The sequence below is a fragment of the Lycium ferocissimum genome, chromosome 8 (assembly GCF_029784015.1).
Source record: "Lycium ferocissimum isolate CSIRO_LF1 chromosome 8, AGI_CSIRO_Lferr_CH_V1, whole genome shotgun sequence".
Taxonomy (NCBI): domain Eukaryota; kingdom Viridiplantae; phylum Streptophyta; class Magnoliopsida; order Solanales; family Solanaceae; genus Lycium; species Lycium ferocissimum.
In genome coordinates, this window is record NC_081349.1 from 42,448,540 (window position 1) to 42,592,718 (window position 144,179).

Sequence of the window (144,179 nt, forward strand, 5' to 3'; positions counted from 1 at the left end):
TCTAGTGAACACGAGCTGTAGAAAGGACATGACAAGGTCCTGTCATACCCATATATACATGACAAAATAGCATACCAAAAAGGATCAGAATCCTTAACCAAGTGGAGCGCTTTCGATACAAGTGTTAAGAACCGAGTGGAAGGCCTATGCGAGTTGGATCGTCTCGTCTAGCTACCTGAACTTGCGGTTATGAACGCAGCGCCTCCAAGAAAAAAGGACGTCAGTACGAAACAATGTACTAAGTATGTAAGGCAATAGATAACTGAAACTGAACTGAAAATGTAATAATCTGGAGGCCAAAGAATACTCTGAATATCTCACCTGACCTGTATCATATGAAATGCAATATAATACTATTATATATCTCACTGACCAAGTGGCCAAGCAACTAAAAAAAATCTTACTGACTCGTCAGCCAGGCAATCTGTCTCACTGACCCGTTAGCCAGTCAATCTGTCTCACTGACCCATAGGCCAGGCATATCTGTCTCGCTGACTCATAGGCTAGGCTAAAGAAAATTTCTCACTGACTAAGTGGTCAGGCTAAAGAAAATATATATGTAAATCATGTCGTATCCCATGCATATGCTGAAAGGAAATGCTGATACTATAACATGTCTCTCCTGTTTCTCTATAAACTCAAGGGCGTGGGGAGGGGATATGGCCTCTTAGAAAGAATAACATAACATTCATAAACTATGCAATAATATGATAGGATCTATTCTAACAAATCTCTAGTCATAATGGTTCTTTACATTCCTACTATATATGGGATCATGCCAAGAAAAGAAGGAACAGCCTTAACATACCTGGAAGTTCACTTCTCGACTTTCCAACCTACTTCCCGTCTTGCAATGTACATATAAAACCAGTCATACTATTATTAGGCTTATCGTCACATGCTTGTCTTAAGTTTTCAAATTAAATCCTCTTAGAATCTGCCGAAATTCGGGCAAAGATCTCCCTTGTATTATCTACTTCCTCCAAAATTCCAAAACAACTCCAAAACATTATTAACAATATCAACCATAATGTAATCAAGATACTACATGACAAACGTATACAAATCCGTCCGAAACTTCCTTCGAAAATCAATCTATAAGCCAACAACATCAACATATCTATCTATGACCTTTATGCCATGTTTTCCCTTACTTTAAACCATTAAAATCCTCAAACGAAATGACTTAATGTCAAACTCAAGATGAAAAACATACCTTATAACTTGAATAACTTCACCTCACCCAATTCACCCTAAAGCTTATCCACCACAACTTCAATTAGAAGTATGAACAAGCTCTTTCTATGAATTAGTTAAGGATTTTATGGCTTGATCATCTCTTGATTTGATTTGGAATGGTTTGGAGTGTTGGAGAGAGCTCATAGGGTCTAGAAGGTTCGGGTTTGGTGAAAATATGAGCCCCAAAGTCGTGGCCCTTCTTTGATTCATCGAGATTCATTGTTAATCTTACAAACCCGAGCTTAATTTGATGTAGAAACTCATAAATTTTCTATATCTTGGTGTAAGAATATTGGATGAATGTTGTGGGAGCTTCTAGAGAAGTGTGGAGATGAGAAATGGTGAAAAATGAGGTGATTTAGATGACTTAAGAGGGTATATATAGTAGTCCAATTCGGTTTGGGCTAATAGGCTGAAATTGGTGGGCTTTTTAAGTAGTTTCTAGAATTTTCGCGTAGGTTCGCAGGCTTCTGGCAGTCCGTTTTAATGCCCATAACTCCCTAGTCCGATGTCATATTGATGAACGGTTTGTTACATTGTAAACTACACTCGACGAACTTCATTTTGGGCTTTTGAAACACCTCAAAACTCCTGATATACCAGGAGATATACCTCTCTGAAATTGACCCAAAATTCTGTCCAAAATTCTGCCAATTTTTTTTCAAATTTCGACAAACTTATTTTCTTCGATTTGCTTGATCCCGGAATCTTCCGAAACTTTCCAAACATGATATTTATCATGAATTATACTTGATAAGGGTCATGTCCTTTGGTTCCAAGGTTGTCCTTCCCGATTACGACTTACGAGATCATAATTCATCCTTTACTTCATTGTTACGTACTTCCTGTGGCTTGTACCTTTCAAAACTTCACGGGACGTCTCTGAGAATCCATTAATATGGTGAAATACGTACTGTGCTCATGCTCTGAAAGTGCGAGGTGTAACAACACTAACAATCAGGATGAAGATATTGATTATTATGCTCCAAGTGATTTTAGAACTAGAGTATCCTGCTTGGCCATACAAAAAGTTGATACTTTTTTGTTGTAAGTGGTTTGACCCAACACCAAAAACTGGTACAAGGATAGAAACACATTAAAAAATTGTTGAAGTTAATCATACAAGGTAGTATAGAAGCTATGATCCGTTTATCATTGCACAAAATGTTAAGCAAATGTATTATGCTCCTTATCCTTTGCGTAAGGATAAATCAGATTGGTGGGTGGTTATTAAGACAAAGCCTGTGGGTCATGTGGAAGTCGAGAATACTTTGAATGTTGCTTACCAAAATGACATATCAAGTGTTAGAAACAGTGGACAGAGAATTAGCAAACGAATTGGAGCATCCTAACCGCATATATGAAGAAATTGATCTAGAAGAAGGAACTTCCATGGAAAATGAAGAGGAAGAACTATCTGTAGACGACGAGTACTCTTCTTATCAGGAAGATTCAGCAGACAATGGTGACACAAATGAAGAGGAAGAATTACCTATTGAAAATGAAATAAGCGAGGAGGAAGAATTGTGTGTTGAAAATGAAATAAGCGAGGAGGATTAATTCGTTCGTTCCCTTTTAGCTCAAGTTTTTTATATTAAACATTTATTTAACTCCTAAATAGAAAAGTGCTATAGTTAGACAGTAACATACAGTAAGCATATGATAGTACTCTTCTCTACTCTTTTTGTACATTATGGGAGGAGAAGAAATGTCCACTCTAATAAAAACAAACTTAATCCTTACTCGTGTACATTAGTAGCTGCAGTAAAAATGAAGGAAATAGTAGAGTTGAAACATTAAAATAACTATTGAAGTTTGAGAATCTTCAAGAAATAATACACAACCACACAACCACATTAATATTTGATATCTGTTGAGTTCTCACATTAGTGGGTGAAATCTTTGTGTGTGCATTAGTTATGTAGTTAAGTTTTGCATTTGCTATTTGTTTTAGGTTAGTCAGGTGTTAAGATTGGAGTTGATATTTTTTGAGGTGATATCTTTCTGCCCAATATTCGTTTTGAACAATCGAAGAGCTACTCCAAAGATTGAAGATATGCCCTTTGGTTTCTCTATTGTTGAATATAATAATGTAACTTCTCCTTTTGTTTGCTTTGGCTGTTTGTACAGTGAAGCTAAAGATTAACATAACTCATTTGTCAAAGTTTGGGCCTTTAATCTATAAGTTACCTTTAACATGTGAATTTATGGGGTACATTTCCACACATATATAAGTTGCTCTTTCTTTTCCTTGTCTAAAGCGCTTAGGACTGTGCTTCTTGAATACTCGTGTTTCGGATGATTGTTATAACATGGCAAATCATGCTATATAATAATTTTTCTGTATACCACACTCATTTAGCTACACAGGTGTCTGCTTCGCTGCAATTTTTGGGTTATGCCATATAAATGGAGCTAAAGACACTTTTTCATCCTCACTACATTTAGATCTCTTTCTTGCCCCCGGTAAAAAACATTTAGGTCTCTTTCTATCGTAAGACATGCTTGTTAAATAGAACTCTGCAGATGTTAGTGTGTGGGAGCTTTAAATGGAGATTGTCTTCATCTGATTGTAGGTCTTACTAGGTGAATAGTTAAAGTAGTTAATTAGATGTAAAATAGTAAAGTAGGAAAATGGAGGTGGGGCTATGGTAGTAGTCAAAATGTGAAACAGTGAAAAAACTTAAGAGGAAGACCCTTTGGTAGCAATGAATACATAACAAGAATCTTCACATACATTATTTTCACTAAATTATGGTTAATTCATACACATTTTCAATTTAATTTATTACTTAAACATGATATGTTAGTATAATTTGATGTAAACACCGAGTATAATTTTTTATCGTAAAATAGCAGATGAAGAGAGCATATAGTTTAGTAATACTGATGAAAGTCTTTGAAGTAAATATCATGTCATTCTCTCTGACTCCTCCCAAAAAAGGTAGGCATATTGTTTCGGAAATATTTAAGTTTCCTTTTAGTACTGCTGATTAAATTGTTTACTAAGAACAGCCAAAATGAAGGCTTGAATCTTGATGTCTGTGAATTGGAACATATTGTGGGAGCGGAACCTTCCTCACCATGGTAATTTCGTAAGTCATAAAGTATCAATCATGAGTGAATGTACATATGCCATTTTACTCTAAGCAAATCCAGCTGCGTAAAGCAATATTTCGTTCTAGTTGGGCGAACGTCTCTAAGAAAAACACGTATTTCTAGTTATTGCAATGAAGATAAGTAAAGCAGATCCAAAAAGAGATTTTCCTTTTGAACAGAACCAAATTCCACCTTCCTCTGCCCGGCTCTCTTTCATTACTGAAATGTTCAAAAACTTTCACTCAAACACAAGTCTTAATGACTTTAATGGTGGTTTAAGATTCAAATATTTGGAAACCTTGGAGATTCAGTCCATCCGAGCATCCGCTGGGCAGCTTGCTAAACTGAAGTTATCTTGTCTTGTTTTTTCCTTTTTCAGAATTTATTTTATACCGTTTGTTTATATACTAAATTTAACTTTTAATGTAGAATTGTATAATCAAGCGATGGAGGAGCTCATTAGGAGTCAGCCGACCAATGATCAAGGCAATCCAATCATGCCATCGGAGGAACAAACTGTCTCCTATTGGTTGGACGTGGTTGGCGGCGTCTATAAAGGAAGAGCATCCGACCTTTGCTCTGACAAGAACTTTCACCGCCTCCAGTGTGTATTGCAAGGTATAGGGAGTTCTGCCACTGTGTCAAATGAGTAGCTTGAAGAGATACGACACTAGTTCAGGAACTTGCTAGGAATTATGAGGAGGAACAAAGTAAAAGGTTGGCAGAGGAGCGACGTCGGATAATACTTGAGTCAGACGTCAAAGAACTCAAGGCCCAAGTGTGTCACTTGATCAAGTTGCTCCGCTCTCAGCCCCCGAGCCCCATTCATGATGATGGAGAGGATGTGATTAGGAGGATCAGGAGCATGGAGATAATGAGGATTAGGAGAATAAAGAGCATGGATCAGAGGCTGAAATGGAGTATTAATTAGGTGTCAATTGTTAGTTTTGTTCTAACTTATGTTATTTTGGATTGTTTGAAGTCTAGTGGGATGTTTTTGATATATGTTTGCATAACGTCGAAGTTGGTTGGATTCGTACGATGTTTGTTGGCTTAATTTTAATGTTTGAATTATTTCAGAGTGTTATTACTATTGTTTTGATGGCTATTATCGGTTGTGTTTCTGTTTCTATTGAATTAGCAATTGAAATCTTTTATATAGCAGGTGGTGCAGTAAAAAATAGGCGCTGCTTGCCAAAATAATATCAGAAATACCAAGTCCGATAGAATCCCTCGGTAAAAAGTGTAATTACAAATCTCAGATTTCTAGGTTGCTGATGGACGTCCTCGTTATTTTTCAAATATCAAACTACTTTTTATTTAGCTTACCGATGGACATTCCTCAGTAAACTGGAAAATATAATTGTTAAATATTTATGTTTATCGAGGGTCGTCCCCCGGTGTATTTAAAATTTTAATTTAAATAATTTTAATATACTGATGGATGTCCCTCGATAAATTATATACATACATATATATATATATATATATATATTTGTTAGATACCGAGGGTCGTCCCTCGGTATATTTAATTTTGCCTAAATATTAAGGAATTAAAGTACGGAGGGCTCTGAGGGTCTCCATCGGTATTTGTCGAGAGTGTCCCTCGGTATTATTTACCAAGGGTCAAATTACCCACAAGCCTAGTATCGATGGCGTCCCTCAATAAATCCTAGTTACCGATGGACGTCCCTCGGTAAATTCCATAGGTAAATCATGAATTTTTAGTAGTGAAAAAGAAGGAAATTTGCCAAGATTAAATGATAATTTGAAGACAAGGACAAAGGGATAGGGACCACATGCCCAAACAATTCAAAGATACATAGACAAAAATATGGAATAAAGTCTCAAAACAAACAAAAAGGGACCCCATCCAAAATACAAAACCATACACCTAACAATCATAAATACACCTAATTGAGATATAACTACACAATACACAACACATAAACAGATAAAAGCATGAGAGAGGAGGAAAAAAACATATAATAAAGGCTGTAACCAACAAAAACCCAACTTCAAACAACACTATAAAAACCCTAACTTAAGAAAATATAATACGCTTGATTAACACCAAACAAAAAGGCTAAAACAAGCATATAAAACATGAAAGAACAACAAAAACGTAAATATTCATTGAATAACACACACCATAGCCAACAATTAAAAAACCCCAAAATCCTAACTGAAATTGAAGAAGAGGAGACAAGTTCTTACTTGAACAGAGTACAAATCTTCACAGATGACGGCAAAAATTCACCGACAAGGGGATTTGGTCGGAAAAATCGCCACTGAGAAGAGATTCTTGAGTATTTTTGATATGGTTTGTTATGAAATGGGTTTGTCTGTTGTATTTTGATACGGTGGATTGGGATTTAATTGGGGTAGGTTGGGTTTTTTTTGTTAGATCGGGTTAAATGGGAGTGGATTAATGAATTTAAGTTAATTATATTGATAACCAATGAGAGGCTACCACATGTTTAATAGGATGGGTCCGTGAAGAGTAAGGGTATTTTAGAGCCCAAACATTAACGTGGAGGGTATTTTTGAGTTGAAAGATGGATGAACGGTATTTTAGGCCCTTTTTTGTTATTTTTATACATAATATATTTCTTACAAAATATTATTAAATAATATTTGAGTTATGGCTGTTACAGAAAAATAATTTTACAAAGAGTGTAATGCTATAATGAATGCCACAACTATTATAAAGAAGTAAAATATAACATGATAAATACATTATTATTTAGCTTGATGGCCAAAAATTAACACAAAATAGGCCAGAAGTGCAAATGAAACGGATGCACTGGCCCATATGATATTGCTACTAGTAACTGAACGGAACTTCAAATTCTAGAGAGAGAGAGAGGTGTTTTCCGGCGAAACAATGGACGTGTTGTTCAAGTCAATCAACGTACGAGATCTACTCTCATCATCACCTAACATCGACGACGTTAACTCACCGTTATCCGCACCAGATCTCCGTCTTCTCATCTCCCAACTCCAACTCCATTCCGTCGATATAAAATCCAAAGTCCGTCAATACATTCTCTCACATTACTCCGATTTCTCATCACTCTTCTCTCAATCCTCTAACACCGTTACAAAATCCGAACATTTAACGTCTCGGTTATCCGATTTGATCCAATTAATATCGGATCATCCAGTTGAAACGCAAATTAAAGAGGTGATTGATGAGATTGTGGTGAAAAGTAAGGAGTTGAAGGAGAAAAAGGAGTTGTTAGGGTTAGTTGACGTGATTTTGGAGTTGAATGATGGAATTAGGTTTGTTAAGGATGAGATTAAGGCTGGGAGAGTTGAGAATGCGGCGGTAGGGTTAACGGAGTTGAAGAAGGCGGTGTTGATGACGTGTAATGATGAAACGACGACGAATCCTTTGGTTTATGGATTGTTGAAGGATGAGTGGACTGAGTGTTTTGAGGAGGTAATGATTTGGAATATTGTTTTTTTTTTTTTTTTTTTTTTTTTGTGTATATGATATGTTTCATAATGTATTTTATTATGTTTATTGTGTTGTATTGTATCTTACTGTATTGTTTTGATGAATACACCATTTGGATAGATTGGTTCGTTTTCCGTCATTTTACATTATCACACACATTAGCAGTTTGAAGAATAAGACTGCAAGAAAATTAGGGTATTGGGGTAAAGTCGTAAAGATGCTATAAAAAGATAGGGCAAAGTAAGATTATTAGACAATGAGTAAAGACAAAATGAGAAAAATATATAAGGTAACGACGAGAACATAATGATGAATTTAACGCTACAATACAATAAAATTTAACTGACAATCAAGAGAAACATTGTATTTAAATTAACAACATAATACTATACAATAGGTAACAACCATCCAAACAAGCTGTTAATTGCTAAAAGGATTAAAGGAAATGAATTCGTTTTTATCTGTTATGTTTATGGCGAAATATTTGAACGTCTTCTGTTAGAAGTTGAGGATTCTTATAGCTGAACACAACTATTTTGGGATTGAGGTTCATTTGTGAGTTGTCATTTTTTCTGTTGTAGCTTTTTTGATGGAATATTTGGGCTTTTACTGAAAAATATGTTGCGATAGATAATAAAGAAGTCTTTCTACTGAAAAATTGATGGGAGAATAATTAAATATTAAGTCTTTTTATTCTGTTATGCTGTTGGAAGAAATATTATACTGGCAAATTTCGCAAGAAGATATGGATGACTATCCCTCTGTGCATTGGACTGTGAGATATATAAAAAGCTAGTCTTTTTTTGATGAAGTAATAAGTTTCATTAACAAAGAACGCATCAAGTAGATGCAAAATTACAGAAGGCAATTTTACAAGGAGCTGAAATGACATAAAAGAGAAATTAGCTCGGCTTCTATACAGTGTGCTAGTCTAAAGTGAGGGTACTGATAAAATCCAGAAAAAGATCAGTACTAATTACTGGGGACAAATTTGTCCAGCAAAAAAGATTAAATAAATATTTAGCTTTCAGAGAATGATGAGGTGTTGACATGGCATCAAAACATCTTCTATTCCTCTCTGTCCATGTACTCCAAAAAATAGCTGCAGGAATCATCAACCAAATTTTCTTGATGGCCTTATCAACATTACATAGATCCAGCTTAGTTGTGCCTGTCTCATGTTCCGTGGCATGACCCAACTAAGGCCAAATGTAGAATATGCTCCATCTATCAGTGGTTACTGAGCAATGCAACAATAGATGATTTACTGTTTCCAAATTCTCGTTACAGAAAAAGCATCCTTTTACCAACGGGAGACCTTTCCTGCTAAGATTGTCTAGTGTTAGACTAGCTTCATGTAGGGCAATCCAGTTGAAGCAAATTATCTTGATAGGAAGTTTGGTTCTCCATATCAATTTCCAGGGCCAAGAGTCAATCACCTGATTTTGAGAGCATATCTGTTTGTAACAGACCTTAACTGTAAATATCCCCTTTGAACCCCAACACATGGTGTCTGAAAGGTCTTCAAAAGTGTTGCAGTTCTCCGCTTTTGCTAACAATCCAATCAAACTCCCCATTTCCCAATCTTCTGTTTTGAGCAATTGAGGAATTTTTATCTACAGCAATGTTCAAAATGCTAGGGAATACATCTTTGATAGCAGTATTATCTAGCCATTTATCCCACCAGAAACAGTTGTGGTCACCATTTCCAGGTTTGAAATGGATATTTTGAGAGAACTCACAACCCAATGTGCTGATGAACTTCCAAGGACCAACTCCATAAGGGGCATTGTTTATATTAGTACTCCAGTTATCTCTACATCCATGCTTAGCCTTGACCACCTCCTTCCATAGGTTTTGTTCACCATTGCCAAACCTCCATAGCTAGTCTTTTTATTTTAATGTAGCAACTTGTGTGCCATGTAGGGATGTTTTGGAACTAAATGGGTCTGAATAGAAGTACATGGATATAGAAGAATCTTATTGCTAACCTCAAACTAGTTTGTGGCTGAGGCATACTTGATTTTGATTAAATTAATGAGATTTATAAATAGTTTATCGGAGCAAGATTTGATTAAGTTAGTATTCTGCCTTTTTTTTTTTTTTTGATCGGTAAGTTAGTACTCTGCGTTGCTTGCAACATCTAGTTGTGCCAGTAAGGAGAGTGATTTGAATATTCAATTTTGAATTAAGCCTGAATAGGTAGGAAGGGATACAGAGGATTCTTATAGAGGACACCAGCTAATTTGAAATTGAGGCATAGTTGATTGATATAGCAGCAGTTCATCAGATCCTCTAAATCCAGTGTGGTGCAGTTGTGTCCGCTGTTGCTTGTAACATCTAGCTGTGATAGCAAGGAAACTTGCCACTATCTTTTTTCTTCCCTTACGCAATGAGATTGTTAATGAGTTACTGAAGAATATTTTTGTAATGTTATGTCACCTATCAAAAGAGAAAAAATATTGTAATATCTATGTCTTGGCACAACAGTAGAAATTGCCTCCATGTGGCTAGGAGGTCACAGGTCAAGCCGTGGAAACAGCCTCTTGTAGAAATGCAAGGTAAGCTGCATATGTAAAACCTAATGTGGTCCGGCCCTTCTCCGGACCCTGCGGGAGCTTAATGCACCTGGCTGCCCCTTTATTGTAATGTCTTTGTCTGTTTTCTTTCTGTGCTTATTTTGCAAGTGCTCTGGGAGTTGGGGGGTGGGAGGTGGTGGGGGTTAACAGAAGATGATATATTGGTGATCTTTATTTAGTTTCTGTGATTCTTGTTTAGATGAATTGGATTTGGGTGTGTAGATGCAAGAGGTGCTTTTGCAATGTATGGACAATGCAGTGTGGTTTGAGCAAGAAAGCAATACAGTTCACCTGAAGTATCAGTCGAGCATCAAAGGTGTTGATGGGATTGAGCTCCACACAGTTTTAAAAGCGATGGATGTGAGTTTGAACTATGCCTCTCCATTTTCACTTTATCTGAGTGTCTCTGATGTATATTGATATTTCTGGTAAACTTAGAGCAAATGCGATTAACTTTTTTTCATGAAATTTTTCCTTTTTAGGCAGTTGGTATTATGGATTATGGGCTGGCGAAAGTAGCAGATTTGATGATTAAACATGTAATAACACCAGTGGTGAGTTTTAGGTCAACTATTGTGGTGGAATGGACTAATCAGGAGTCCGGAAATGGTGCCGATGCAATTCTGAAGATACTTCCATCTGCTGATCCAAATGTAAATGTTTAATGGTGACACTTCAGTTTTTCCTCTTGGCTAGTTATACATATTATTTATTATTTATGCATAAGCATCACTTCAAACTTGAATCCGAACATGTTCTATATTGAGAGAGCTCCATTTCTTTGACATTCTGCATTATTTATTTACAAGAAAAGATAATATTTTTCAGAAGTTGAATGATTGTTGTTCGGATAACATAATCCACTTACCTGGACATGGTTGAATGATTTCCTTCAACTTTGTTTTAACCTTCTTTGTGGTTTTTGCGTTAATTTTGATTCTGTAATTCCCACTTGTGGGATTACACTGGGTATGTTGTTGTTGCAAGCCGAATGATCCGACCATTTTGTTTTACTTCTAAAATGAAAAAATAAAAAACAAATTCACCCTCTTATGCTTTGAAATAAAAGAGGACTCTAGTTGCTACTAAGGTTGTAATATCCATAATAACCAATTTATGCCTCAACATGCAGGTTGACAGCGTGGATGGTGCAAGTATGTACTCTGTTCTTGTTGATGTTGTCAAGTTTATCAGTAAGTCTTTGTGCTTTGAAAATAGTGCGTGGATGCTCTGCTTTGGAAGATTAACATGGCCAAGGATGTCAGATTTGATAGTATCCAACTTCCTCTCCAAGGTCCAATTCAATACATTTACGCCTTAACATAGGGGTTGCTATTTGCAATCTAAATTATTAGAAGTCATCTTTCCTCTGTGCCAATTATGAATGCTTTGATATTGTTTAGATCCTCACTGGGAATTATTTATGAAGGACCGTTAACTTTTATTAGGCATCCCTGCAAGTATACCTATTAGTTATTACTAAATATTCAATATATTGATGTGTTAGTTTGGGTAATTCACACTTTCATATAGAAGCAAGGTAGTTCTATGTATTGGATGAAAGGATAGGTAATTGTAGCAAATGTTGGTGCCATTTGATTGCCTGACTTTTCAAAAATAGTTTTTTGAGACATTTTTTCAAAATATATACTGCAAAATGAGTTCTTTTATTATATGGATATAGATAAAATAGCTGGGAGTTACTCTGAAGAAAGCTAGGAAATATGAGCCAATGTATCTGGCTCAACTTCGGTGAATTTGCTGAAGTGTGCCCTGTTTTGGCTAAAGTAATGTAAATTATCTGTTTTTCCTTGAAAGATTACAAAGATCCAATGGGCATAAGCAGTTCATTAAGTTGCTCTAGTACGTTTTCTCTTATTTGGATGTGATAACTTAACGATGCCTCTGACATATACTTTTTTTTTTGAGATGGTAACAGTTAGGCCTCATTTGTTTTCATTAAGATTAAGACGTCTGAATCTGAATGCACATCTGAATGATTAAGATGTTGTCTCTAGGTCTGAACACTGAATGATTAAGACTGTTTGTTTTTCAATATCTGAATGTGCATAATGTATTTATTTAAACATAATAAATATACAATTCAAATTAAAAAGTAACTAAATAGTAGAAAATAAATAAAAATTTAATAAAATAAAATATTATTTTATTAAAAAAATGAAACATTTATGTTCACTAGTAATGGTGGAGATGTTTTGTAGTCGTGGTGGGTGGTGAGTGGCGGTGAAAGGGTGAGTGGGCAGTGGGTGGTTGGGGTGAGGGGTGGGAGGTAATGGGGGTGGGGTTGGGGTTGGGATTGGTGGTGGGAGGTAGGGGGTAGGGGTTAATGGTGGGGGTGGTGGGGAGTGAGGGTGGGGTTGATGGTGGGAGGTGGGGGTAGTGGGGAATGAGGGTGGGTGGTGGGGAGTGAGGGTGGGGTTGATGGTGGGAGGTAGGGGTAGTGGGGAATGAGGGTGGGTGGTGTGAGGTAGGGGTTGGCGGTGGGGAGTAAGGGTGGGTGGTATGGGATTGGGGTTGTGGTGGGGTGGGGGTGGTGGGGAGGGAGTCGTGGAGACTGGGGGGTTGGTGTGGAAGGTAGGTGGGTGGTGGGGTGGGGTTGAGGTGGATGGGTGGGGTTGGAGTGGAGAGTGTGTAGGGGTGTGGTTGAAGTGGAGGGTCGGGGTTGGGGTTGGGGTTAGGATTAGAGCTGGTGATAAAAAAGTTCCATACAAAAATACCTCTTAATGATATTAAGACTTGGTTCAAGATCTTAATGATTAAGACCTATTCAGACCCAATAAGTGCTTAGATCTTAATGCAAACAAATGCACTTAATGGCTTAAGGTCTGAACCATTCAGATTCAGACCTCCAATAAGTGCAAACAAATGAGGCCTTAGTCTATATATCCACAGGTTTACTACATCCAAAAGTGTAGTCCCCCTCCAAAAGTGTTACAACTTACATTGCCCTGACTATTACATTATATCATGACCAATCTAAAGCTGTATAAATATCTACTGTCTGATCTATCATTTCCTGCTTACACCAAAAGTAGAATAATCCTAGGCAATTTAACTTCAATCTCTGCATGCTACTCTGTTTGTCTTCAAAGCATCTCTGATTTCTCTCCTTCCAAACTGCCCACCATATACTTGCTGGGACAATCTTCGATCTCTCCTCCGTCTTTGCTGCATTTCTATCTCTGTTCCAACACTTCATCACCTCTTTTATGTTACCTGGTTTCACCCATTTAATTTTCCTCATCTTGACAAAGATCTGCCAAAGCTGGTCTGTCCACTTGCAATGTAAAAAAAGATGGTTGACTGTCTCTGCTTGTTCTCCACATAGGTAACACCTAGAACATAGTTGGAAGCCTCGCTTGTTCACATTCTCATGAGTCAGAACTGCCTCCTTTGCTAATAGCCATGAGAAACAGTTTACCTTGTAAGGTACTTTTGTTCTCCAAATCATCCTCCAAGGCCACCCTTCCACCTGAGTATTTGTTGAGTTCAAGTCTCTGTATGCAGATTTGACTGTGAAGCACCCTTTGCTGTCAAATTTCCATACCAAAGTATCACTCTCCTCTGTTAAGTTGTTAAAGTGAGCAACTGTGTTGTAGAAGTCTGCTATCCTTGGCATTTCCCAGTCATTCAAGTATCTTCTAAACTGTAAATTCCAACCCTGACCTGTCCACATTTCAGCCACTGTAGCCTGTTGAGCTTGGCACATACACTTTTCCTATCATATTTATTGAGCAGAAATTATTCTCAGTTCCATTTCATCTCCAATGGGGAAGAAAAGATGTTAGAGTGACCTGTGTCCTTTCATTTGCATTGATGTACCCATGTTGAATGGGTGTAGGCACTTCACGCAAATAAAATACACAAACGTACAAGCAAAAAACTGCATGTATTCCTATTTGATATTTACACCCTTATTAGATCTGCACCTTTAACCCTTATTAGATTTGCACCTTTAACCCTTATTAGATCTGCACCTTTAACTAAGTCCATGTGATAGGCGATGTGACTTATATCTCTATCTGTGTAGTTAGAGATTCTTAGCAATGCAGTGAAAAACGAGTTTGAAGAATCAAGTGTTTTAGTGCATGCTTGTGTGGATGATTCTCTCTTCCTTAGTGTATCATATATCTCAAAAGTTTTTCTCTGACTGGCAAAATGTGCATTATCAGACTAATGAAGCATCAAATATATACTGTTTTTTATTCTTTTGGATAGCACTTCATAAAAGAAAACAACTGATTAGCATGCACAATTTCTCATTGATGACTAGGTTGGTGATGGGTATTTCATAATGTTGAATTCACAATTTTGATATTCTTGTTGCAGAACGTGCCTGATGATGCTTCCAAGCTAGCGGACTTTCAGAAAATTGTAAAGTGCACATCTGAGTTTGAGGCAAGTTTGAAGGAGTTAATGTTCATTGCTTCCTCTGATGGAAAGGATGAAAGATTGAGCAAATTTGCGGACAATGTGGAGGTTCATTTTGCATCGAGGAAAAAGGTTGAGATTTTGGCCAAGTCTAGAAATCAACTCTTACAGTCTGACTTCCGCCTTCCTGAAGTAAGTTCTAACTGTTGTACTTTTGCATTTTAAATTTTCAATGTTTTAGCTTTTGAATGTGCTGTAGTGCTCTCTCTGCAGGATATCACTAGGAGAAACTCTAAAGTTAAGGATGATGATAATGCTGAAAGTTCGTCTGACCTTGTTGTCGATTTGCTTTTTACATCTGAGAGATGTGTGGTGTCTGAAGCAGCTTCAGGACTAATGAAGTTAGTTCATGGAACACTCAAGGTCAGTTCACTGAAGCTTAAAAAATCGCACAGATTTTGTTTACTTGTTGGCAAACCAAATTGTTTTACTTTCACGTCTATCCCCTGTCTCCTTTACTTTTCCTTTAAGTTATCTCAATGGACCTTGGTTTGCTTACTTCGTTTGGCTCTATTTTCTGTATTTTCATATAATGATTAGGTACTAACTCGTCTTCTCTATTAATGCCCATCCTGTAGTATCAAGAAATTTCTTGATATAGAAGATGCTGCGAATTGACTTTTCAAGTCAAGGCAGTACTTTATATTTAGCTTCTATTCCAGCACTGCTGGATGAGCTATAGGAGGGTGGATTTTCAAAGCGAGATAAGTTGGAATAAGATCAACAATTAGATTTTATTAACCCCCTGAGCTTTCTTCTAGTGGTAAGAGGGTAAGGCATGATGTATGGGTTAGGCGCATGTCACCGGTTCGAACCCTGCCGCATACAAAAGCCTGTTATTCAAGTGGAAAAGCGTAGAGGGTTAATGCCTATTCTCCACTGTGCTGGTGGGAGGGTAGCATGTACTAGGTGGAATTACTCGAGGTGCGTGCAAGCTAGCCCGATACCACCATCATACGAAAAAAGAGTATTAACTTAGTTTATAATATTCTCATATTCCAATGGTTTGTGTTGTGCAGCTCCTTTGTTTAATGTGTTGAGGCATAGTGAGTTTTAAGGCTGCAGATTCTGTTGTAACCAATGGTATTTGCTAAGATATTTTGCATATTTATGACTTCGATTGTCAGCTGTTTTTTTTTTCTTGTCAGGACTGACTTTGAAGGAAGTTTACTAGTCTTGCATCTCTGGCTCTTCTGCCCATTTTTTCTTATCTACTTGTACTTTTTCCTACATCCTTCCCTCTAATGACTCCTGCGGAAAATGGTTCCTATATGCAGGATGTTTGCTTGTCATCTCCTAGAGTGGGATTGGAATTCTATCACGCTGCTAGGGACTCTCTACTTCTTTATGAAGCTGTCATACCTGTCAAGGTTAGTGTAGAACATGTTTTTTGGTTCTATCCGGCTTTTCTCTCTCTGTTATACATATGCGAATGCATTGAGCAAAATGTTTCTTTTTCTTTCTTCGTCACAACCCTCTGAGTCTTCAGGGCAAGGGCAGTTTGGCGTCAGTGTTATATAGCTTTTTCATGATCATAATTCCTATGTCATTAATACCTATTCTTTTCTTCTTTGTCTGGTTTTCCTCCATGTTTTGACTTCAAAGTTTGAAAGGCAGCTTGATTCCATTAACCATTCTGCCGTTCTTATTCACAACGATTGCCACTATCTATCTCAGGAGATTCTTGGACTTGCATTTGAGGTAAGCATGGATGAAATTTTTTTGTTCATTTCTATTTTAGTTGATTTTATTTGCTCGGACTTTGCATGTCGTACTGCAAGAAAAACTGCTCTCATCATCCCAAATAGGTGTCCAGTTTGATTTAATGTGATCATTAGGAGATTAACTAGGGGAACTAGGGGCAACCACTCATCTTTTAAATTTCAAAAATGAAAGAAAAGAATTTGAAGATTTGGATTTTATTAAAGTGCCCTGTCTGACTTTTCATGTAATGCTATGTGGTAAAACTTTCATTTTAAGAAAGTAAAAGTAGTCTTTGGGGCCAGACCAAATACAAGAAGATGAAATTTAAATCTATGATAGGAGCAATAAAACAACACAGTATATTTACATGATTTTCCAAGGTTATGGTGTGTGTCTTCTAGCATGACCTTCTATTCTTAACCCAGCCATTTGACTTTTTCATGAGTTCATTAGAGTACCAGAGGTTTGTTATTTTTTGATAGATAGAGACGGTCCCAGGGGATATATTTGGTCTTTCAAAAACTAGGGACGAAACTAGAAGGTTTCATATGGGTTTGGCAGCCAATATCTTTAGTCCAAACCCTGTATTTATATTAAAAAATCCACGGCATGCATACAAAAACTAAAATCAGTTCCTGCTTACTAACATCTGATATCGCTATCCTAGAATTTAGAACCCATAAAGTTTAAATCCTGGCTCCACTTCTGCTGCCGCTGTATGATACAGGTGCGTATGGTGGTCCAGTAATAGTTGCATAGATCTATGCCAAACGTTTTTTGTATTAACTATTTTGGATATATATTTGAACTAGTGGAGTTAGCCCATGCTATGCACGGGCCCAACATATTGGGAAAGACTTGTATATCAAGTGTAAATATTTGCGAAACAGAGGTTGTGCACTGTTTTTGTGCTATTCAATTTAGTCTTAACCAGCTACAGTAGCTATAATAGCTGAACAGTAGAAAACATATGCATTCTTCAGGTACAACAGCACAACCATATTCTTATTCATCATTTGCCTAGTCTAGTAGTGAGCCTTAGCTACTCGGAAAAAAAAACAGCATAGGAAAAGTTCTATTTTACCTTCACACATAATCTACTCTACTCATTACATTTTCCTCCATTATGTGACATGTTTCACATGAGCCATATTTTGGAATGATGTTAATCACAGAAGGAAGGGGCAAGAATAAACAAAAATGTTGATCGATGACAACACAGGTAACCATAACAAAAAGACTCTGTGCACAACATGTGGATAACAGAGTCTTTTTTATGTACAATATGAGGACAAAACTACATAATACAGTAATCTAGTTCAGCCTTAGTTAAATGCTGTAGGTATATAATATTTTAACTAAAAGAAATGCTACACATCTTGAAGTACATTATAGGCACCCCTGAATTTGTCAAATGTTATGCATCTTCAAGCACATTATGCCAACTTCATAATTCAGCATTTCCGAAGAGTATAAGTTTGGTCCCCAAGTTCGTAGTGAACCTTTCCCATTCCAAGAATAGCATAACAGGAAAAGTCATGCAATACATTTCAAAACCAAATATTAAACACCAACAACACAAGATATAGCAGATAAACCAAGTAACATGACTATCCACCCTGCTTGGAAGTAAACATTATTTTAACAGTAAATAAAAAGAGAATTATCATTAACTTGAAAAGAAAGGGGTTCTAAGAGTTGGTGACAGTAAGTTACTATTTGGTCTCAGTAAATTAAGTTATTTGATTTACTAAGTAAATTATAAAATAGAAAAAGATAAGCAAACTGATTACTCAATAGCAGCTTATTAAATATCTAAGGGCATGGGCCTTGGATATTGCAGTTACCTTAGCTATCCCAATACTTTATGTCGTTTTGGTCATTTAGCCTGTAGAGAGAGAATGGATGGTATCTTTCTTTCTTTTGGTTGTGGTTTTGACAGTGACTTACCTGTTATCTCTATGGAAAGATAAAAAAGTTAACTGTTATCGGCAACCATGGTAACATCAATGTGTTGCACATCTGGTTTCAGATTAATTAACAAAATTTTACCTCTAATCTCATGTTTGTAATAGATGCTAAATAAATAACAAAATCACTTACCAAATCACAGAAAAAGGAAAAACAAGCAAAACTGTATCTGCAACTGGAAAAACAAAAGCAGGGGAGAAATTGGCAATCCTCCTTTCCAGTTTAGCAGAATACTTTAATTTCGCAAACACCTCTAATGCAAGTCCACGGTGGCGGATCCAGGATTTTTATCCAGGGTGTTCGGAAACCGCTGTGCTAGCCTGTTCCATGTTGTTGAGGGTGTTCAAAACATATATATCTACATAAACTTAGAAAATTTACCCTATATATACCGTGGAATTTTTTGCCGAGGGTGTTCGGGTGAACACCCTGGCCTACCTTTAAATCTGCCCCTGCAAGTCCGGATGTAGTATAAAAAATAACTAACTCAAGATCCATTGTTACTCACCTTGAGAGAGTTGAAACAACTGCAATTGAAGGTTAAACGATTAAAAGAGTAAAACGGAACTCGCGAAACAGAAGCGTAATAATATATCACCAATCAGCCTAAAATTTTAGACAAAACGAAGCTAAATATATCATGGAAAACTGGAACATATTTAAATTAAAAATTAACACAAGGTTAAACCTAAATAACAGTGCTGACAAAAAAAGGTCGAATAAACAAAGGAAAAAACGGGGGAAAAACTTACCTATACAGGGAATGTTCAGTGAGAGAGAAAGGTGAAAGTCGAAGCAAAGTGGAAGCAGACATAGAGAGCTCCATAAGAACGTGTTAAACACTGAGGGAAAAATAGAATAGCGGGCGTTAAACTAAAGTTACAGCTCTCCTAAGCAGGTGAAAACCACCTGAATTTACCAACATACCCTCGGACGACCACAAGCTGCTCTCGTTAGCCGCTTATATAGTTGTAGTAATACCATGGCATAATCAAGAAGTGAAGTTGCCCAAGTTACCTTGTTTAGCATGGCTGAGGTATAGTACCTAAGCCTTTTCTTTTGAATATATATGCACACACTAATCATGAGTTTTCTAATGCTAATTAAGTTTTGCACCATCTATGATCTGAATATGACATGAGCAACAACAACAACATAGTTATTGAAGAATTGAAAGGCATTAGGTCTCAAGCTTTCATGTCTTTCTTGATTGTACTAAATGTATTTTCGCACTTGTGATTCCATCTGTTCTTCCTTTGCACTATTGGTTAAAGCTGACAGTTAATTGTTTCAGTACCGCTCAGACTTTCCTGCTTCAATGAAGGAGCTTGTTGTATTTGCTGATTTAGCTCCAAGATTCCAGATGCTTGCCGAAGAAGTTCTACAAAGACAAATTAAACTCGTCATTTATAACCTAAAACAGGTAACTTTTCCCCCAGAGCATGCACAAGTTCATATTAGTTCCCTACAGGTCTACATCTCTGTGATTATATTTGCTGGAAATCATGTGATCCTAGGCTATTGATGGGGCCGATGGTTTTCAAAATACTCACCAAATGAAGCAATATGAATCTGCTAAGTTGAGCATTGACCAGGTACAGTTTACGGATTTGTGCTGCCCTGTGGAAATGGTTTTTCCAAATATTCAATCCTAACAATAGGACCTAAGCATTTCTCTGCAGGTGATTTTCATACTTGAGAAAGTATATATTATATGGCACCGTTTACTCTTACCTTCTGCCTACAAGAGAAGTATGTGCATGGTGCTGAATGCAGTCTTTTCTAGAATAGCAAATGATATCCTCCTCCTAGATGATATTGCTGCAGAAGAAACATTGCAGGTGAGGACCAAAACTTTTTCTGTTATTTGACCAGAAAACTGCAGACTCTGCATGTATTAAGCCATCGAATTATTTGAGCAAAAATGAGTTACCAGATTAAAGTAGCAGATATTTTCTTACGGTTCCTTGACCTTATAGGATGATTTGTTTGTTTACAGCTCCAAAGGCTGATTCATCTGCTATTCGAGAATCTGTCTTCTTTGTTGGACTCTGTATTGGCTATCAACCAGACAGGAAAGTTGCAGGAATCTCCTGCACAAACTCTTGATGATCTTATTCCATCCCTCCGGAAATTACGCAAACTAGCAGGTATTTTTATTGTGGCAAGTGCTTATTCTAGAATGAAATGATTCTCGACCTTACTCTTTTTTTTTTTTAAAACGCTGGTCATTGTCAATAGATCTCCTGGACATGCCATTGAAATCTATTACTGCAGCTTGGGAGACTGGTGAACTTGTCAACCATGGTTTTAAGCAATCAGAGGTATGTATAAAGAAATCAAACATTATTTAAGCTAGTACTAGGATCTCACAATTGGTTGCGTTGGTATGTGCCGTGCTTCACGTCTAGAATGAGGATCAATAACAAAACATCCTAAAAAAGAAAAAAATAGTAATGCAGTCTGAAATTTGCTAACCAAGTTGACTTAAAAAAGGTTTCTTGTTCGAAGCATCATGGCTTTCTGTTTTCCTGGTAACCAGAGTCGATAACCATTTACTTGTCATTGGAATGCTTTAGCTTGATGAAGTGTCTTTTTCTTGGGCTTGAATTATCATGCCATATTTATTAGCTAAGCTGGTTTTGCAGGTTGAAGACTTCATCAGAGCCATATTTGCAGATTCACCGCTGAGGAAAGAGTGCTTACGAAGAATAGAAAGTACATATTACTAAGCTTTAAGTTACAGTTAGCTCATTTGTTGCTACAGCTAGTAGTTTACTTGTGCTGGATCTCTCTTAACCTCGATAAGTTAAGCGATCGCTTCTTTTGCTTCAGAAGCCTTCTATAGTCCATTTATTCCAAGTGTTAAATCAACGAATTGCTATCTTTATGTATTTAGTGGAATTTGGTAGTTCGAACCATAGAATGTACTTGATAGGTTTTTTTTTTTTTTTTTGAAATGTAAATCGGTTCATTGTACATTTATGAGCATGGCTTACAACTGACAGACAAATGACACATTTTAGATTCTTTGAGTTGATTGGAATTAGAGTAGGACTGCATTTTCCCAATTTAGCAATTGTAATGTGAAAATATGTTTGCACTGTCCGCTGTTTTATTTAAGTCTGTTGTCCCAGTTACTTGTAAATTCTTTCGTTTTTGTAAGCATAGTATTTGTTAATCGTTCCGAGTATTTCAAACTTTGAATGCTGTGACAGAAAACACTGCAAACATGTGCATGTATACCCATTTTGAATAAATAATACCTATAAGGAGCACCATAGAGTATCCTAACAGTCATGAAGTTGGAAGAAAACAATGGGGCACTAGTTTTCTAAACAGGGGCCAAAAAATATTAGGTGATATACTTTTGTCTATATTTTGGTGAGCAAAGTTATCCGATACATATACCACGAAAGAATGTAGGTATCAATTTGATAACTAAGGTGTGACCAAGCTGATTAATATGTGCCATTAATATTAAAAAGGAATTATATTGCCGATATAAGTACTGAAAATGCGTAGACAGAACTCAGTTGAATTGGTCGTGCTCACTATCCCTTTTACCTTCTCATATAAGCCTATATCCTTCTCTATATTTTTCCTTCTAAAGGCTACTAATAAGCTACTTTATTGATGATGGCCATCTATCTGGACTTTGGAATTAGAAGTGTTGATCTTTGCGTGGACTTAGGCAAACTTTCAAACAACGATCAACAAAATGAGAAAGTTCAAAATTCATACTAGTAGAGTGTAATGCCTAGTGAATTTTTCTTTTTCTTTTTTGAAAAGGGTGGGACTCAAATTTAACAACCTGAATAAATTTACTTGCAATATGGACATTAAAAGCTTTATAAAATTATAATAGTGACAAATATTGTGAAACCTCTGAAATAAAAGAAATATTATAAAAATTGACAGGAAAGGCGCTTTTATGATACTACGCTTTTCGGGTAAAAGTTGATTAAAAAAGGTGACGTGCACCCACTATTAAAAATTATTTTGATAATTTAAAATAATCAAACACCAAAATTGTTTTCATTGAAAGTCTTTTTGTCATAGATATTATTATCATCAAGAAAATACCTTCTGGAAAAACTAAGAAATGTTATGAGTGAGTGTATTACTTTGTAATATATTAACACATGAATATATACTTTAAAAAATGATAATGGTAAAAAGCTAAGCACAACGAGTTTAATTATAACTAGAAAAAGAAAAAAATGAAAATATTTTTTGAGAACTACTTAGATAAGTTTATAAAATAAAAAAGTAATGTGCTGGCTATGGGGTTCGAACCCATGCGCACTTATGTGCAGAAGATCTTAAGTCTTCCCCCTTAACCTCTCGGGCAAACCAGCTCATATGTTCTAAGTGTCTGTGAAGTATGTAATATTATATTAAATCAAATTGTATTTCAATGGAGTGTTTTTTCATTATTATTATCGTTATTTTTATTACCAGGGATGATTTATTGTAGTTTTACATACCTTGTCCTATGAGATATCATATGACCTTGGTTTGGTGCCAAATTTCAGATATTTTTGAATTTGACTTGTTTGATGCAGCCCGCAGAGGCGGAGCTAGGTTGGGCCAAGGGGTTCAACTGAATCCCCTTCGGCTTACACTGTATATATAAGGTTAAAATTATTTCTTATGTGTATACAAATTATTTCTTATGTGTATATATAGTAGATATTGAACCCCCTTGGCTTCTCCGTGTGTTTATTTCTTTATTTTAAACCCCCCTAGTAGAAATCGTGACTCTGCAACTGATTTCATGTATTATCTATATATATGGGTTATTTGACTGTTAAATGATCTGTATGCTTCATCTGATTTACTATAGCATTTTCTGCTTTCATGCACTTGTAATTTGTAAACACCAAAAAGAATAAAAAGTTACTCGTTTTACATATGTGATGCAGAATCAAGGCTTCTTCCGTATGAATCTCTCAAAATAAATATATATTGATTCCTATTTCATTTGAAGCTCAACTTTGGTTTTTCTTTTATGACTTACTTTACTGAACAGAGACTTGTTGTTACTTAGGTTGAGAAGTTATTTAATGATATCAACAGTAAAAAGTTCAAGAAATTGCCCAGTACTTGCAAGTCTCTGTGTCTTTTGACCACATTTTTCTTTTTACACTTTTTCCTTGTGTTAGGAAACAAACTATACAAATTAGATCACCTCATCGAACACCAAAAAGTAGTAATAACACTAAAACATCACCTTTTTTTTATTTTTTTTATTTTTTATAATCCACGAAAATACCATGCCTCTAACAAAAATATTTCTACCTTGACAACATTTCTACGTGAATATTAAAAGAAATTATTTGCAAGATTATTGGAAAGACCACAGTAAATACTAGGGGTGTACAAAGTAAACCGACAAATCGCACCAAACCGCGAAAAAAACCCGACTAGTGTTTTGGTTTGACTTGGTTTAGTGTTGAAAAAAAAACCCAACCATAATTGGTTTGGTTTTAGCTAAAAAAAAAAATCAAACCGAACCAAACGAACTCGACATTACATGTATTCAATTTTTAAAATATTTTATACATAAAAATATTTATTTGTAATGTAATTTATAAATATTTCTTAAATTTTTTCGTAGTTTTTTTATCTATTATCATATTATTTAAGTTTGAACTTAGAATTTTGAATGTCAATAAGTTTTATATCCTATGGATATTAGTAACTCATATAAAGTCCAAACCAAAACCAACTCAACACTAATACTAACAAAAGAAATTCAATTTACAACTAGGAATGACAATAATGTTGGATATCTATTCTTTAGTTTTGCATAATTGGTTTAGAGAGTGAAAATACATAACTTAAGTTTTTTTTTTTTTGGAAAATTTACTTGCCATAACTACCTCTAAGACTTATTTATGAATAATAACTACCTTATTTTTTATTTAATTTTCGTAGCTTTATTTTTCTAAAATTACATTTCATAACTAGTCCAGTAATTTTTGAAATACATGTACCTCTCTATTCTCTCTCACTACACATTTAAAATTTATCATCTTCTCCAGACCTAAAAAAATTCTCTCTCCTCTCTCCCCTTCCCCCATTGCCGCCTCTCTCCCTCTCTTTCTCTATCTGCGGCCTCTTTTCTCCTTCAGCCCTTCTCCTCTCTCCCCTTCCCCTCGCTGCTAAAGCCGTCGATACCACTACCGTTACTCCTGTTATTGATGATGATGAGGTGGCAGCGATGGTGGTGGAACGACGCCAAATCTGAGAATACACTCAGATCTGAAAAAAGAGGGAGCAGTTATCATTCATCATCTTTTATATTTTTCTTTGTGTGAACAGAGTCCATTAACAAAAAGACCACCAGTGGAGTTATTTCCGTTGAACCACCAGAATGGAAGACGGCGGTTGGTAGAGCCTCCAGCCGCGTCATAGCCGATTCCCATCGCTGTATCAACTTTTCTTCCATTGGCACTGCGAAGCTTCTACAAGTTTCTGGATCTATAATTGGAGTTTAATGCCCACAGATCTGGTGATTGTTTGATATCAAAGAAATGTGTATTCAAATATTTCTTAAAGGTCTTCCTAAAGGTGAAATTTGCTGGAAAAACGAAAACCGATTTCAGCATCAATTCTCGATTTAGTTCTAGAGGCAACAACAATTCCTCACTGTTAATGTTGCTATAAATCCGATTTCAAATTATGTTACAAACGATTTTCTGTGTAGAACTATGTTGACTTTTTCTCAAATCTCGAAAAGCAGGATGGTGGATCGGAAGAAAGGCGGCGGAGGAAGGAGGAGGATTTTTCCAGTTGTTGTGGTGGTTCGGCAGGGTTTGTGGTTGTGGTGTTTCAGTATATTTCTGTATATTTCGTTGTATTTCAATGTACTGATTCAAGTATATTTCGGTGTCTTGTTTCGATATTTCGCTATATTTCAATGTATTTCTAATTTACGAAATAGTTTCTGATACATTTCATTGTATTCCATTGTATATACGCATGCTACAATTTTATATTTCTTAAGCAATCAACCATATTTCATTGTATTCCAGTGTATATTTTTCTGTATTTGGAAGTATTTCTAAAAGTTTAGAATGGAGTAATTTGGAGAGAGAAACGTGGGTCATTATGGAACTTGAGCCGTTTGCGTGATATATGGTTGATTTAATTTGATTTACCATTTAAAATGAAAGAAGAGAATATGTTTCATAAATACAGCCTATTTTTACTTTGCCAAATTTTGTATTTTTGTGTATTTCAAAAACGCGAAATACAACCGAATACAACAAAACCAACAAAAAACTTTTGAATGGACTGATTTTGATAGAGAGATGTTAGCTATAATGAAACCTCATGAGGTTTGCGTGAATCATGGAACCATTAATCCAAATTACCATATAATTTGAAAAAGATTTTTATTGCCATAAATATAGCCTTTTTTTAATTCAACGACCACCTTATGTATTTCGTTTGTATTTCACCGTATTTCAAAAACACGAGATACAATTGAAATACGGTATTTCCAAATGCAAATGCGACTACGAATTGTAAATCTTCAACTTATAGTTATAACTTGTTAGAAGCTGTTAAAAGGTAGTTATTTGTGTAAGTTTTACTTTTTTTTTTTCTTGCGATGTAATTAACACTTATTAGCCGTACTTATTTTAGCATGACTTAGTTTTAGATTATGATCATTTTCTCTATGAATTATTAATTAGCAATATTTATTTTAACCGATTTTATTATCTTTTGTTCAATATTTTAATACAATGTCATCACTCTTCTCACTTTTGTGTTATTTTCTTATGAAACACCTTAATTATATAGTTGTATCTTACTAGGACTAAAGAAATATTTGAAGTAAAAGTTATATGTTTTGTATCAAGACTATTCCGGAAAAAAACTCGAAAAACTCGAGAAAACCCGAGGTTGAAAAATCAGAATTTTATTGGTTTGGTTTGGTGTATAAATTTAAAAATCTGACGCAATTGATTTGATTTGGTATTTAAAAAATCCAAACCCGTAAATACGACGGGTAAGTAGAAGAATATCATTGAAAGAAGAACATACATGTATCAATTTAATAGCTCAATGGGCATTTGCCATTTGACCAAAAGGCAATTCAAATAGCGGATTTCGGCACCCTATTTAAGGTATAGTCAATATTTATCCAAAAAAAATAATAATAATTAAGTTTAGCCACTTCAAATCGACTTCTGACATACTGACTGGAGTTAAAAAGTATGTGTCTGAATGGATCTCTGAATGCATCCCTGAACATCTCTTAGCAAGTGTGAACTTTATTTACATGAACCATGCTTTTCTTCACTACCCTTAAAACATGGTTTAAGAACAAATGATTCCGTTGAAGGTGGTTATGTCGTGATTTTGTTCTTATACTAAATTTATGTTAATTTATGCTACTTGGTTTTGAGAATGTTACCGAGGATAATTTTGATATATTTATGATAAGTAAACTTTGGAATTTTAGGATAGTTTGCATTCTGTTTTTCACGAGTAAAATCCGACTGAATTTGCTCTTTATTAACTAGTAAAAAATAAATTGCACATATGTTCCATTAGGCTTCCCAAACTTCTTGTCAATTATGTGAAGAAAGATGAGAATGAATAAAGTGTTATTTGAATGAGAATGAAGCGTATATAATGTTTAAACTCATTATATCTTAGTTTAGTAGAAGAAATTCATGAATTGATGTTGTTGATGAAAGGATCGCACATTGTGTAATAAAGAGAAAAATAAAGCATATAATATCTTAACTTACCGTTGTTGAGCATAGTTGAAATTCATGAATTGATATTGTTAAAGAATATTTTAGAGAGTTAAAAGTGTTAGCCCAAGCTTTTAGGAACAAAATAAGTGATTTTAAGTAGTAACCGAAGCTGGTTTCCATAAGCTAAAAAAATAGTTTCTCTTCAGAATTATTTTTGAAATCTTGACCAAGCAAAATTACTACTCTAATATTTTCAAAAGTGCATTTTGAAAATTTAATAGTCAAACAAAAACTACTCATCACTAAAAAATATTTTATTAAAAAGAACAAAAGTACTTTTCAAAATAAATAGATCTTAAAACCAATGCAATTTATCATGGTTAAGTGATTTAATGAAGTGAATATATACATTAATTAACTATGGTCAAGTGATAGTTGTATATATCCAAACACAAGTCATGCATTCACTAATTTGGTATAAACAAGTGGGTAAGTTTTTACCTATCTATCCATGTACTTTAAACCATATAGACTTACTCTTCATAATTCTGCACAACTCCAAACATAAATACAATTTCTACAATTGAACACTTAGCCAATGTTGTTAAATACGATCGCATTTAGAGATTGTTACTTAAAAAAGGTTACTCATTTAATCATCAATTCAAGCTCCGATTTCATAAAGAATTATGAGTTCTGAAAAATGAAGAATAATCCATATAGGGGATTTTATAAACATGGATGAACGCCTCATGCAACTTAAAGTTCTGGATAAAACATTTAAACACATTTGCAAGACTTCCCATTATATTCATTATGTTGCTTAAATACAACAGGTAAGTCAACAAATCAAATTCTAATTGTTAATTTGTCAGACCATGATTGTTAGTAGCAAATTTTGCTAGAAGAGACTTGCTAAAAATCTGCATAGAGAGAGCGTCAAAAGAAAAGGACATGTCATGGTGTATGCAGTAACAGTATGTAAAAAATCATGTAAGTATATATTTGGTATTTGCTAATTTTCCATGTTTGGTTGGTCAAAATGCTTTGGAATACATTTTCTCTAGGAAAGCAAGCTCCTTAAGAATAAGAAAAATGACTTCCCTAACGAAAAGGAAAACAAGTTCCATAATCGAAACATTCCAAGTCCATGATCTACACATTTGAGATCTTACAGGAATGAAACTCTGATTGCCAAATCTTTATGGGATAGGAAAATTCCATTCAGGATTTCTTTTCACCTGCTGAGGGTTATTTTATTCACAACAAAACCTCTACTGATGAGAGGGTTCAAAAAAGTTACTTCTTACAGCTGATGTGCCAGGTTTAGTACGTAAATCATCAAAAATCTAATGTGACTTTATCTCTAATTTACATTTAATCTAATCTGACTTTTTATTCTCTAATTTACATTCGATATTAGCTCGGCGGTTCTACTGTAAGGAATCATAACCCGAGAAAGATAAACAAAGTAAAAGGAGAATCTTCAGCATGCAGCAAGGCTAGTTGGAGGTTCATACTCGAAACCTTTAGGCAACATATACTACAGTAAAGCTGCAGAATTGTATTATACTACCGAGGGAAAACTATCACTCCTAGTTTAAGCTCTACAACAAGTTTCAAGCTTTACAACATTCAAATATGGTAGCAGCGTGATTTCAGTTAAGAAAGCTCTTTACAAGTATATAGGGAATGGATTCTCTAAAGCAAGTTGGTTGAATTCCTTCCCAAGAATTTTGAGGTATGTTGCTATATGTACATGCTAGTCAATGCTTCACTCATTAGTGATATGGTCTATTTCCTCGGCAAGTCATATTGTACGATATCAGGTCCAGCATATTTTGAATCTCTGGATGTCGCTGCAAAGGCATAGGCGAAAATAAATAATTATCACGGCGAGCCCATGGAAGTAATATCAATTATTGCATCATGTTGTTAGTTGTTGAAGAAAGAAGCTGATGGACTCACACTAAGAAGGATGTGAAAAGTGTCGCCAGATAGCTGTGGAGGATAATTGTGAATCAATTCATCATATACCCTGTATTACGAAGGGAGATCAAACAGTAATTCACATAAAATATTAATGGATAATTCGAGACGAAACGACCATTATTATGAAACCAGAGCAGCAGGAACAAAAAGAGTTTACCCGCTTAACATTGATTTTCGTGAAAGACACAGATAGCATTGAACAACATATTTTAGCGTCCGTAAACAAAGGCTTCTAGAAAGTTTGTCTACCAGTCGACGCAAGACTTGTACCAGTAACTGAACACGTTTGGGTGAATCACAACAATAGTTTAGCCCTGCCTCTTGCATCAAGATTTTCATAACTATGTGCGTTGCAGCCTGCACAGACATAACAGTCGTTCCATTTATTAGACCCAAAGAAGATATGTCCATATCAGCAGAAAGCAACATAGTAATTCAGAACAAAAGTTGACAAAGTAGAAAAGTCTGCAAAGGAAAGTTTGCTTATCATGGCTCACTTTCAAATGAAGATATGCATTTTACTGCTTGACAAACTAAAATAGATTATACTATATATATGAAATGAAGAAGGATTTGGAGCGAGTGGGTGCCCATTGCTACGAAACTTGACAGGAGAGATGAAAAGGCAACCTGATAACAAAGAGGTGATGTCCTAAATAGTTTAAAGACATGCACAGTGATACAAATATACATTGGTCAGCAAAGCTCGAAAGAAATGAGGAATCAATGAGAAATAGTAGAAGATACACATCGACTCAAGTTGCTGGAATCTTACATGAGAAAACTAGAAGAATGCAAAGAGTAAGAAAAGGGGATTCGACAAAAGGTTTATTCCAAAATAAACCAACTTACGCCACCCATCAATTAATCTGATAACCATGTCTAAGTTCCAATAAGTCAGGCTCCTTGGTTCCCCTAGCTGTCAATTACTGTTCCACTCCAAGACATATACAATTCATGTTCTTGGTAAAGAAGCACAATATGACCACTTCATACTACCTACAAGAAATAAATATTTGTTTACAGAATGTTGAGAATTTGACAGGAACTGGCAGACCAACAGTGCATTGTCGACTAGTTAATCAACTCTTTTGTTCAATCCTTTTCTAGAATTCCTTAGTTTCTCTATCAGCAAGATGGCATCACATAAGTACTTAATACAATGTTAAACACCACAAAAGGAATATTAATTTTGACAATTAAAAAAAGGATCTCTCTAGCAAATGTTCACACTTCCCAAACTTCTAGTTTATTTCAAATAAGCACTGGGATTTCAGAAGAAGAAAGGAAGACCTCCACTAACTAAAGTAGTGACTTCAATAAATGATACTCCGTGTTGAAGAACAGATTGCTGCTCTAATATTGACCAAAGTTATTTTTAAATTGATTAGTCAAACACAAACCACTATTCTCCAAAGTACTTTTTCCAAAAGCACTTTTCAAAATAAGCAGATTTTGGAAGTTGGGTCAAACAGGTTATTAGTTTGACTAGGCACGAAGTTGAATAATGTAAAGAACACTTTAGAATCTTGTGAGATGCTGACTCTTTCTTGATTTTGAGGACCAGCATCTACTTTTCTGTACCTCAAGCTCACCCGTGCATCTATTTTTGGCCTGTCTAACTGACCAAAGTTTCTGCTCTTCTTCTAATTATGCTGGTCATCTCTTCCATTCTTCAACGTCCTATGTATTGTTTTTCCTCTGGAAGGGCCTTCTTGGCGAAACCCATCCTCTGCTTTGCTCTTGATGTGTGGTCTTTCATTCTCATAAATTCATTTAATTTACTCCAGAATTCAAAATGTTTACATATGAACTACATGTACAGAAGTTGAGCACAGTATGAGCGTTTCTGATGATAAATCACGTGTATATTTATAATTATGTCGGAATAACACTCTCATAGAAGATGAAAATGAAATATTTTTGCAAAAGACGAAATTGTAGGCAGGCCTGACCTTCACAGTCCGTGTATCACCATAATCCATGCAGTACAGGCACGGAGCAATGAGTTGTGAATCCAGAAAAAGGTTAAGAATTTCTGGCCCTTGTGGATCATCAAACTGCACAAGAAAGTGAATTCAGAACATCGTATTAGTACTCCTTAGGATAACTACACAGAAACGTAAGATCAAGGGTCACATTACCATACATTAAAGTGAGTCTTTTCAGGAAATCAGATTTGTATTTTGATAATTATTATGCAGATTAGAATGTAATTATTGACTTTCAAAAACAGAAGTGGAGAAGAGTCATGGCTTGATATTTCATGCATGAAATTGATCTTAATGCATCTACAAAGTTTGCTGTAAGTATAAGGGAATTGAAAGACTCATCTTCTGCGGCATTAAGGGAAAATTAACTGCAGTAAAATAGCTTCTAATATCAATGCAGTGCAGTTATTCATGCTAGACTAAACTCCGTTATTAAGTTTAATTACTCAACTTCTGGTCCAACTAAAAGAATACTGAAAAATCAATTAGTGAAAGCAATATAATGAGAACTAGTACATATTTGATTTTAAGTTATATTATCACCTTTGCTAGGGCACCAATAAGATTCAAGCTGCTAAGCCTCACAAATTCCTGAGGCTTCCCAGTTGTAAAAATTCTGAGAAATGGGTCAACGTAAAATGGTATATTTGCTGCATAAAAAGGAAGTATTAGAAGAATAAACTACTTCTGAAATAACAGGAGCCAAGAACAATTTCCAGTTCACTCTGCACTCAGTCTATGATCCCTTTTACTTGTGCCCTTTCACAATCCACTAAGCAAATCAGGAGGGTAGAAGGAAGAGGATGAAACCATGGAAACCATTGAAAAAGTGCATAAAAGTCAAATGTTTGCAGGCACCATGTGCAAACAAACACAAAAATGATAGTGTTATGAACATTTACAGTTCATGTTTGGACTACATTAGAAGCAGAAACCATGGGAACTGTCAACCTTTTAAATTATTTTTTAGAAAAAAGAAGCACAGGCTAGGACGGACATATAAACGACAAAGAGTAACATAGATGAAGAACTGACTTATGAAAAAAAGGATTGCACTGGGTACAATGTTCTTGTACGCATTCAGATATGCCAAGAAACTCTAATACAAATGTAGTATTGCAATAACACTTGGGTCAATGAAAAGGTAAAACAAAACTCGTCTATTTGAAAACCTATTAAGTTGAATCTGTTGTTTCGATAGATATGTGCATACTCATTTGCATCTGTACTAATTTACTCACTTTTTAAGAGTAGATTAACAAAGATTTGGCATAAAATTCATTTTAGAGTGGAGCACTGAAGAATCACGCTACCTTTGATGAGCACTGTTCTTGCTTCTGGGAGAGAGGCCAAACACTGCACTCATATAGCCATAAAAGAGAGGTTGTTACATATCACGAAAGAGGCGCAAGGTGGTGAAATAGTAAACTACAATATGATAACATCAAATCCATTTTATGACCGTCATCCTCTTGATAGCAGAGGATCACTGACTATGAAATCATCTATTCAGTAAGAAAATTTCACTTTGTGAGAATTATGTCTTGTGTGTAGTGTGTACAGTTTCCATGTAGCCATGCACGGAAATCTTGTGTACGGCCTATATTCTGATAATTTTTCCCTTCATCTGCATTTTAAAGTTCAAACCCAATCTACTACTGCCTTCTAGCATTGCACTGCATGAATATTACTTCAAAAACAATTATTCAATGAGTTTTACCTTTCCTGACGACACTCTGTACATATCACACTTGAATTATCCATAGAACTGAAGTTACTATGCAGATTTTAAAAGCAGCTTGCTACTCATATTCCAGTGCCATCATCTAATTATACTGGTTGTGATATGAGGTATCCACGGAAAAATATAAACTGATTTCTGCATTTATGCTGGTACGTCAGTGTTTTATGGACATTTCAATGGGGGGAAAGGCCTAGGACCTTTATTCCTTGAAATGCCCCTCTTTCGTTCTCCTACGTTATGGTCATCAAATATTCTTACTCTCATGCACACATGAGATGCTATATCCTCTTATCATCTTAACATTGTAAAATCATGAGACCACGAGAAAGAAAGACAACATTCAGACTGTAATAGCAAATTAGTTTAACTTAGGTATGATTCTAATCTTTGATGGAGCACATTCTAGTCAAACAAGTTTTGAAACAAGTGCAGGAAGAAGATGCTGTTGAAAGCATGCTTATTTTTGTTGAGTAAAACTTTTACATTTTTCTTGATAGCAAATATGTAAATATAAAATGCGAGGACGAGATGTAAAGTTGATGAGACATGCCAAATCAAGGTATATGCAAACCCACAAGGAGAAGTACAGTGGTATAATAGGATATATTCACCTGAAGTACGGCAAGAGCATTACAAACTCGAGTTGATTCCTCCGTGGTGAGTGATGAGGTAAAAAACCTCGAGTACACTGCTGTTACTTCCTGAAGTGAAGAGAAAAGTTAAGCTTCGCGTACACTGTTAATACTTCATGAAGTAAAGAGAAAAGGTAACCTTTGAGTGCACTTTTAATACTTCCTAAAGTGAAGAGAAAAGTTAAGCGCCACAAACTCGTAGCAATTTAGAGCTCCTAGTTCATCTACGTCTTTTACCATAACATTGGATGTATATGGCTTATCTTGAGCAAGTCAAACCAAACTTGGGAAGCAACAGAGTTTGTGTAAAAGAGCTACAACAGTCCACGTCATCAAGTGATGAAGGTTAAAAAAAAAAAAAAAAAAAAAAGCCATCCGGTCTGTACAAGTTAATTGCTGATGTCTCCTGCTCCCTGCCTGAAGACTAAGTGCCTCACGCGTTTGTTTTTTGCTACTTAGAGAAAAGGCTTCATATGGATTCAATGACATGAAATCATGTTTTTGAACAAACCCAATCAGTTTCAAATCTTGATTTCAATATGCAAGGCTCATTGCAACCATCTTCAATCTATTTCAAATCCTACTGTTTTATAAATCTCATGAAAAATTACTGTTCTGGCTATGTGACCAGGACATATGGACCTTAAATCATTTCTATATTCAATTTCACACATCCCAGAAAAATAATTTAGAAATTCAGACCCAAATACAACCAAAGAGTTAACTTACAATAAAGCAACTCGAACGAATATCATGAGCATAATAACATATAAAGGTCAACTAAATTATAAAGTTCTAAAAAAAGATTTGTGATTTTCGTAGTTATCAACTCTAAAAAAATCTCAGAGTCTGGCTATAAAATGCACATAGGTTATTTCTAGTGAAGAACTGATAAGCTCCCTAAAAATGGAATATAACAAGAGTAAAGACAGCCTCAAAGGGATCAACGACTAAACTCAAACTACCAGTTTCTTTTACATCTCCCTTTCTCTCATTGAAGACAACAGTACGCAGTTGGCCATTTTTGTCAAATACTAGCAAGCTATAAAGAAGATATCCAGTTGAACCATTTCTCACAAACAGAAATTTAATTCAAGAAGTTCTACTTTTACATTGCTGTTAAGCGTTTACATCCGCAAAGTGAATACATTTCTTCTTAGCAAGAACATCCTCAAAATGATAAAACAGCTGTCTAGAAACTTTCATTTGATAAGCTAACTTAGATATTTTGGAATGGAAAGTCAAATAACATATTTATGTAATTGAGTTCACTTTGCATAATTCAGTTTCTGTGTTATATTTGATGTCAATATCATTTAGTATAGGAAACCAAATAAATAAATGTCTAGCTCACAGTTGCCTCTCCTACAGATCAAGGTACAAAATTCAAAAAGTCAAAAATGTAGTTGACAAAGTAATTGACAAAAATTAAAAGAGGTATACCTGTACAAGTATGTAGACTGTATTTAAGGAGCACCACAACTGCCAAGCGACATGGATGCAATTTCCTTCCCTCTAATAAAATATTAAAGAATTTAGCATCTCAGAAAAAAAGATTCTGGACGTGCACAAATTCAGAAGTGACAGACAGGAAAGATGAGGGATGAAGCACAAGGTAATTGGGGGAAAAAAAGATGGTCACCTTATCCTTTATCAAGATGAACCGCATTAAAGTTAACCTTATTTTAGTTGATTAATTTAATATGCTTTATTTTGTAAGTAGTATCAAATTAACCATACAAAATGAGGAAGATGCCAATCTGTTCTTTATCTTAAGGAGAAATCAGGAATCCACAGTGTGTTCTGCTTGACCTATACAAAGTTGGCACAATTGTAGAAACTATGGGTGTGTTCGCTATGGAGGAAAACATTTTCCAACGATTTTCCCATGGTCGGTTGGTCAGAATTTTTGGAGAACATTTGCTTTAGGACAACAAGTTCCTTAAAAATGAGGAAAATGAATTACCTAGCGGATGTAGCGAAAACAAGTCCCGCAAGTGGGCATTCCACTTTGATTGTGTCCTCTCCGCCCCCCAACATACCTCAGCCCCACCTCTCCACCCCCGTAGCACCCATCCCCGGCCACCCCACACCCCTACTCCTACTCCCTCCCTCACCTCCCATATACTTATATACCAAACATAAGAAAGTAAGTAAGAACTCACTTATTTTCTTGGAAAACATTCATCCCCAACACACCCTATGTATGTTTACTGAGTTTATACTCATTTCCACATACTAATTGTTGATTAAAAAACTTGATACAATATATATATCGGTCAACATACATTCAAACTCAAACAAATTCATCCATCACTAAAATTACACAGGTGAATATACACAGGCCAACTTGTTCGCAATTGAACTACAATCAATGGGCATTACAGGAGATATATAGCTTTGTTTTCGATTTAAGAAACTTGCTACTATATACATATATCAGCATACATTTAAAACTGATTAAACCAATTGATCCCCCACCCACCTCCCCCATACCTGCCTACCCCACCCACACCCACACCCACGCCCATCCCCTTCACACCCCCCACACCCAACCCCTTCACCCCCCACCCACACAACACACACGCACCCACATCCAACCCCACACACCCCTCCCCCACACCCCCTTCACACACACCCCACCCACACACCAACTAGGGGCACACCCCCCCCCCCCCCCCCCCCCCCACATGAGCCGATCCTTCGGGTGTGAACCCAGTAGCTTTTGTCCGAATCATATATTTGTATTAAAAATTTTGTCAAATATGTACAAATTATTAATTAAGAACCCAATAACTTTAAAAAATTAGAATCCCAAACCCACAAGTTTCGAACTCTGGCTCCGCCTCTGCGGCCAACCCCTTCACCCCACCCCCCTTACACCCACACCCAACCCCTTCACCCACCCAACCCCACCTACCCCCACCACCACGATAAGTTGCACTCTTAATTCAAATGATATTTTTCAATTTGCATAGCGAACACAAGAAAATGAGTAGCAAAAATCAGTTATTTTCCAAGAAAATATTTTCTTGGAAAACACTTCCATCGTACCAAACACACCCTTATAATCAATGGGGGCATTACAGGACATACATACATATATCGCTTTGTTTCCAAGAACTCAAAATTTGTAAAAGAAAAGACTGATCCTATAATTAACAACTTATTAAGTTAAGTTGCATGCCTGTTTGATGAAAGTGTTGAGATGAAGCAGAACATCACCACGAATATTATCTTCACCAAGATATCTAATCCACTGCTCTAGCGAGGCCATTCCCAAGTTACGTCGGTCTACAAATAATAACGGCGGTCGTGGTGCCAAATTATTCATTTCCGAGATAAAACGGTTAGTTAGTACTACAAATGTTCTTGGAGAAATTAATCTTCTTTGTTTTCTTGTTTGATAGTAAAGTTTATTGTGTATGAATGATGAGGGAAAGAGAAATGTAGATTTGTATTATATAGTAGCGGGAAACTTTAAGAGGGTTGCGTTTCATGCAGAATCTCCGTCTCTATTTAAAATAGTTTGAATAGAGACGTACTTTGAAAAACAAGGGAAGAGTTTTGAAACTTATGATATAAAGCGAGCTTATTGTGTGACTGTACATTATTTGGTAAAAAGAAAATTTCTAATTTAAATTATTTCTAATTTCAGAAATGTATCATTCTTTTTTCTTTTTTGGGACAGATTAAAAAGGAAAGTGTATTGCATAAATTGGGACGGGGAGAGTAGGAACTGTGTTTTTAATAATAAGACTTAGAAAATACTCCCTCCGTCTCAAATTATTTATGTTTTTGTTTGTTTTACATGCCCTTTAAAAAAAATTATGAAGAGTGTTTGACTAACTTTATCCTTATTGATGTCTACGTTATAATCTCTTTACATTAAAGGTATTTATATGTCCTCTCAATTAATGACAAAATTCTACTAAGGCTAAAATGGAAAAAATATAATTAATTGTGCCTTGAATCTCTAAAACGACAAACAATTTAAGACTACTATTTTTAGTAAACCACGATAAATAATTTAAGACGGAGGGAGTACATTTAAGCTCTTTCCACTAATAGCATATTTAGGAAGTATTTGGTCAAGCGTATACTCCAATAAGTAATGTTTGATTTATTTGTACATTTGTTAGAGAAAACGCCATAAATAGTCCCTTAACTATGGCATAGAGGTCTAAAGTGGTCCCTCATATATGCACTTACCGATTTTAGTCTTTTAACTATCCAAAAACTTATCAAGTTTGGTCTTCGTCTATTTTTATACTGTTACACCCGCACTTTCAGTGTTACGCCCCGTACTTTGGAGAAGCACTGGTTAAATTTGAATGTAAGTATGTCGAGCTATGGCTAGGTAAAACAACTTTGGAGTGTGAGAACGAAACATTATATAAGTATATTTAAGTAAAGGATGAATTATGATCTCGTAAGTAAATGAGAAGAAGGACAATCTTGAAACAGAAGAACATGATCATTATCAAGTATGATTAGTGATAAATATCATGTATGGACAGTTTCGGAAGATTTCGAGATCAAGCAAATTGAAGAAAATAAGTTTGACGAAAATTTAAGAAATGTTGGCAGGATTTTGGGCAAATTTTTAGTCAACTTTGGAGGGGCATATCTCCTAGTATATTAGGAGTTTTAAGGTGTTTCAAAAGCCTAAAATGAAGTTCGTCGAGTCTAGTTTTCAATGCAATAAATCTCTCATCGATACGACGTCGGAGTAGAGAATTATGGACGTTACAAGTTCGGCTGACAAAGCAGAAACGCATGCTACGATCGCTACGAGAACCGACTTGCTCTGATGTTTGCTACAATAAACTGCTACAGTGACCCGACCCGAATTTAACCCTATAATCAGATTTTTGCCTAGAAAATTCCAGAAAAATCAGAAGAGGGAGTGAGAGAATAAAAAAGTGAGCAATTTTTAAGTTACGGAGTATTAATCGAGGTCCGGACAGCATATAGTCGCGCTTATAGTATCGTTTTGCGGTGGATTTTGGCTTGGATTCAAGATGGATATTAGAGATATTATTGTTCTAACAAGGAAAAGGTATGAATCTCTTCTTATTGGTATTAATTTCGGCTTCTATACGGAAATAAAGTTATTAAATAGTCGTATCACAAGTTGGTTAGTTGAGAAATTTAGAAAACATCGTGTGGGATGTTTTAGGAAATATATTGGTATGGATAATGGTGTTGATGATGTTGGTATTGTTGTTATTGATTGGTTGTTTATATTATGATTTCGGGTTAGGCATATAAACAGAGGGATGCTGCCCGAATTTCGACATAATCTAAAAGGATTTTAATTAAAGGTTTGAGACAAGTGCATGATGACGAGCCTAACAATAGTATGAATGGTCGTATATGTAGATTATGAGGCTACGAATGATCTTAAGTGAATTGCAAGACAGGAAGTAAGTTGGAAGTCGAGAAATTATCTTCCAGGTATGTTAAGGCTAGCCCCTTTCTTCTAAAGGCATGATTCCTTTCTTATGAATCCAATAGGTGTTTTCCAAATGTCCCGCATCCCTTCATGTGAATTCATAAATGTTTTTCAAGAATATTCTTATTCTCAAAAGCTAGAAATTCATGATTCATAGAGTTCATGATTCAAAGGCATGACTTCTTTCTTGATAATCCATAAATATTTTCCAAAATGTCCCTATTTTCCGAGTCAAAGATTTATGATTCTATAAGCTTTTATGATAACAACAACGGACATGTTTTTACAATATGAATGACGATGTTAAAGATGAGAATGTTTCTATGATGATTATGATGATGATGATTTTAATTCTAGAAATTCCAAAGCTTATGATGTTAATACTATTATGAGATTCTGGAGATTATTTCATGATTTTATTCATTGTTGTTGATCTCACCTTAGAATAATTGTTCCTTCAAGGTGAGATATAGCGATGATGATAATTCCATAATGAAAATCGGAGGTTACCGACCTTACGTCACTCCGAAGTAGTTATAGCTTTTATTTGGCTCTCATGCATGCTTTATATATATATGTATGTATTTTACTACACCGAGCCGCGCTATAGTCGGCCGGGTACGACACCTATTGTGCAACCACTGATCAGCTGGTATTACACACCGAGTCCCGAAAGGGCCGGGTACGTTACACACCGAGTCCCGAAAGGGCCGGGTACGTTACACACCGAGTCCCGAAAAGGCCGGGTACGTTATTCTGATGATATTATATATATATATGTATGTAAGAAAAAGTTTTTTTAAAGGCTAAGCATGCATGACATCCGCCTTATGAGGCATTCAGATGTACAGGTTATCTCTCTTATTCCATGTTACCTTTCATATCTATATTATGTTATTATTCATGCCTTACATACTCGGACATTATTCATACCGATGTCCCTTTTTCGTGACGCCGCGCTCATGCCCGCAGTAGGCAGGGAGAGGGATCGACCCGTAGGTCTTCTATCGGCGGATTCTCGGGAGCACTCCACTTTCTTCGAGTCGCGCTTATTTGGTATTGTCCTTATGATCATTTATATTCCATGTAGGGGCTCGTAGACGCGTGTGTACGGCTTAGATGTTTTGTAGCTCCACCGTTCATATTATGGTATAATATATTGGTGGCACTTGTCGGCCTTATTTTGAGCTCTTGATACTTTATCGTTAGCCTTGCCGCTTTTATGATATACGTCGTGTTGTGGCGACCTTGTCGGTCCGCATATGTACATATGTGCCGAATGATCGGATATTCCTATGTTGGCCTTTTTCTCGCGCGCAGTGTTCTTTTCGAGCTATGGTTTATAATGTTCAAAGTAACGGATAAGTCAGGTGGTTCCCGGCCTACGGGTCGGAGCCCGTCATACTCCTGGTAGGGGTGTGACATATACAAACAACGTACATAATCCCCTACTTGAACAAGTCATCCACCATTTTCTTGCATTGCAACTCCACAACTTGGCCCCGTCATCGGTGTCGTTTGACGCTTCGACTATCTGATGTGGTAGTAATGCACTAGCATAAATCTTAGCCTTCCTCTGTTTCACTTTCTCAAGATATTCTCTAAACCTCTCTCCATCATGTTTCAACAACTTGTCTTTGTACATTTTCATAGCAACTGATGCAACCCTACCTATGTAAAGGAACGAGAACTTGCTTCCTTAGTCAATCCCTCACTTTGTACGCATAATGTGCATCTTTAGTTTCGTCGTATTACGATTTCTTTGGAAAAACCTTCCTTACAACGGTCTCACATGAAAGTGTTCGCCTATCAAAAGATGAATCTAAAGAAGGACATCATTTTGATGGAAGTGTTCACCTATCCAACTTCAAGTAGTTCGTGAAAAGATCGGATACGCAATTGTGCAACAATTTATAATCAGGATCAAGCCTATATCTGTCAACAACCTTTTTCGCCATATCAATTTTCTTCTGCTCCAGCCATCCTCGCTTTATGTTTCTCGATTTCAACTTTATTTTCATCTTTAATTCCACCAAATGGTCTCCGGCCTCTGTTTTCCTCCATTGAATAAAACTAGGGCTTGTATCTCCTTTCTCTCGGGAATATCATGTTTAAACGTTGAGGTTAGAGCTTTTTTCCACAAGATACTTCAAGAAAAATAGACGGAGACCAGATTTGTTAAGTTTTTGGATAGTTAAAGGACTAAAATAGGTAAGTGTATATTTAAGGGACCATTTTAGACCTGCTCCCATAATTAAGGGACTATTTATGTTGTTTTCTCCATTTGGTAATATAAAAGTGCTTATAAGTATTAGTAAAATATTCGATAAAAAACATATGACTTGGTTTTATCTACAACTTATAAGCACTTGAGCCTTGAGTTTTGGTCAAGCTCTTTTGCAAATTTTCGAAGATTTTCCTCCTAAAACATAATCTTTAAGGGATTTTTACGCTCTGTGTTAATTAGGATAATTACCCGATTTAGCCTATAATTCTCTTTTACATCCTTTAGCCGCCGGAGTCCAACTCGCCTTCATCTTCTCCTCCATCCTCTGCCTTTCTTTCTCACCAACATTAAAGCACCATCTGAGAAGCTCGTTTTTCAGCTTCGTCGTTGAGCTATCCAGATCCATCATTACACCATCGAACCACCATGTACTACCGGATCTCCACCCATAAACCACCAAACTTCATCTTTATTTCGATTTATCCCGTCATTGATCTTGAGTTTAATTTGATCCGGTCTTAGCAAATACGACCTGGTAAAGTGTGTATAAACACGGATTATACATTATTATACACTTTTATACAAAGGATAGAAATGTGTATAAACACCTCTTATGTATAAACACCTCTTGTATAAGTTTGTATAATATTGTAAACCAAAGATAAAAGTGTCTATAAACACGTCTTATACATTATTATACACTTTTATACAAGGTTGATACATTGTCTACAGTAAGTGTCTAATTTTGTATAATACTGTATATCATGTGTATAAACTCTGTTGCAAAAAGAATTGGATATGCGGTGTAAATAAAAAATATGGCTACGTGGATATAATATTTTATGTTGGATTGTATATTATTAAAATTTCCCCAATTTTTAATTATCTTACTAGTTTTTCTCCGTCATTCACACTTTCTTTAATGTAAAAGTTACTTAAAATTTATAATTTCTTATAAATAGCTTTATAGATTATTTTAACAAAAAAGTGCTTACCGACAGTACCTTTTTATCAGATACATTAACAATTAGAGGTGGATCTAGGATTTTAGCTTTATGGGTTCAACCTTTAAGACTAACATTGAACTCATTCGGGCAATTTGCACGATTTCCCTTATTCGGGGTAGTCTTTAATTTTTGCCCCTCAAATTGCTGGTCTTTAATTTTTGTCCTTCGCCTAAAATATCTCGAGGTTCTGGGTTCGAATCTCAGCTCAATCAAAAGGAAAATCGCAAGGCAGAGTTTCGTAGCAAAATTAGGCCTATTCGGGAGCCTAACTTTGTAGAATTCAGAGTAAAAAAAAAAATGACTTAAGATAAACCCATGCCTTGCTAATTTTTTTATAAGGCAGACTTTTCGCGAAGCCTTGTCTTGCGATTTTTTTTTTTGACTGAGCGGGAGTTCGAACCCAGAACCTCAGGGTATTTTCAGCCACTTTTTTAAGCGAAGGACAATGATTAAGGACCAACAATTTGAGGGGTAAAAATTAAAGACCACCCCCCAATAAGGACGATCCGTGAAAAAAAAAATGAACAAACCCCAATAAGGACGATCCGTGCAAAAAAATGAACTCATCTATGATTAAATTATGAGCTCCTATTTATTATTTATTACAATTTTAATAGAATGTTACACATAAATTTATCCTCTACATGAAAAGTATCGGTTCAAATGAACTCGCTAACCTAAAGTTGTGTCCACCTTGTTAATTGTATATTTACATATTCAAAGACTTCTATCCAAAAGTATGTATTTCTCAGTTGTAAAATCTCTACACTACAATCGTTCTCAGTTGTAAAACCACAAAATCGATAACTCTTTCCTTGAATTCTCGGTTGAAGAACCACGAACTCAAATTATTTCTTTAATTCTCAATTGTATATCGATGAATCCGCAGAAATATGTATATGTGCAAAACCTATCTGAAAGTTATTGTGCTTTTGAGATTTAACCAAAATTATTGTCCAATTGTATGAGAAACTCAAGCACAATATTTGGAGTTCAAATTTATAAAAGGGAAACTCCATAACAATATCTGAAGTTCGAACTTATACAAACGGCACTCCGTGACACTATCTTGAAGTTTGAGAAGGAACTATTCAAACTCCATGAATTCTAGGGCTCAATTTCTCAAATAGTTATTAAATTTGTAGAAAAGCTCGACTAAAATAATTTTTGAACTTTTTTGGACAATAGGATCATCAAACTATATGCCCATGTTTCCGAAAAAAGTAAAACAATCCAATTTTGGACATAAGACCCCTTAACCCATTTTTAAATTATAAAAATCATTTAAATATCTCAATTTTATTTTAAAATGTGGAAAATATTAATTCGAACAAGAAGATCATAATATTGCAATATTGTGTCTAAGTAGACAATAAAAGGATACAGTTGAATGGTAGTAGAACTAAGCATATTGTGAATAACTTTCCCTGATATATAAAATTTTCAATTATAAAAAATTATATTCCAAAAATGTGTTTTATTATTGTGTATATATTATTATTGTCTGGGTTGATTTATTGGCATTTTACAATATTTGTTTTAATGTTATTTAAATTTTATTATATCGCATCCCATCGTCAAATCCATAGGATGAAAAGTCCTATTTTATGTGTCGATCAATTTGGTGTGGTTGCATTGTTTGTCATTTTATCTTTATTTTGCTTCCCCTCACTCATCAATTATATTTTCGCCAAAACCAAACATAAAGAAAGATGGAAAGAAGGCTACTTCACAATGCAAACCCAAACGTTGACTCGCACTGCATCTCAAATTCAGAATAAACAATGACTCCAATATTGAAAATTCTCAAGTGTGAGGTTTCTTTTTATTTCACAAATTGATGGATCCCAAGTATATGGACTCAAAAGTACAAAATTTGAATTTATAAGTTTGTAAAACAAAAAACAAGGGCAGAGCAGCTTGAAGTATATACAAGAGGCAAAAAACCTGGTTCTGATGTGCCATGTTAAGTAAATCATCAAATCTATTGTGACTATTTATTCTCTAATTCACGCTAAGGAATCAAAAGCCAAATGTGGAAAGCAAAGTAAAAGGAGAATCTTCATTCAGCAAGCAGTTAGCCTAGTTGGAAGTTCATACTCAAAACCTTTACATATACTACAGTAGCAAAATTGTACTTAGCATACTACCAAGGGAAAACTATTACTCCTAGTTTAAGATCTACAAGTTTCAAGCTTTACACATTACAACATTCAAATATGGTAGCAGCTTGATTTCAGTTACCCAAGAAAGCTCTTTACAAGTATATAGGGAATGGATTCTCCAAAGCAAGTTGGTTGAATTCGTTCCGAAGAATTTTGAGGTATGTTGCTATCTGTACATGCTAGTCAATGCTTCACTCATCTTCCCAACAATATATCCTCCATCATATCTTGCATCTCTGGATCTCGCTGCAAAGGCAAAGGTGAAAATAAATAATTATAACGGTGAGCCCATGGAAGTAATATGAATTATTGCATCATGTTGTTAGTTGTTGAAGAAAGAAGCTGATGGACTCACACTAAAAAGGTTGCGAAAAGTGGTGTCAGTTAGCTGTCGAGGAAAATTGTCTCTCAAAGCATTTAATACCCTGCATTATGAAGGGAGATCAAACAGTAATTCACATAAAATATTAATGGATAATTCGAGACGAAACCACCAATATTATGAAACCAGAGCAGCAGGAACAAAAAGAGCTTACCCGCTTAACTTGGATTTTCCTGAAAGACAGTAATAGCATTGAACAACATATTTTAGCGTCTGTAAAGAGGGGTTTCCAGTAAGTTTTTCTACCATTTGACGCAAGACTTGTACCAGTAACTGAACACGTTCAGGTGAATCACAACAATAGTTCAGCCCTGCCTCTTGCATCAAGATATTCATAACTATGAGCGTTGTAGCCTGCACAGACATAACACTCGTTTCATTTATAGGACCCAAAGAAGATAAAATCGGTCCTTATCAGCAGAAAGCAATATAGTAATTCAGAACAAAAGTTGACAAAGTAGAAAAGTTTGCAAAGCAAAGTATGCTTATCATGGCTCACATTCAAATGAGATATGTATTTGACTGCTCGACAAACTAAAATAAATTATATATGATTTGAAATAAAGAAAGATTTGGAGCGAGTGGGTGCCGATTGCTAACAAACATGACAGGAGTGATGACTTAATGACCAAACAATAGAGTAAGAGTTAGAAGGCAACCTGATAACAAAGAGGTGATGTCCTAAATAGTTCAAAGACATGCACAGTAATACAAATACACCGTGGTTAACAAAGCTCGAAAGAAATGAGGAATCAATGAGAAATAGTGGAAGATACACATTGACTCAAGTTGCTGGAATTTTACATGAGAAAACTAGAAGAATGCAAAGAGCAAGAAAAGGGGATTCGGCGAAAGGTTCATTCCAAAATAAACCAACTTACGCCAAGTCCTATGTATTATTTTTCCTCTGGAAGGGCCTTCTTGGCAAAACCCCTCCTCTGACTTTCCTCTTGATGTGTGGTCCTTCATTCTCATAAATTCATTTAATTTACTCCAGAATTCAAAATGTTTTCATATGAACTACATGTATAGTGTTGAGCACAGTATAGGCATTTCTGATCATAAAATCACGTGTATATCTATTGTTATATCGGAATAACACTCTCATAGAAGATGAAAATGAAATATGTTTGCAAAAGATGAAATTGTAGGCAGGCCTAACCTTCCCAGTCAGTGTATCACCATCCCCCATGCAGTGCAGGCACGAAAGAACTAGTCCTGAACCTAGAAAAAAGTTTAGAATTTCTGGCCCTTGTGGATCATCAAACTGCAAAGAAAGTGAATTCAGAACATCGTATTAGTACTTCTTAGGATAACTACACAGAAACGTAAGATCAAGGGTCACATTACCATACATTAAAGTGAGTCTTTTCAGGAAATCAGATTTGTATTTTGATAAGTATTATGCAGATTAGAATGTAGAAGGAATTTACTTGCATGCAACTATGGACTTTCACAACAGAAGTGGAGAGGAGTCATGGCTTGATTTTCATACATGAAACCGATCTTAATGCATCTATAAGTTTGCTGTGAGTATAAGGGAATTGAAGAACTCATCCTTCTGTTGCATTTAAGGGACAATTATCTGCAGTAAAATAGCTTCTAAGTTTCTGAGAGAAGAATTGTTTTCGAAGTAATATCAATGCAGTTCAGTTATTCAAGCTAGAATACACTACGTTGTTAAGTTTTATTACTTAACATCTGGTCCAAGTTGAAGAATATTGAAAAATCAATAAGTGAAAGCAATGTAATGAGAACTAGGGAGAGAACATGTGCAAATTTGTTTTAAGTTATATTATCACCTTTGCTAGGGCACCAACAAGATCCAAGCTGCTAAGCCTCACAGATGCATGATCACGGTTCTCATTTGTTTGAATTCTAAGAAGTGGGTCAACATAAAACGGTATGTATGCTGCATAAAAATAAAGTATTAGAAGAATAAACTACTTCTGAAATAACAGGAGCCAAGAACAATTTCCAGTTCACTCTGCAATCAGTCTATGATTTCTTTACTTGTGCCCTATCACAATCCACGAAGACAATCAGGAGGATAGAAGGAAGAGGATGAACCATGTTGATAAAGTGCATAAAAGTCAAATGTTTGAGGATAACTAAATCAACAGATAGTCAATGCTTCTTAGCAAATATTTTTGCAGGTATAGTGTGAACATTTACAGTTCATGTTTGGACTACATTAGAATCAGAAACCTTGGAACTGTCGAACTTTTGTATTTTAAAAAAACAACACGTACAGGCATAGATTAAGGACTGACTTACAACCATAAAAGAATAACATAGATAAAACTGACTTATGAAAAAGAACTGCACTTGGTACTATTGGTACGTATTTTGATATGCCAAGAAAAGCCAATAGAACTGTAGTACTGTAGTAATACTTAGGTCAATGGAAAGGTAAAACTAAACTCGTCAATTGAAAATCTATCAAGTTGAAATCTGTTGTTTTGATAGATATGTGCATGCTCATTTGTATCTGTACTAATGTACTCACTTTTTGTAGATTGACAAAGATTTGGCATAAAATTCATTTGTGTGAAGCATTGAAGAATCACGCTACCTTTGATGAGCCCCCATCTTGCTTCTGGGTGAGAGGCCATACACTGCACTCGTATAGCCATAAAAGAATGGTTGTTACATATCACGAAAGAGGAGCATGGTGGTGAAATAGTAAACTACAATATGGTAACATCAAATCCATTTTAGGACCTTCATCCTCTTGATACAGAATCATCTACGTATTTAGTAAGAAAATTTCACTTTGTGAAAATTATATATTGTGTGCACAATTTCCATATAGCCATGCACAAATATCCTGTATACAGGCTATATTCTGATTTTTTTTTTTTCCCTTCATCTGCATTTTAAACCAATTTACTGCAACTAGCAATAGATTGCCAAGCATTGCACTGCATCGACGTTACTTCAAAATCAATTATTTAATGAGTTATACCTTTCCTGATGACACTCTGTAAATATCACACTAGAAGTATCCATAGAACTGAAGTTGCTATGAAGATATTAAAGCAGCTTGCGAATCATTTTTCTAGTGCCGTCATCTAATTATAATGATTGTGATATGATGTATCCGCGAAGAAGAATAAACTGCTTTTTGCATCTATGCTGGTGCTTCAGTGTTTTATAGACATTTCAAGGGGACAAAGGCCTAGGACCTTGAAATGCTCTTGTTTCGTTTTCGTAGGTTATGGTCATCAAATATTCTCTCTCATGCACACATGAGGTGCTATAACCTCTTATTATCTTAACCTTGAAAAATCATGAGACCACGAGAAAGAAAGACAACATTCAGACTGTAATAACTTAGGTATGATTCTAATCTTGGATAGAGCACATTCTAGTCAAACAAGGTTTGAAACAAGTGCAGGAAGAAGATGATGTTGAAAGCATGATTATTTTTGTAGAGTAAATCTTTTACAGTTTTTTTGATAGCAAACATGTAAATATAAAATGCATGAACAAGATGTAAAGTTGACGATACATGCCAAACCAAGGTATATGCAAACCCGTAAGGACAAGTACAGCGGTATAATAGGATATATTCACCTGAAGTACAGCAAGAGCATTACAAACTCGAGTGGATTCCGCCGTGGTGAATGTCAAGGTTAAAAAACTCCGGTGCACTGCTGTTATTTCCTGAAGTAAAGAGAAAAGTTAAGCCTTCGTGTGCACTGCTAATACTTCCTGAAGTAAAGAGAAAAATTAAGCCTTTGAGTGCACTGCTAATACTTCCTAAAGTGAAGAGAAAAGTTAAATGTCACAAACTCGTAGCAATTTAGAGCTCCTCGTCCATCTACATCTTTTGCAATAACATTGGATGTATATGGCTTGTCTTGAGCAAGTCAAACCAAAATTGGGAAGCAACAGATTTTGTGTGAAAGAACTACAACAGTCATAAGCTTCAAAAAAAAAAAAAAAGGCCATCAGGTCTGTCATAAGCTAATTGCTGATTTCTCCTGCTCCCTGCCTGAAGATTACAGCTCCATATGGATTCATTGACATGAAATCATGTTTTTGGACAAACCATATCATTTTCAAATCTTAATTTCAATGTGCAAGGCTCATTGCAACCATCTTCAATCTATCTCAAATCCTACGGCTTATAAATCTCATGAAAAATTACTGTTCTGGCTGTATGACCGGAACGTATGGATCTTAAAATCATTTCTATATTCAATTTCACACATCCCAGAAAAACTATTTTGAAAAACTAACCGAGATACAACCAACGAGTTAACTTACAATAAAGCAACTCGAACGAATATCATGAGCATAATAACATATAAAGGTGAACTAAATCGTAAAATTCTAAAAAAAAGTGTTGTTCTAAAAAATCTCAGAGTTTGGCAATAAAATGCACATAAGTTATTTCTAGTGAAGAACTGATAACTTCCCTGAAAAGGGAATATAACAGGAGTAAATACAGTTCAAAGAATGCAAAGATTAAATCAAACTATCAATTTATTTTACATCTCCCTTTATTGAATACAACAGTAATTGGCCATTTTTGTCAAACAGTAGCAAGCTATAAAGCAGATATCCAGCTGAACCATCTCTCAAAACAGAAATATGATTCAAGAAGTTCTACTTTTGCATTGCTGTTAAGCATTGCCATGCGCAAAGTGAATAGATTTCTTCTTACCAAGAACATCCGCAAAATAATAAAACAACTGTCCTAAAAACTTTCATTTGATAAGTAAACTTAAATATCAAGCTAAATAACATCTATTTATGTAATTGAGTTCACTTTGCATAATTCAGTTTCTGTGTTACGTTTGATATCAATATTACTTAGAATAGGAAAACAAATAAATAAACGTCTAGTTCACAGGTGCTTCTCCTGCACAAGCAGACCTCAAGGTAGAAAATTCAAAATGTCTGAAAATTTAGTTGACAAAGAAATTGACAAAAATTAAAAGAGGTATACCAGTAAAAGTATAGAGGCTGTTTGATAGGAGCTCCACAACTGCAAAGCAAGATTAACGCGATTTTCTCCCCTCTAAAAAAATAAAAAAGAATTTAACATCTCAGAATTGTCACCATAAATTTACCACGGTCAGAAAAAAGATAGTGACCTTATCATTTATCAAGATGAGCTGCATTAAAGTTAACCTTATTCTTCACCGTTAATTTATTATGCTTTATTTTGTAAGTATCAAATTAACCATAGAAATGAGGAAGAAGCTAAGCCAATCTGTTCTTTATCTTAAAGAAAAATCAGGATCCCACAGTGTGTTCTACTTGGACCTACATAAAGTTGACAAAATTGTAAAAACTATGTATATTTACTGTGTTTCTACTTATTTCCACATAATAGTAAGTTGATGCAGTGGTGCTCTGCAATGCCTGAATAAATTGAGTATGAAAGAACTTGCAACAATATGATATAAAGATATATCAACATACATATAGGGTGTGTTTGGTATGACGGAAAATAGGAAAACATTTTCCTCAAAATAGGAGAAAATGTTTTCCTTATAAATTTGAGGGAAAGCATTTTTCAAATCAATAAAAACACACCAACCCACCCCTGCACTATCCACCCACCCACATACCTGCCTACCCCACCACACCCAACCCCTTCAACCCCCCCCAATCCCACCAGTCCACCACACCCCACTTACCCACCACCAAAAGTTGCACTCCAAATTCATTCAAAAACCTCATATTGTTTTGCTTTAGATATATGCAAAATTGCAAATGCTATTGAAGTTACATTTTCAACTTGCATACCAAACACAAGAAAATGAATAGGAAAATCACTTATTTGCTGAGCGGATAACATTTTTCGTGGAAAACACTTTTCGTCATACCAAACACACCAACACTTTTCGTCATACCAAACACACCCTTAGTTTCTGCTCATTTCCACATAATAGTAGTTGACGCAGTGGTACTGAATAACTTGACTACTTTTAGTTGATTAAAAAACTAGCTACAATATCATATAAAGATTCATCAACATACATTTAAACTCAAACAAAATCACTAAAATTACAGAAATACATATACACAGGCCAACTTGTTCGCAATTGAACTAATCAATGGCGGCATTCTTACAGAACATATATATCTTTGTTTTCGATTTAATACTTTAATTGAACGGTGACGATTGATTCAGAACTCAAAATAAACAGTTGGCTTGCTTTCTTGATGACATTGTTGAGATGAATAAGAATAACCTCTTCACAAATATTATAGAAATTCACTTAATTTCCAAGCAAAATTGTTCTTGGAAAACATCTACCGTCGTACCAAACACACCCTTAGTTGATTACTTAAAAAACTTGCTACTACAATATACTACTACATCAACATGCATTTAAACTCAAACAAATCACTAAAATTACACACATAAATACACAGGCCAACTTGTTCGCAATTGAACTAGTCAATGGGGCATAACAAAACATATGTATATCGCTTTGTTTTCGATTTAACTACTTTAAGTTGGCGCACTTGCCTGTTTCATGATGAAATTTTTGAGATGAAGAAGGACCTCTCCACGAATATTCTCATCACGTAAAAACTCTATCAACTGGTCAGGCAACTGCACTGCCAAGTAACTCCAACGTTGCTCCGACGTAGCCATTGCCAAGTAAAGGAGGCGTTCCTCCAATGATGACGGCGGCAAATTATTATTCATTTCCAAGAAAACGGTTACCAAGTTGCTTGGAGAAAATCTTTTATTTTCTTGTTTGATACGTATATGGTAGTAAAGTATTTTTGTGTATGAATATTGATGAGGGAAAGAGAAATGTAGATTTTATATACTACTAAGCGGGAAATGTTTTCCGGGTGTGAGGTGAAGGGGTTGCGTTTCATGCAGAATCTCGGGATTTGAGCTGTGTTCTTAGTAAGACTTTAAAAAATCAGTTTAACTCTATCCACGAAAAGCATTACTATTACTAATATATTTATAATAATAATTATATATATATATATATATATTAAAATATATAGAAGTGGGAGTTGGATGGGACCAACACAGCTACAAATATTTGTACAAAAAAAAAAAAGTGTACTGTCAACTTGAAGTAAAAAAAAAAAAAAAAAAAGTGTACTGTCAACGGTGATTGAATTTCTAAGCTACATAAATAGTACCCTAAACAGGGACGAACTGCATTAACGCGAAGTGTACTATCAACTTGAAGTTTAAAAAAAAAAAGTGTACTTTCAACTTGGACATATGTTATTGGGTGATTGAATTTCTTTGCGTTTCTACTATGGACACCTGTATTTTGCAACTAAATATTACCCTTCAATTTTACTATTTTGGGAACACATGTTTACTTTTTAATCTGTGTGGGGAACAACTGTTTTCCTCTGCCATTTTCACTCATATTCCCCCAAAACACTTTTCCTTCTTTGTTTAGACTTATGTTCTTTTACTACTCTGTTACTAATTCTCTCTGCAAAATTGATGCATTCTCTAATTTCCAAATTGATTGTTCTCCAATGTTGCTCGGTGAGCTCTCTTTCATTTGTCTTTGTGTTGATTAGGTTCCTTTTTTTTTTTTTAATCAGTCTTTGTCTCTATTGACATGTCGGAAATGGAATGGAGAGGTGTCTGCGTTTTTTTGGGTGTTGATAATTTTGTTTAAATATATTTGTCTCATCGATTTGGAAAAACATCTGATGTTTCTTGAACTTTGTATGTGTCAGGATACTCGGGGCTAAGTTATTGCATGCCAGTGTTTTTGCCATTTTTTGAACTGTTGTTGTTGAAAGTTGTACTTACCCAAATTTATGCTGTCACTTAAAAACTAAAAACTTGAATGCTATAAAAAACTAAAAACTTGAATGCTATAGCATTGAGGAATTTTTTTTTTTTTTTCAAAATAATTCCTCAAGCCTTGTTATTTAGAAAGTATTTGGACAAGCCTGTACTAATAAGTATTTATTTATTTATGTGTTTCGTAATTTAAAAGTGCTTATAAGTAGAAAGTTTATTTTTCTACAAAAGAGGTTATTTTAAAAAAGTGGGGTATTTGGCCAAGTTTTTGGGGAAAAAAAAGTGTTTTTGGAAAGAAGTAGAAGTTATTTTTCAGAAGCTAAAAAAAGTAGTTTTGCCTAAAAGCACTTTTAAGAAAAACACATTTAGAGCCCGTTTGGATTAGCTGAAAAAAAAGTGGCTTTTATACATAAGTGCTTAAAGTACTTTTTAAGTGCTGAAATATAAATAAGCAGTTACGTATTTGACAAGAGAGAGTTGCTCAGATGGTAAGCGCCCTCCACTTTCAACCCGAAGGTTGCGAGTTTGAGTCACCAAGGGAGCAAGGAGGGAGCTCCTGGGGGGGAGGGGTTAAAAAAAAAAAGCAGTTACGTGTTTGGATAAAAGTGCTTAAAGGGTTTTTAGAAGTAAGGGTAGTGTTGGAATTAACAGAAAATATAAGGGAATAAAAGAGTAAAGTTGTTGGTCAAACCAAAATGGCTTTTAAGCCAAAAAAATAAAATAAATTGGGGTTGAGCAACTTCTTGGTTTTGGCTTATATTAAGCAGTTTTTAAGTTGAGTGGGATTCAAGGCAACTTATATTGATATATAGATCAACTCAGACTAAAAAGTCAACCCCGAGCCCCCAGGTCAAAACCTAGTTTTTTTCTCCAAAATCGAGTTACCAGGAGCTAGCCTACCGAGCACCACAAAACATACATGCATCTCATCATATAATCATACTTGAGTGGGCCATCTTGCTAACTTATAAATATCGTCAGCGGTAAGGGACAACAGCCCAAAAGATATACATAAGCGTCATCAAGTTGAAACCAAGTATACAACAAAATAAGGACCGAGAAGGTCATAGAACATCTAACTGTGCATAACAGTCTACGAGCCTCTACTGTAGTACATAACATAATAAGGACGGGACAGTATTCCGCCGCGCCCATTTGTACACAAAGGATCATACCAATGAATCGCAACTCTCGAACAAGTGGAGCTGCTCTTGTACCCTGTGAGAAGTTAGCCTATGAGTCCGAATCGTCTCTGTCTACACAGCCGCATGAACGCAACTGCTTCCCCAAACAAAAAGACGTCGACGAATAATGTCTTACGAGTATGTAAGGCATGAATAACAACATAATGAAAGTATGGAAGGAACATGAGATAGGAGAAGTAACTTATGCATCTAATTGCCTCTTAAAGAGGATATCATGCATGCTTAGCTTTTAAAAAAAAAAACATTTTCATACATATATAATATAAGTGTTAGTGTTGCGGAACATGCAGCCCGATCCATAAATGTTAGTGCTACGGAACGTACAGCCCGGTCCATATATTATATCATCCCGCATCCGGGGCATCCCATGTCCGGGGTATCATCATAACCTGACCACTGCAGTGGTGTGCACAATAGGTGCCGTCCCCAGCAGATTATAACGCGGCTCGGTGTGAGAAAATACATACATATATATAAAGCATGCATGAGATCCCAATAAAAGCTATAAGTCTATCAGAATGACGGAAGGTCGGTAACCTCCGATTATCATTATGGAATCATAATCATCACTATATCTCACCTTGAAAGAACAATTACTATAAGGTGAGATCAACAATAATGAATAACATCAATAATCATGAAACAAGCTCAATAATATCATAATGACATCAAAAACTATAAGCTTTGGTATCTCTAAAAATGGAATCATCATCATCATGGAGAACACTTATCAATAATATCATAAGAACCTTGAGAATCATGAGTTTCTAGCATTTTTAGGAATAAGAATATTATGGATATCGTGTGTAGGTTCACTACAACGGAATCATGCCTTAAGAAAGAAAGGGTTAGCCTTAACATAATTTTTCATCTCCTTGACTACTTAACGCTTATCCTTCAGAATTTGCAAATCTACATTCAAGATAATTCGCACCAAGGTTAATTCGGTGAAATGCTTATGAGGTCAAACCAAGCTATTAAGTAAGCTAACGAAATTTGAGCAAAGATTTCCCCTACATTATCTACTTCCTCCAAATTCCAAAACAACTCCCAAACATCACTAACAATATCAACAATAACATAATCAAGATACTACATGACAAACATATACAAATCGTCCTAACTTCCTTCAAAAATCAATCCATAAGCCAACAACATCAACATATCAAACTACAACCTTTATACTATGTTTTTCCTTCACTTTAAACCATTAAAATCCTCCAAAAGCAACTCACTTCAACATATACAGCAATCACATATAATCAACATTCCCATTACCTCAATATGGTATTTCATACAAGACTTGTTTCACCTTTTGTCCAATTTGATGTATTACACGATAGTCTAGCGAATATAACTTCGGATTAACTCAATTCATAATTATAGAGGAAAGATCTTACCTTATTAACTTTCAATTGGTCCTTGATGGCTTCAAACCCAATATCCCGCCATCTTTCACCTTGCTTCACAATAATCACGATAATACGATGTTGTCACGAGCTTCCCGAGCCTAGATTACATAACCTCCTTATGATTTTCTTGGTTTTAATAATATTGAATGTTGGGAGAGTGATCCCTGAAGTTTCTAGACATTTTTAGGTGTAAGAATGAGTGGGGATAGGTATTTATAGGGTAGAAGGTCAATTTCCACCGACTTAATAATTACCCTTCGCGTTCGCGAGGCCTTGGCTCGCGTTCGCGAAGAAGCTTCTGATGGCCAATTTTGAAACGTCTATAACTTTCTACTCCGGTGTGATATCGACGAACGGTTTGTTGCATTAGAAAGAAGACTCGCTGAACTTCCGTTTACATAGGTTATGGATTCCGTAACTCCTCGTATTCTAGGAGATATACCTCTCTAAAGTTGACTCAAAATTTCTGTCCAAAATTCAGCCAAATTTTTTCAAATTTTCGACAAACTTATTTTCTTCGATTTGCTTGATCCTGGAATCTTTAGACACTTCTTAACACTTGTTAAGAGTATTCCTTAATCTTATAAGGGTTCCATGACCTCTCCGAGCTTACGTTAGTTAACTCACAACGCAAACGACACGAAAATTTTCGAGATGCAACATTTTTTAAGGGATTCATATATGGAATTTCACCCTAAAACAACTTCGAATCGACCTCCAAATTCATATATCTCACTAAGTTAGGACTAATTTATCAATACCAGGTATAACACTCATTGGTCAACAGGCTCAGATTCATGATTTGAGAGTTCTAATAGGTTTGTATGACGATTTTGGACTAGTCTTCAAGTACACTACTAAAAACTGAGGTTTTTCCCATTGACATTCAGTGGGAATTTGTTCTATAAGACATGATTTTCCCACCTCATTTGCACCGAACCAGCTCACTGAGAAAACGCATGGTGAGAAATAGGTTCCCACTGAAACGATGGGAAACTTTCTAATTTTTCCATGTGAAAACACTACTATTTAGGTTTTTTCCACCGACATTCAGTGGTTTATAGGAACTGAACATTTTTCAGGAGGAAATCGGTGGGAAAATAAACATTTTTTAGTAGTGATTTTAGTTAGATTTCGATGAGTTTCAAACGAGTTTTGAATGTGTTGTGAAGCTTTGGCATTGTTTTTAGCATAACAGTGCAACGACTCAAAGACTTCTGGGAAAATCACTAATTAAGTATTTATTTAATAGTTAAGCAAGCATATGTTTATGTGGGACGATATCGATATCACTCTATTACTTGTCGTGTATACTTTTGCACGTGTTTGGAAACAACGTAGAATCACAAACTCCTTAACTTTTTCCTTGCGTCCTCAGTTGTAGAATTTCTGTACAAAAATTCTTAAGTTCTTAGTTGTGGAGCTACAAATTCGATAATTCTTTCCTTGAATTCTCAGTTGTAGAACCACAAATTCAGTGATTATTTCTTTAGTACTCAATTATTGATTCATGAATCCACATAAATATATTCATGGGAAAAAACCTATGTGAAATCTATTGTGCTGCTGAGATTTAATCAGTATTATTGTGTAATTGTATGAGAAACTCAAGCACAAAATCTTTGAAGTTTTTTAAATTTATAAAAGGGAAACTCCTTTTAACAATGTCTTGGAGTTCATACTTATACAAATGAAACTGCGACACTATTTTAGAGTTCGAGAAGGAACAATTCAAATTTCATGAACTCTATGAATTTTTCGTTTGAATTGCATATTTCCCTCGTTTCAGCTTACTTGGCCCATGTTGACTTGACACACCTTTTAACAAAATATTTATTAGGAATTTATTTTACTAAATTAACTTAATTAATTATGTATTGAAAATGGAAATTTGACTACTCATATTTTATATAGTTATTTAATAATAAGGGTAGTATTGTAATAACAAATTTCTCTTGATTTGAAAATGAACAAGTAAGAACCAAGTAAAATAAACCGGAGAGAGTATTTGAATATCCATAATTTTTTCCAACTCCAACGCATCCGGTTTGGAGTGTCACATGTAAAAATTTTGAACTTTAGTAGATCAAACTAAAATTGTATTTTAATCAAAAATATTTTTGTCTAAATTAATTTTTTATATTAAGAAATAGCATAACATTGAATAATTTTAAATGGTACTCCCTCCGTCCCAAAAAGATTATCTTCTTTCCTATTGTTAATCTGTCTCAAAAAAATTAGCACCTTTTTATATTTAAAATAATTTAAATTTATGATATAATTTATAACCATACAAATAACTAAGATTTATTTTAAATTATATATTTTCAATTTTTTTTTTTTTAAATTTATATCAAGTCAAATTAAGATTTTTTTTGGGCCGGAGGGAGTAGTCATTAAAAGCTTGATAAAAGTGGCTATTTGTCCATGTCATATGTGCTGGGGCTAAAATAAATTAATCCCTTGAAGCGTTGAACAAGTGAAGTTAGTGGAAGGGATGATACGGACTTGTACTAGACTATTCTCAAGTAGCCTTTTCATTGTCAAACCTACACACACTACAACACTCTCGAATCGTCTCTTTCAGGTTCGTGCAATGGCTACATCTGCTGCTACTACTCCCTTCAAAAAAGTCCAGATTCAAAGAGATGACACTGTAAGTACTATTCCCTCTGTTTCAATTTGTTTGAATCTATTTTTTTTTAGTCCGTATTAAAATGAATGTGCTCTTTCCTAATTTGAAAATAAATTCACACTTTATGAATGATTTACGGTCACACAAATTTTTAAGGCTTATTTTGAATCACAAGTTTTAAAAGCTTTGCTTCTTTCTTAAATATCGTGTCCAGTCAAATGAGTTCACGTAAATTAAAATGGAGGGAGTATTTCTTTCATTTTCCATTTATCCAATTGCTTTACTTTTAAGCATCGAAACGAGATTCTCCCTCCGTCTCGAAAAAGATTGTCTTAGTTTGACTTGACACGCAGTTTAAGAAATAAAGGAAGACTTTTTGAAATGTGTGGTTTGAAACAAGTTTTAGATATTTGTCTCCCTCTGTGAAATTTTGGTATTGGAAAATGGACCCAATAGTGGAATGGAGATTTTGAGATTCACTTAGTGGGCGTTTGGACAAAAAAAAAAGTGTGAAATTTGAAAAAAGAAAAGTACTAGTATTTGGGAAAAAGTTGAAAACTGGTATTGGAAAATGGAGTTGTGTTTGGACATGAATATAAATTTGGAAAAATGTTGAATTTTTGTGAGTGATTTGTTGTGAAAAATGTGAAAACAGGTATTTGAAGTTTTTCCACTTTCGGAAAATTGTAACAATTCTATGTCCAAGCATGTGTTCGGAATAAATTCAGGAAAAAAGTGAAATTATCCATGGCCAAACGGGCCCTTAATATTTTTTGAGAAAACATTTATACTTATTTTTTTTTTTCTGAGAAAGAGATTCACCTATTTTCTTGATAAATCTTACTTAGCTTAGGATTGAGGTGTAGTAGATTGATTGACTGATGACCTTTCAATTTTCTTACATGGAGCGCGAAGGGGAGAGAAAAATCAGGCGACTTGGAATATAAAGAATTGTTTTTTTTTTTTTTTAAAAAAAATTGGATTAATGGGATAGTGTGCAATTTTCGTAGAGAAGTGTTGATTTTGATAAAAAATTCTGATTTAGTTTCTGAAAGATGGAAGAACAAACATTTGGCGTGCTTGGTGTTTGGATAATTATTGGTTGTGATTAAACAAGTTCATGTAAGATTGAATTGAATAGAGTGGAGTTATATCATAGGATTCATATTATTGATTGCAACTAATTTGGGATTGAGGCATAGTTGATTGATTAATCACTTTAAAAGAGCTCTTCCGTGTAATGGTGTTCGAGATGTCTTGGATGTCTTTTTGTTCTAAGCTGCTGTATATCTGTCTCACTTTCTCTTCGCGTACTAGAAGGCCTCAACTGGAGATGCGAGTTGTAACTTAGCCTGACCAGTAGAGTGGGACGTATTCTTTCTTCTTCTTACTGATTCTTTTGAGGGATCTTATCATGCAGACATTTGATGCATATGTAATTGGAAAAGATGATGCCCCTGGAATAGTTGTGCTTCAGGAGTGGTGGGGTGTTGATTTTGAGATAAAAAACCATGCTGAGAAAATTTCTCAATTTGATTCTGGCTATAAGGCACTTATCCCTGAGTAAGACCCCTTTTAATGAACTTCAAGTTGATGAACATCATATCTCTCACGATGTAGCTGACTGTTGATGTATTTCTTTTACTTTGTGATTTCAGCTTGTATCGTGGAAAAGTTGGGCTAGATGTTGCAGAAGCACAACATCTGATGGATGGTCTTGATTGGCAAGGGGCTGTCAAAGATATTCAGGCTTCAGTTAATTGGTTGAAGTCAAACGGTTCCAACAAGGTGCGTGGCGTTATACTACAGTCAATTTCATCAACCAAGATGGTTCAACTTGAAGCTATTGGTTCATGCACCTATTAATTTCTCAGACATCAAATTTATGGATGTTTTAGAGTATAAAGTTTGACTAATTATATAGACTGCATTTAGAATCTTGTCCGGAGCAGCTGAACTATTGGTTGAGACTTAATGTTTCTGAAAATGAAACGAGGAGACAAGATTATAGTTCTCCTTTGTTGCAGAGAGTTGAAACGTAGATTGGTCTCTTAATTACATTATAAAAAAGGACTGGTCTCTTAATTAATATAAGTATTAGTTAACTGTGTGCTGGAATGTTATCTAATTGCATTTTCAACTTAAATTTAATCAGAAAGAGAAAGGAAATAGGTATTGTCAATTGAAATGATCTGATGTGGGTACGCTGAGGTTCTATCGGTAGAATTCTTGTACTAAATCTTATCTTCAGGCTATTCTTATATTTTTTTCGATAACGGTGGTGTCCAAGCCACTTGAGCACATCTTGACTAACTCACCGAGTACCTGCTACTTCCATCAGTACATGTATCGGTTACGCAGATCGGAAAAATCACCTATTATTTTTGTCTCTGTTGGGATTTGAATCTTGGTCTTCTAGGCCTCCCACTTCATTAATCATTTAGCCACACCATCTTCTAGTTCTAGCGTCTCATTATCCTTGAACATTTACAAGGAAACATCCCAATGGTGACTTAAAAAGCAACGAAGAAGTGGCTTATTTGATCATATATTTTGGTGTTCACCTGTGAAACTTCATAACAAATGCTTCTAGTAAGCGGTTTGGTGTTTTTGCAACATCGGACTACAGATTTACATATAATCCTTTCATCCAAAGTAATCTGTGTCATTCCTTGTATGACCTATGTCAACGTGATATCAAATACTTTCAGAGGAAGGTCTTGTTAATTGTCCTTCAATTTCTTTTGAATGAGGCTCAGCAATTTCTTAGAACCTATTTTACTGTGTCACCTATCAACCTAAAGTATACCCACCATATTCCACATGATGGTACGACTTCTCTTTCTAACTAAATTAGACAATGCATATTTTATGAGAGAATTTGCTAAATAAATCAGGATCCTTAACGTTACCTAAAATAAATTAAATTCTAGATTCCTTACTAATGAATCATACGGAGCTGGGAGCTTGAAGGGACTGCCATGTAACGCTGGAACCTACTTATTTGTTCTCTTGTTTGTTTTATTGAAATCCACCAAATATTATTTTCCTCTCTTCCAGATGCTTCCACTTTCATGTGAAACCCGTTCCTCTCATACCATCTTTCTCTCAAGCATGTCAATCTCTTTATTGTGGTGTCTCTTGAATATGCCGAATGACCCTGATCCTTTAGCTTCAATCTTCAAAAGTCTAATTGGATTATAAGAGAAATATGAACAAAACCCTAAACCCCTCCACCCTTTTCGACTTAAATATTAGACGTTTGTCTGCATAAGTGGATTATAAAAGAAATATGAGCTATTTAAAATCTGAGTTTGATGTAAGCGGTGCTTTAGTTTCTTCAAAGCTGGTTTACCTCATCTTCGATGAATAACATTTTCAGCTTGAATCTCCATGTTCAACCATGTTCCTGCTTTCTGTTATATAATAAGGTGAGGCGGGCTTTTAGTGGAATCTTGCATGAAAGGCCAAGAGTCTTCGGCACATAAATGGGCCTTTTTGCTATTTTTGGTTTTCTCCTTCTTTCGCAGAATAATTAACTATTTAACTTCTAATGAACTTTACTTATCAAAGAAAAAGTATCTCCATTATGACGGGTGTGATCTAGTGGTCAATGAAGCGAGTTGAGAACCATGAGCTTTCATGTTCGATTCACAATGGAGGCAAAAAGTACTTGGTGATCTCTTCCCATATGTCTGAGCCTTGGTGGATAGAGTTACCTAGTGCCTGTGCTTGTGGAGGTAGTAGGTGCCCCATGGAATTAGTCGAGGTGCATACAAGTTGGCACATACACCACAGTTATGACAAAAAAGTATCTCCGTTATGCCAGTACTGATTGTTAGCATTAAATGGCAGAGCCACGTATCTAGGAAATTTTTTTAGCGAATTCTTTGGCAAGTATAGCTCAGTCTTGTCAATATTGGTTATTTGAGCTTGTTATACTTGCTAGTTATTATCAATATCACTTTTGGGATGGAAAAAACGACAAACTCAAGACACTTCAGTCATGGGATGCTGTCAATTATAGGACATTCATTTCTATAACTATAGAACACTTGCCATTAGAGCATTGACTGTATGGAAATTTGGAGGTTAGGGGGTTGTGAGAGATGATAAGTAGCTGCTTGAAGCAAGGAGATTCTGATGTAACTTTTGTAATTCCATAGTAGAGACATGCATTACGAGATAATAAATTAGTTTTAGCAGTATTAATGTTAAATATCCGTAAGGCAACTTGTCTCCTCTAATCTAACAAAAGATGAGAAGTTAATGCGTTTCTCCTTTCCACTTTTCTCCCTTAGTTGTTCTTTTTGAAATCCACTCATACTCGAAAACTTTGGCAAATGATGCACTGATTTTAGTCATGAGATGTTGTAAATCATATTTTAGGTTTCCTTGGGGTTTCTTTAAGTTATTAAAGCTTAAAAGAAAAAAAAAGATCCAAGGTCATCTTCTCACCATACATATAGCAAAGTCTTGTTCACTCCCATCGAACTGCTTACTCTAGAGCATGCAATGTGTTGATTCATCAAGTAATGCTTAATTTTTTTGTTTTTTTGACCTCATTATACACTTGATGATCTTTGTGGACATGATAGAGTTGTCAGCATTGTTTAACTGATATTTTTCATGCGAGAACTTATGATTTACAAATGTGTGGTATTAGGTTGGTGTTACTGGATACTGCATGGGTGGTGCTCTTGCCATTGCAAGTTCTGTTTTGGTCCCAGGGTTAGATGCTGTTGTAGCCTTTTATGGGGTTCCTCCACCGGAGCTTGCTGATCCTGTTAATGCTACGGCACCTGTGCAGGCTCATTTTGGTGAAGAGGATGCTGTTGTTGGATTTTCAGATGTAAAGGTACATTTCCTCCTAAAAGGGTTTTTTAGCTTACTGTGGTTCGTGCTACTTGGCTTCTGTGATATGCATGTTCCTGTTTTCGTGTCATGATCATGGAACATGGTTATGATGTGCCATTGTGCATTTTCAACTATTTGGTCATTCCACTTTCCTTGGCCCTCTTTGGCTGGTGCTGTTACCGTGGCTCATGCTGAATGAACATTTAGTTTCTGCAATTCTTTGTGGGGTTATTGAAAGGGGTTGGCGACTTGGCGGCTAATGGTATACGTCATCGAACATGTTATTGCAACACGCTATAGATATAGATTATTCTATGTTGCTTAGATTCTTCAAAATCCTTGCTGCACTTTTGTCGATCCAAAATGACTTGGGTGTGGGATCCATACTGGATTTTGTACGCCTAACTTGGGTGCTGTGACTACACCTATAGCCAAGAAGTATAGGTTGATTGGATAACTTCAATTTATCGTCAAAAGTATATACTTATATATCTCATAATATTCATCTATTGGCTGTATCGTAACACCTATACTCATACTCTTATCCATATCTTTGAATTGTAAGATCTATGGGATGACGAATCCGACTCAAGATACGTTCATGTATCCGAGCAACATATGATGTAATTGTAGTACACACAGACATCTGTATAAGGGTTGTGGCTTTTGTTTAAATATGAGTTCTGAATTGCTTTTGATTTCACATAGGTTCTTCAAGATCCACCGATAAAAAAGTAAATAAATAAAAAAGGAAGGAGAAAATGAAAACTCAAATAAGGTTAAAGTCTTGGGTTTTAAGAATATCCATATCTTCATTGGTTGATGTAACATGGAAAAGGAATGATCGGGACAATAGAAGACAGACTGTAAACAAATGAAAGGGGTCCTTCCTGAAGTATTTGTTGAACAGCTATAGAGCAACGAATGTGGTATTGAGCATCTTGGGCTGATCATTTATTTTGCTCATGTAATGAAGATGCATACTCCCTCCGTTCCATAATAACTGGTATTTTAGGCTTTTCATTTTGTTTCAAAATAAGTGGTGTTTTAGGATTTCAAGAAGAAATTGGTCTTGTTCTTCCAAACTTACCCTTATTTATAATCAAGAATCATTAAGTAGTTTTTTTTTTTCTAGGCATTAATTAGGGGTATGTTCGTAAAAACACTCATAATTTTCTAGGAGAGAGCAATTTCTTAAGGGGTGTGCATAAACAAAAAACACCACTTACTATGGAACGGAGGGAGTAATTTGGACGTATAAATATAAAAACATATAGTTCTTGTGATAGAAGTCAAACCTATCTTTGTTATTGTTTGTAGACTGCAAAAGCTCTAGAGGAAAAACTGAAGAAATCAGGAGTTCCACATGAGGTTTACTTCTATCCAAAGGCTGGACATGCGTTCATGAACAAGTCGCCGGAGGGTGTTGAGAGGAGGCAAAAGATGGGGATGCCTGATGTAGAAGATGCTGCTGTCGAGCAAGCTTGGTCCCGCTTCCGCTCATGGATGAGTCGCTTCTTGTCTGCCTAAGTTGCGTTGCTTGTTTTTTATTCTATAGTAGGTTGTTGCATGGTTACCATGATAATTTGATGTGTCTTGATGATCCGGGACGTTCCCTTAAAGCTTGCATTTGGCCCTTGGAATGTTTGTAGATGGGACATACATGTGCTCGATAGGGATTTTAGAGTATCCCATAATAGTGCACTTCGTTAATGTCCAGGAAAAAAGTATTGAGCACTGAATAAATAAGCCATTGTCCATGTGGTCGGTCTGTATTATCAGTGTGTGCAGAGTAACTATCACTATTGAGCTTGCCACCACTTTCTCCCTCTCATTTTCTCTACTTGTGGTTCATCTTTTTAAGTCAACTTTATATGAAGACCGAGGCAGTGGTATATTGAAAATAACAGCTGAATTAAATTGTAATTGATACAAAATTAGAATAATTTGATCCATACATAATAAGGAACTACATTTTCCCTGTGATAATTAAGAAAAAGCCATAACTGAAAAAAATTTTGAGACTAATAGAAGGAAAAAAGAAGAAAAAAAGTGAAATGAGCAGTACGACTTGCTATCAATAATGTTGGAGAAATACTTGAACTATTGACTTTATTTTTGTCATTGCTAGTGTTATTTATTAATTTACTGCTAGTGTTTTTTGTTAATTTACTGCATCATTATTGTTGCCATTGGCCATTGTGGCTGTAGTATTTTTATTAGTAGCGTTGTTGAGAAATTTTGTCCCAATTGGGCACCCCCCAAATCTTGGGACATTTGGAGGCCAGAGAATTTTGATTGGTTATATAAAGTTTATCCAAAAGTTTGAGGTTTAAAGGGACTTGGTTAGATGTTTCTCTAAATTGCTAAGAATTTGAGAGTTGAGTTAGGTCCAATGTAACGTAGGAAAATAGTGGGGAGGCTGAAATTGTGGCCATAGTAAAAAGGAAGAAGGGAAGATAGTTGTGGCCAAAATATTTGAAGTCATTAAGCCATCTGCACTTGGCATGGAACCTGAGACCAACTCTTCTTGCTGCTATTGCCATCGCAGCCAAACGTGACTCTCATTATCATGATCCCCGTCATGATAACAAGTTCTAAAACTTAATCAAGAACCTTATCATATTAATGAATCAATTGATATTACAAGTTTCAAAACTTAATCAAGGACTTTATCATATTAATCAACCAATTGATAATACTGTACTAAAAGAATTTCATGTGTCATATATTTATATTAAATAACGTTTGCAAAAATATGTTCAAAATCATTGAGATGGAGGAGGAAAAGACGCTCAGCTTAATTAGATCAAGTAGAAAGTTAAATAATGAAGGGTTTGTCGAATGAACTGTCACTCGATGTGGAACAATTTCAGTCATTCAAAATATTAACTTGATATTTGGATGCTGAATAATCTCCTCTAATTTTTTCATTGACAGACTAACAAATACTATAATCTTCTATATATAATATAAAGTTAGGCATAGACAAGGTGATGTGGCACCTCTCTATGGCCACCATTCCTATTTATCTTTTTTCTCATTTTTTTTGGCCTTTTTCTCTAATTTTAAAATGAAAAACTCTAATTATATTTTAATTATAGGATTTAATGGGTTGAAATGAGAGTAATGACAAAATTAAAGATGATAATTGAGTATGGAGCTACTTTAAAAGTCACTCATTTAAGCCTTTATATTTAAGGTCAGCATATATTTATTACATAATAAAGGTCTAAACTACCGTTTTCCTCCTAATTAAGCTATGAACATCCGTTTGCTTTCTTTTGTTTTCCCTAATAAAGTCACTATAACAGTTTTCTATTCTTAATTAATAGAGCATGAGAATTCTTCTATTAGTTAAGATGGAATGAAGATGGTTGCATCAATCTACCACTTTCAATTCGGTCATCAAACTAAATTCTTGCATATGATAGAGTGCTATTTTATTCTTTTGTTCTTCCAATGATTTAAAAGAGTGATATTATTTATTTTCCGTTGTTTGTAAAATTGAAATAATGTGATTTTACTGTTATCTTTTTGAGTCATTTGAAGCTCAATATTTTAACAACAGGAAGATATAATTTTAGTTTTTGCTTCCATTTAGATCACTCAACACTATTAGCAGTTTTCTAATGATGTTTAGTGTTTGAAGGAGAGGATGCCGACTGCATAAATCTAAAGGAGTATACAACTTGGAGAGAAGATCCATCTAATATTTGTGTAGATGGTGTATATACCCTCTTCAAAAACTAGGGGGAAGAGCACATGATGCATGGAAAGAAATGTTATCGACCAGTAAGTTATTTATATTGTTTATCCTCAGGGAGAGCAGTTTTGGTTGTGACACACAAATCAATTTTACGAGCATTGATCTGTACATCTCTTGGACTAGGACCAGAACGGTATGTCATAGTATTTCATAGCATACTTTATCCCCAAAATATTTTATTAGATTAAGTTGACCCTAGGATATTTCAGGCACGAACTCAAAAGCCTGGACCGGAACTTATGATACAATTAAATATGTTTCAGTTTCTTCTACCTTTTATCATAATAATTATTATGTATCAATTTCTTTTTCTATTTTGTCTGCCTTTTAGGTGTTGTTACGGCGCCGATGTACTTGAATTTTCAGGCTTATAACTCAGGGGTTCTGCATCACATATTTGATATGTTGATTATCTGCTATTTTTTACTATTGAAAATTATAAATCACACATGATTAACTTTTTTTATCTGTTCATTATTTCTTCCTTTTCACTTCAGGTTTTTACGAACTATATGAATCCAAGCATGATAATTTGGGTGAAACTTTTTATCTTTCTTTGTTCTTTTTGTTTAGCTTAACACAATATAAAGTAAGTGCATATGTTTTGGTCTTAATGTCAATTTTTATTGCCTTCATTATGAATAATATTGTCGGATCTATTGTGAAATCAATTTTATGAAGAGTGTTGAAGCTAACCAAATATAGGTATATATGTAGGTTACTCAATTTACGGAATTAAATTTTATATCCAAATATATGAAATTTTGTATCCTTTTATCTTGACTAAATTCATAAAAAGAAAATTGTTAAAATTCATTAATTTAGTTTTACAACGGCACGAAGCGCGATCAAATTTACTAGTTATTACACAAAATGCTTCACCTACTCTAATGCTTCCGCTAACCCATCCAACCTAATCCAACAAGTCACTTTTTACAGCTTTATGAAGAGAAGTAAAACGAACTCATTAGTGTAGGGTCTAAACACTAACCCACTATGATAGTAATAATGAGCCAACGAAATACATATCACCTCAATTTAGTTATTATCAGCATATTAAGTACTTTTATATATGATCATTAAAATAATGTAAAGTAGTAGGATGTATGTAATGAAACAAAAATAGAATACAGCAGTGACATTGATAAATAAGTTGCCAAAAGGGGAGCATTGAGTCATTAAAGAATTACATCTTTCCCACAAGGACAGCTTGGTTTAAAACTTTTATTGGCTAAATTGTCTCATTTGCTGCCTCCTTTTGTTTTGTAAAGCAATAATTTAAATGGCACAGTAGCTAGAATAATATATTTTAATATTCTGGATTTTTATGTATTTTTCTTTCTTGGTGCGCTATTTTCTCTTTTCTATCAGAAAATGATAAATATTCAGAAATTAATGAAAAGACATGTATCATGTGAAAACGTTATTGTATAACTATAAACAAAGATATACTATATAATAGAAAATTGATCAAAATAAAAGTTCTATATCTCTTTCTGTTTTTGTATTTTATGTTTACAATCTTGTCGGACAAAATAAAAAGAAATTACTTTCGATATGTTATGATATTAATGGTCTTGAAGAACTCCATATTTTTAAATATCAAAACTCCTCCAGCAAAATAACGCAAAGATAGACATCCCATGATACAAAATGGTTTTTAATTGTTTATTAATTGTTGCTCATATTTATTTATAGGGTGAAAATCATTTTCACCCCCCAACTTTGCTTTAAAAATCAACCCCCCCACCCCCTCTCAACTTTGAATAATAATCATTCTCCCCCCTTTTACTTCTCTAAAAATCATGATCTTTTCTATCTCTTTCATCTATGTAACAAATTTTCTACAAAAATAAATATTACTTTCGATACGGAAAAAGAAAATTGAGAAATACTAGTTAAGTATCTATGACACGACCCAATTCAGCTAAGTCGCGCAGGCACCTACCTTTTCCACCTCGGTAGGCGACCCCTCAACCCAACAATAGTAAAAGCACAAACAATTAATTACATAAGCGGAAGAGATAAAATCACGTAAGTCTAACGATAATAATATAGAAAATATGCGGAAGTAAGGAAAATACAACCAGAGTCTGGTCTAATTCATACAAGAGCATCTAACTAGAATATACAAGTCTGGATATCAATAATACATCAAGTCTGAATATGTCTCGGAATAGAAAACAAGACATAAATAAAGAAGAATCTTCAAGGCGGCGGACGTCTCGTGCTCACCCTGTAGACTCTAAGAAACTCTTGGAGCGACTATCAGCCACGAGAAACAGAGGACGATCCCACCTGGAATGCTGCATTCATAAAAGAATGCAACGAGTGCAGGTCAGTACAAAATCACAGTACTGGTAGATATCATAGGCCGACTAAGTTTAGCTAATATAATCCATACTATAAAGTAAGATAAATAGGTAAATCAGCAAGTATACTTCAAACGCAAGCCAGAAACCAAGTACACGTCATCACCTAGGTGGTAGCATCTAAACCCAAGTGTGCCAAGTCTCAATATAATCAATTCGTATCCAAATAACACAAGTATATCACTAGATCATCAAAATAAAGCCATAGTGCAATGCAATGCAATAATGTATGAAATGTGAATGCAATGTTGTGTACACATGCACTCCGGACGAAAGTATCGACGTCTCGGTAGCACAACCCATGGGGGACCCGTAGAGTCCATGTACCTCACGGCCCGGCAACAATCTCGGATACCGCTACCTCACGATCCCGGCACAAACCTCGGGAATCGATTCGCACAACCTCGATTCTAGGACCACCATCGGATATCGGTCATCAAGTCACTCTCATCCAACTGAGCCCAGCTCATCACAATGTTTCCTCAAGTATCATCAATGTATCAACAGTATATCATGAAGGATGAGAATGCGTGCAATGTATGAGTTCAATGTCAACAATCAGATCAATATCACAAGTACCAAGCAAGGTTACGCCAACAATATCATGAAAAGGCTACACAAGCCATATAGAATACTACCACTGTATCAAACATCAACAAGTAAGGTACTAAGATATCATGAACAAGATATATCAATAGTCTCCAATATCTACTATCACCACGTGGCATCAAGCCAACAACAATAGAACAAATCAAGTCACAACACAACAGGGTGGCTAGCCCCAGTCACACAATAAGGCCCAAACCAAGACAATATCCAACCCAACTTCATACCCGAAGGTTTACATGCTTTCTTTGATAATATCATCTAAATATATGCTTCGCTAAACGAAGTCTCACCATAGGGTAAACCGTAACCTACCTGGAAGGCCGAACAACAATAACACCAACAATCACTCCTTAGCCTTTCCTTTCCTTTGAGCCTCGAGATCAAGAAAGTCTAAGCATATTCGAATCATGGAATTAGAATCAAGGAGAACATCAAAACAAACCCTACTTCTATCAAGACCCAAATCCCCAACCTATGGAATATGATTTTATGAACTAGAAGGGTGAAATTAGGGATCTAAAGGTCCCAACATGAAATTAAACCTCTAGGTGATCAATTCTCATCATTAGCAAGCTAGAATAATCAACAATTCACTCAATTTCAGATTCTAGGAAAAACCCCTAAATTTGGGTATAAACCCTAACTTCCAATTCCACAAATTAGCCTTTAATTAGGAAGAAATTATGAAATAAATGATTCTAATCATCAATTCAATGCTTAAAGAAGCTAACTCAACCAACAATTCATGATTTAGAAGCCTAGAAGGAAAATTCATTAAACCCACTTTTAATCTTCAATCACTTAATGAACTATCAAGATAAAGGGATTCTAAGATGATTAGGGGTAATGGAATAGCAAAGGGATTAGAAGGACTTACCACCAAGAATCTTCTCCAAGAATACTCTAGAATTGCTCCTAAAAGCTCAAGTTTCGGAATAGTAATAAATGAGGGACTTAGAGCATTCAATACTTCGTTTAATGAACTAACTGCCCGTCACTCGCTTCCGCGACGAGGTTACCGCTCTAGCGGCGCCGCCCCAGCGGTCCCGTGACTGCTACAGCGGTCATGCCTAAATGGCACAGGCCACTTCAGCGGCAAGGTGACCGCCATAGCGATATCGCTGCCGCAGTGCTGGTGCCGGCAAAGCGGGCACCAGACACCAGAAAAATTTTCAAGTTTCACAACTCAACCCGAATTTTCAACTAACTCCCGAGGACATGTTCTCACAAACCACATACACAGACACATATAAAAACATGCTACGGACGCACTCGTGGCCTCGAAATTCCCAACGGAGGTCTCGTTGACCGAGTCAACCCCCGATACCTCAATTTCAACTTCCCAACCCAAGTCCCAAAATGCACCCGAGTGCATTGGGAACCGAACCAGATATGCACACAAGTTCTAAATGACCATCCGGACCTCTCGGAATCGACGGATTTTTGAAAAAGGTCCGTGATGGATATAAATTATTCATGTAATTTTGTATATAAAATATAAGATTTATAAATAAAACATGAATAATACTATCATATTCCCGCATATCTTCTAACAAATCTTGCAGGAAAAAGAATATAAGAGAAATAAAGAGAAGGAACAAATTGCCAAAGAAAAGAAGAGAACCACTACTTATGCATCTACAACTTTGTAGACACATCCGTGAAAATTTACAGTCACATCTATGGCATCCACAGACACGTCCATCACCACAATCGCATCTATGGCATCCACAAACACGTCCGTCACCACAATCGCATCTATGGCATCCACAAATGCATCCGTCACCACAATCACATCTATGGCATCAACAGACGCGTCCGTCACCACAATCGCATCTATGACTTCCGTAGATGCGTCTATGGAGAAAAAGTCAGACATCCCTTTCTATAAGTAGCAAGCTACTCTGAAGACAAGGGGCATCCAATTTTTAGCAAGATACAAGAATTAGTCTTGGTCCATTTTTCTTCTTTTTATCTTTGTTGGATAACATTTTCTATTTTTTTATTTTTTCTTACTCTATAATGTAGTAATTTCTTTCTGTAGGGATAGTTGAGGAAGCTTGATATATTCATAATACTATCTCAGTTTTTATATGTTCTTGGCTTGAAACTTTTTATTTATATTTCAAACTGTGCTGGAATGATAATTTCAATTCATTATTATCACGTCTACATATTTTATCTCTAAGTTATTCTCGCGGAGCAAAATTAAAATATAATAACCAATGAGTAAAATAGCAGAGCGAGAGTAATTTTTAGTATTATTATTCCAAATCATTATCTTATTTCTTCCAGTCCTAATTCTCACGGATGGATTGACTCAAATAAGTTTATTGATTTAAATGGTCTTCATTTAATTTCTTTCAGTCCTAATTCTCACAGAAGGATTGACTCAAATAACTTTATTGATTTAAAGGCTAATCGCAAGAGGTCTTTACTCCTATAGCACAATTCAAGCAAGAAAATGTTTCAGTTTAATCGTCACTAGTTTTAAAGCAATTAATTGACATAACCTCACGGAGTGTTAATTAATTATTTGTATCTCAGTGTGAAAATATAATTGTATTAGCAATAAGCAATTATTCCTTAGAGAAATGCATGTAGAAACTAAGATTTTATCGTAAAAATATAATTAAGTGAATTCAACAGTTCCCAACTCTTTTTCCATATATCTTTTCCGGAAGTGATTTGTTTTTAATTTAAGTAATTTTAATTTGAAAAACTCACCTTTCATCAATTTGATTCTCTCAAATAGAACAAAGATAATACAAATCTGTAGCATTGGTGGTTTCAATCTCTGTGGGATGATATCTTAAACTTTACTATAATTTAACAGAGTACGAGCAGAAAAATCTATACACATTGGCCTCGTCAGTCCGTTTACCCAAAAGTCAACTTTGAGTCAACTCTTTTTCGCTTAAGGCCAATTTTTTCCAAAAAGTCACCAAAATCAACCCCGAGCACCTCGGGAAGCATGTCAACGGGGGTTCTCTTGGGTCATAAGTGCCAAAAAGACTATAACGACCAATCGGGTCGTTACATCAGATACCAGTTGAACCATCGCTCGTCTTCAAGAGAAGAAGGGAAAAAAATGGAGAAGTACCTGAATCAGCGAACAACTGAGGATATCGGCTATGCATATCAGATTTAGTTTCCCAAGTAGCCTCCTCAACAGGACGATGCTTCTATTGCACCTTCACAGAAGCAATCTCCTATGACCTCTACTTCCGAACTTGCCTACCCAAAATCGAAATCGGCTCCTCCTCATAGGTCAACTTTTCATCAAGTAATATCGAGTCCCAACGAATAATATAAGCACCATCGGCATGGTACTTCTTCAGTATAGACATATGGAAAATCAGATGAACTCTAGCCAAGCCTAGCGGCAAGGCCAACTCATAAGCAACATCGCCCACTGGGTCAAGAATCTCAAAAGGCCCAATATACCTCGGACTCAACTTGTCTCTCTTCCCAAACCTCATAACACCCTTTATGGGTGAAATCTTCAATAGAACCTCATCACCAATAGCGAACTCTAAATCTCGGACCTTCCGATCCGCATACATCTTCTGTCGACTCTGAGCTGCCAAAAGCTTGGCCTGAATTATCCTCACTCTCTCAAGAGACTCTGTCAACAGATTCGTACTCCAAGGTCAAACCTCAAAAGCATCAAACCAGCCAACCGAAGATCTACATCTCCTACCATACAAAGCCTCAAAAGGTGCTACGTCGATACTTGAGTGATAACTGTTGTTGTATGTAATCTCTGCCAAAGGCAAGTGCTGTATTACACCCCGCACTTTCAGAGCATGAGCATGCCACGTACTTCACTGTAGTAATGGAGTATCGGAGACGTCCCATGAAATTTTGGAAGGTACAAGCCATGGGAAGTACGTAACAACGAAGTAAAGGATGAATTACGATTTCGTAAGTCGTAATCGGGAAGGACAATCTTGAAACACAAGAACATGACCATTATCAAGTATAATAAATTATAAATATCATGTAGGGGGAGTTTTGGAAGATTCCAGGACCAAGCAAATCAAAGAAAATAGTTTGTCAAAAATTTGGAACAAGTTGGCAGAATTAAGGAAAGAATTTTGGGTCAAGTTTGGAGGGGTATATCTCCAGGTATATGGGGAGTTTTAAGGTGTTTTAAAAGCTTAAAATTAAGTTCGTCGATTTTAGTTTCCAACGCAACAAACCGCTGGTGGATAGGACATCGGAGTAGAGAATTATGGACGTTACAAGTTCGGCTGACAAAGCAGAAACGCGTGCTTCAAGATCTTTGCTACAGTGCCACCGACTTTACCCACCTATAAAAGGGTCAAGACCCCATTTTTCAGCTCCAAAAACAGATCCTAAATCCCAGCACACATATAAGGGCAAATATGCCATAAAAAGTGAGGGTTTGAAGTGATTTTTAGCTAATCAAGGCTTGGGTAACGCATAGTTACGGTTATAGTATCGTTTTGCGGTGAATTTTGGCTTGGATTCAAGGTGGATATTGGAGATATTATTGTTCTAACAAGGACAAGATATGAATCTCTCCTTATTGGTATTAATTTTGGCTTCTTTGAGGAAATAAAGTTATTAAATAGTAGTATCACAAGTTGGTTAGTTGAGAAATTTGAAAAACATCGTGTGGGATGTTTTAGGAAATACATTGGTATGTATAATGGTCTTGATGATGTTGGTATTGTTGTTGTTGATTGGTTGTTGATATTATGATTTCGAGCTAGGCATATAAACAGGGGAGATGCTGCCCGAATCTCAGCAGATTCTAAATGGATTTAAATTAAGGTTTAAGACGAGCGTATGACGATGAGCCTAACAATAGTATGAATGGTTGTATATGTAGATTACGAGGCTACGAATGATCTTAAGTGAATTGCAAGACAGGAAGTAAGTTGGAAGTCGAGAAATTATCTTCCAGGTATGTTAAGGCTAGTCCCTTTCTTTCTAAAGGCATGATCCTTTTGTTATAAACCTTTGTGTCATACCCATAATATCCTTGGTTTCACAAATGCTAGAAGTCGACGAATCTCGTGATCCTTATAATGTTATTGAGCTTCTAAAGGCATGATTCTTTTCCTACCAAACCATGCATGAATTCCATGAAAACCCTCATTTCCAAGAATGTTAGAGATTCATGACTCTTAAAAATTTTATGATGCTAAAGATGAATAATTTTTTTTTATGATAACCATGATGATGATTATGAGGGATTTATTTATCCAAGCTCTAAGGCATACGGATTTCATGTTATTATGAGATGATTTTATTCATAGAGATTTCCAAGTACATGAGCTTTATATTATTATGAGGTGATTGAGTTTACTTGGCAATTTTTTTAGTTTCCTTCATTGTTGGTAATCTCACCTTATGACCCTTGTTCCTTCAAGGTGGGATAAACGATGATGATTGATCCATAATATAATCGGAGGCTACAGACCTTACGTCACTCCGATATAGTTGTGGCTTTTGATTGGGCTCTTATGCATGCTTTATATATATGTATGTATTTTCTCACACCGCGCCGCGTTATAGTCGGCCGGGCATGACACGTAGATGTGCACATCACTGCAGTGGGCATGTTATGATATCGCTCCAGACGCGGGTTAATGATGATAACACCGAGCCTTAATGGCCGGGCATGATACTATATATATGACACCGAGCCTTAATGGCCGGGCATGATACTATATATATGACACCGAGCCTTAATGGTTGGGCATGGTACTATGTATATGTATAGAAATGTTTTTTTTAAAGGCTAAGCATGTATGACGTCCGCCTTATGAGGCATCCAGATGTACAGGTTATCTCTCTTATTTCATGTTACCTTTCATATCTATATTATGTTGTTATTCATGCCTTACATACTCAGTACATTATTCGTACTGGCATCCCTTCTTGTGGACGCTGCGTTCATGCCCGCAGGTAGGCAGGGAGACGGATCAGACCCGTAGGTGTTCTATCAGCGGATTCTCAGGAGAACTCCTCTTATTTCGGAGCTGCAGTCTATTTGGTATTGTCCTTATGATCATTTGTATTCTATGTAGAGGCTCGTAGACGTGTGTGTACAGTTAGATGTTTTATAGCTCCATCGGTTCATATTGTTGTATAATATTTTGGTGGCCTTGTCGGCCTTATTTTGAGCTCTTGACACTTTATTGTTAGCCTTTCCGGCTTTATGATATACGTTATGTTGTGGCGACCTTGTCGGTCCGCCTATGTATATATGTGCTGGATGATCGGATATTCCTAGGTTGGGCCTTTTCTTCGCGCGTGTGTGTTCTTTGAGTTATGGTTTATAATGTTCAAAGTAACGGATAAGTCGTGGTTCCCGCCTACGTGTTGGAGCCCGTCATCCCTCGTAGGGTGTGATAAATTGGTATCGAGCAGCTCGTCCTAGGGAATGTCTACGAGCCGTGTCCAATAGAGTCTTGTTTATGGGGGTGAAGCGCCACACTTATAAACAAGAGGCCGCAGGCATTTAGGAACCATTGACCTTTCTTTTCTTATCTTAGATCGTGCCATAGAGCTAAATCATAGGATATGATGTCCCCGATTCTAACCCCAAATATTTTGATCATGGATAAAGGGCTGATTATGCCGCTACGAGGTAATTGTTGAGAATTGAAGTTGTTCATTCGAAAGGTATGTTTCCTATTTTATTAATATGGATAGACGTTGATATGAGAGCTTGAGCAAGATATTATGGGTATTTGTGATTGCTCTATGGGGCATTGGATGTGTTTTCTAAAAGTGTGCGGAATGAGGTAGCAAGAATTATAGAGGAAACTCTGCCGAAATTTTTACAAATTGAATTTTTTGCATGTCTATAGAGAAAGAGTAAAGAGAAAATATGACCATCAGCCATTTGGTAAGTCATGATTGAAGGGACAACTATGAGACGCTTCAAAGAGAAGTTTTAGAATGATCTTAATTTAATTTGAAGAAGGAACCCTGGAGGGAAAAATGATTAGTAGTTAAAGAAACTGGAATGAGTTACATCCGAGATTTCGAAGGATTGGGACCTATTGGAAACATAAAGAAAGTTGACATTAGGAACTCAAATACAGTATTACGATTTATCGATTAGATTGGTTAGTAAGAGATAACAAAGAGATATTGAAATGGAAAAGGAAGTTAACGAGTACGGAAAAGTTCCACCCTAGAAGTGTATATATATATATATATACGAGATCAAGATGGGTTTGTATTCATAGTGGAATGTTCTGCAAACTTCCAGGTAGATATTATTAAGTGGCAAATGGGAAAGAGCACTTTAAGAGCAAAGGAAATCAAGGAGGACCTTGAGGATGAAGTACGAGAAAGTGCGGTTATAAATTTATTAAAGGAAGTTATGTGATCGACTACGATAAAGAGAGCTTAATAAATTAGTAAGGTTGGCAAAGGTAGACAGTGATGGCATAAGACAGTGGACTTGGAATAGAGATGCGATTATAAAGGAAACAGAACGAATATACGAGGAATAGACATACATACGAGCAAGCTATGGTATCGTAAAGGGAAATAAGAAATGAACAACGGAAGAAAGAAAAGGGTGTATTTTACTAAAACTTCATGATGAAAACGAGAATCGGCGGGACATTAGAAGGATTATAACGCATGATTATGATACAAACAATTAGTTAAGAGAAACTATGGGACACTATGAGCTGAATTAAAGAAAGGGCGAATCGTGAGAATGAATGAGAGAGAGTATCGACTTTTACTGGTATGGTATAAACCCAACTCGAATCGGGAACCAAGAGTAAGAGGAATCTCATGGTACCGGGAAAGCATAGCTATGAAGGAAAATTGCGATCGAAGGAGCATGGTATAGTCGGGCATTCTATAAGAGCTTAACGAATTCCGATGTCACCATTGATTCATTAACCTAGGGGACTATTAGGCATGAAGGAAGGAAGTGGTTTGAGTTGTGTCCAATATGTGTGGACATTTGACTCGATACAAGAATCCAGTTAGCAAAAGCCCTTAATTGGAAATTTTTAGGCTCATCCGCCTTTAATTGGAAATTTTTAGGCTCATCCGCCTTTAATTGGACATTTTAGGCTCGTCCGCCTTTAATTGGACATATTAGGCTTGTTCGCCTTTAATTGAACATTTTAGGTTTGTCCACCTTATAATAGGACTTCATTATTTATTTAGGTTTGTCCATCTTATAACAGGACTTCATCATTTATTTGGATTTGTCCCCCTTAAAAATTGGACGCAATGTTATTAGGTTTGTCCGCCTTATAATAGGACTTAATTATTTCATCTAGTTTGTCCAACTTAAAATTGGACGCAATGTTATTAGGCCTGTCCGCCTTACAATAGGACTTAATCATTTTTAATTTGGGCTCGTCCGCCTTATAATAGGACTTGGTTAATCTATTTGGGCATGTCCGCCTTAAAATTGAACATATAAAGTTTTTTAAAAAACAAAGACGATATTGCACTTGCATTCGCACTACTTTCACCTCGAATGATTTTCGTACTAATCGCACACCAATACTACTTTTATCTCAAATATTTTATATTACTCTCACGCTAGCACTACTTTTATCTTAAATATTTTGTACTGATCTCGCACTGGCACAATTTTTACCTCAAATATTTTGTACTAATCTCGCATTTGCGCAACTTTTACCTCACATATTTTGTATGAATCGCGCACTTGCACTATTTTTATCTCGAAATAATATCGCACTAATTTTTTACACCTGCATTAATTTTATCTAGGAGTAATTCCACGCTTCTTGTAAAAAGAATAATTTTATCTAGGAGTAATTCCACACTTTTTGTAAAAAGAAAGAAAGTACGTAATGTTTACAGCCTTGCAAGGACTACGCGTCGAACGGTTTGAGTTTTCTTATAATATTTAGAAGGAATTATGACTGCTAATAATCATCGAAGTTTACGATAAATTAATGTTTAAGTTTTGCAAAGATTTGCAAATATATCAGTGCACAAATATTCTTAATGCTTTCATCTGCTCCGCATAAACGCTTTCAAATACACTGCACATGCACCGCACCAATGCTTTCAATTTGCTCCGCACAAATGCTTTAAATACACTGCACACGCACTGCACCAATGCTTTCATTTGCTCCGCATAAATGCTTTTAAATGCACTGCACATGCACACGCACCGCGCCAATGCTGTCAATTTGCTCCGCATAAATGCTTTAAATGCACTGCACATGCACATTGCACCCGCACGGCACAAATGCTTTCATCTGCTCCGCGTAAATGCTTTAAACGCACTGCACATGCACATTGCACCCGCACCGCACAAATACTTTCATCCGGTCCGCATAAATGCTTTAAATACACCGCACACGCACTGCATAAATGCTTTTAACTGCTTCGCGTAAATGCTTTAAACGCACCGCACACGCACCGCATAAATGTTTTCAACTGCTTCGCGTAAATGCTTTCAAACGCACATGCACCGCACAAATGCTTAAAGTTCACTGCATAAATGCTTTGCACCATGAGTCATACTGGTTTAAAAACCTCATTTTCATCAGTCATTGGGTTTTAAAGGGAAACCTCATTATGCGGGCTTGGCAAGCCTCGTTTTCATAAATCATTCGGCTTAAATAGCCCATCCGGTTTAGGGCCTCATTTTCATTAATCATCGCCAAAAGGCATCATTTTCATGAATCATCGGCCCAGAATCTCATTTGCATCGGCCTCAGCAAGGCTATCATTTTAATCAACTAACTTTTTTGATTTATTTTACATCGCTTTATTTTCGATATTTATTTCTTGACTATTTTTATCTAGTTTAAAGTTTCGCGAGAGCTTTAGCGCAACGTGGAACTATTTCTTCGACGACGAGCGGGGGCAATATGTTGGGAAGGAAATCGGACTTCCCGACAAGGGGGTCGAAGATCTACCTCGAACACTCGTCTCCAACTATTCCGCCCGCATTCCAAAGATATCCAATTTTCAGAATTTTCGAGTCTCTACCATAATACCCAGTGTTTCCATATTCGACACTGGGACAGTATTTTGCAAAGATTCGCACCAATCGGGATTCATCTTTCATAAGTGTCGTAGTTATCCCAGAACTACACGCGGCCTGATTCTCGTGCAGCCCGAGATATGTAGGCAACTCGGAGATCGGAGTTCGGCCATAATCTTCGCAATCCTTTCACATCTCTTACCCTTAGTCCTCCAAATCCTTTAGCCGGGACAAAATAGGCTACTGAGTCAACGTCTTTGCCCGAAAATTCTTTCATCATTACCGGGCAAAGAGGGACAAGTTGTTGACACCCAATTTTGTCCCGCCTTCCATAAATATTTATTTACATTTATAGTATTTTTGGCAATTTAAGAAATGATTATTTATATTTTTACTATAATTATTGACTTCTACTAATACTGACATTTTATTATCCTGTTGTAATCACCACTGTTATTATCTTCCATTTTTATTCTTGTCACTATTATCACTATTATTATTATTATTATTATTATTATTATTATTATTATTGCTATTATTATTACTACCAATATTATTATTATTCGCATTTTTATCATTTCAACATTTTTTTTTACCATCTTATGCACACGCATCGCAATTATCTTCGCATAATTAAATAACGACATTTATTTACTATTGACTTTTAAAATATTATTACATGGCTTACAAGGCAATATAATTTTATTTTTATCTGAGCACTAATAAATACATATTTTCGTGTTTTCACACACGGAGGTCATTTATGCAAATTTAGAAGCCCAAAATAGCACAAGAAGAAGATATATTTCAGCCCATCTGCTCCAATCAATTTATAAACATTTTCGGACCAGCCCATATAAAATCGGACCAGCCCATATAAAATCGGACCAGCCCTTATTGATTCGGTCCATTTACAATCAGCCCATGTTTTAGTAAGTTGATCCGGTCCATTAAACGTGACCCGCCCCGGCCCATCTCTTTTCTAAAGGAAACGTGACCCGCCCCGGCCCATCTCTTTTCTGATCAAGATCTGAAATCTGAACGTTTTGATTTGAACGTTGTTGACCAAAATTCCCGCCCAAATTTCAACCCAGCAAACCCTAGAAATCTTCCTATAAATACTCGGCTTTTGGTCATTTTGAGGGAGCTTCTTTTGGAACGGCGGAAATTTTCCTAAAATTTTGAAAGCTATTTTGGTCGTTTAAAATTCCCCTGAGAATTGCTAAGTCTTCATCAGTTTCAATATTGCATTGATATTCATTTGAAAAAAATAGAAAATTATTCTGTTTCTCTTTGATTCCCGCATAAGCGTTTGGTCCGAATAAATCCGAGACCGGAGCTTGTAGTGTTCGAGCGGACGTCGAAATCCCGCACCCACTTCGCCGCACCCGGAAGGGGTAATTCTCCATTCCCTCTGTTTATTTCTGTTGCATTTCTTTGTGTTGCTCTGTGTTATTTTAGTTCATCGTTCCATGATTCAAGTATGTTAGTTTTTAGTTCAGTCGTTTTAATTCGATAGATAAGTCTATTTCTGTGTTAGTCTGTTTTTATGTTTAAGCATGTTCGTGTTTGATAATTTAATGTAGTTTAGTTAAGTATGTAACAATCCTTCTTTAGTTTGTTTTAATTTCAGTTCTAGTAGTTTAAGGGTACTTATGTGTTCATGTATGTTTGGTCGACTTAGTTGATTTGGTTTCAGTTTAGTTGCTAAATAGCATCTGTGTGGATTCATGTTTTAGTTAGTTCAGATTCAGTCAACAGTGTCCATATGTTCGTGCCTTGATTTAGTTTAGCTCGTGTCTTAACAATGTTTATGCGTTCGCGTCTAAGTTAGTTTGTTTCCTGTTCGTCCTATGAATGATGGGTTAGTGTTCCGATATCATGTTTTTTTTTCTTCAACGTTGGTGGTACTAGTCGGGGATTACCCCTTTGGATTTACATAGTAGCACGAGTCAAGTCGAATTGAAATCGTTTCACCTGTTATGTTCAAGCTTTTGAATCAATTTCCATAACTTGTAAATAACTTGTCATTCTGTCATGAAATGCTGTTAGAAACGAGCTTAGTGAAATGTTTGGTCAAAAGAGATCTTTCCTTTTCCCCTTTTTCATCCCCTTTCTTAGTCTGGATTGTTTCAGGTCGAGGAGCATATGTATCTGCCTGTTTTGATTAAATTTAGTAAAATTCTTGAAATGACGTATTTCTTTAAGTTCAAATCGACTAATGTTTAGTACCATATGATTAGAGTCTCTTGGTTGTTAAGCACCCGATTAGTAGTAGGCATGAAGTTGTTCGGACCTCTTTCAATGTTGATTTTTGCATAAGTATGAAGGGTTGTGTTTTGGTCGTTCGATTAGACTTTCTTGAAGCTGTGTAGTGTCGAATTTTAAGGGTTACGCTTGATTTTGGGTCTAGCTTTCAGATCAATCTAACTAAGCATTAGTGTGAAGGTTCAACTTACATATTGACAAGTCTCTTAATTCATGCATGGTTCTTTTGCTACGCTTTTTTTATGTGTTAATTCCCTCCTCCTCACGTTTTCCTATTTGAGCCTTAAACATAGATTAGTTTGTTTGCATTCCTCCTTTCAGTATCTTTTTGTTGTTTAGTATTATTATTAAGTCTTAATTGCTAGTAGTGTAGATGAATTATTTTACATTTTAGTCAAGTTATGGTATATTAATCCACAAACACATGATTGCTTGCTTTAGGACTTAATTTTCCATGATGTAGTTGTGAGTAGTTCATGTTCCCATTTAATGGTTGTTGGTTTCATTCTGTGGTTAGCTTAGATCCCTGTTTCTGTGAGTGACAAGCCGATTCAATTTCCAATATCATGATTCCTTAAATGGTTTGTCACTTAACGTAATAATTCAGTGAATTAAAATATTTCTACTTTCTTGGTCCAATATGAGATTTTGAGCAACCGCTGATGTATTTCCATTCCTAAGCGTTTAAGCTTCAGTTAAGAACTAGATTTTATGCAATCAAATGTAAAGTGGTTTAGCTCCTTTCGTTAACAAACGATCTTTAGAATGACTTGATACATTCCCTAGTTGAAATATTAGCTAAGCTTTCCTATTTTGGATATTAAAACGATTGAAGCATATTCGATAAATAGCGATTGTTTGGATTTACTTCAAAGAATAAAACCAGTCCCTTTTTATTTTTTTTATTTTTTTCGGCTCTGTTCTCCTTTGGGGATGTTAAATTCCTATATCTGTTTCATTTGTTAAAGTTGGTTACCTTAGCATGATTACGTTTCTTACTAACTTTAGTTACTTAGCTTCCTCCAAACACTGGTTGGAAAGCATGAACTAGTTTGGCCTAAGTGCGTCTTATTTGTTCATTAAGTGATATAGATTGGTATATATTGGAATCTTCATTAAAGTCCTACTTGTCAGTCACATTAATAATAATAGATCACTAATCCTTCTTTTTCCTTCTTTTGCATGATATCCGGAATTACGAGGAGTCCCAACTAGGACTCGTCTCCTCCCGCATTCGATGTTGGGCTAGAAGCCCAACATAATCTCTCTCGGGTCATCTCCGTCCAGCTCAGTCCGCAGCACAAGAAATGGAAAACATAAATTCCGGGCTAAAAGCCCAATAACAGCAGACCAGCAATCCCGAAATGGGCTGAGCCCATTTAATATCATTTGCTCTTTTATTTCATTTTATGCATTTGATTTGTATTTGTGCAACTAACACTTTACCTTGTCCATTTCCTTAGTTAGAATGAACCTTAGCAAATTTAGTGGGACTTAGTCTTAAGAATGGGTAGTAAACTAACAATTAATTCCATAAGTGTCATTTTCTTCCTTTTATATTAGAGTTATTTATAGTAGCTTAATATTTACTTTCAAGATAACTGATTTTTAAATAGCATGTTTTGAATTAAAGGAGTTGTGTTTTACTTATTACTATCTTAGAAATTTCGAAACATCACTAATACGCAAACATACAATCAAATATATTTTATAAACAACTCTCCAAGTTTTGAGTCAATTATGCATATTTTTAAAGTATAGTTAATAAAAAATAAAGAAAACTCTCATTAGCTATTTTTGTATTTTGCTTATACTTCTAAAAAATGCACAAAGTCAATTAACACCTCGCCACTTAAATTATATCAAACATTTATTAAATGGTGCGTAAATTTCACTATCTTCTACTTATATATTTTCTGCAAATCTTATTTTACACAGCATTTTTAGCTAAAGCCTTAGTAATATTTATAAGTTTTATTTTACATGGCATTTGAAATTTCCTTTTATGCAAGATTATTATACTTGGTATAAGCTTTACTCTAAATAGCATTTTTAAAGCCTTAAGCAATATTTATGAGTATTATTTAAATGGCATCATTCTCCAAAACTTTAACAACCCTTATAAGTCTTATTTTGAAATAACATTTAAAAATCCTCTTTCATGCAAAGTATTATAATTTTCTAAAATCTTATTTTAAGCAACATTTTTATATTCCCCCTAAATACCCTTAGCAACATTTCTTAACCTTTTTTTGAAATTTAAAGCACCTTATTTAGCCTTAATTAATTAACCTAAGTTTGGCCGGATAACCGTAGTTAACGGATTCTAAAGGATGCCTAACCCCTTCCCTTTAGGATAATCTAGAACCCTTACTTAGAATTAAGATTAAGCAGACTATTAACGGAGGTTCAGTTAGGCTTTACCTTAGTTAATAAAATAGGTGCCCTAATTCACCTTAAAATCAATTAGGTGGCGACTCCTAAAATAAAGCAAAAAATAGGAATCTCCAATATGTTATACTCTACTTTAACCCGTTTAAATGGGGTTATAACAACAGCAACCTTTTAGCTCCTTCTAACAACCTATAACTACATGTTTTACGTTTACAATTCGTAGCTAGAGGATCTATATTTAGCTAGTAGATGCGTCGACTTAAATATAGGATAAATATAATGAAAATACACACGCTGAGAAAAATGAAAGTATTATATTTATGGAAACAAAATCTATTCAAATTTAAATTAAAATCAGTTTTTATTGTTCCCTGATTCACGCAAATATCCTCCGATTCCATATCTGATCTCATATCTCATTCAAACAGCTAACAAATTCAAAAAAATTGAATTCAAAAAGTACATTCATATTTTTAACAAAAAAAAAAAGGTTCAAAAACTAGTTCATCAAAAAACCTTGAAAAATAACAATATCAGACCAGTGAACAGAGCTCGTTTTAAACGACAAATATATATTTGAATTCATCTGTTGAAATATCGAATTCAAGTTGAGTTCATAATTGAGGTAACAACGTTTTCACTGCAACTTTTTTATTTTTTTTATTTTTATGAAATTTTGAAAAATATAGTCAAAATATATGAAAAATATATCTGAAATATAGTCAACAGAAACCAAAATAAGTAATATTGAACATAATAATCAAAATACAATTAAAATATAGCCAAACTATAGTCATAATTGAGGTAGCAACGTTTTCACTGCAACTTTTTTATTTTTTTTATTTTTCTGAAATTTTTTTAAATATAGTCAAAATATATGAAAAATATATCTGAAATATAGTTAACAGAAACCAGAATAAGTAATATTGAACATAATAATCAAAGGACAATTAAAAATATAGCCAAAATATATATGAAAAACAACTATTAAAATATCAATCCAAAACATTAGGAATTGAAAATTCGGGTTCTATACCTCTAGTCCTCATCGGAGTAGAAGCTTTCTTAGCCATTTCACTTGAATCTAATAAAAAAACAACCAAGAACAAACAGTGATAATTAATTATTTAGAGTTGCATTCTTTGATTCAAGCGAAAAAAAAAAAATGAAAATATAAGTTAAATACACGGTGAAACGTAAAAATCAGTATAGAATCTTACCTTTTTGGGGAATTAGATTTGAATTATGAGTGAAATTAATGAGTAGTTAATTAGAGATAAACAAGAAACAAGAGAGTTGAACTATTGTAAAACTGATTTGAAATTGGAGGAAATAAAGGGATATTGAGCATAATGGTGTGTATTTAGGGGGGATAGGAGAGAGGGACCTTTTTTTTTTTTTGCTTAAATTTAGGGGTGTGGGAAGTTATCGGATGAGTGGTAAAAAAGTGGTAGCTATAGGAAGTAAATATATTATATTTTAGCTACTAAATATAATTATTGCAAAGTTTAGTTATGTTTCATAAATAGGCAATAATGTAAGCTCTGCCAAGTAAATTTTGTATTAATTTTTGCAAAATTGGACGTAATGGACATATTGTGGAAAGTCCATAACATGCTGCATTCTCATAAGTACGGCCCACACAATTACTCTTCATCTGCGTAGCCGCTATTTTAAGTTTCATCTCTGTAGCCCATAAAATACTGACAATTGGGAGCTAAGGACCCGTTTGGTCATGAGGATTTTTTACTTTTTTTTTGTAATTTTTTTTTCATTTATTTGAAAATCAGCGTTTAGTCATAAAAATATCAATTACAATTTGAAGTTGTCTTTGAAATTTGAAAAATACATAAAATTATGTTTTCATTTTTTTCACTTTAAAATACATTCAAACAACCAAATATTATTTGCAAAAACTATAACAAAAAACAACTCCAACTTCAAAATTCTAAAAAAGTAAAAAAATACTTGGTTTTCATGGTCAAATGCCTACTAAATCACAACCCCCTTTTAAAGTTCCAGTTTACTAGTTAAACTAGTGTACTTATCTGCCTTTGCGCCGTTGTAAGAGATAATTCTCTTACAAATAAAAAAGTCATAGATTTAATCCACACATGATTTAATCTAAAATATTCTCATTTTTATTTTATGTGAAGCTATTATTGATTGGGAAGTCAAATAATTTTGTCTACTAATTCTCGATTGTTTTTTAATATGGTTAATCATTAGCTATCTTTACTTATAATACTTTTCATATAGTTTTAATATGTAAATTTTATTGTAGCAATTTTAAAGAAACTATAACCAAATTCATAGTAAAAATTAAATGTTTTAACTCTGAACCCTTGCACAGAACTTGAGATAAGGAGAGTAATTATTTCTACCAAGAAATAAGATTTTACAATATAAATGCATTAAAATATAGAACTAACATGCTAAAAAGCATAAAAATTGAAGATATACTGAAAAGTAAGAGAGAAATATGGAGAGAAGAAGAAAGTGGAATAAGAACATAATACGTATTTATCAGCCTCAAACCTTTCTCTAAGAACACCGGCGGTTACTAAACTTTAAAAAAAAAGTTAATATTCTACGGGCCACAAGATTCACAATACAAAAATGAAAGTAACTGGTATCAATGGTATGCTTCTCCTAAAACATATGGAGAATTATTGGAAATCTCATCAGAATATAAATAAATAAATATGTGCTTTTTTTTTCATAAGATAATTAATTTCCCACAAATCCTCTCAAAGGCCTCTCATATAAGGACCACCACAACAACAGTTCCACGATCCATTTTCTCTAACCACAACTTAGATCAGCTATAATTTTTCTCTACCCTCATGCCATTTGCCTAAAAAATAGTACTACTTCTCTCTAGAAGAGTTCAATTTCCTACCTACCAATTGCCTCACAACAATTCACCTAAGCATCATCATTACCACAATTACTTTTATATATATACTACCTATATTATGATCTCAATTTCCGGAAACATATTTTTCAAGCCAATCAAATTACTAGGGTTATTCCAAAAATGCAAATAAAAAGAGGAAACGACTGCTTCAATCGACAATATTCACAGTAAACACAAATGTATGATGTAGTGGACTGTGGTTCCCATTCAAGACGCACTACAAGAAAGTACATAATTGACAACAACTCTTTGGCAACAAAAAATAATATTGTTGGCAACATTCAGTATTTGGTAACAACTTAGTTTTATTGTTGGCATATATGATGAAACTTTTAAAAATGAACTTTTTTTGTTGCCATATATTGACTATTGTTGCAAAAAATATTTTTGGCAACAACAAAAAAGTTGTTGCAACAACAGCCGATGGGAAAAGTTTATGCAACAACAAAAATATGTTGTTGCCAAAAGTACTTTTTGCAACAATAATCAATACTATAGCAATAAAAAAAAATTGTTGGCAAATGTCTTCTTTCTTGTAGTAATACATTTGCCATGTTTAAAACATATTTGTGAAATTCAATAAGAAAAGATGATAAAATCTTACATGTCAAAGAAAGTTGCAAAAGATAATTTCCATTAAGTCCCGTCCCATTGTAACCCAACTTGTCTTCCCCTCCACCGGGTCCCGTTCGATTGTCCCCTTCTTTCCTTCAAACACCCAGATTGATACTCAAATCAAGAGGTATTAATTGACAAATAATCTGTTGGAGTAAAAGACATTGAAGCAAGAATATCTATTAGATGATTTCATTTTCAACCTTGAGATGAAGAGATCTGCTAAATTCCAAAGGCTTAATGTTAAGCCTTTCTAACTTACTCTTTTTGAAAAAGGAAGAAAACCTATCATGCATAATAATCCATGAAAATATGGGTCTGACTTAAAAACCAATCTTGAAGAATTGTAATAATGGTTTATTAATATTAGTAACGGTTGTAACTATTAGTAAAGCATAAACCTGTAGACATTTTTGGACTATTAGTAATAGTGGTAACCTTCAACAGTGACTTTTGGATTCTGTAACAAACTGTTTCTTTATTAATAATGGATTATTTTGGATTTTTCAAAAAATAATTAAATGAAAAGAATGAGTGAAAAATGCCCAAAAAAAAAAAACCTAGGATTGGAGGCCAGAGAGGTGACACATCACCTTGCCTATGCCTAGCTTTATAATATATATAGATTATTTCAAACGCTAAATGTGAACGACTTAAATATCCTAAAAATGTTAATCGACTTTTATGTTATTTAATGTAACTCAATTTAACTTGTACAAAGATTCATATATCTAATAAGAATCTTCAACGCTTTATTTAGCCGGATCTACTTACCATGTCTGAAGGAATCTTCCAATGTCCAATTGCAATGGGATTGAAACTCTTCTTCAAATGTTTGATCCCTTTGGAAAAACTATCACACATGATCTCAATTGTTTAAAGGATATGTGCCACAGTAATGGCTTTTAAAAAGAGGGGCTCGATGTGAAATTGATACAAGATGGAAGTGATAGCTGCATGCAAATGGTCTCTTTTAATAAATGATGTATTTGATAGTTTTAACAGAGGATAGTTATGTTTGAGTCACCTGACTAATACATGTGTATATTTGAATAAAAAGTATATGAACAGTAAAATTGATCATTTTCTCACAGTAGAGGAGTAAATTTGAATCTTTTTTTCCAAAATTAAATAAATATTTTAAATTATTTATTGTACTAAAAGTTTAAGATCTTTAGATATAATTTTTGCAACAATAGTCGGGGTTACAAGCGTCAGGCACGTGACATAGAAATTAGTTATCACTAAATAGATGCGGTCCACGAATGAGTTCATTATGCTCCTTACTATAAACCAAAAAAAGTTGTAAAAATTTTTGCCATAAAAAGTGTAAATTTGCAAAGGAAGAATTACATCAGAAATTTAATAAAGTTAAGCTTTGGCTAAGATACCCGGTAGCCACTTGTCAAAGGTAGACGAATCCACAACAGAAATTTAAGGAGGTTTCAATGCAAGGAATTAACTAATTACCTCTTCAACTTGAAAAGTTATAGCGAGCTAAAAAAAAAAAAAATGGGAGTAATTGTTATTTGGATAGTGTATTTTGATCACTTTGGATTATAGTGTATTTGGATAGGCCCGTGCGCACTTTGGATTATAGTGTATTATCACTTTGGATAGTGATAATAGATATATTTTATATTGCTAATAAATATACATAAGTTTGCACTGTTTTTATGCATATACACATACACACTATGTTCAAAACACGGTTAATATAAGAAAAGAAAGGAAATTGTATGGTTTGGCTACTTAACCTTTTGAAGAAAAGCAATAATATGGGGTCCATGTTTTTGCTGTATAATAATTTCATTTGCTCCTACTAATGGGTTGATACGCATGTGACAATGAATTCACCATTATTGACTTAATCGGGATACTTTGGGAATTACATGAATATTGTTTGATTTTTTAATATGGGGTGCACGTGTTTTTTGACATTGCTTGTTTTTTTAATATGGGATCCACTTTTTTTTTTTTTTTTTTGATATTGCTTGATTTTTTTAATATGGGGTTCACTTTTTTTTCATGAGTTTGGAGATGGTGCGGTCCACTTTTTTTCCTTTTTTTTTTTTTTTAATATTGGTTGGTGTTTTTAGTATGGGGCCACCTTTTTTTTTTTTTTTAGGGAGACGGACGACGAAGCATGGGTATAAACCCATGCTTCTATATAGTAGTAATGCACACTGAATTGGAAGTTATCAACTATAAAAAGGGTGAAGTAACTAATTCTCCAGTGCATTGGTTATTCTCATTCATTGGTTTTCTGTTATTTCCACTTAATCGACATACCCAATCCAAAATGAAAATGTGAAGTTAACAAGGTATTACATTAGTTCTTCCCATATACGTAAGTGAATATGTTTTCATACAAGAAATTATCTCATTTTTATTTTGCATTGTCTTTTAGAACTGTTTAAACATGAACTTGAAAACATTACATGTCGTGTCTATCAGTAATGCCACATTAAACTGGAGATCATCAACTTCTAAAATTGTGAAGTAAATAACCTCATGTGCATCATTTTTTATCTGATTAGTTTTTATGTTATCTCCATTTAATCCTCATACTTAGTCGGCTAATGCTAAATGAAAATGTGAAATTAACAAGATATGTGCATTAGTTTTTTATTTTTTCATATATGTGTTTCTTTACATTTGATTATAGGCAGGAGAGATGATACATGATTTGCCTCCATAGGAAGATCACGTAAACATTCACATGACTTGGAGTGATAGAGGTGCTATATCTATTGAGGTATATAAAGCTTTGTGAATTGCTTAGGATGTCTGAATGGAAGAAATGTTGTCTTTCTCAATTAAATGACACTCCTTTTTTGCTTTAGGGCCTCAGACTAGGAAGTTGTTAAAAATACTCAGGAAGCTGATTTTATTTTGGCTCACGGTGCCAAACAAGTGGTACAACTGAAGCAGTGAAGAAGAAGAAAGTAATGGTTGAAGTATAAGCTGAGAAATAGGAGTAAACTTGCAACTCCTACTGAAGTAAAGGCTGAAAATTTTGAAGGTATACTAGCCAAGGTGGAAGAAATAACAGCAATCGCAACAAGAACTGAAAGACTTGAAATGACTATTAATGCTAAAAATTCGATATTTGGCGGGGAACTTTCCACTCTTCATTATGTAAGAAGAGTTCTTATAATCTTCTATTTTTGTGGACTTCTGTGTTTCAGCTTTAAATGAAGAAGATCAAAGTTGGATTTGGTATTCTTCATAATTATTCTCTCATTCTTCCTTCCCTGCCCACTGTTAAGTTACGTGTTTCAATTCTCAAACCAGTATTTCCATTTGATTCCTAAAGTTTTTATATTAATACAATAATTTAATTCTTAATCTTAGAGATTGTTATTTATAGAAGGAAGGTACATGTTTCATATATGGAGTTTTAGCTTTTATTTGAGGGAGAGAACACAAGAAATTGATGTGTAAAAATATTTTTTTACTTTACCTGTTGTAGTTATTGTAATAGTTTACGGTAAAATCATCTAGAAATATATGGCCAGTAGAGAATTATTTTCTTTTATATGACATTACTTATTTAGTTATATTTTAGTTTTTGAATGACCGCGCGAAACGCAGACAAATTTACTAGTTGATACTTGATATTATAAATGATTTGTTTCATTCTGTAATGTTTTAATAAGCCACACTTGATGATTATCTAACACTAGAAATTCTCTAATATACTCTGGTGGCAGTGTTACTAAAATGAAAATAGTCAGAGAAAGCGGAGAACAATTATCCTCCATATGTTAAAACTTACACTAGAGACATTCAACAATTTTGAGATTCGAGCCATCTTGTATCATAGCTATATTTGACAAATTTTTCAATAGCTAATATAGATCAAAGACAATCGTATGATACAGTTCGCTTAGAATTAAATCTACACAATTTTTCAGAACGTTCCACACTTTAAATATGTCTACACGTTATATATAATTTTCATTTCTTTTCAATTATTTCAAATTTGGAACACTAGCCTTGCCAAACAGAATCGTTTAAATTTGTTAATTTCCTTTTGTTTTTTCCAATTATTTTGGATAATATTCCTTAACTTGAATACATGGTACGAGGTACTCATAGAAACAAAATAACATGTCAAAAATTTCGGTAACCTTATCGTCAACTTACGTTAGGCCTTTGAGTATAGTTGATATTTTATTTAGTCCATGATGACATGACTTAAATATAAAAGGCAAAATGGTCAAATTAATTAATTCCCAATTAACTAAATTCATTATTTAATTGCTTCATAATCTATTCGTAAGAGATCTGTTAAAATAGATAATATAGGAGATCTGCAAAAATAACATATGAGATTTTTGTAGGATTATTTTATTCTAGTATTCTATTTGTAAATAGACATAGAAGATTATTTCCTCGTGGATTGATTCATACGTGAGAATTGAGATACTATAAAAGCTAGCAGAACCAACTATGAATCCATTATTTTTCTCGAGTAGAAAGCTATTCAATTGACTATTATTATTATGATTGTTGTTGTTGTTGTTGTTGTTTATTTATTTCTATCTAAATATCTACTTTTCGATCAGTTGATAATATCTAAATATCCACTTTTCGATCATTTGTATCTTCTCTATATTCTTGAATCGTAACACTACGTTCTCAGTATATTATCAAGCTTGGTACATATATAGGGAATGAAAACATAGCTCAATCAATTCAATATTGAACAAATTAGAGAGTGCATTCTTAAGCAGTATGGCATAATATACACTCTCAATTGACTGTTGGTTTCTGATAAGGTAAAAATGCGCAATTTAAACGGGAAAGAAAATACAGAACAAATGAATTTGTACCTTTTGGGACAATTTAATTCAAAAGCCATAAACACAAAAAGATAATAATTCACATACACAAATATATCTTTGACCATTCTTTCAATAAATGCTTTGGTGGGAGTTCTTAATACATTTTTGTTCTATGATGCACTTGTTGACTTTTCAAATATGCAATTCGCATTTGTGCGATTTCTGTGTAGATCATACCAATTGAAACTTCAGATCTTTAGTCTCACCAATAACAACAGTTAGTTCATACCAATTGAAACTTCAGATCTTTAGTCTCACCAATAACAACAGTTAAACGTAATTTTAATTGTAATAAACAATAAATTCAAAATATTAAATTGTTTAAATTTAGCATGACAATATACTTTTACAATTATTCGAAGTAATTTGATGTGCCTGATCTATATTGTTTGATCCATATATAGTCGCATTCCTGTTTATAAAAGAGAAATTGGGTATGAAGATTTATGCATATCGGAATCATGGCTCCTTCTTAGTTGAGTCGTGTATGCTTTTAGTGTTAAAAACCGAAGAACAAGAAGATGCAGAAAATGCCTGCCCTTCTCTCAAACCCCCAGCCTTCAACCTTATATTTATACTTTTGTAATATGAAAGGTTTTACATACGAAAACTCAGAACTGGAGCCATTTTCTTTCATTAATATGTAAATTTTGAGCATTTAACTATATTAAGTAGGTTATAATACGAATCATTCAGTATTGGAGCTTAGTGAAAAAAAAAATGGCTAAAGAAATAAATGGTATCGTGATGTAGTTAAACTGAAATAAATATACTTATCCGTCTAACTGAATGTTTCGTATACTTTTTCTTTTCAATGAATTACCCTATCCGTTATCCTTTTCTTTGCTTTCACTTATTTTTTTTAAAAGTTTTTTTTTTGTTGTTCTTCCTTTTTGTGCTCTCTCTTCCTTAATGCTTGGGAGTAATAAATACCATACTAATTACTGATTACTAATTAAAAGTTGAAGTTATGAAGATTGAGGAATATGAGTTATGGAGATAATTTTTAAAAATAAAATAATTTAGAAAGATGAGTGAGAAAAGCCAAAAAAAAGGAGAAAAAAGATAAATATGATTCTAAGCCATCAAGAGATGCCACATCACCTTGTCTTAGCTTTATATTTTATATATAGATAATATAGATTTGAGCAGTGGGTATTTTAATTTTGTAATTAAAGTGTTTATCAAAGTTTTAGTAATACTTCACATTAATAATTTAATATTCAAAGTGTCCAACCATACGAAATCTGTATCAATCCACATCAGCGCAACATGCAAACACACTTTAACAATCGATCCTACTATTCAATTTTATGATACCTCTAATGCCTTCAAGTCAATTTTTCATATACAGAAAAGGGTTAAAACTGTCCTTGAACTGTATATAATTGGACAATTTCACCCTCCATTAAAATTTGGTCTCGAATCTACTCCTATCGTGACCGAAGTGATTCAAAATTGCCTTTATGGACTAACAAATATCATTTTCTTTCATTTTTTATTTTTATTAACATTTTTTTTAATCTAAAAAAATCTGTCACATGTCCTCATTAAATTAAAATAGACCAGATTTATCTTTACGCTATACAACATGATTCAATTTCACTCATATACTATTTGTATGATTCAATTTTGCCTCCTCCGCCACCTCTTGTTGCTGGTAACATGAAGGCAAGAGTTCTCAAGTTAATTTTCCTTTTTCCTTTTTCCTCCTTTGAGGTTTGCCCAATTCCATTTTACGAACTTGATTATAAAATTAAGGAATTAAGTTATTTAAGGAAATGTCAGTGCCTCTAAAAGCCATTGTCAGTGTAAGGAAATGTATGCATTTCAAACATCTAATACCAAAGTGCTAAGATTAAAGAGTTAATTAAATATGTAAAAGCGCCTTTAAGTTGTAACAAGAAGATTTACTTAAAGATTTAGGATTCTTGCCTCAAATAGATGAATATTCAGATTGCGATTATATGAGACTTCAATTGTTTTTCCTTTTAGGTTAAGACTGCTTGGCCAACATTTTCAAAATTTGTTCATTTTGGAAAGTGCTATTAAAAAAAAATAAAAAATTGAGAAGAAACTGTTTGTGTTTGACTAATCAATTTGAAAATGATTTTTTTGCAATATTAGAGCAGTAATTTGTGATTAACAAAGGTTCCAAAAGTGTTTCTAGAGAAGAACTACTCTTCAGCTTCTGAAAAATAGCATTTGTTGCTACTTAAAAAACTTATGTTTCTCCTAAAAGCTTGATGAAAAACCACAATTTCTTAAAATAAGCGCTTTTAACTTTCCAAAAGCTTGGCCAAACAGGCTATCACACACTTCTAAAAAAGGGACGAAAACCGACCACCAAAACCTACTGTCGATCGATTTTTCCTATGTTTTCTAATAATACTGACCGAGCACGGTCCGGGTTTTTAGCGTTAAAATAGGAAAAGTGTAAAACTGATTTAATATTTTTTTTTTTTTGAAGAAACCGACAGTATTCGGTTAACCTTTTTCACGAAAAATGAAATTGAAGAGTATAAATAAAGAAAATGAAATTCTTTAACCAAAAAAAAAACACCAATAATCTAGTGGTAGAAAATGTATCCTACCACGGTAAAGATAGGGGTATGATCCTCGAATATTGCATTTTATAATTATGTAATTTAAAGACCGACCATTTTTATATTGTTGTGTATCTAGCCTATGTATCATTTAGTTATGTTTCATTTTATTAATCAAAACAACAGCCAAATACAATAGAACTGACAATTATACAAACAGGCATGCCAGTTCAGAAGGAATGGAAATGCAATGGGGTATCTAAACGTGTCTTCTTAAGTAGCTATATGAATGTTATTATCACCCTTTGCGCATTTAAAGCTAAGTGATGCAAGTTTCTTTTTTACGGTGATATCCGGGTCAGCTTGCACACACCTCGACTATTTCACCGAGTGTTTGCTACCTTTCACCAGCATAAATACCGAATAACTCTATTCACCAAGAGACCAGACAAATGGGAGAAATTCACCTAGTCCTTTTTTTGGCTTCGATGAGATTAGCCACTAGACAAATAAAAAGAAATCACCCTTGAGTGCATAAATCTAGCATATACTAGTATTACTACCAATAGGTAATATGTAGCACCCAAATTGGTCCAAACCTTTAAATGGGCGAACTAGGGCCATGTGCAAATTAAAACTCGTTGGATGAATCCACGCCATGGGGTCATTTGCACTTTTCCCCTATTTAGTGGTCTTTAACTTCATCCCCTCATAACAAACAATTTTTTCTGAAACATAAGTTTATATTTTAGCATCATAATATCACATAAATTATGTTTTGCGGCGCTCTTAAAGAATTATGTATCGCTAGACATAAGTTCTATTTTGAAGTGCAAAAATTAAAGATCAGCCCATTTGAAGGGAAAACATTAAAGACCAGTCCATTGAAGGGAAAAAATGCAATTTCTTCTATGCCAAGTTCAACCCGTCCATTTGAGTTGGTTATATTTTATGTGCTAAATTTTATAATTCCTCGATGGGATATAATAGGATTACAAAGAGCTATATTGTTCCGACTCTTCAGAAATATTACCGCACTCATGTTGAGCCCTCCAGAAAATGTAATTGTTCTTGTTAAATTCTGGTTAATGCTAAAACTATGAGAAACTCATCAACTGACAGCCGCTGGCAGTTCATTGCAAACAGAATTAATAGGTAGGAAATCAATGCAAAATTATTCTCATTTGAGTAAAATTCAGATACATTATGTTTGGTACATGCATTGAAATAAAGTTAGGTATATTCCGTTGTTAAAAATTGTAAATTGTAAAAGCAGAGAAATACAATGGTAGTGAAACTGACCAATCAGCTCTTTACTGCATACACCAACCCAATATATACATGAATCTGTAATTTGTAATAGTTCAAATACAAGGGATTATAATTATTAATGATGTGCCTCTTACTGACTTATAGAAGGGAAAAGGAAAAGAGAAGACAGCTGAAGTCACCATCTGGTAGATATATTAGTGAATAGGTGGAAAGACAGAAAACAATACAAGATGATTTTTTTCCATTTGCATAAATTTTGATGAGCAAAATTATGAAGCACGTATTGATGGGACATAACAGGTATTCGTTTGAACAGTCAGGTGCAATCAAGCAGAGGCGGACCTACACACATTACGAGTAAGGCAAAACCCACTACCTTTAGTCCAAATTTTTTATTTGCATCACTTCATAGGTGTAGATTATTTATCTCGAACCCAATCGTTATCATATTCTAGAATTCAAAACCCATAAACTTAAATTTATGGATCCGTATGTGTACCCAAATTGGATCGAACACGATTGTTATTAAAAAATAAAAGATATGAGGGTATGATTTGGAAGAACTTTTGCAAAACACTTTGCCACATTGGAGGATTTCCAGATTTAGAAGTTATGGACCACTATTAAGAGTCCCTTTGTTCACTCTCTTGGAATGGTTTAAGCCTCAAGGTTTTCCAAGAATGATTCTTGCTTTGGCACGATGACAAGCAATTCTCATATTGGTTTGTTCTTTCTAGAAGGTAAGTAATTAAGGTGATCATGGATCTTGAATTAGCATTAACAAAGTAATTGTCGTGTCATAATCAGCATTTTATCTTGTCATCTGATGCCTTTCTTTGTCTACACTTAAACCAAATAGACCTTGAACCATCTTCTTAATTGGAAAAAATAAATTGATTCTAAATATGCTCAAGATGAAAAATCTCTTCTTCTTCTGATAAAATTTCATATTAGTAGCTTCTTAAAGTCACTGCCTACCAAAAGGTGGAATATACATGGGAAGAGATAAAATAATTAGCAGCCATATTTTGTTGGTTCAAATATCAACCCACTCACTCACCTTCCCTAACTCCCAATTTTAATCTTCAAAAGTCGTTACCCCACCAAATAAAACAAAGCATCCAAAACTTACTGTACTCATCCAAAATTCCAACTTGTTTTAAGAAAATACAATTGAAATTAAGTAGGCGTTTGGCCATAAGAATTATTCACTTTATTCCGGATTTTTTTTTTCACTTTTTTTTTCACTTTTCAAATAAGGCCATGTTTAATTCCTAATACAACTCAAGTTGTATTCTAATACTAAAAACTCAAAAAACTTATTTTTCAAAATTTTTCACTTTTTTCACTTTTTTACAACTACATTTCACCAAAAACTACAATTTCAAAAATTATGGCCAAACACAATTCCAATTCCAAAATTTCAAAAAAAATGAATTTTTTTTTTGTTTCTATGGACAAACGGGACCTAAGTTACCGATTTTCACTTCCTCATTCTACAGTTTGCCACGTGGCGGCAACCCAATTCGCCAAGTAATTGATGTCCTCCAACCTACTCAAAGCTGACAAAAGGCCCACAAGCATTTGTCCACGTTAAAGCGATCGTCAAACTTTTAAGTCTTTAAGAGAAAAAGAGGCCACCTAAGCCTTACCAAACTTATTTGGACATTCACTATATAAATTAAACCTCTTTGTAACAGAACATCTCCAAAACTTTTTTCACTTACTAGCTAGCTCCTACCAATTTTCTCCAAAATGGACTGGACCAGAGGCCACAATATAGGCCACGGCTCTACAGCTGTCGTCTCGATCGCGATGTCACGCTGCTCCGGTGAAATTTTTGCTGTCAAGTCCACGGAGCTGTCTCGGTCCGAATTCTTGCAAAATGAGCACCAAATTCTGTCAACATTGAACTCCCCTTACGTAGTTGACTACAAGGGGTACGATGTAACCAGAGAGAACAACAAGGTGATGTTCAATCTTATGATGGAGTACATGCCCAATGGGACACTCATCGATGAAATTCGTAACCAAGGTGGTCGACTCAACGAGCAGTTGACTGGATATTACACGAAGCAAATTGTTAAAGGACTAGACTACCTACATTCGAAAGACATAGTGCATTGTGACATTAAGGGACATAACATTTTGTTAGGTAAAACTGGTGCTAAAATTGCAGATTTCGGTTGTTCTAAGCAGGTTGAGCCAGCAGAGTTGGATTCTTTCGCCGTGCCAATTGGTGGCACACCTATGTACATGGCACCAGAAGTGGCTAGTGGGGTAGGCCAGGGGTTTCCAGCTGATATATGGGCTTTAGGATGCACAATTATAGAAATGGTCACTGGTGGCTCACCCTGGACTAATGTTAACAACCTTGCTTCTCTGCTTTATCATATTGCATGTTCTGGCCAAACACCAGAAACCCCAAAGTCTTTGTCTTCACAAGCAAGAGATTTTTTAAGCAAATGCTTGATAAGAAATCCAAAACAGAGATGGTCTGCTAAACAGCTCCTTAATCATCCGTTTCTTGAGGAATTAGAATCATATGACAAGTCAAATGAAGAATTTATCACAATTTCACCAACAAGCATTCTTGATCAAGGCATTTGGAATTTTGTGGAGGAATCAGAAAGCATTGATGATTCAACACAAAATATTAGTCCAATGGATTTACCTCTTCAAAGGGTAAGAAATTTGGGTTTGCATTCAGGAAAGTCAGGTTGGAGATGGGATGAGAGTTGGATCACTGTTAGAAATTCCAATGATGATGGAAATGTAACTTGTGGGATGACAGATTTTAGTAGTACACATGGAATGGAGCTGGAAAGCTGTTTTGGTAGTGATATGGTTGACATAAATTGCAAAGATAACATTATTTCTTGTAGGATACAACATAGAGCTGTAACTAGCAATCTCAATTTTGACACATATATAAGAACCTCAGTAAATAAAGTTCATTGATCCAGTGTATATAAATGTCTCTGTGTTTCATCTTCGTTGACATACTTTTGCGTACTTCCTTTTTTTTTTTTCTTTTAATTTTATTTTATTTGCTCGCTTTCACATACCGATCGAAAAACACAGGTAACAACTACTACACTATATCAAATCACATAAAACCTAATAACTACAATAGGTTAAAGTATGTAATAACCCAAAATTTTGTACATCATCAGTAAATACAAGTTAAATTATTTTCACGGGTTTGAGGGGGGTGCGGGAGGGTAGGGAAGGTTTGAAGAGCGAGGAGGAGATAATTCAAGTATTATGTGGAATTCTTTGAGTGTGAGAGTGTGAACCTTCATCTTTTACCACTAATCTTGTGTTCAAGTCCTGCAAATTGAAAAAATTCTAGTATAATGCATTCCTCCTTTAATTGGTCTTATGTGAAGTGACTCCAAATTAATTAAAATTCCAAAATGATACCAGAAATAGGGCGGCAAACAAAAAAAGTCTACTAATCACCAACTTTGTAAAGTGACGCATTTCTTGATCACGTGCTAATGCGATAGAGAGTGAAAAAGATATATGTACAGTACTGTAAATATAATGGGATGACTTATGTTTTGACGAATGCTTATGTAAGACTTAAAAAGTTAGACGCCATAATTTTGCTCAACTTATCAAAACTAACTTAAGATTGACATATATAATAATTTCAAACTCCCTGTAGTTGTAATAATTATAAGTTTGATGGTTTGCACATTACGACTAAGCTCATCTATCTAATTGGATTGGATTGGATATTGTTGGTGGTGTTAGTAGAGTGAATTGGTGCAATTAGTTGCAGCTTCTTTTAACCACCGTTCACTTTTTCTTTTTAACTCCCTTATCTGAACTACTTTTTTAAACAAACTCCTTATGCTTGAATTCAACAATCTTAATATTTTTATTTTTTAACAATAAGAAACACAAACCGACTATTCCTGTTAAATAATTGACACTCTTTTGACTTTATAAAAGTATGCAACGCATGGTTGGCCTGCGTGTATTTTTGTGCTTATTGAAAAAGAAAATCTTACACTTGCTCTAATTAATTATAGAAGCAACCTTGGAAAGAAAAAATCGAAGTTTTCACTTTACCTATGTGATCAAATGTATTTGACGAACCATTAGGAAAAAGAGAGTTGATTACTGCCCCTCAATGAACTGTGTGATTATTTCTCCAGCATGGCCGGTATTCTTTTCTTATACAACTAATGGAATGAAGGATGATAAAATGACGTCAAATCACTTTTCCTTACAATTGAGACCCTAAGGGATTTTAGAATTAATACTTCACTGTTCTCTAAGTCATACCCTTAGATTAATATTTTCTTCAAATATTACCACAACATTTCAACGCACCTCACTTCAATTAAACCATTAAAAAAGTTGATTAGCTCATTGGGAGATAGTATTCCCGTCTATTTTAACTTGTCCTCTATGCTAAAAATAGACGTCCTTTTACTTGTTCAGTTTATAAAATTAATATAGAGTTTAATACTCCCTTGTTCAGTTTATAAAATCAATATAGAGTTTAATACTCCCTCCGTTCACTTTTACTTGTTCACTTTAGACTTTTTACGCTGCTTAAGAAATAATAAATGGAGTACATAATTTACCAATGTACTCATATTAATTGATGCATATTTTTATTGGATTTGAAAAATGATTTGAAGTGAGTAATTAATACTATGGGTAAAACAGAAAAAAAAATTGTCTTCTCTTGATATGCTAAAAGTGACAAATAAAAGTGAACATCTATTTTTAGAATAATGACAAGTAAAAGTGAACAAAGGGAGTACTTAGTTCCTAATTTACCTATAATCACTTATCAATGCATTTCCCAAAACACTGACAAGTAAAAATGGACGGATGGAGTACCATTATATTTTATTTCTTTTAGGAAGAGTGTGGTGGTTTAATTATAATTTGGATTACTGACACGATAGAACTCCACGTTCCATTTCTCTTCACTCCACACGCCCACCCACTGCATAATTATATATTCCATGTTCCTAAGTTAACTAAGAAAACGAAATAAAATATTCATAACGTGCCTTGCTCGTGGCCAAAGTCTGGTAATCTGTTGTGCTTCATCCATCTCGATTTTTATTTTATTCAATAACAAAACCAATGTCAATATTAGATAATTAACAATAGAAGATTGAAAGTCATATTCAATTGTTTTCTTATGGTTATCTATCGGTTTTATGTTCTTCACTGACTTTTTAATGTAAAACAAATCCAAAAAAGTAAGCGAATACTAGGTTCGCATTACTTTGGTCTTTGGACGATAACTTTGAAACATTTTATTACTCGGACTATTAGATATTTCTTCAAAGCCAAATTGTCTTAGCGCTATGGTAAAATAACTACTACTGTCACTACTAGAAATAAAGGTTTTTTTCACCGATATTCAGTGGAAAATGATCTTTGTAAAACATGATTTTCCCACCTCAGCCGAACCTGCTCACTGAAAAAACGCATGGTGGAAAACAGGTTTCCGTTGAAACGCTGGGAAACTTCCTAGTTTTTCCGTGTGAAAACACTACTATTCAGGTTTTTCCCACCGATATTTAGTGGGAAATAGCCACTAGTGGGAAAACGCATTAGTGGGAAATAGCCACTGAACATTTATCAGTCGGAAATGATCAGTGGAAAAATAGAGAGTTTTTAGTAGTGGGAGTAATTATTTTAGTTGTACTTTCACTTAGATGCCTAAACATATAGTCAACAAAATCCCAATCTATTGGTACTATTGGATGCCGTAAATGATTTCAAGTTGTCAATATATTTAGGTTGTTCGTTCCATAGAGGGTTGTTTCCGACCCCAATAGGTGGGTCACAATTTGAATTGTTCTTTGTGTGTCACAATTTGAATTGTTCTTTGTATAGGAACTGTCTACATAGATACAACTCTATTAGTGTTACTAGTGATGGACAAAACACGAAAATGTTGGGCGTTTTAAAGTTGTGTGAGCTTAGTCTCAAAGAGAACATTATATAAGTTACATACAAATTCAAGTGTAGAATTAAAAAGAAATTAATTGATGAAGGCATTAGCTCATTGGGTATATTTGATTGCTTGAGGTTTCGTGTTGTTCATCGTTCTTTTGCTCATCAAGAAAAGATTACAAGGAGGCTAATTATTTAAACTAAAATGGTTACATTGATTAAGAAAAAAAAAATACATAACTCGTGGTTGGAGAGTCTGCCTTAACCATCAGCTGACTTACAAGCCACGCCTTAATTAATACATGGGTTGCATGGAAATAATGGAGTGAAATTAACTATACTCATTCTATTTTTTGTTTATATAATATACGCTTGTGTAATTTAAGTAGCATTTTGCACCCACCTAACTTTTGGTACTGCTACGATTAAGTGATTAGGTAATCTTTAAATTTTTGGCTTTTACTTTGAAACTAAATCCCATTTATACTTGGTCTGAACTGCATAATCTCATGAATCATCGAGTCTTTGAACGCAAGTTGTGCCCGAAGCCATTAGGCTAAAGCCACATTTGCCTGGGCGTCACGCATCGCGTCGCAAAAGAGGAAAAAAAAAAAAAAAAACTTCACTTTTACATTTTTGTTATTTAAGTATTCTCTAAACAGACAACTTGTTTCTTTTTCCTAATTTTTATCCGTTTTTCAATTGTCCTTGATGGAACAACTCAAAATCCAAATGTAATATTATTAATTTGAAGTCAACGGTCGTCACTGTTGCCCAGTTAATTTTAATTATTATTATTGTCTGTTTTACGTCTGTTACTTTAAAGAAATATAGTTTTTACACTTGACAGTTCCATTTTCTTTTTCGAAAATTTATTGTTTTGATTACTGCTAAATTTATTTAAAACACAAAGAACAGTCTGGCAGTCCATTGCAAGCAATTACTGAAAAAAAAATTCTTTTTTTTTTTTTTTGGTTTCGAAAAGCCATCACCGAAATCAAAGTAAAGTTAGGTAAATTTGTCTAAGCAAGATTTTGTAATTTCTGATGGTTCAATTAAAAGAAAAAATTCAAGGGATTTTTCTAAATTATGTGCCTCTTATAAAAGGAAATTAAAACAAAATGTGAGCTAAGCAGCTGATCATGGTATATGAGGTATGATTTTGATGCAATTTTGTAAAAAGCCAAAACACTTGGCCACGTTGGAGGATTGTCAAAGTCTTGATTTAGAAGTTACCAACCACTACTACCAGCCAATTTGGTCACTGTTTTGAAATGGTTAAAAATTAAACCTCAAGTTTTTCCAAGTACATAATCTTTGGCATGATGAAAAAGCAATTCCATTTATTAGTTCTAGAAGGTCATTAAGGTATTCATGGATCTTGAATAAACGTAATTTTAAGAAAGAAATTTTCATGTCATATCAGCAGTTAATTAATCCCTTCTATTGAATGCCTTCATTTCTACTTCACTAAATTGACCATTAAGCCTTTTCTTAATTGATTTTGGGTCTAAATAGCATCAGGGTGAACATTTTGATTTACTCATTCTTAGAGCATAATTATCTCTTTTTTCTTGTGTCATTCAAAATCGTTAGTCAATATTGCAAGAAAAGTGCTTTTTCTCTTCTCTCTCAAACTATTGTCTTATATCTTTCGTCATAGCTAAAATGCTTTTAAGGGGTAGAGAAGAGTGATTTTGCATGACATATAAGAAAATTTTCAATGCAGACCAAATAAACAGCATCACTTGATCATTATCATGCTTGCTAGTTGTCCCCTTTTATATATATATATATATATATATATATATATATATATATATATATAATTATTATAGTATTAAGTCTTTTTTTTGTTAATTTGATTGACTTTTTGGTTGTTTTTCTCTAAAAAGTTTTAACATCTATGGTAAATTTTGTTCAAAATACATGTGAACCGTAATCCACTTCAAATGAAGAAATTCAGAATGTTGTTTCCTGATAATTCAATTGGTGCAATTCCAAATTCACTTAATTTAACTACCTATCAAGAAATGGATAAAACTTGTAACCGATGTTTACATCAATTAATGAATACATGACATGTCTTCAAATACACTATTATCATTAATTCAATCATAATTAGTTAATACACATTCTCACCTTAATTTATCGGGTAACTATAATAAATTAGTATGATTTAGACGTAAACAATGCAAGTAAATCTTTACCCAAAAGTGGAATAACCCCAAGAAAGAAAAACCCAATAGCACAGCCATTTTGTTGGTCCAATCCAATCTACCCCTCCAACTTGTTTTTGAAAGATAATTGGAATTCAATTACCCATTTTCACTTCCACATTCCATAATTTGCCACGTGGCACCAACCTAGTAGGCCACGTCATGGTTGTCCTCCGGCCTACCCAAAGCTGCCTAAAAACCACAAGCAATTGGCCACATATTAAAAGAACCAAACTTTTCAAGTCTTTTAAGAGGAAAAAATGCAACCTAAGCCTTACCAAACTAATTTAGACATTCACCATTATATAAACCTCTTTTGTAGCAGAACATGTCCTAGACTTGTTACACTTCCTAACTTGCTCCTACCAAAAATGGACTGGACCAGAGGCCACACTATTGGCAACGGCTCTACAGCTGTCGTCTCGGTCGCCATGTCACGCTCCTCCGGTGAGATTTTTGCTGTCAAGTCCACAGAGCTATCTCGGTCCCAATTCTTGAAAAAGGAGCACAAAATTTTGTCAACATTGGACTCTCCTTACGTAGTTGACTACAAGGGCTACGATGTAACCAGAGAGAACAACAAGGTATTGTTCAATCTTAAGATGGAATACATGCCCGATGGGACCCTCACCGATGAAATTAGGAAACAAGGAGGCCGGTTAGATGAGCAGTTGATCGGATATTACACGAAGCAGATTGTTCAAGGACTAGACTACCTACATTCGAAAGGCATAGTGCATTGCGACATTAAGGGATGTAACATTTTGTTAGGTAAAACCGGTGCTAAAATTGGAGATTTTGGTTGTGCTAGGCTTGTTGATCAGGCTAAATGGAACGGTGGCACGCCTATGTACATGGCACCAGAAGTGGCTCGTGGTGAAGAACAAGGATTTCCAGCTGATATATGGGCATTGGGATGCACTATTATAGAAATGGCCACTGGTGGCTCACCGTGGACTAATGTTAACAACCCTGCTTCCTTGCTTTATCATATTGCATTTTCTAGCCAAACACCAGAAATTCCAAATATTTTGTCATCACAAGCAAGAGATTTTTTAACCAAATGCTTGATAAGAAATCCAAAACAAAGATGGTCTGCTAAACAACTCCTTAATCATCCATTTCTTGAGGAGTCCAATTTATTATACAGCAAGGCAAATCAAGATTTCATCACAAATTCTCCAACAAGCATTCTTGATCAAGGCATTTGGAATTCAGAAACCAATGATGATTCAACACAAGAAATTAGTCCAATGGATTTAACTCTGCAAAGGGTAAGAAAATTGTATATGCAATCAAGAAAACCAGACTGGAAATTGGATGAAAGTTGGATCACAGTTAGAAATTGCAGTGAAGATTTGCCAACTTGCCAAGATAACATTTTTTATTGCAGTAGTTGTAGTATACAACAGAGAGCAATAATTAGCACTCTCAATTTTATCACACATAAAAGAGATTCACCAAATAAAAGTATACGTTCATAAATCTGTCTCCTCTCTCTTTTACCTTCCTTGGCTTACTTTTCTAATTTTGCATTTTGCATTTTGCATTTTCTCATTTGCACTTATAGCAGAAGATATTAGCACACAGAATTAAAATTCAACTTCCAAAATTGTATAAAATCTCTAACCTTTGTGTTACCTTTCCTGGTTTACTACCTCAAAATTTTGAAGAGCTAAATTCAATGGCAGAGCCATCCTTGTCAAAGAGGTATCAAATTGCACCCCTTAGGTGAAAAATGACACTGTATAGATAGGTACATTTTTTAATACATATATACTATATGTTGCATCATATTGACTTCTTCTTGTATTTACCTTTTTATATTTGACTCATTTTAGTGAAAATAAGGTTATGCAATTAGCTCTATTGTTTTCTCACCAGTCCACTCTCTTAACTCATTATCCAGTTATGCCATTTTTTAATTTCTTTCTCATTTTGCTTTAAATCTTCTTAAATATAATTTTACTTACAACTACCCTTTATTTATATTTAAAACAAAATATGTGTCTGTTGGGCACAAATCGTTAATATACCATATTTAACAAAAGTAGTCACCAGAATAAAAGAAATCAAAACATGAGACATGCTTCATAAATTCCACCCAGGATGATAAGTCGGTCATGTCCTATGTATACTTACCCAAAGCTTGCAAAGATTTTATATTATTTGACATTTTAGAAAGCAACAAGTCATTTATAAAAGAAATTCAAATCTATCCTTATTATTTTAATTAGTGAAGTTTTAACTTATATGCAAGGAAAATAAGGAGTAGTTTAGTGTTGAGACAAATAATCTTCGGATTAAGACTATGAAGTACATTTAATTTCCAGAAATGTGAAAAAGGAATAAAGACAAATAACATGAACCAGAATTACTGCATTATTAAGTTCTCCCACCCTTTGTGCTGGGTGAATATTTACTTTTTTATGCATTTATTATTTGTGTAGGGGGTCTGCTGTTTATGTCAAACCACTCATAGTGTTTTAATTAATCATTAATAGTCAGTTTAATCAGTATCTATTTTGGCATATGCTTCCAAATGCATTTATTTTTAGTCTTTCATTATCTCTGGATAAGAAAAACGTAACGGAATAGAACTGGTGATCCAACTACATATTTTATTGTCAATACTTCCGTGGTCATACCAAAAGAAAAATAAAAGCCTTAATTGAATAGAAATTTGACACCATCCAACCTAACGATATTTGCCCTGCCTAATCTTTTTTTGGTACCATTACAAAGTCATAATATACACGTCACAAATAATATGCAATTATCTTGAGAGATTTGGTTTTGGAGTCTATTACAAATGTTAATTAATTATATCACCCTTCTCATCAAAAGAGATCAGTAAAAGATTTAGCACATGAGATGTATAATAAAACATAAGAGATCTTGGTATGATTATTTTCTTCTATTCAAATAGTAAGTGAACATAGGAGATCGTTTTCTCCGATCCTGAAGAGTAGATTTTTTTATTTTTTTATTTTTTAAAGAGGGATTTACTTCTGCCAAAAGATACACATAATCACATTTTGTTGGGCTAATGCTATCTCAACCTCTCCACCTACTCATGGGAAAAGTAGAAAATATAATAGGGACCAGCCAAAGGGTTGGTACAGAAGTACAGTAGTTTATTCGAGTGAACTAAGTAATAAGGTTAAACTCCTTGTGAGAACATTCGATAAAATTGAAACTATACAAAAACAAATTACATGAACAACGGTACCCTTCAAAGCTGAAGTCACATAGGCCCTTATAACCTCAGCTTAGCTTCCTTACAAAACCTTCTATAGTGAATCATTTGTGTTCAGAATACGGATCTAAACTTCAGGTGTGTTTGCTACAGAAAATGTTTTTCAATATTCCCATGTTTGGTTGATCAATATATTTTGAAAAACATTTTCTCTAGAAAAACGTCCTTAAAAATGAGGAAAAAGACTTCCCTAATGGAAGTAGGGAAAACAAATTGCATATATTATATTCCAAGTTCATTGTCTCCTTGCCTCCCACCCAACGACCCCAACCCCCATCCCTTGACCATCCCACCCTTCCACCTATAGTGTTTTGCTAGATTGCATACAAATGTTTTTGAGATAATAGTTGTTTGTTTACTTATCAAACACTATAAAATAAGTAAGAAAGCCACTTGTTTCCCAAGAAAACATTTTCCCTGGAAAATGTCTTCCTTCCATACCCAACACACCCTTAACAAAGTTCAGAGGCCCTTCAATAAGCCCTGTTATTTCTTGGACTTCAGTGGCATTTACCGATAAATATGATGCTTGTTTCTTTAAGCTGGACAAGTTCAGCCTGTGAGTATATGAATATAGCAACAAGGAAAATGAAGGATGCTTAATTGAGCTTGATGACACAGACAAATAATAAATGACTCTACAGGAAAGAAGCAAGGTGAAAACGTCGATTTTATTCACCTTTGGAGTAACCAATAAACAAACAAACCAAAAAAAAAAAAAAAAAATGAAGAAATAAAAGCTCAAGTCTATGTACGTCCAACTTTCGGTCATCAGTTCTCATTGGAGAATTTACAAAAGTTATACTTACATAGAAAAGCATCTTTCAGTGGAAGCAAGTTGGTTAGTTGTCGTCAACACTGATAAATTGGCCTACGGTGTCTGGGCGAGGACGATGATTGAGTGGCAGAGGAAAGGTACTCACCACAATCTGTCGCTGTCTCCATTACATTCTCAAAATCTACACATTTTCCACTATTCTCAAAATGAGACCATCCATTTGACTCATCAATTTTTTGGACCTCGTGGCTTATTGACTGCAACTGGTTCCGAAGTGTCTGATTGTAATCAAACAAACGATCATATTTAAGACGAAATTCATCAAATTGGTTCTTTAATTCCGATACAATAGCTCCTGCAGTCTGAGCCCTATTAGCTTTCATCTGGAAATCCATTTTCATTTTCTTCATTTTAGCTGTCAGGTCTGCAACCTCGGCCTGTAAAATCCTACGATGCTCCTCCATATGCAATCCCCTTTCCTGGAGCATTATTTCTTCAGTCTTGATAATCTTCCCAACAGAGATGTTCTCCATTATTACAGGGTGTACTTTGTCCAACATCATCCATGCAAATAGTGAAAATCCTGCAAATCGCAGGTTTAGCGTTAAAACCAAAGAAATTTGCAGAACACGTCTGATACGGATCAGTTGCTCGAGTATATGCATCTGCACAACCTAGATATATGTTAGGGCTTTTTCATTTTGGCCAGTTAGCCAAAATTAATTACGGGTGCTAGCTAATAGATACAAAACATATACAATGACATGTATATATTGTGCATACAATATGTATATTATATGTACATATTTATACTTAATATATGAAACCTATACATTTGCTTGCTATTATTCGTTTGAGTGGTCCAAAAATGTAATTATCCCTATATGTTACTCCTATTAGCAAACTCCAGCTTCAGTTTTAGGTAATCTTTTTCTGGAGGGACAGAAAAAAACTCAGCTACTATTTGCTTGGTTAATCAATGAGAAAATCAACAATTAATGGATCAATGTTTCTGTATGTATAAGACTGAACAATGAGAATCACATGCATTACTGGTGGATATGCGAGAAGCTACCTATAAGCTTCAAAGGTAATTTAGTAACTCATAGTACCAAAGGATACGACATGATTTCATTAAGAAACAAACTTTCGTGGACTTATTTGAAGAGAGATCTAGGGATAGTCAATTAACAAGAACCATATAAATGGCATCTGTTATGGTTAGGAGCTCAGTAGTTAAAGTAGTCGTGATATGCTCCCAATCCCACAAGACATTGGAGAAACGTTCAAAGAAATGGAGAAACCATCTATTTGAGGAAGAGGAATAGTTACCAAAGGGATGACAAAGCTAAACACTAGTTCCAAATGCTTGTGGAAGATGAAACACCACATCCCCCTGTGGGAATTTCATGTGCTCAAAGGTAGTTGATATGATTATAACTTGTAAATACTCGTAATAAATTTGGTGGCATTTGACCAGTTGAATGACAGGCTTCCAATAATTGTGAAGTTCATGGGCGCCTTGTTATTTATTAAGGAGCTAGTCACTTGAATTAAGTACAACAAACTTTATATTCAAAAGTAGTAAGATTTTAATCACATATATAGTTCGAAATTATGTTTGAAATTATAAAATCGAAATTAAAGAATGCAAAGTGTCACATGTATATGGTAGCATGTGTGCACAGGTGCATGTTACTTCCTTTTAATTTTCTCGACATTAAAATATTCTCTTTTGGTAAATATGTATCTCCAATCTTTGACTACTTATTCAAGGATGCGTAAAAATATACAGGAAGATTAGCAGCAATAATATGATACTAGATAATTAACAATTATAACTGTTGGAATATGGCAATACAATAGAACAGCAGAAGTTCGAAACCCGTGTTCTGAAATGCAGGATGGATGTATTGGCTAATGAATCGAATTACCTACTCAAAAAAAAAAAAAAGAAGGAAAAAACTAATCATGAAATAATGAACAAAAATGCACACGTCTACGTTATAAAATATATATCAATCGTGTGAAAGGTGGAGAGACAAATATACAGACTAATTCTGGAATAAGAGAGTGGAGGGCAGAGTTAAGCATGAAAGTTTTTGTAGCTAATTGAACGAATGGAGACATCGTCGATGTTAGAGTGAGATCTATTGAACCAAACTCTCCTTCTGTGAGCTACTTCTACCTCACCAAATAATAGAGATTACAGAAATGCAAATTAATTGCCAATGGAGTAAAAGCAAACAAATTATATTGTACAATTGATTGAGAGAGTGAGAGGTCCAGCTAAGAAAACCGAACGATCAGCTCATGTAATTATTAAGATTCAATAAGTGAATATGGATGTCTTTGTCATTGGAGTTATTATTATTTAAATACAAATTTAATATGTAATTAAATAAAGAATGTTTGAAAAGGCGAAGACTCCTGGTATCACTTTTCAAGACCTTTTTTTTTATAACCATAGTGTTTGGGCCAGCTTGCACGCATCTCAACTAATTATACGGGGTACCTGCTACCTCCCACCATCACAAAGTACCAATTAACTCTGTCCACCAAGGCTTGCACAGGGGGAAGAAATCAACTAGTGCTTTTGCACTTTTCAAGACTTTGAATGCATGGAAAATCTAATAAAACTTAAAAATGGCAACAAAAACTACCATTACATAATGCATTAGTGAGTAATGAAGAATCCATTGCTTTTTTTTTTTTTTTTTTTTTTTCAGAATGGTAACATAAAGAATCCATAGCTTTATTAAAGAATATTCTAGTCCATCAACTTTAGGGAGGTATTTTGGTCTCTTAAGATTTTAATTTACGGCTTCCCACTTTAATAATAGTTTAGATGATGAAGGAAAGATTGAGGAGCCTGGTCAAGTCGGATAGAATAGAGTAATATAGCAGAAACAAAAGATAGTTGTTCAGAGCTTTGCCGACAGTGTTGTTAAAAGGTTCAGAGCTTTGCCAACAGTGTTGTTAAAAGACCATCGTTTCGTCGCTTAAAGCGATAAAGTGATGCAAAGGGAGGAGTAATTGCTTCATCGGTGAAGCCATGCACTACCTAGTAATATGGGCTTCAAACAATGACCCACCAAGTGATCGGACAAGATGCAGTCGGTTCTTTGAATCTCAACATTGAAGAGTTGGACTAGTATCGGCATCATTCTATATTTGATGCTGAAATTTGTTAGTTTAATTGCAACTTGATAATTATTATAGTACTAAATTCATAGGAGTGGTACTCTTAATTTCTAATAAATTGTGTACTTCACCTCAGAGAAGTGTGTGCTTCACTCCAGCCTCATAGAGAAAAGCATTGTTTGTTGAAATTACTTTTTGCACTTTTCGCTTTAGAGAACACTATTTTCCGAGAATGTAAAGAGATGTTCAGTTAACTATGATAAAAGAAGGGGAAAGTGAGAATACGCATGAGGCTTGAGTTGTTAATCAGGCTAGATGGTGGAAAACCTTTCTTGGGTGTATAATACGCATGAGACTTGAGTTGTTAATCAGGCTAGATGGTGGAAAACCTTTCTTGGGTGTATATGGTGGACTATTTGGAAGGAAAGGAGCTCAAGATGCTTTTAAGGAATTAACAGCCCCATGCAGAGACTCAGGATGAATTGCCTACTCTTGTTTTATTTTTGGTGAAGAGAATTTTATAAATGACATGAATCTCTACTAGGCATTATAGAATTTTGTGAGAAGAACAAAGATTTACTCTAGGCGCTTTTTTCTTTCCTGTAAGCTGTTTTTCAAAAAAAGATAGCTCTCAGCGTAACCTTTGTGCTGAATATTTGTATAACAATGTAACCTTTCCCAAACAATGTTTTATGCATCGTTTGCATCCTTTCTGCTCTACTCAGGTAATATTAGAGAATTCACATATAGACTACTTTTTTAAGCTAGCTGTCAACAGTCAACCTAATGTAACTCTCAATAATTCAGGTTCGGGACTAACTTTGCTCTAGCGAAGCTCAGATAGGTAAAGTTAGCAATGAGTATTAAACCATGTTGTGTTAAGTAATTCTTTTTCTGAAAAGTAAATCTGGTTTCTTCTTTGAAGCATTTAGTTAGCAATAAGATTACTGTAGTTGAGAATTTATATGGTTCCCCAGGCTCGGGGAAGAAAAAGAGCCAGAGAGACAGACAAAGAGACCAAATGCTTACTATTTGATATACTGTAGAAGTAGAGAAGACAGATTTGGGAAAGAAGTAAAGGAACTAATTTGATTGCAAAAAGACAGCATATTGACCCCATTTGTTACTCGTCATAATATACCAACCATGCTTGAGCAGGGACTCATTTCTACTTATTTATTAGATACTGATTTGATAGGGAGTTCAAAATCTGCATCAAACTTCTAAGGTTGAAATCATGTTAAACAAGTTACGTTCATTTTTTCTTAATAAAAAAAGCGGATCAAGTTTGGGAGAAGACTAAAGAAGAACAGAGTAAATTAGCAGAAATATCATGTTTATTATTGTGGAATGCAACTAATGTAAGGTGAAAGTTAATAGTTCGACAAGATCATGGATGATAAAAAGAATAACGGTAGTATTAATGGTAATCATACTGCATTCTTAGAAGGTAAAATATGTGTTGGGAGCATTTCATTAAGCAGCTTATTGAGTCCTGAGGGTCATTTCCAGGCCTGAGGAGACGAAGGAAACTGAAGCTCAAAGATGGCTTCTAAGGTCCTTGCCCCAAAAGAATAAAGAAAAGAGAAGAAGATGCAAACTACTCCTACAACAAATAAAAACTACGCCTCAGTTTCAAATAAGTTGGGGTCGACTATATGAATTCTCACTAACTATATTTCTACATTTACATTCATTTCAGACCAATATTATACAATAAAAATGAAAAGGACAATAAGTTCCCCATAATTTCTACTGGAGTGAAAATCTCTAATAGGGCTAAAAGAATTCTAGAAAGCCAATACCTAAAGTACACGTACAAACATGACTAAAATATTTCCCAACTAATTAGCATTGTCTATAAAACTCTTTCTTTCATTGTGTCCTATCTTTCGCTAAATTTACCTGGATTCCAACAAATTGTAAGTATTTCAAGACGACTTCCTTCCATGTGAACTACCATATTTCACAGCCACAGACCAGTGCATCTAAAGGTCGACGTGATACATGGCCAAACCATCTCAAATGATCTTCTCTCATTATATCCTCTCTTTTTATGGTCCTTACTCCTTCTCTCATTTTATCCTCAATACGTGCTACTTGCACCTTCTGGAAAATGTGGTCATTTTATGTCTTACCTAATCTTATATGACCGCACATCCACTTTAGCATCCGTATTTCTGCGACACTCATCTTGTTGATGTGGTGGACTTTTCTAGCCCACCATTCGCTCTCATATAACATTGTTGGTCTTACCTTTCACTTTACAAGGCATCCTTCTATCAGATAACACTTCTCCATATCAACCACCCTTATAACTATACCAATCATTCAAATATATATGAATTCTATATACTAGTGCCTCTCCATTATCTCATTCTAATACTAAAAATTATTAGTTCTAAAAATAAAACACATTAGGGGTTCTGTAAAACTAGAGCAGTTCTCTAAATCTCACTTATCCCTACATATACACTATACAGTGTACTCAATATATATATTCCAAAAGCTGTTAATCAAGACATAAACTCTATATGCATTATGGAGCAGTACATTCAACAAGGCTTGTGTTCTCAATATATTCTTTCTTCACTGTTCCTTAACTTTTAGGGATCGTTTGGTTTGAAGACTAGTTATGCTGAGATTAGTTATATTAGGATTAGTTGTCCTGGGATTATTTCTTAGTGACTGTTTGGTTTGTTGTATTAAAATTAACATGCATTGCATAATTTCTAAGAAGTTGTTTGTTTACAAAAAAAAATACCCCCACCTTATTTAGTAGAAAAAGGAGTTGAGGGACCTTAGAGTATTTTTGTCATTTTCATTGTTTTATCCAGAAATAACTAATCGCGGTACTATTATTCCCCCATCTGGCAGGGATAACTTATCCCGGTACTATTTCTATTCCTGGTACAAATTATCTCATGATTAGTAACCAAACAAGGGATAAGGCAATGCTAAATTTTTATCCCATAACTATTTATGTTTGTCTAAACATACCAAACAACCCTTAGTTATAAAGAAATAGTAATATTGAACAGAGAGAAAAAAAAAAAAAACAAGAAATCAAGAATTACCCATGAGAGAAGCTTGAAGAATTAGGAAATTGAGAGCAACCCCATCATTCCAATTGATTGGTACATGAAAAATCCTGCAGCTATATATAATGGAAATAATGCTGTATACCAAGAACACCAAAAAGGTGAACATTAATATCCGTATACATATAATTAAAGGGCCATTTTTTTTGTTAAAGCGAGATAAAGCAAGAATAATTGGTTCTTGAAATAGGGTATGGAAGCATATCAGAAAGTACACAAGTATTATGCCTAAAAATAGTGAGGCAAGTATGAATAGTATAAGGTATGTGAAGAAGAACATGTTTTGTGCTATATTTTGTGATGTAGAAAAGAATTGTTTTGATTAAAAGGTACCATGGTGTTTATTATTAGTGAACTAGATGAAGGAATAGCACGCCAACAATCTCAATTTCAATATGATTCATTTATGTTTTGGGAAAAGGCTAAAAAATACCACCTCCTCCACTAAAATTTGGATCAAAAATATCCTTTCCGTTATTAAAGTTTTCAAATATACTCCTGTCTTAACAAAAATCTCCAACATAACCCGATTTCATTTTTAAATCTGCTCCATTTAAATTCGACCCAACTAAATAAATAACCCATATGGATTACTCGCTCCTGTGCCTAGTGGCTCCAGATGTAGTACTCGGGAACAAGTTGGTAGCATATGTGTTTTTTATGTAGTTGGGTCAGATTTAAATGGAGCGGTTTTAAAAATTAAATCGGGTTATGTTGGAGATTTCCATTAAGACAGGGGCATATTTGAAAACTTTAATGATGGAAGATATTTTTAACCCAAATTTATAATGGAGGATATTTTTAGCCCTATTCTCAAAGTAGAGGGGTTTTTTTTTACCCTTTTCCCTTTATGTTCCGACTACTAATGCAGTTCCTAATATTTTTCTTATGTTAATTAAAGTCAATTTTGTTTTTGCTTATTTCAATTTTTTTGTTGCATGCATTCACCGGGAACCGTAAAAGCACTAATATTTCCATTTTCTTTTGTGTTTTTTCCCCTTGATTTTGTTAGCATATGTAATATCCTTTTTTCTTTGTTGTTTGTTTTTCTAATAGAATGTATATTATGATAAATTATAAGCCCCAAACAGAGCTCAACAATTAATTGAACTAAATTTTGGCGAAATTAAATACAGTTCAAGTTCGGATATAGCTTGTTTGTGCTTTGTCTAAACTGCAATATTAGCTTTTATTATTTTAAGATTAGTCGAATCTTATACTCTTCAAGATTTACAATTATTTTTAATTTATCATCAACATAGATTAAACTATTATATTTAATAGGGAAAAGGGTCAAAAATACCGTCCTACTATTGAAAAAGGATCAAATATACCCTCCGTTTGAGTTTGGCAAAATTACCCTTATCGTTACACAATAGTATCAATAATACCCCTTACTAACGGAAAAGTGAAAAAACAGGATTTAGAACGCTTAAAGCTTGACTTTTCTTTTCTTCTCCACTTCCCAGTTCTCTCTCCACGTCTTTTATTCTGTTTGTAGTCCCTTTCTCTTTTCTTTATATCTTTCTTTCTCTTTTCTTGCCCCTCAATTCAAATCAATACAAGAGAAGACCTCCTAAATTCCATCTTTTTCACCAAAAATCTAACCCATTTTGCTTTATATGTGCAAACAAGTTCCAACCACCAGCACCTGTTGTATAAAAAAAAGTTATTTTTTTCTCAAAGCAAATATATCAAGAACTGGCATGATTATGCCATGGACGGGCTAAAATGCTATACTCAAATTATGCCATCTCATTGGCAGGAGGAAATATATATCGAGCAAAGGATATGTACAAATCTTGAATACTCTTGTCAAAAATTGTAAATCAATTACTCATTAATTTGACCAGTACTAAATCAATTACTCATTAATTCGACCACTACTGCACAAAATTGAGTTAGAATTTCAGTAGGTGCAAACTCAGTTTGACATATACACTGCACTAATTGTTCTAACGATAAATTTTGTGCTCTTGGTATCACTCCTACACGCTAGTTTTCTCCGCTCATTATCCTACATGCAAGTTCATGTTGACTTTTAAGCAAATTTATATGCAGTACGAGAAAATATTGAAAGGTTGCAATTTATCTTGATGGCTATGTTTCCACTTGCTGAAAAATAATACTTGAAGGACATTAAAGCTAGACAACCAAAACCAAAATTTGCTCAGACTAGTTCGTTATGCAATATTGATAGGAAATGACTTGGATGCAAATTCATTTACTTGACAACGTAATCAATCACACCGCACTTGTATACACATAATTAGTTAATGGCTGGTTTGTTTTAGGATACAACCGGCGGTCATGGGTGAAATTTGAGAGTAGATAAAGCAAAATGGGTTCAATTTTGTGGAAAGAAAGATGGATTTCTAATAGAATTTTTTCTGGATTTGACTTGATTTGAATCAAGAGGTAAGTAATGAACAAAGAAGATGAAGAAGAAGAAGAGATAGGGAATGGGTGGGCAGCGGACAGAATGAGAGAGGAGGCATGGAGAGAGAACTGGAAAGGGGAGAACAAAAGAAAAGTCAACCTTACCTGTTTTTTCACTTTTCCGTTAGTCAAGGGTATTATTGATCCTATTATGTAACGGTAAGGGTAATTTTACGTCCAAACTCAAACGGAGGGTATATTTGATCCTTTTTCAATAGTAGGAGGGTATTTTTGACCCTTTTCCCTATTTAATATCGTCCTTAATATACATTTGGGGCGTCAAATGTTTTGAATAAATTCATGATATTGGTTTTTGTGAATTTGAAATGTAAAGCTAGTCTTAAACTTATTACTCCTATAATATAATATAATATAATATAATACTATAAAAAGAAAAAAGAAGCAAAGGAAAAGTGAAATAAATAGCTGGTCAGTGAAAGGTGTAATTATGTGGAGTTAGAGTATACAGTACAAAAGAAAACATCTTCCAAATTCATGTCACGTAGCACCGAAAAGACAGGTATGACTTTTGAATGTCTAATGAATGATGGATAACAAGCAAAAGGACAATGTAGTCAACTCACTCAAAATTTAATATAGTAGCTACAGTAGAATTCATTTTCAACCAACCATATTATTTCATTTTAACTAAAATGGCCAAATTACCCTAAATGTCAAAGCAGTTATGTTGACCTCCTCTGTGCTTATTCGCATTTATAGTATAGTAGAATAGAAATCAAGAAGTTGCATTTGATAATTGACAATTGGTCATCCAAAGATTACCCTCTTTTTTTTTTTTTTTGTCCTTTTTTTGTTTTGGATTCCCTACTCTCCGAGGGGGGGAACTTTTTCCATCTTTTTTTTTTTTTTTTTTTTTTTTTTAACTTTTACCTATTGCAAGGTGTTTGTTTTAAAAAATTAATGAAATTTTATTTCTGAAAAGCATATAGATCTTTTTCCAAAAAATAAATAAATAAATCAAATACCATTAGAGAAAAATTACAAAAGTTGAAAGACACTTTTTTTCATCCCTCCCGAGGAATAAGAGCTCCCTCTTGCTTCCTCGGTGACTTTGGTGACTCGAACTCATATTAAATAGTTATTTTACAAAAAGAAAAAAAAAACACCTTCTCTAATTGCGTCTGTGTTTTAAACAAACACATTATTATTTTCAATTAGAGTAAGAAGTAATTTCTTGCATTCTTTTGGCACGGATTGCCCTTCAAAGGCGCTGGTCTTTAAAAAATTTCCCCTCAATTTGCTGGTCTTTAATTTTTGCCCTTCGCTTAAAAAAATGGTCACAATATCACGAGGTTCTGGATTCGAATCCCTGCTTTGTTAAAATAAAAAATTTCGCAAGGCACGGCTTCGCGTAAAGTTTGCCTTATAAGGCAGAAGTTGCCTTAAAATTCTTAAGGCAGAGGTTTGCCTTAAGACAGAATTTTTGCCTTAAGGTAGAGATTTGGCTTAAGGCAAAAAAACAATTATCTTTTTTTCTTTTGCCTTAAAGCAGAGGTTTGTATAAGGCAATTTTTTTTTTATTCTACTCTGCTGGATTTCTATAAAGTTAGGCTGCCCGAATAGGCTAATTTTCCAATGCAACTCTACCTTGCGAAACTTTTTCTTTTTGACTAAACCGGAATTCGAATCTAGAATCTCGGGATATTTTAGGTGAAGGACAAGAATTAAAGACCACCCCCGAATAAGGGCAATCGTGCCAATTGCCCAATTTCTTATCCCACAATACTCGATTATTTAAGGTTCGTTCATCTTTTTATCATAATATAATATATTTTTGTTTATCTATAAGAGGCAAAGCATATTATACCTCAAAAAAATAAATGGAGAATAAATGAATGCATATCATATTAATTATATGAATGTTATAATTTATAAAGGATATGTACGAAGGAATTGTCCAAAGTGTAAAAGCAATGGTAGAGACTAAAGGACTTCAAAACTATGATTCACACGACACTTACTTATTCTAGTTATGGATGAGCTAAGTCAGCTAACACTATACAAAGTAAAGTCTCATATGTATGCTATTTATAATAGTGTTGTATGACGAAACGTACGAGGGTGCCAGCTAAAGGCTTTGGACTACGATAAAATACTAGCACTCCCAAGTTTACACAACGTAAGAAGAATGAAAATGATGTAGGAGTAATGCCGGACTGCTTTGCCTAAATGCAAACAATTCAAATACCTAAGCTCCTTGTTCTATGAGAATATACATGGAGATATTAAAGAGAGAATCAAAATAAGACAATTGAAATGAAAAAAATGATACCGGGGTATTATGTGATCAAATGGAACCCACCAAAGTAAAAGGCAAGTTCTACAAAAAATTTATAATTCAACATATCTGCAAGATAAGTGATGAGAACACGAATCTAAGATGCATGTATCATCACACCTGATTAAACAAGAATAATTTACAATTCCAGCAGGTGATGATAAAGTTAAGGTGATGCAAAAACAACAGCAGTTCTCTGGATAGATAAAAACCAGTCGCCTTTCCTACTTCGCAAAAGCAAAAACACTAGGTACAAGATTCAAGCAAGAAACTAAACAAGATCAAATGATCTTTCTTGCTGAACCAAGTAAGAGAACATAATCTAAGTTAGGTTACAAACAAAAATTTCAAGTCTGCCTCTGTTAGTTTCCCCAAGGCCTCAGAACAGCCACCGACCGTCCTGCACAAAACATCAATATTGGACAATCAGCACATCAGAGAGTAAATGGAGTGGTGGCCGAGAAAGAAGCCAAGTGTCAAACAGAATAAGCCAATAGTATCTATCCAAATGAAATTTGAGGGGAGAAGCATTTAAGTGTTTATCGTTGCAACTTATATGAACAAGAAACCCTAAACAGCCTATTTGAGCTCTCCATGTATGACCCTATTCCATTTATAAAACTAAAAAGATAAAACAGCGTATGACCCTATTTCAATCCCTAGCCCAACTGTCTTAATTATTAGTTTTAAGCATCTAGACAACAACAACTAAGCCGCTGACCATGTCACTCCATATAAAGCTCATCTCAGCCTATAATCTAGAGAAGAAAATAATACTTGATTCTCTGAATTTATCCTGAAATCATTTGTCAAGGGAACATGTCAAAATCACTCAACAGTCAAAAGTTTCAAGTCACCAAATTATTTTGGGTAATTTGCACTTCTGGCCTTACTTTGTGTTGGTCTTTAATTTTTGCCCCTCCAAGACAAACTTTTTCGCGGGGCATAAGTTTATATTTTCGCATCATATACACTTTACCCTCCCCAGACCCCACATTGTGGGATTCAACTGGGTATGTTGTTGTTGTAATATCACACAAGTTATTTTTTTTTTTTATGACATATCACACAAGTTATGCCGGATCCCTTAAAGAACCTATGCCTCGATAGGCATAAGTTAGTTTTTTTTTTTTTTTTTTTTTTTTTTTTTTTTTTTTTGAGAATGAAAAAGTTCGCTAGGCATAAATTCGTTTTTGAAGGACAAAAATTAAAGACCAGCCCATTTGAAGGGCAAACCGTGCAATTTCTACAATTATTTTCTCTGAATACACATAAAACTAGCACAATGAAGTTGGGGAAACTTACCCTTCAAAAACTAGTTCCTTCTTCTCTTGCAACTTTAAGATCCTCTCCTCAATGGTATTCTCAATCACAAATCTCACAACCCTAAAACGAGAAAACAACAATAAGTTCCTTTCATTAGTATAGCTGGTTGAAGAAATACAAACACGCACCTGATTGGTTTATACTGCCCTATTCGATGGATTCTATCTTGGGCTTGCCGCTCCACAGCAGGATTCCACCAAGGATCCATCAAGAAAACCTAGTAAAGTTCAGGAAAAGAGCGACACGTCAAGCAAAGTAGTCTAGGTCATTCAACGAAAAATTACAAGTCCAAATAGGATCTCTATTCCTTAGGTGCACAGAGAAGAAGTTAAAATATCCCAAACAAAATAAATATTTGAAACCTGATGAGCAGAAGGAATTCAACAATAGATCAAAACACCTGGTATTTGACAAGAAATGAAGAATCTGCATTGACAGAGAAAGGAAAGAAAAACCTTACATGTGATGCCACTGTAAGATTGAGGGCAACACCACCGGCTTTCAAGCTCATAAGGAATATCCTGCAATCTGGATCCTCAGTAAATCTTGTAATTGCATTATCTCTTGCAGCCATAGTCATGGATCCATCTAACTGAACACAACTGATGCCCGACTGCCAAATGCACACAAGACATTTTTTTTTTGCTGTAACTACTGATGGCAAAAAGAGGGGTAGGTGAGAAGGGGATAAAGATAACATGTCTTACCTTCTGTAAAGAATAGTGTATCAGATCCAAAAACGATGTGAATTGGCTGAAGACTATTGCTTTTGCAGAACCATCTCTTTCAACCATGAACCTTATTTCTTCTCTCTAGAACCAATAAAACAAACAATGAGAACGAAGCATAGGCACACTTCACCTTAGCACTTCAAATAGGGGTTCTTACTACCAAAAGGAGGTACAGCGGATATTAACAATAATAAGATTGGAATAGTTTAAGCCATAATGTCAAAGGATATAAATAAGAATGAGACCACAATTTATTCCTCAATTAATTTCACTCAAAGTGGGGGGTGGTATTTGATGCAACATTCCAATGGTAAGCAAAATTTCAATTAACCTCATTTATTCCCCGTTTGCACAACCAAACTTGACAAATTAATTTTCTAGGTGCATGTAAAGCAAATTCACCAAGATACAACACCTAGAAAGACTGAAACCCTCATCTGAACTACTGCATGCATAAAATCATCTTGGTCCTATATCTGGTAAAGTTAGATGGCATAGGATATTTAGTGCCTGCAAATGATGCAGTATTGCAGCCCCTTGCACAAAAACCATAAAGCAAAATATAAAGGCAAGATAAGTTATAGTTATTGATTGAAAAGTAATTGTATACCAAAGCATCTATTTTTGTGCTTGTCTGGAAATCATCAAGACAAATTCTGTTCAGTATACTTGAAGACCTAAACCCTTTGATAGTCGCTTTAGATTTCTGATCCCCCTTATCATTTGCGGTGAAATCCACTGTAAGTGGTTTAGAACATGAAGGGCATGAAACTTGTCCCACACTTGCAGAAAAATTTATCAGACATGACTTGCAAAAGACATGTGTGCAAGAAGTAACCTGCAATAACCAAAAGACGTGCATAGTTGTATAAGAAAGTCTGTTCAAACAACAGAATAATAGTTAAGGAATTCATAGCATCTTTCTTAGGTTGTAAAGAAATGAGGTACAAGAATTTAAATCAAGAAGTCCACAAGTTTTAAGGAAGTCCTTTTAGGTGTTAAAAGGCATTCCTAAAAGCATTTCTAGTAAAAAATTGAGGTCTTTTGTATGGAGCTGGAAAAGAATTTGCAGAAGCTTGGACACTTAAAGAAGGCTAGAAAAGCTATTCAGAATAGCTTTTGAAAAGACATAGTTGCGAAGGAATATGGCTACATTAAGATTTAAAATATCCATCATATAATATACAAAATATTAATTTAGTGCGAGTTGGAACTCCATCAAATTCAACTTTGGTGAAGTATCAAGTTTCTTGATGAGCATGTTCCTTTTTTTCTTTTTTTTTTTTTAGGAAGGGGGAGGGGATGCAACTCACAACTGGATCTTCTACTGGATCATGACATAAACCACATGGTTGTTCAACATAGCCTGCATCATTTATGTGTCCATTTCTAGCCAAAGCAGTACTTGAGTATACCACAAGATAAGGATGATCAACTGCCTGTGGTCAGATCCCACATAAAATAAAGTAAAAATAAAATCAATCAAATATAAGCAAAATTTTGCTAAGTTATCACTATTTGAGATAGAAGCATGCATGCATATATCATAGAAAGTCAAATTGTGTGCTTTAGTACATGAAGTTTGAGCTTTTATTTCTTAAAGGGCCTAAAATATTACGGAAGTTCAGAAGATGCAACAGGAGGAGGCAAGGTTTCTATATAAGGTCATATACTGGAGGATAACATTCCAAATACAGAAAATCGTAGCCAAGGCATACTAAAAAACAAAAAAATAATCAGAGCAACCAATTGCAATAACAAAGGAGAGTAATGAAGTGAAAACTCGTTCTTGTTCTTGTGTGGCACTTCTTCATTCAAGGAATTAAAAAATAAGAAATATAAAATAGGCACTTCAATATGAGAAGAGTTTCAGAAAACAGTAATTTTACATATATGCATTTTTGACACATTCAATGCTATTGCTTAAGGACCATATAATTAAACTGGATAATTGGGATTGTATTCTTCAAACTTAAATTACCAGCAAGGGGATTGTAGGCTAGATTGCAATCCTTGTCTAACATTTTCCACACTGGATTACACATCAGGTTGGGTTTTTATGATCCAAACCAACGGTGGGTTTAGCATCTTAAAGTTTGTCTCACATAATGTTTTTTTAATTGATTTGGCGTCCAAATGTTGCATCCACTTACGTGAACCTAAATTCAATAAGATATCGTGATGTAATTATTACAAAAAACGGATGGATAACCTAGTAGGAAACTCAGTCCACCTCCAAATCATATGGATGAGGATTCACTTGACCAAGTAAACATAATAAGAAAGGATCACTGCAGACTCCTTGCTAGGGAGTTCTCATGGATGGAGCTGACACTTCATCATATAGAAAGAATAGTAATGAATATTACAAGACGAAAGAATTAAATAGTACAGAAAAAAAAATGAAGGAAAAAAGGATTAATTAAATTGAAAAGTGCATGCTAGCACAAAATCTAAAAAAGGAAAAAAGTATTGACGGAAAAAATTAAGTGGTGAATGGAAAACTTATAATGAAAATAGTTGCAGGAAAAATGGCTTAACGGAGGAATATAAACGCCACGAGATGAGGAATGGATGTCAACAATGATCTAGGCACAAGCAGCAGCGGCAGGTGAAGACCGAACTGCGACTGATGTTGCGGGAATGGAGGAAAATACCCAGGCAGAGACAATAGTGGGAGAGGAGCAGAGTAGCATTTAAAGTTGCTTTGGTTCATCTTTTCGGAAGACAAGGTTTTACACTTGTTGCTTGTTTGAAGAAAGCCATCTTCCAATAACAGATGGTTTTGAATCTAGAAAGCAAAATTAATTAGATTTTTCAAAACTGACTTTGAGTTTGTTTCTATTTTGGGAACCAACATTTGGTTTCTTGTACTTGTTTAGTTTACTAAATCAAAAGATAAGGAAGTAAGTGATTAGAACGGAAGAAGGAAAAAGTAAAGAGGAGAAAAATGTCACAAGAAATTGTATATCTCTATTCAAAATCGTGGAGCATTACTTTTCACCTTGATTCACAGGTGACTAGCATTACTGAAATATAATCTCACACCTCCCCAGCTTACTTTATTTGGTGATTACGGATAATTTGTAATGAACAGCAGACAACTCTATCCAACCTAATTCAGAGGCTAATTCTACAAGCCAAGTGATCTTAATAAATGACATTATCAAAAAGTTATCCTAATAAATAAACTGTAAACTATATCTCTAGTATTTGCCCCAATAATATGATTCTAATCAGTAAAAACGCATTAGATCCAACCCTCAGGGGTTGGCCTGGTGGCAATTGACTTGAGCCTTGGGGTGCTCCCTTTCAAGGTCTCAAGTTCGAAACCCGCTGGGTGCAAACAATTTCTGAGGGCCATCGGACTGGGGAAACCCCTCGAATTACCCGTGGTGCACTTGCGGGAAACTCCTTGCCGAGGGCTTGTGCACCCCCGGGATTAGTCGGGGCTCAAAGAGACTCGGACACCCGGTGCTTAATCAAAAAAAAAAAAAAAAAAAAAACGCATTAGATCCACTCTTCAGTTTTTGAGAGATAAGAGAGGGACCGTGAAGATCAATGCCGTCCACAATGTCAAAATGAGGACAAGGATTCCGCATGTCGCTGGGTTTGCCAGCAGTGGTGATGGTGAACTGCACTAATAACACCGATGCAGAGAATCTGCCCATCATTTCCATGAAAGGGATCAAGCTTAACAGGTTAACTTGCCCACTGTCAACAAGGGTAAGTCAGATCTTAAGAAGGTTATGCCTGCTGTCATTGGTCGCAAGCCATGGCATAGGTAGGATGCTGTTAACATGTACTTCGAAGATAATACTGGGGTGATTGTGAGTCCAAAGGGTGAAACAGAAGGGTCTGCAATCTCTTGCCCAATTGGGAAAGTGTGTGCTGATCTTTAACCTAGGATCGCTAGTGCTGCCAATGCTAGTGCGTAGAAGTAGAATTTCCGAGTAGTTTGCAATTCCTGTTTTGATGGTTTATCTAAGTTAAGGGTTTTGTCTTGGTACGAATTAATTTCTCTGAGTTCTGCAATACTAAAAGATTTCTCATCAAGTATTTCATTTCCATGGCTTAGTGCTTTTACCACAATAAATGTAGAAGTATAGATATGTTTCTTCATAAATAAAATGCATTAGATCCATTGTTTGAAGGTTAACAATGAACCTATAGTTGCAACACTTTCACAAAAAACCAAATACATGCAGGTACCAAAACACATTATACAGAACAGTTAAGATTGAAAGCACGATCTCCGTACCTGTCGCAGGCGAGTGAGTAGATCAAAAATGTGAGCATAGTTATTCATCAAAGTACCAGCTTGAATGTATCTGCACCAAAATACATCAGGAAGAAACAATATAGTGATAATAAGAAAAAAAAAATACACTGTTTATTCTGGCTCTCAATATTTACTTTCACAAGGTGAAAGTAGCTAGTATTGAGCATTTTCCACGAGAAACGATGTAAAATGATTGTTTTTCGGGATTTCCAAGAAAGAAACGGCAGTATGTTTTCAGGATGACTTAAAACATAGCAATCAGATGAAACATATACCATGCAAGCACTCGATCGAAATACCAAAAAAGATAACACACAAGAAAAAGACCATGAGCTGTCCCATTTATACAAATTGAATGAGAACATTACCAAAGAAAGATGACATGCAAACAAGAAAGCATCTAGTTGCATAAGTACTGACTAAAATAGATGACATACGTATTAAACTGTGCCTGGCTTTCATTGTATAGTGATGTGTAGTAGTCTTCTTCTTTCACATCCAAAGAATCTTTGCGCAAGGTAACCTGAATGCAAAAGTAAGTAACAGGCTAAAGTGGACAGAAAACCATTATCTACTCAAGCAACGCATTAATAATGTGAACCAAAACTTACAATCCTCGGAGGAAGTGCAAGATCAGCAGCCCTTCCCTTTTTAGTACGTCTTAGCAATATGCTTTTCAAAATTTTGTGTTTCAACAAAACCATCGCATCTCTACCAGTCCTGTGATTCCCTTGAGCTTGTATGGGTGAGGCAATGTACTAGAAACAGAAGATGTATCAACCTCTCCATGTCAGCAACAATTTTTTTGTCAGAATCAACAGGAAACACCAAAATAAGTATATCAATTTGATAACTTACTCTATTCCACCAGCAAAAATGCCGAACAGATTTGTGGGGGCAATGTGGGCACTCGGATGAGCTACAATAAATACAAATATGAAAGGAACAGAATACAAGAGTTTTCAAAATGGTGAAAAATAAAGAAAGATTCAAGGAAGAACGATTTCAACAGTCATTGAAACATTCAACGACAAATTCGGTAAAAATGAAAACTTGTAACAGAGTAAATATAAAATAAACCTTGAGCAATAAATTTGTTTCTCCATCCAAGTTAGGTGCAAAGATCAGAAAGAAACTTCAAGTATACCTATAGTCCAGAACTCTGCAATCACAATCTTTGCAGAAGTAGTACGAGTAAGGAATCATTTGCAGGAAACGGACCTGTCAAAAAGTAAAGATGTGTTTAATTTCAAAAAATGAAGTTGTGAATTACGTTAACCACTAGAGAACATTAATCCCAATAAACTTACAAGTGAGTACAACTCTCCTACACGGTTCTGGAGGGGAGTACCACTTAAGGCCCACTTATAAGAAGATTCTAGCGCAAGAATAGCTCTTGTAGTGTTGGAGCGTCTATCTTTCACATAATGGGCCTATGCCACAAAAGTGCAATCAGTTAGAAAACTGCAGATGAAGGGTTTGTATCACACACATATATATAGCTCCAGATGAAGGCTTTGTATCACACGTAAAGAAGAATTTTTAGATGCAGCTGCAAACAGTTTATGCCTTATGTATAGTATAATCATATAGTTGGAAGGAACAGGCACAAGTTACAAATTATTAGTTAGTTTTCTATATAACAGAGAAAACAGACATGCTTCACTATGAAGACCAAAATCAACATTACCTTGTTAAAAATGATAAAACAAGGTGTGAAGACCAAACAAGAATGCACATAAAGTTTCATGTCATAAGCAATTGAGTATTGCAATGTGCTTTAGGACAAAGACAAACTTCTTTCAAGCTGTCATTTTTTTGAAAGGCTGATCACGTAAAGCCTCGAATCATATGTGCAAGCTTTCGCCCATTGTGTTAAATCAGTTAGCTAAATCAGTTCCATATGCACCATAAGAATCTTCATTCTCTAGCTCCAAAAGAAATCACCATTCCACATTCCAGCTTTACATATTTTATGAATAGCTTGATTGTCTGGAAGAAAACTGATGCTTGAGCTATAACATAACAAAAGGAGGATAAGATGTTTACAGGAAGAAAGTGCAAGAAAAGCAATGGGAACCGTACCTAGAAAACCAACAAATTTCACAAACGTCAGACAAAACCTATAAATGTGAACTTTGAGAAGATGCCAGTCAAAAATAAAGCAACAACATCTAAATGTATATGCAAGTAGAGGGGCGGGCCCATCATCCCCAAGTTCCGAAGGTTGCGGTTGGCCCAAAGGGATGGCCCCAGACGGACTTCTCGGTCAGACAAAACAAATATGTGGGTCTAGTTATGCAATGATTACCTCATCCAAAATGATACGATTCCATTTCACAGAGTGCAAAATTGACTTCTTCGTGGACATATCTTGACCGACACTGGCTGAATCATCAATAGAACCAGCATCAGTCTCGCTCTTGCGCTTCTTTCCCTTCCCACGACCTCTTTTGCCCGTATCAATTTCTGAATCACTGTAATCTTTTTTCAGCTTTGAGGTTTTTCCTACTGGCTTTGGCTTCTTGCTCTGCTGCTTTGATTGGTTAGCAGTTTTAACAGCATCTGGTCCACAAAAGTACTTCTGGTGAACAGACAACTTTTGTTCGTAAAAAGATTTTCCACACCACTGGCATTTTTGTTTTGGTGGCATCACATTTTTCCTATACTCAGCCTCCACTGTGGAGTATGTAGTGATAACAAAATCATATTCTGCGAATTTGTCAATATTTTTCTCCCTGTTGGCACCATGATAAACAAGAATTTTGTTGCTTCCTTTAGTGGTGAAGCGGTCAATCTCACTGACCCACTGAATCACAGCAACAACAGGACATATAACAAGGGTTCCTTTCACTGCTGGGAGCTCCTGGGAAGTACAAGGGGCAGGTGAAAGCAAACGGGAATCAGAAATTGCTTGCCCTAATTCGCGTTGAGCAAGCACAAGAGCTATGGCTTGAACAGTCTTTCCCATCCCCATTTCATCAGCAAGAATACCGCCTCTAGCAGTAGATTCTTCTTGCTTCAATGCCCAAGCCAACCACTCTTTCTGGTACCTCAGCAAGGGCATGATCAAGTCAGATGGTGGCTCAACAGTTTCAGTCACCAACTCGTTCTGACCATTCAAGTCTAGATCATTTGTATAGTTTTCAGCCATCCACCTATCGTTCTCTTCTTCCCAGATCTCCCACATCAAAGTGGCTCCTCTCTTCTTTTTACTCTTGTCACGGCTCTTCTTCCTATCCTCTATCCTCCCCATCAATAGAAGATAGCCAGTATCTACTTCACCACCCCCTCCTACTTCATTCATCCAATCTGCGTGCTCCTCTTCTTCTACCTGCTCTTCTTTTATTTTGATACTCTTTTGGCCCTTTTTTCTATAGGATCCCAATTTCCTTCTTTTTGTTATCTCGGACCAAACTTCCTCTGTTACATAATCACTATCAAGAACTCCACTAGTTTGGCCTTCGTTCAACAAATTAATTACTTCATCTGCTTCATCTGCATAGATAATTAATCAATTAGTACAAAGTCCCAGCACGCTATAAAAATGTCACTGTAGTTTCAACAATCAGAAAAGACCAAATTGAGGGCATTTTACTCATAAGCAGATAATATTTGCATCAAAATCAAAGTTATATGGAATACCTTCATCACTGCTTCCATAGTCATCAGAATCCAAAGACATAGAAAGAACATCATCCTCATCAGAACTGTCCTGATATTGGCGGCTTGATTCTCCTACTTTCACAATTCACATACAAGTCCAACCACATCATTTACTTATATATACAACACATACTGGATATAGATATGTATGACACATGCCCTGTCCGAGAAATACTTCATCACACACAAAAAAATTTAAGAAAATGAAAAATATAATTTTTGAAACAAATAGGCTCATTTTTTTCTAATGATGGGGACAAACTCAAAACAGAATTTGCTTTTGAAAAAATGACAGAGAGGATAACCATTTCGGTTCAATCAATTAACCCCTTAACTCCTTAACCAAAACAATCAGTTAGGGTAAAACATTTTTTTATTATAACAGTGGTATCGGTCACATCTTGACTATCTCCGGATACCTATTATCTCCAATCAACACAGGTACCGGAAAAATCTACCACGATCATTCACCTAGTGTCACTTCAGTTGTGATTCGAACCAAGGATGTCACTCCAATTCATCGACAGCCAGGTCACCCCACTTTGGATTGGATAGACGAACTCCCAAAGGGAGGTCATTTTCCTGATTCTTAAGTCTCCCTCTGTTTCGATTTGTTTGTCTTACTTTCCTTTTTAGTTCGTTTAAAAACGAATGTCTCTCCCCTTTTTTCTCAACTCTCTAATTCTAACTTTCAACATGGCATATTCAAGACCACAGATTAAAGGATATTTTGGTACATTCTACAAATCTTTAATTTAAGACCACAAGATTCAAAAGACTTATTTACTTTCTTAAACCCCGTGTCAGGTCAAAACCAGACAAACAAATTGAAACGGCGGGAGTAACTTGTTTTTTTCTAGAGAAAATATCTTTTTTACCAACCAAAACATGGGAAAACTGAAAATCCCACCATACCAAACACACCCTAAACAATTCCATTTTACTCACACAATCAGTAAAAACTCAACCAAAAAGCACATGTATAAAGCACCAGATTATTCAAAAAAAAAAAAAAAAAAAAAAAGGATCTTTCCAACTCATTCTGACCAACAAAAACATGGGAAAGTTGAAAATTCCTCTAAACCAAACACACCCTAAACAACTTCAATATTACTCACACAATCAGTAAAATCCAACTTAAAAAAATTGCAAATTCACACCAAAAGAAAAAAGACATATAATCGCACATAATTCATCCATACCCAAAACAAAAAAAAAAAATACACACACACACCCCCTAAATAATTTTCATTTTACTCGAGCAATCAGTAAAAATTCAACCAAATTTTTTTTTTTTTTTTTTTAAATGTAAAATCACACCAAAAGATTTAAAGACATATGATCGCACATGTATACAGCAACACAAACAACCAAAAAAAAAAAGGATTTTTCCAAACACACCCTCAACAATTTCCATTTTACACGCGGAATCAGTAAAATTCAAGCAAAACATTTTTCAAAAATGCAAATTCATACCAATTTTGTTTTCTTTTTTTAAAAAGGACATATGATCGCACATGTATAAAGCACCAGATTAAAAAAAAAAAAAAAGTAAAAGAAATTATTTTTACCTTTATTTGAAGAGGATGAAGGACGAGAACGGAGTTTCATGTTAAGATTAGGGTTTTTTTTGCAGAGCAAAGAAAGAAAAGGGACTAAACACTCAACACTTGTGACTATTCACTGTGTGTGTGTGTGTAGAGAGAGAGGACAATGAGCGGCGGGAAAGCTATTTATATAGTGGGGAGGAAAAATATGATAATGACTAATTAAGTAGTTTAATCAAACTACTTTGTCTTCTAACTATATATTCTTAGATTCTAGCAATCAAACATTTGACCAACCTACTACTTGTATAAGTTATGCCAAAAGTAATTTTAAAATAAAAAAGAGAGAAAATTTCATAAATGTTAAGCGTAATTACGAAACATATGTACAGTTTTGCGTATTTAGAAATGTAGTTATAGTTGTTGTATGAGGCAGAAGGCGGGTATCGAGTGTAGCAGTTGAAAGAGCTGTATTAGACGGAAGCAGGTATCAGGTAGCAGTCGGAAGAGTTGTATCAGGCGGAAGGCAGGTATCAGATGTATCAACGGAAGAGTTGTATCGGGTGTATCAACTGTGTGTATTAGCGTGTAACTGTATAGAAAGAAAGATGCAAGAAAGGAAATGAAAGAAGAAGTTTAAATTTGTGTGATAAGGACCACTAGGGGCTCGGTTTGTCCTTCTTCCCTTATCAACTGAAATCGTGCAAAAGAATTAAGTCAACGCATATAGCGCGAAAGAGATGTATCAGCGTGCGTTGCGTATTTGCTATAAAATTCAAAATTTAACTACTTTTCATAAATACAGTTTAAATATTTATCACGTATCGCGTAATTTTTCCATAAAAAGAAAGGGCCAAGGATTGTATATTATGGACACATATAAAGAATTTTAAGTTTGTGAAAGCAAAATATTATGATACTTATTATCTTTCGCGACAAACACAAAATATTATATATATATATATATATATAATTAAGTTGCTACACTTACATTACCTTTAGGGCCTGTTTGGAAAGCCACCCAGGTAATTGGAATTGGGTGTAATTGGGTGTAATTACACAGTTTGGCCTGTTTGTTTGACCAGGTAATTACACAGTTAGGTGGGAATTGGGTGTAATTGAGAGGGTGTAATTACACTCTCCAATTCTCAAGGGGGGACTGAGAATTGGGTGTAATTACACCCTGTAATTACAGGGTTACTTTTTAGTTTATTTCTTTTTAATTTTATTTTAATTTCTTTTCTTTTTTAATTTATTTTTATTTCTATTATTTAATTTCTTTTTTATTTTATTTTAACTTCTTTTCTTTTTTAATTTATTTGTATTTCTATTATTTAATTTCTTTTTTATTTTTATTTTTTAATTATTTGTATTTTTTAAAATATATTTTTCTTTTTATAGAATTTATATTTCATTTCCTTTTTCTCATTCCAACCTTTACTTCTTGTGGTTCCATGTAATTGCTCGTATTTTTTTAGTTTTTTATTTTATTCATTTAGCATAACCGTGTTAATATTCTAATTTTTGAAACTACATCTCTTAATATTAGAAAGAATGAGTCATTAGCAAACTTGACATATAAAAAGTGAAGTTATTAAAGTAGAATGAGGTTATTGACTTATATTTTCCGTTTCTTTTGAATTATTGGAGTATTTACTTATGTTATGTTGAAACTTACTTATGTAACGTTAGAATTTGACATGAGTATTGTGTTAAAAATATTCTTTCGGATTTTGAATTTAGATTATATTTTCGATTTTAAAAATATTTGCTTTAGTACTATTGACTTGTTATTTCACATTGCATGTTGTTTATTTTTCACTGATAGAATTATTGTCAAACATTTGAATAGTGTTATGACATTATATTTATAAATATTTTTTTTTGTCAAATATCCAATCCCATGATGTTCTCACAAAAAAGGTATGCTTTTAATTTTTATAATCAATTAAATTAAAATATTATTAATTTGAAATTATATATCAATTATTTTTTATAATATTAGTTACAAATATATGATTATTAATTAACATATTTCAAGAAATAATGTATTATTAAATAACTAACTTAATATTATTCATAAAGGCACATATTTTTTAAATATTAATTTTAAATTTTTTATAATTAAATTTTATTTTTAAATTAAACTAACTGTGTAATTACACTTGTGCAACCAAACAACACGCTTGTAATTACACTGTAATTACATTATGACAAACAAACAGGTCGTTGTAATTACAATACTGTGTAATTACTAGGCTGTGTAATTACTAGGGTAGTAATTACACAAATTCCAATTACCAGGTGGCTTTCCAAACAGGCTCTTAATGTTTGTTAATTTTTAAAATCTATTTAAAAGTTTGTAATAGTAAAAATATCGACAGCCTGTGACATTAGAGAACAAGACTATCATGCTACTGGCATGTTAATGAGACTTTATATTAACTTTAACTATTGTAATGAATTAGGTCCAATTGAGGCGTACTAACTAGCTTGAATTGTGTATATTATAATTGTTACATATAATTCAAAAAAAGTTCTTATACTAAAATGTCAAAAAATTTAGCAATATTGAAACACAAGAAACCCATGTAAATGTAAATCTAAATATGTAACAGACACTAATTAATTAGAATAACACCATTATTATTATTATAATATACATGGTGTAGTTTGAATTTAAAAAAGAAAAACATGTACTCGGTATCAATACTGGACAAATCCTTTTCTTGGGTTTCCACGAAGTGTGGCTCCTTCTTTGGGACACGAGTCTCGAATGTCGTAATCAAGAAGTTTGGCAATGCAACACTAATAGTGAAAAATATTGGGCGTAGGTAGGGCTGTTTGTAGTTCGGTTTGGGTCATGTTTTATCTAAAAAATAAAATAAAATAAAAAGACTTCATATCAATTAAGTCGGATTTGTCAAATGTTAGAATCAAATCAATTCAACTTTTTATCGATTCGCTGATCTTTTTGGGGTTTGATCATTTATTTTTTTTAAATACGTGACGATATAATTCCAAACTCGTATTAGAGATAGTATATTCTCGCACAACACAACCAAGTTAATTACCCTTTAAAAAAAACTATATATATTATCAAGTAAATTCCTCCAGAAATCATATACATTATCCAAAAATTTAATCATTTTCAAGGAACCGACCAAAATTTTTAACAATGAATTTTCTGTGCAAAAAGTCCAAAGAGTTGTGATTTTATGTAGATATCTTGAGTACTTATGAGATAGTATAATGCGAAAATACAAATTTAAAAAAAAAAGGCCTATGAAATGAAAATCTCACGCAGTGGTTAGGAACAAAAATTCTTTGAATTGAATGATGACCCAACAGATGTTCGCTCAAAATTATTTCGTGGAAGCTTCACAGGATTGTTACGAAGTTATGTGACTAGGTTGGTTATTACCACTCGTTTTTTCCATCAACTGCAGCTCAATATTATGCTCTTTACACAATTAAATACTGCCATTACTAATGACACCGACCAAAATAATGAACCCCCATTCTTGACCATAACATGCATCAAACATTTACTATGACTATTAATCTCTAAGGCTTAATACATAGCCCTCAAACTTGACTACAAATAACAAGTATGCCGTCATTTGACTTCAACTAACAAGTATGCCCTCTAACTTTAAATATTCATAGATAGGCACCTTAATTCATATAAAATTGAATACGTAAACACAAGTGTCCTACATGGCATTTCAAGTGACGTACACCCGACCTCACGCGAGTTAGAGCTCACATTTGTTTTACTTTGTTTTAAATGAATTACTCCTATATTTATCATTTTTCCAATGCGGCTTCTTCTTCATTTTTGCATTAATTTTTGGAGCAAAATTTTTGGAAACTCCATTAACGGGTGAGGAAGCTTTTAACTGAAGATTTATATTATTGATTTTCACCATTTAGTTTTACTTTGTTTATTTTTAAAATCTCAATTCTTATATTAATACACGTGTAAAATAGTTGCCAATCTCTGAAAGGGTCACTAATCCACGTAGGAGCGAGTGTAATTCACGCATATGAGCAGGGGCGGATTTAGAGGGGTCTGAGGTTGTTCACCCGAATACCCTCAGCAAAAAATTATAGTGTATATATAGGGTAGATTTTCTGTATTTATGTACATATATTAACTTTTGAACACACTGAACAAATGTAAAAGGTTAGCTCAAGCGGTCCAGGGTGTTCAAAATTATCTCAAGTGTCCTAGGTTCGATTCCCATTGACAACATTATTTTTTTATATTTAGCTTTTGTTGTTTTTTCCGAACCCCCCGAGTGAAAATCCTGAATCTGCCACTGCATATGACCTGCCGGAAACATGTATTGACGGGTTCAACTTTATACAAGTTGAGGTGTCTACTTGTGTACACTCAAAGCTGGAGGACTTACTTGTCACCTGAGGGCAAATTTAAAGACCTATTTATGTATTATGCTAATCTCAAACTAACATCCAAAATGAGAAAAAGAAAAAAAAAAAAAAAAAGGTCCAACAAATAAGTCACACAAGGGTTTTTGCGCGGATTGTCCTTCATTTGGGGTGGTCTTTCATTTTTGTCCTTCAAATTGGTGGTTTTAAGTTTTGTCCCTCACCTAATATCCCGAGGTTGTGGGTTCAAACCCCAGCTTAGTAAAAAAAAAAAAAAAAAATCGCAAGGCAGAATTTTGAAAATTCTGTCCATGCAAATTTTGCCTTGCGAATCCAAACTCTACCTTGCGAATTTTTTTAAATTTTTGACTGAGTGGGGTTGGAAGATTTTAGCGAAAGGCAAAAGTTAAAGACCACGAATTTGAGGGACAAAAATTAAAGACCTCCCCCAGCGAAGGGTGATCCTGCAAATTGCCCTATTATCATCCTTATTTTTTGGAAATCGTTTACGTTTCAGGGGAAGTATATGTATCATCTTTCAGTGATGATACTTTATTTTGACCAATCTAACATACAAGTCAAATATAATTAATAATCTTAATTCTTTTCCCGCAACATTAGTTCATATTATATCCTCCCACTTGTCTTTCGTTCGCTTCCAAAATTCATCTATGCCACTTCATTAATTTTTAACACTAGATAAGAATTTATACTACTAATTAACTTTGAGTTAATTTTAAAGGCTCATAGAAGGAGCTTAATAAAGTTCGGGAACTGGGTTCAGTTTCAATTCATTTGTACAGCCCAACATAAAGTATTGCGTCACGTAGCCATATTTTCAATTTATAGAATATTATACTGGGAAAGCATTATACATAATGTATCAACTTTGTATAAAAGTGTATAATAGTATATAAAAGATGTTCATACACACAAATATGGGCTAAACCGGGTAACAAACTCAAAATATGGGCTAAAACGTGTAAATATTCTCTCCCAGTAGACATAGAATGTAATTTTCCCAATACAAAATGGGGGACATATATACCAAAATGCACAGAGCAGAAACATCCTAAATCTCTAACCTTATGTACTAGCCACATTTTGTCCCTCTCGCGAATTCAATTTCTGCTATAATATTACAAGCCTTATGTTTAATATTCTCAATAATTTACCTTGATATATATATGTATCAGTCTAAACATTCATATTTTTTAGAGTGTAATTATGCCATTAAGATTTAAAAAAGAAAGGGGAGAAACTTATCCAGTCAGCTACTGAAGAATTTTCTTGCTAAAAGAGGCTAGGCCTAAATATGAAGAATTGATGCAGGAAACCAAATAAGTCAAGATATAATATTTCAAAACACGTGGCTTTTTATCGTTCGTCATAGATAGACATAACTCATGTGATAATGAAAGTTGAGAATATTTGGGTGTGAGATTGCTTTGTGTCTTTGTGATGCTTAAAATATAGGAGTATGATTTCAGAGAGTACCACCTATTTCTATGTGAATATATTAAGAGAATTCAATAGTTTATATTGAATTATAAAAATTTATTATAGCCATTTTGCACAATATAATATTTGAACGAAGGACTTTTCTTCGCTTTAGCTATGCCACTATTCCAAAAGCTTCGGTGTGAACTCATCTTTACCGTTGGATTTTACTCAATCATCTGACTATTAACATTTTTCTATTCATGCATGAAAGTGATATACCACCTGACATGACAAGTAAAGACTAATTTATGTGTTTAATATGCACACGGCATTTGCCGATAATATATCATTTCATTTACATATCATGTTACTAAATCTAAAGCAATAACGGATAAAAAGTCTCAAGACATTAGTAGAATATTTGAGGTTTGTTGACTCTATATTCTTAATTCTCCAAATTTTCAACTTTTGTGCTTAGTCATTTAGAATCTAAAGCAATCTTTCTTTTCCTTTACCAATTGATCATCTTTTTATTTATTCATCCTCACGGTTTAACACTGTTTTCTTGTTTAGTGACATAATAGCAAGACAAAATATCAACAAATTTTCCTAGCTAGTGAAAAAGAAAGGTTAAAAAAGGAGAGATGGCTGAAATTCTTCTTACAGCAGTCATCAACAAATGTGCAGAAATAGCTGGATATCTACTTATTCAAGAAGGGCCAAGCTTATATTGGTTGAAAGAGGACGTTGAATGGCTCCAACGAGAAGCGAGACACATTCAATCTTACCTAGGAGATGCAAATGGAAAGTTAGTTGGAGGAGATTTGAGGGTGAAAAACTTGATAAAGGATATTGAAGAACTTGCAGGTGATATGGAGGATATCTTAGATGAGTTCCTTCCCAAAATTGAATCGCATAAGAGCGAAGGAGCACTTGGTTGTCTTAAAGAGTTAGCTTGTGTTCTTTGTCATACTCGCTTTTCCAATAAGTTTTCTATGGAGATTGAGAAGATAAAAAGAAGGGTTAATGAGATTAATCGTGTGAGGACAACTTTTGGTATCACCGATACAAGTAACAAGAATGATCGATGTGATTACATTCCATTGGATCGTGGAAGATTATTTCTTCATACTGACGAGACAGAGGTGATTGGTTTGGATGATGACTTTAATATGCTACAAGTCAAACTACTTGATCAAGATTCGCGATATGAAGTAATTTCGATTATTGGCATGCCTGGTGTGGGCAAAACAACTCTTGCAAAGAAACTTTATAAACATGTCTATAATCAATTCGAGTGTTCAGCACTGGTCTATGTTTCACAACAGCCAAGAGTGGGAGAAATCTTTCTTGACATAAGCAAACAAGTTGGACTGACGGAAGAGGAAAGGAAATATAACTTGGAGGACAACCTACGATCACTTTTGAAAAGAAAAAGGTATGTTATACTCCTAGATGATATTTGGAATGTTGAAATTTGGGATGATCTGAAACTTGTCGTTCCTGAATGTGATTCAAGAACAAACAGTAAAATAATTATAACATCTCAGAATAGCGATGTAGGTAGATATATAGGAGGGAATAACTCGCTTCACATGTTGCAACCCCTAGATTCAAAGAAAAGCATTGAACTCTTTACCAATAGGATTTTCACTTTTGATAATAATTATTGGGAGAATGTTTCATCAGACTTGGAAAACATTGGTAAAGAGATAGTTGAGAGATGTGATGGTATACCACTAGCCATTGTGTTGGTTGCAGGCATGTTAAGGGCAAGGGAGAGAACTGAACATGCATGGAATAGTGTACTTGAGACTATGGGTCAAAAAATTCAAGATCAATGTGCTAATATATTGGCTCTAAGTTATAATGATTTGCCCACTGCATTAAGGCCATGTTTCTTGTATTTTGGTCTTTTTCCCGAGGACCACGAAATTTCTGCATTTGATCTAATAAATATGTGGATTGCTGAGAAGTTTATAGTAGTAGGTACTAACAATAGGCGAGAGGTTGAGGATATAGCAGAGGATTTCTTAAATGATTTGGTTTCAAGAAATCTTATTCAAGTTTCAAGGAGAACATTCCAGGGAAGAATTGCAAGTTGTCGGATACATGATTTGCTACATAGTTTGTGCGTGACATTGGCCCGGGGAGGTAACTTCTTTCTCACCAAGGACAATCCACAAGGTGATCTTGGTAGTGTCACTAGGTTGCGAAGGCTGGCATTCTACTCTGGTGGTGTCGATGAATTCTTCTCTTCATATCCCAATCCTAAGAAGCTTCGTGCCCTCTTGTATTTTAGTGAAAACAGTTACCCATCTTCTCTTAAAACTCATCTTAACATCAAGTTATTGCGAGTGTTGTCTATGCATATTCCTGAGAGTAATTCCCGGAGGCCTGTCAGTATCCCTGAAGGAATTGGGAATTTGAGTTGCTTAGGCTATCTCAAATTATGGGGTCCAAACTTCGTTGGACACATGCCGCGTAGTATTGTCAAGTTCAAACATTTATTGACCCTAGATATTGAATGGACCCATCTTCGCATTGCTTTTGATGTTATGGAGATGAAACAATTGAGACATCTTCTTCTTTCACAATTTGTTCAGCCAATCTACATGTCAAGCGCAATATTCTCCTCAGTCAATGCGTTATTGCCTAATCTACAAACTCTAATTGGCATGGATGTTTGCTACATGAAATCAGGATGGTTGCACCAATTGACCAATCTAAGAAAATTGAGCTTAAATGTAAATAACGATTCCATTGTTGAGGTACTTTCAACTCAGCGTATGGCAATACTGCCAAAGCTAGAGGTTCTGAAGCTGAAGAGTTTGTTGCAAGGCTACCAACATGACCAACAAATCAACTTGTCTTCCTATGATAAACTTCGTAAGCTGAGTTTGTTATATACGGACTTGAAAATTGTGGATTTTGAAGCATTGCCTGCAAAACTCGTCAAGCTTTCCCTTAGGTATGTTCAACTAGATACGAATCATATATCGATGATCAAAAGACTGCCCAAATTAAAGATACTCAAATTGACGAATTGTTGGCTTCCATATGGAGAGAGTACATTAGACCTTTCTGGTGTCGATAGCTTTATGCAACTTGAAGTTCTGCACATTATTGGGCAGAACTCGTGGGACGTGGTAACCGTGGATGCGTTGGCTGTGCCAAAATTGAAGAAAGTAATAGTTTCTCATGCACCAAATATCAGGCTCCCTGAACGGCTGGCCAGGCTGAGAATATAAAGACGCGGTGAATGGAACGGTAGGTTGGTAATTTCCTTCATATTAATCAAGCATCTTATAATTCTCAGTAATTTTTTATACTCTAATTATGGTCTATATTTCATTTAATCTATCTAATAAATTGCAGGGATGCAAGTTTAAAATGTGTGGAAATTTTAGTGATATCTCAAAACAAAGTGCATGGAGTAGTCTTGGTTCTGTTCTTTCTGATGATGATGAGATTCCTGTTGGCATTGTGATAAAAAGGTTTGATTGATAATGGAGTTGTTGTAGCTGTGATTTTCAAAGACATTTGTTGTTTGTAACTTCATTTTGTTTATTGCACTTTCATTTTGTTTATTGCACTACTAAAAGTGAGAATAATTTTTACATCCGTGAGAAATCTATTATCGACCTGCCAATTTCTGATAAGACTGTCTGTCGGGAGTTTATGTTTCTTTTAGTAGTACCCTTTTGTGACATATGACTAGGTTGTACTAAGTATTAACTATGGTGTCATGTGATTTGTAATGACATAGATTCAAAGAAAAGTGATAATTAATATTTTTTTATGGTCAGCAAATTATTCAGTTTAGGAATTTTGTTCGACTTTCGGGTAAGTAATGTAGTTCTTTATATACACGAAGCAATAACGAGGGGAAACAAACGAAAGAACAGGGCAAAGAGGAGAAGATAAATTTTATATACTGAAATGAAATGGATTATGTTGGGTGATATGGATAGTGAGAACTTATATAATCGATTCCCACTAGTTTTTCATAGAAGCCAACCACTTTGAAGGGGAGTGACATCTCATAATGTAATAGAGGTGCCACCTTGAGATTGTTTCTAAAGTTCATGTTTAAATATATAGGCAAACCATTTTATTAGAAAAAGTAAAAGAAAGTTTGACCAAATTTACTTGCAGAATTTCTAGTTTTCAAGTAGTACTCAGAATGAAACAATATAATGATGAACTCGTCCTATATTAGCACAGTAACATATTAAAGGAGTAAAAGCTGCCTGATTGTTTTATATGGTTGATAAAAAAAAACAAAAAACTTATTTGCACTCGATATATACACTAATTTAAAGAACACGCGATTATACATGCATTGCATCACTTAACCGTAGAACACATTCTCACCTTAATTTTATCACTCAACTATGGTAACTAATTGTAGTTTGATGTCAATATCCAGTGTCCTCTCTTTCTAGAGATCGTTTAAGTATCTGAATCATCTTTCAGTGATGCTACTTTATTTTGACCAATCCAACATACTTAAAATTCAAATATAATTAAGAATCTTAGATCTTTTTTCGCAATATTAGTTGATGTTACTTACTCCATTTGTCTTTCGTTTGCTTCCAAAATTTAATCGACCACTTCATTTACTTTTAACATTAGATAAATTTTATAATTAACTTATGAGTTAATCTTAAAGGCTCATTGAAGGAGAACTGGTGATTCAGTTTCAATTCATTTGTACCCTTATCTCATAAACAAAATGGGGGAAGATACCAAATGTACAGAGTAGAAACATCCTAAATCTATAACCTCAGGCTCAATACTAGCCATACTTTGTCCTTATCGCGAATTCAGTTTCTGCTATAATATACAAGCTAATGAAGATAACCAGAAAATAATGATTGGATTAACAGCTTCCAGCTAGAAAATATCGCCTAACCTTAACCGTCCAAGAGCTGTCACAGCTTAATGCTCTTCTCTTTACCTACAAAACACGACATGTAAACAAGCTTTAGAAATATGAGGTACACGTCAAAGAATCAAGCATGTGTACAACAGAACAGACAATCTCACCAAATATATTTGTTTTTAAAGGGAACCTTAGTGATGATCCCTTCAGTTTTACATCTCTGAGATGCTTACTCCTGTTTGGTTTCTCCGGTTTTGCCAGACTGTTGCTGCTTTCTCCAGCTGACTGAACATTTCTTTTCTTAACCTTTTCATGGTACACAGCAGGTGGTGCAAGCCTCAACTGAGGGATATTCTCTATTTGCATCGACTGATGGCTTTTTTGAAGATTAAGGAGGAGGTCAAACTGTAATAATTTCGCATATGATTAGTCGAGCCTAGGTTTTGGGGGTGAGGACAGGGAAGTAGGGGTGACAAAATCAGCCCATGAAAACATGACGCGCCCATTTATTAGCTCAGCCCATTTCAGCCCATCAAAAAATTGGGCTGATATGTAGCCCAAATTGATTCATGAGAAATCTTGTCAAAATATTTTCAAAAAGACATTTTCTACATTTGATATGATATATAGACATAATAAAGAAAAAAATAGTTTTAGTAGGTACTAAAAAGATTATAAACGAACAAACAAAGAAATTAAAACTTGGTCAGAATTGGGTGGGTTGGGTTATGACCCGCTATTTAGCCCTTTTGGGTGGGTCAATAACCAGTCCATTTATTAACTCAGTTCATCTTGACCCGCCCAATTGACACCCCTACCTGGAAGTATCAAGCATAGAATTATTAAAAGTGAGAACTTGCATACCCTTGAAATGGACTGAAGTCCATAGGAGTTGTCGAAACCATCATTTTCGTGGGGATATAGAGCAGTCATCCCATTTGTTTGATGGGATTTTGATATAGACTTCACCAATCCATTCTCCACAAGCACAGATTTACTTCTCAACTTCTCGGTCTTCTTTCTTGGCAGACAAATAGGACATCCAGCTGAGTTGCCCCTGAATGATGCTTCACTTTCCTGAGGTTCGCATTGGAGATGCATTGCATGACCACAACTAAAAATTTGAATGCTAGAAGCTGAGAAATCTTTTGTGAGGGGGCAGTTACAAATGCAACATAGGAGGCTTCGCGGTGCATATCCATGAGAAGCTCCTCTCTTCAGTAAGCTCAACGAGGAATACGTATCATCTTCAATCAATGATTTAGCGGTATCCTGTAACAGTGTGTGGAAGAAGAGTCTCTATGAGAATACTTGTTGGAGATTGGTAAAGTTACTTTAAGAGTCCAGATCTAAATTCCTTATCAGAAAAGAGTCAAGCCATGAAGAACTAGAACTTATCAATCCAAAAATTAAAAAAAGGAAAACCCTGAAAACATAGAAGGCCTTTACGCAGTGATATTACTTTGCTGATAAAAATTTCATTGCACTAATTCCAGTGAAAGTTACCTTTTTTTAAATTTATTTTTCTTTTTTACGCTTAGCTGTGTTCTGGTTAGAAGTCAAGAATGATGATTGTGCTGCAACTCCAGCTACTCAGACAAGATAAATCAAGTACGTGGTGAAGGATCAGTCCCAGCTTTTCCTAAGAATAACTAACACTACAAAGTTACAAAATCAACTTCCACATTTAGGTTCCTAAATAAAAGTTGAGATATTTTGAAATTGGGATTCAGGCAACAGAAAGAGTTACTTCCAAAGAATGTCACTGATACAAGAATGCTACGTTTAAAGAGAAAAATAGAAAAGAAGAATAGTAACTTCGACTCATGCAGAACAGGACTTTTTTCTTTTTTCTTCCTTCATATTTTCATCAATTAATCGAAGGTTTCCTAGTGAGAACTCCACCGTAAACGGTTTAACACATTTATTAGCCAGATATGGGAATTCTTTCTACAACCAAATAAAGAAAAATGTAAAGGCCAAAGGATATACGTTCAGACACAAAACAAGGAAAAACCTATTTAAGTAAATGCTCACAAGCAATTTACAATTTTACATACAGTGAATGGAACCCCATACTCAAAAGATAGGAGAGATGAAGAAGAAGCATAAAAGGAAGCCTACCAAAATCCGCCTCTCAAAATCATATGTTCCAAGCATCCCCAGTATAGTAGGTTTGAAATCACCAAATTCTTGTGTCTCATTATCTGAAAGAAGCTTTAAGATGATCCTCGGGAGGCTTACATATCCAATCATTCCTTCAACAATCTCTTTGATAAACACAGAAAGCAATTTCCTGAGAATGTGAGCGTTTCTATGAGATTTTGGCACCTTCCACTGAATTTTGCAAGCCTGCTCACCGTCTTGCACGCATTCTTCTTCTTTACTTATTTTACTATGATCATGTGAAT

General features: G+C 34.7%; 10 protein-coding genes, 1 non-coding gene and 1 pseudogene across 15 annotated transcripts in view; 6 read left to right on the forward strand and 6 right to left on the reverse strand.

Moving 5' to 3' along the window:
• Window positions 1-7,145: 7,145 nt before the first annotated feature.
• Window positions 7,146-21,615, forward strand: LOC132068517 (centromere/kinetochore protein zw10 homolog). Its single transcript, XM_059462130.1, has 14 exons — window positions 7,146-7,783; window positions 10,603-10,740; window positions 10,863-11,033; window positions 11,513-11,674; window positions 14,731-14,964; window positions 15,046-15,195; window positions 16,110-16,202; window positions 16,438-16,533; window positions 19,802-19,930; window positions 20,025-20,102; window positions 20,190-20,348; window positions 20,507-20,657; window positions 20,749-20,831; window positions 21,156-21,615. The coding sequence occupies exons 1-14, from the start codon at window positions 7,226-7,228 to the stop codon at window positions 21,237-21,239; spliced, it is 2,286 nt and encodes a 761-aa protein (XP_059318113.1). The 5' UTR covers window positions 7,146-7,225; the 3' UTR covers window positions 21,240-21,615.
• A 1,170-nt stretch (window positions 21,616-22,785) lies between these two features.
• TRNAL-UAA (transfer RNA leucine (anticodon UAA)) lies at window positions 22,786-22,868 on the reverse strand. The gene has a single exon. It is a non-coding gene; the product is annotated as a tRNA-Leu (tRNA).
• Window positions 22,869-29,165: 6,297 nt separating this feature from the next.
• On the reverse strand, window positions 29,166-36,866 carry LOC132066381 (uncharacterized). The gene is made up of 8 exons (XM_059459702.1): window positions 36,777-36,866; window positions 35,033-35,104; window positions 34,944-34,954; window positions 34,555-34,631; window positions 31,757-31,863; window positions 31,178-31,282; window positions 29,380-29,579; window positions 29,166-29,268 (listed from the first exon to the last, which is right to left on the reverse strand). The coding sequence occupies exons 1-8, from the start codon at window positions 36,864-36,866 to the stop codon at window positions 29,166-29,168; spliced, it is 765 nt and encodes a 254-aa protein (XP_059315685.1).
• Window positions 36,867-44,641: 7,775 nt separating this feature from the next.
• Window positions 44,642-51,507, reverse strand: LOC132066382 (uncharacterized). The gene is made up of 10 exons (XM_059459703.1): window positions 51,325-51,507; window positions 50,151-50,207; window positions 49,789-49,860; window positions 48,408-48,497; window positions 46,842-46,848; window positions 46,631-46,740; window positions 45,991-46,095; window positions 44,983-45,182; window positions 44,802-44,871; window positions 44,642-44,692 (listed from the first exon to the last, which is right to left on the reverse strand). The coding sequence occupies exons 1-10, from the start codon at window positions 51,505-51,507 to the stop codon at window positions 44,642-44,644; spliced, it is 945 nt and encodes a 314-aa protein (XP_059315686.1).
• A 6,143-nt stretch (window positions 51,508-57,650) lies between these two features.
• LOC132068518 (uncharacterized) lies at window positions 57,651-64,533 on the forward strand. Its single transcript, XM_059462131.1, has 5 exons — window positions 57,651-57,869; window positions 59,269-59,411; window positions 59,507-59,636; window positions 62,515-62,706; window positions 64,026-64,533. Exons 1-5 carry the CDS (start codon window positions 57,711-57,713, stop codon window positions 64,233-64,235), a joined length of 834 nt encoding a protein of 277 aa, XP_059318114.1. The 5' UTR covers window positions 57,651-57,710; the 3' UTR covers window positions 64,236-64,533.
• Window positions 64,534-97,936: 33,403 nt separating this feature from the next.
• LOC132066968 (mitogen-activated protein kinase kinase kinase 18-like) lies at window positions 97,937-99,565 on the forward strand. Its single transcript, XM_059460151.1, has one exon. The coding sequence runs from the start codon at window positions 98,067-98,069 to the stop codon at window positions 99,270-99,272; it is 1,206 nt and encodes a 401-aa protein (XP_059316134.1). The 5' UTR covers window positions 97,937-98,066; the 3' UTR covers window positions 99,273-99,565.
• A 5,175-nt stretch (window positions 99,566-104,740) lies between these two features.
• LOC132066970 (mitogen-activated protein kinase kinase kinase 17-like) lies at window positions 104,741-106,092 on the forward strand. The gene has a single exon (XM_059460152.1). The coding sequence runs from the start codon at window positions 104,842-104,844 to the stop codon at window positions 105,952-105,954; it is 1,113 nt and encodes a 370-aa protein (XP_059316135.1). The 5' UTR covers window positions 104,741-104,841; the 3' UTR covers window positions 105,955-106,092.
• A 2,089-nt stretch (window positions 106,093-108,181) lies between these two features.
• LOC132066971 (uncharacterized) lies at window positions 108,182-115,145 on the reverse strand. Its single transcript, XM_059460153.1, has 2 exons — window positions 114,729-115,145; window positions 108,182-109,090 (listed from the first exon to the last, which is right to left on the reverse strand). Exons 1-2 carry the CDS (start codon window positions 115,030-115,032, stop codon window positions 108,582-108,584), a joined length of 813 nt encoding a protein of 270 aa, XP_059316136.1. The 5' UTR covers window positions 115,033-115,145; the 3' UTR covers window positions 108,182-108,581.
• Window positions 115,146-119,537: 4,392 nt separating this feature from the next.
• LOC132068520 (DNA repair protein RAD16-like) lies at window positions 119,538-131,221 on the reverse strand. 4 transcript variants are annotated; one of them, XM_059462132.1, is made up of 16 exons: window positions 131,067-131,221; window positions 129,475-129,570; window positions 128,141-129,327; window positions 127,140-127,262; window positions 126,977-127,050; window positions 126,688-126,748; window positions 126,441-126,587; window positions 126,267-126,352; window positions 125,809-125,878; window positions 122,861-122,986; window positions 122,158-122,385; window positions 121,524-121,628; window positions 121,277-121,429; window positions 120,945-121,033; window positions 120,796-120,876; window positions 119,538-119,890 (listed from the first exon to the last, which is right to left on the reverse strand). In XM_059462132.1, the coding sequence occupies exons 1-16, from the start codon at window positions 131,104-131,106 to the stop codon at window positions 119,818-119,820; spliced, it is 2,739 nt and encodes a 912-aa protein (XP_059318115.1). In that variant the 5' UTR covers window positions 131,107-131,221; the 3' UTR covers window positions 119,538-119,817. The 4 variants fall into 4 exon arrangements, with proteins under 4 accessions (XP_059318115.1, XP_059318117.1, XP_059318118.1 ...); XM_059462134.1 differs by having other exon boundaries at window positions 128,141-129,318; window positions 131,067-131,220; XM_059462135.1 differs by having other exon boundaries at window positions 128,141-129,318; window positions 129,475-129,567; window positions 131,067-131,219.
• LOC132067088 (large ribosomal subunit protein uL14x/uL14z/uL14y-like) lies at window positions 125,121-125,485 on the forward strand (annotated as a pseudogene).
• Window positions 131,222-137,290: 6,069 nt separating the features above from the next.
• LOC132068521 (toMV resistance protein Tm-2(2)-like) lies at window positions 137,291-140,673 on the forward strand. 2 transcript variants are annotated; one of them, XM_059462137.1, is made up of 2 exons: window positions 137,291-140,158; window positions 140,259-140,673. In XM_059462137.1, exon 1 carries the CDS (start codon window positions 137,525-137,527, stop codon window positions 140,129-140,131), a length of 2,607 nt encoding a protein of 868 aa, XP_059318120.1. In that variant the 5' UTR covers window positions 137,291-137,524; the 3' UTR covers window positions 140,132-140,158; window positions 140,259-140,673. The 2 variants fall into 2 exon arrangements, with proteins under 2 accessions (XP_059318120.1, XP_059318121.1); XM_059462138.1 differs by having other exon boundaries at window positions 137,291-140,150.
• A 1,090-nt stretch (window positions 140,674-141,763) lies between these two features.
• Window positions 141,764-144,179, reverse strand: part of LOC132068522 (uncharacterized) — a 15,457-nt gene continuing 13,041 nt past the window's right edge. Inside the window, exons 17-20 of the mRNA XM_059462139.1 lie at window positions 143,893-144,179; window positions 142,633-143,040; window positions 141,933-142,173; window positions 141,764-141,843 (exon numbers count right to left, since the gene is read on the reverse strand). The exon at window positions 143,893-144,179 is cut by the window's right edge and continues 20 nt beyond it. Of these exons, the coding sequence (XP_059318122.1) occupies window positions 141,818-141,843; window positions 141,933-142,173; window positions 142,633-143,040; window positions 143,893-144,179 (962 nt within the window). The 3' untranslated portion in view covers window positions 141,764-141,817. The remainder of the gene's footprint in view (window positions 141,844-141,932; window positions 142,174-142,632; window positions 143,041-143,892) is intronic.

Coding starts and splice junctions, on each gene's coding strand:
- LOC132066381 (XM_059459702.1), bottom strand. CDS start 36,866: ATGGCCTCGCTAGAGCAGTGGATTAGATATCTTGGTGAAGATAATATT. Junction 35,105..36,776: donor TCAACACTTTCATCAAACAG/GCATGCAACTTA, acceptor ATATTTTATTAG/AGGGAAGGAAATTGCATCCA. Junction 31,864..34,554: donor GGGAGATGTAAAAGAAACTG/GTAGTTTGAGTT, acceptor CTTTTTATGCAG/CAAATATACCATTTTACGTT.
- LOC132068521 (XM_059462137.1), top strand. CDS start 137,525: ATGGCTGAAATTCTTCTTACAGCAGTCATCAACAAATGTGCAGAAATA.
- LOC132068520 (XM_059462132.1), bottom strand. CDS start 131,106: ATGAAACTCCGTTCTCGTCCTTCATCCTCTTCAAATAAAG. Junction 126,353..126,440: donor TTGCACTTCCTCCGAGGATT/GTAAGTTTTGGT, acceptor TTTTGCATTCAG/GTTACCTTGCGCAAAGATTC. Junction 119,891..120,795: donor AAGGAACTAGTTTTTGAAGG/GTAAGTTTCCCC, acceptor TGTTTTGTGCAG/GACGGTCGGTGGCTGTTCTG.
- LOC132068517 (XM_059462130.1), top strand. CDS start 7,226: ATGGACGTGTTGTTCAAGTCAATCAACGTACGAGATCTACTCTCATCA. Junction 11,034..11,512: donor TTCCATCTGCTGATCCAAAT/GTAAATGTTTAA, acceptor CTCAACATGCAG/GTTGACAGCGTGGATGGTGC. Junction 14,965..15,045: donor CTGACTTCCGCCTTCCTGAA/GTAAGTTCTAAC, acceptor CTCTCTCTGCAG/GATATCACTAGGAGAAACTC.
- LOC132066970 (XM_059460152.1), top strand. CDS start 104,842: ATGGACTGGACCAGAGGCCACACTATTGGCAACGGCTCTACAGCTGTC.
- LOC132066968 (XM_059460151.1), top strand. CDS start 98,067: ATGGACTGGACCAGAGGCCACAATATAGGCCACGGCTCTACAGCTGTC.
- LOC132066971 (XM_059460153.1), bottom strand. CDS start 115,032: ATGTTCTTCTTCACATACCTTATACTATTCATACTTGCCTCACTATTT. Junction 109,091..114,728: donor TCTTCAAGCTTCTCTCATGG/GTAATTCTTGAT, acceptor TGCGATTTGCAG/GATTTTCACTATTTGCATGG.
- LOC132066382 (XM_059459703.1), bottom strand. CDS start 51,507: ATGAATAATAATTTGCCGCCGTCATCATTGGAGGAACGCCTCCTTTAC. Junction 50,208..51,324: donor AAAATTTCATCATGAAACAG/GCAAGTGCGCCA, acceptor CAATTTATTCAG/GCATTGCAGAGCACCACTGC. Junction 48,498..49,788: donor CAGCCTCTATACTTTTACTG/GTATACCTCTTT, acceptor TCTTTACTTCAG/GAAATAACAGCAGTGCACCG.
- LOC132068518 (XM_059462131.1), top strand. CDS start 57,711: ATGATACGGACTTGTACTAGACTATTCTCAAGTAGCCTTTTCATTGTC. Junction 59,412..59,506: donor TATAAGGCACTTATCCCTGA/GTAAGACCCCTT, acceptor TTGTGATTTCAG/CTTGTATCGTGGAAAAGTTG. Junction 62,707..64,025: donor TTGGATTTTCAGATGTAAAG/GTACATTTCCTC, acceptor TATTGTTTGTAG/ACTGCAAAAGCTCTAGAGGA.